At 41.2% G+C, this 144,179-nt stretch overlaps 7 protein-coding genes across 8 annotated transcripts; 5 read left to right on the top strand and 2 right to left on the bottom strand.

The window, feature by feature from the left end:
* Positions 1–16,401: 16,401 nt before the first annotated feature.
* On the top strand, positions 16,402–65,722 carry gabrb4 (gamma-aminobutyric acid type A receptor subunit beta4; the record flags this gene model as incomplete). The annotated part of the gene is made up of 10 exons (XM_084564192.1): positions 16,402–16,481; positions 18,347–18,441; positions 45,555–45,622; positions 47,278–47,498; positions 56,738–56,820; positions 60,793–60,930; positions 63,251–63,403; positions 64,073–64,329; positions 64,958–65,047; positions 65,369–65,722. The coding sequence occupies 10 exons, from the start codon at positions 16,402–16,404 to the stop codon at positions 65,720–65,722; spliced, it is 1,539 nt and encodes a 512-aa protein (XP_084420318.1).
* A 20,080-nt stretch (positions 65,723–85,802) lies between these two features.
* On the top strand, positions 85,803–90,125 carry LOC311502225 (V-set and immunoglobulin domain-containing protein 1-like; the record flags this gene model as incomplete). Its single annotated transcript, XM_084564351.1, has 7 exons — positions 85,803–86,148; positions 86,254–86,417; positions 87,114–87,321; positions 89,361–89,510; positions 89,586–89,702; positions 89,794–89,935; positions 90,029–90,125. Exons 1-7 carry the CDS (start codon positions 86,106–86,108, stop codon positions 90,123–90,125), a joined length of 921 nt encoding a protein of 306 aa, XP_084420477.1. The 5' UTR covers positions 85,803–86,105.
* A 2,023-nt stretch (positions 90,126–92,148) lies between these two features.
* Positions 92,149–100,551, bottom strand: tmlhe (trimethyllysine hydroxylase, epsilon). Its single transcript, XM_084564883.1, has 7 exons — positions 99,223–100,551; positions 98,963–99,139; positions 96,023–96,302; positions 95,761–95,880; positions 94,737–94,973; positions 94,459–94,597; positions 92,149–94,324 (listed from the first exon to the last, which is right to left on the bottom strand). Exons 1-7 carry the CDS (start codon positions 99,377–99,379, stop codon positions 94,193–94,195), a joined length of 1,242 nt encoding a protein of 413 aa, XP_084421009.1. The 5' UTR covers positions 99,380–100,551; the 3' UTR covers positions 92,149–94,192.
* A 1,944-nt stretch (positions 100,552–102,495) lies between these two features.
* On the top strand, positions 102,496–113,974 carry mpp1 (MAGUK p55 scaffold protein 1). Its single transcript, XM_084564585.1, has 12 exons — positions 102,496–103,245; positions 106,919–107,047; positions 107,143–107,221; positions 107,875–107,960; positions 108,073–108,141; positions 110,257–110,453; positions 110,595–110,698; positions 110,780–110,860; positions 111,088–111,168; positions 111,258–111,460; positions 112,987–113,061; positions 113,154–113,974. Exons 1-12 carry the CDS (start codon positions 103,123–103,125, stop codon positions 113,328–113,330), a joined length of 1,404 nt encoding a protein of 467 aa, XP_084420711.1. The 5' UTR covers positions 102,496–103,122; the 3' UTR covers positions 113,331–113,974.
* A 4,045-nt stretch (positions 113,975–118,019) lies between these two features.
* On the top strand, positions 118,020–129,576 carry LOC311502811 (vesicle-associated membrane protein 2-like). The gene is made up of 5 exons (XM_084565205.1): positions 118,020–118,440; positions 123,594–123,696; positions 123,924–124,082; positions 124,438–124,489; positions 124,618–129,576. Coding segments are annotated over exons 1-5 (333 nt in total). The 5' UTR covers positions 118,020–118,438; the 3' UTR covers positions 124,635–129,576.
* Positions 129,577–133,599: 4,023 nt separating this feature from the next.
* pcolcea (procollagen C-endopeptidase enhancer a) lies at positions 133,600–139,433 on the top strand. Its single transcript, XM_084565240.1, has 9 exons — positions 133,600–133,756; positions 135,820–135,928; positions 136,015–136,273; positions 137,811–137,932; positions 138,024–138,160; positions 138,243–138,592; positions 138,675–138,752; positions 138,830–139,000; positions 139,090–139,433. The coding sequence occupies exons 1-9, from the start codon at positions 133,677–133,679 to the stop codon at positions 139,218–139,220; spliced, it is 1,437 nt and encodes a 478-aa protein (XP_084421366.1). The 5' UTR covers positions 133,600–133,676; the 3' UTR covers positions 139,221–139,433.
* A 1,724-nt stretch (positions 139,434–141,157) lies between these two features.
* tmem88a (transmembrane protein 88 a) lies at positions 141,158–143,649 on the bottom strand. Of its 2 annotated transcripts, XM_084564508.1 has the most exons (3): positions 143,277–143,649; positions 141,897–142,225; positions 141,158–141,472 (listed from the first exon to the last, which is right to left on the bottom strand). In XM_084564508.1, exons 2-3 carry the CDS (start codon positions 142,206–142,208, stop codon positions 141,188–141,190), a joined length of 597 nt encoding a protein of 198 aa, XP_084420634.1. In that variant the 5' UTR covers positions 142,209–142,225; positions 143,277–143,649; the 3' UTR covers positions 141,158–141,187. The 2 variants fall into 2 exon arrangements, with proteins under 2 accessions (XP_084420634.1, XP_084420635.1); XM_084564509.1 differs by lacking the exon at positions 143,277–143,649 and having other exon boundaries at positions 141,897–142,373.
* Positions 143,650–144,179: the final 530 nt, after the last annotated feature.

Below are 144,179 nucleotides of genomic sequence, written 5' to 3'. Positions count from 1 at the left end.
GTGCTTTAGTGGTCTGGCTAGTACAGTGATCTAAATCATATGGATGCCATCCAGTCACAGTGCTTCTAGTGCTTGCTTGATCAATGTGGAAATTAATGTCAAGAAGTTTTCAGCCATGATTGTCGCTCCTGTCTTTTTGATTGCACTTTTAAACGTCCATAGTGAGGTGTTAATTATGGTACTTTGCATTTTCTGGACTACTTTCAGTAAGGATATGGACTCATTTTATCTTGTTTTAGGAGACATATTATATGTGTATATTCTGGCAAGAATTCAGTTCAATTAAATTCAGTTCTATTTATATAGCATCAATAAACAAACCTGTGTCACTATGCTTTACAGAACCCTGAGACTGAAATACCTAGAGAAAGCACTATGTTGATGGTGGCAAGGAAAACCCCATTAGCTTGAGGCTGACGCTGTAGAGAGACAGAAAAAAAGATGGAGGTGGGGCAGAAGCAGAGGAGGAGAATGGAAGTGGAGAGCACCATGTAAAGAAGTTTGAGTGATTTCAAGGAAATGGTTAAAGGCAATGTGGCAACAACAATAAAATTTAGTAAGATGTAGCAATGGCAGAAAAAAGAAGATTGGCGACGCAAAGTGGACAGGTATCACGTTGAACTAACTTCAGTTTTAAGGTGACGTAATCAAGACTCCAACCAATTGGTGTGATTTTCTCAGTTTATTGAACTATGACAGAAACACACTTTCCCAAATGTTTACAGCATGGAAACACCATCTAAAACTTTGGTTCCTACTACCACATATACCCTGCTGATAGCGGGCTTGGAGTTTTGGGTGAACGTCATAGATGGTATTTGAGGTGGGAAATATACAAGAGGGTTACCTAGGCATCCGGAACCTGGAAGTCCACTAGTGACCAACTGGGCAATTGCTTTATGTGTGAACAACAATTTACTTGTCAACAGAACAAAGGTTTCTGCACTGTACATTTCTGTCACATCATATATGTTACACATGTGTACGGACAACTTTTACAACCCAGCTTTGGGAAGGACAGATGACGAGAGCGTGTCTCAAGGCAAACCACACAACAGCTTATGTGACAACAACAGCGACACTGTTTTCAAGTAGACAGATAGGCCGCAGCTCATTGTTCTGCTAGTAGAATCCCATCTAGCGAGGGCATCTGGTTGTAAATTATTTACGTCTGTGATATGAGTGGCCTTTAGTGAGTCAATAGATTGTGTTATGGGAAAAGTGCATGTTTGCTAGGGCATGACAGCATGTAGTGGCCAGGTAATAAACCTTTTTTTTGTCAAGATGTGTTCAACCAAGAGAGACAATTAGAAGCTTTCACAGAATTCATTAGGAGTGCAAGGGCTTCAACTAGTCCAACTTCCCTTTCCATCTTACAGACTGATTGCGTGTGGGATGCATCTGTGGTAACAATTATGGTACACCTCTACTCAAAAGATTCCTTTAAACTGTTTGAATGTGAAGTTTTAGAGATCCAATATTTGTTGTAAGACTGGCGTGTTTCCTTGACAGAACTTTGACACCTGTGCCATTTCAGCTGCTGATGGGATCACATGGCTGAAATATGCGAGATGCAGCATATTGTGGTACACACAGCCGCACAGCACTTGATCCTAAAGTAGTTTGTATCCATGAATAGATCATATTTGTGCATTTTAATTTAAAGATGTTTTTCCAAAGGACCTTTGAAGAACAATGTTGGATCAAAAACTGATTATTTCATTCAGGCTAACTGTCTACTTATAAGCTTTACAACTTATTGATTTGACCATTTGATGTTTGAACCACTTATTGATCAAATAGCATTTTGGTAACCAGTCATCCTGGAAGGTTACAGGGTTAGGCAGCAGGTGCGACTCACATGAAATCTAATGAATATGATAAACCTGCCTACAGCTCTATGCTATAACCTAATTTATATAATCAGCTGCATTTTCAATGGCCAGTTAGTGAGAGTTAATTTTGTTTTGTTGATATATCTTTATCTCTACGGCATCTTTGAATTGCAACCTCAGCCCTCACAAATGCATGTTTGTTGTTGCCAGGTTGGAAGCCTTTAGCTATGGGTAAGATCTGATGTCTCTGCCAGCGAGGGACACATGCAGAGGTTTTCAATGTGTGGACTGCAACAGCAGTGGACATTCAATAATCTTTTTGATTGTGGTTCATTTAACAGCCTACCCGGACGGGTGGGCCCTAGGCTGTCATATTTGTTCTGGACTTTATCCATGACTTGGCTCAATAGGACTCTCGACTATACTGCGCTCAAGAAGACATGATGATGGCGGTTTTTGTAGATCATTATGCGTAAGCCATCTGCCACAGTGGCACACCACTGGTCTCTAATAACCCCTAACCCATTCAAAATGATTGCATCAACCAGGTTCTGGATTACAATGACCGTCCTGAGCTTGGTGTCCCTCTCCTGTGGTGGACCTTGGGTATGGGTTTAGGTAAAGAACATTGCCCATTGTTCTTGATTGTTCTTTAGTGTGTGAGCACAGTAATTTATCTGTCCACCACTGTGGCTGTGGTGGTACAAAGGCCTTCTGGGTTTTTTTCCTTCTACCAGACGGTTGGCCCTGGGGGAGCCAAACACTGAACCTCCATGGAGTCTTCATCTCATCAAAACCTCAGCCAAGAGTAGCTTAACTGCATTCTTGGGACTACCTAAAAATGGGCAAAGCTTGCTGGCAAAGGCAGGAAAAAGGAAATAATTGTTATTGAGTAGGAAAATTGGCATCTTCAAACTTTTTGAAGAGAAGTCAGCAATGCCACATAAAAACACATAAAGACAAAGATTGTATTATGGCCATATTGTATTATTATAGCTCCAGCCCTGACCAGACTAGCAAACTATAAAAAAAAAAAGTGAAGAAATTATAAGTTTGATATGATAAGTTTAGTGTTTAGGCCCTCAAGACGACATTATAGATCCTGGGAGCGTAGGTCCATAGGGTTATAAAATGTTTGGTGTGTGCCTTTGTATTAATCACAGAGAACAAAAGAGACCTCAGAGTCCTTCTTCAGCTGCGTTCTCTTGAGTGTGCAGGAACAGCTTGCTGCAACTCTGAAACATAGCCCTTTTGATAGAAACTAATAGGTGTGTCAACAGAAGTGGACACGTTAACAGAAATATGCAAGTTGAAAGATTAGCCGTGATTGGACGTTTGGCTATAGACGAGGGTTTGAAGGTCAGTGATCAGCTGTGTCTGAGGACATGTCCTGATCTGTGAGCTGAGCATGACTATTCCACAATATAACAATACTATTTATCACTTTTTATTGATTAAAGTTTTGTTCCAACACAAAAAAAAAGGGCAGCCAATTTCTCACAGATCAGTGGTTCTAACCCCTCATGGCTTCTGAGCCGTTTCAAACACCCCATGGGTGTTGATGAATTGCTAAATAGTTATGTCTTTATCAGATCACTAAGGTTGACCTTTAATTTAAGGTATTCCCAAATGTCTAGGTTGTAATACAGAATGTTTTACTACCAGTGTGAAATAAGACACAGTCAGCATTTGAGGTTTTTGATGACTTAGGTTTAGAACATGTGGGTGATTGGAGCATTTAACAATATTATACCTAAAATTTAAATCACTGGCACAACTGATTTACACACGGAGTAAACATCATGCACTTGGCCCCATTTGGAGCAGTCTCATCTGTGTAACTTAACCAGGGGGACATTTGCCAGACCTGTTTTAATCTTTTCTCTCATGAAAGTGAAAACACAGGTTGAAAACTTTCGCCAGTCCGAGTAAGGTTTCAAGAAAGTTTTCGGCACCTTCTTTATCTCATTGTGGTGGCTGAGCTGTAATGGGCTATTACTGCTTCCTGAGGGCAAGAAAGTTGGAAGAAAACAAACAGTTACAGTACTGGATGGTTGGCGATAACTGCAGTTTTAGGCAGGCTTTTCTCCCCCTGGGGTGACCGCAAGCAGTAACAATGGACCCATTCCACACTTGACAAAGGTGAGATTTATCGTTTATAAAAAGTGTTTTGTTTTTTTTAAAGACAATGATAGGAACTGGTTGGCAAATGTACACCTGGTTGACTCCCCATTAAAGGGCAGGTCAAATATTCTTCCCAAGCTCTTCTGTTGAAATGGTCTATCTCACATACAGTGGATAAGGCGGCCCTGAGAGTGTAGGTGTTAAATTCACAAAGTAATGTTCAGACACACAAACTAGGAGTGCCCTTCACATACAGTAAAGGTTCTGACTGCCTCAGTTACACTCAGCCCTCTACCAAATTCTACAGAAAAAGAAGTTGACTGCTTTTACACCTCTTGCAATATAATGCATCATTTTCACTGACATATCATTTTACTGGAAAATTGTCACAGTTTTATTTGCATTCACCACTTCTTTCTTTTTTTTGTTGTAATTTGGAAAATGGGCCTATATTTTTGCAGAAAATAAAATTGAAATTATTTCCAGCAGCGTGTGCCCCGTGGGCAGATATTTATTGTAAAAGGACCGTGGTCATAACACAGTGGTTCAAGGTCAGCATTCAACCGGAGCTGATTCAAAAGCGAATATCAGGCTAAATAATGAGAGCAATAAATAACTGCTCCACATTACTGTAAGGGGTAATAAGTAAGATTTTACTGCCCCATCGTGCAAAATGACCATAATATATCTGGGGTGGGTTGATAGAATTATTGATCAATTCCAGCAATCAACACAACTCACCAGATGCAGAGATTTCCTCTCTGTTTTGGAAATAAGCTTTCTGTTTATTGGGATCTGGAGACATTTCCTCTCTCATGCTTACCTCCATTTTCACCTTCTTCAAGATGGAGGACGACGCTATGAGCAAAAACATCTGGCATCACAAGACATATTGTTCTCACACCAAACTCGGTGTCGCCTTGTAAATTAGCATTGAGTTACTGTATATTGCCTAAACATTGTACTTTTTCTTTAACAACTCCACTCCCAGGTGACTTAGGTGTCTCAAAAATAATTAGGAATGCTGAAAATGTGACTTTATGCCAGCGACGACTGCTTGTAGTCATAATTCTGGAGGTGTGGGTGATGGTGCCTTGTGACTTGCTGACAACAGTGAGAACCTCCTGCCTGAAGACACGAAGAAAAGTCAGAGCAACTTCTAAAACTTTTTAATGTAATCATAGACATTGTTTTTATGTAAGCCTGATCGTAGGAATTGTTAGTTTACCTGATCTTCATATTTGATGGTGATGAGTAAACAGAATCTCCGATTGTTGCTTTATCACATTGATTTTAATTCAGATGTGATTGTTTCATTCAGTTTCTTGAAAAGATTAAACATACGAGAAGGTGAGCAGCCATCTGGTCTGACACATACTGCATGATGTGCAAGCTGAGGAACTGTGAAGTGAAAATGTCTCTGACAAATGGTTGCTTTAAATAATGCTTCAAAGTATCATTTAGTATTTATTTATGTTCTGTGACTTGTCTTGGTAACATGTAATGGCTATGCTCTAATTACCAGCCAATCATGATAGTAGCTAGCTAGCTTAGCACAAAAACAGCAGACAGAGATGTTAAAACAAACAAACAACAAAAAAAAAAAGTTGGGATTTTACCAAGTTTACCAAAAGACTGAAGCCAGTATGGAAGTACCCAAAACAAATCTGTTTAGATTATATCAAGGTATAATTATAGGGATAGTTGCTTTGAGGGACAGGTGGGCGTCATCACAGGTTGCTAGCAGTCTGCCTAGGAGTCACCTCGACTCAGGCTCCATCTATTGAATATTTTTCAAATAGCAGGGATTTAAGTGGAGTAAGGTGTCACGCCTGCCGATATGATTTGGACACTCAATTTCAGACACAAACCCAAAGCCAGTGGTCGTGGTGATTTAACCGGTTTATTGTAGAAAACATAGTAAGCAAGTGGGAGCAGATTAGCAGGTCTATGCTGATGGATCAGAACCAGGTTGTGGGGTGTCCAGGGAGAGCAGGGGTAGAAGTGCAGGGAGGAAGGCTGGCGGAGTCGTGGGGCTGGTGAGGATTCCTAGGAGAAAACGACGGAACTGGTGAGTTGATGGATCCGAGAGCTGAAGAAAGGGAAAACAAAAATAAGTAAGGCAGCAGTAGAATAAACAGCTAGAGACATAAACCACAGCACTATACCACAAAGGTAAGCAGACGATCTGGCGACGAGTGAAGGACTGAACCAGGATTATATGGACAAGGCTGATGAGGCTCCATTGTTTGCAGGTGTGCATGTAAGTGGCTCCAGCTCAGCCCAGCTCCAGACCAACCTCCAGTGAGAAAAACAGAGACAGACACACCCAACAAGAAATATAGGAGATCCTGACATAAGGCACAGCCATGATGGCGGCTGGAGCCACACCATGCCTCAAAACTGCACTCACATTGATTTATTCATCTATATATTACAGTCAATCATCTAATTGCATATTTTTTTATTAATAATACATAGAATTATAATTTTCTCTTTTCTTCTTTATGAGGGAGCTCTTTATCTGCATTTAGCCCGTTCCCACACAGCAGTGTGCACACTCACGACGGTAGGCTGCGACCTTTACAGAGCAGTTTAGGGTTTAGGTGCTTTGCTCAAGGTGCCTCCGCCATGGGGAGACCTCTACTAACCTCTACTCACTCAAGGAATGAGCTAGAAGTAATGACACATAATGTTATCACTGGTTAAAATTAGGGTCCCTAGCTTCTCACTGTATCTCCATAGTTACGGACTTCTAACTCCCAGCAAAAAAAAAGTTAATGCTGTGTACTTACATTCTTTAGATCTTTTCACCCTAGAAATGTATATGCTAGCTTAATTTAATTTACTCTAACGTACTGTGGAATTCTTTTTTTGTAATGAAGTTTTATTTCTTATAAAGGAAATTTGAATTTTTGGCACTGAGCAGATTTTAGCTCCTACTACTATTAGTAAAATATTAAGTTTTTAGACTGAAAAGACCTACGAATGCTCACTTAATGTCTTGCCTGCATGTCACTATATAAGGCTGGCGTGTAATGTCTGGCTATAAAAAATGATAGTGTCCATCCACGGCTCATTTAGCAAATAAGATAATATCTCTCCCCGTACCTGCCTGACAAAGTCACAGAGCCTCCCACTAATTTGCTTTATGACTTACTTCTCTGTGCCTGTGTGATAAGCTATGATAGTCACCTAATCTTGTAACTTCTGGCAGCTGTGAGCTATCTCATCAATTAAAAACTCCCAGCGGAGGATCGGATCCCAAAAGGAATTACTAAAAAAATTATTATCCAATTATGATCTGCTTACAGCTGTGTAATTACACTTGACCAAGGTTTGTCCTGCTGCGTGACGAGAGGACAAGCAGAGGTCCATCTCTTTTTAATTAACCTGGATGAATGTGGCTCAAAAACTTGGACTGAAGCGTTTTTCCTCTGAGCTCAAATCCCAAATCAACCGATCCACGCGAGGCCCGCATCTGTGACATCTCCTGACAAACATAGCTGATGTTTGTGGATTCCTGAAAATAGCTCTGATTCTTTTTTGTTAAGGGAATGTGAACAAATTATGTGACTGTGTGCGTCTGTGCCTATTTCAATTCATTTTCATGTTTTGTTTTTATTGGTTCTCGTTATGCAAACTGGAAAATATTGACGTTCATAAAGACGTCAGTAATGACAGACAGCAGTAGCATCACAGTGTGCTGATTTGGGTCTTTTCTAACTGGTTTCCAACAAAAAAATAAATAAAAAATGTTTTAACTCATTTTAGAATTGCATTGTAGTGCATGTTTCAGGAAAGAAAATCCAGTACACTGCACACTGGACATCCAGCGTAATGGACAGGACACATGCACATGGAATGTGGTTCAGTTCCTGGGAGAATTTCCTGCTCTTGCTTCTGGTTTAAGAAAAAAACAAACAAACACAAGTGCATGAGAACCTTTCAGTCCAAAATGGACCGAATATACCTACTGCAGATTTCTGAAAGTCACAAATCTGCCGTAACTATGCATTTAACACCACTGCTTACCCCTGCTTATTCATCTCTTCCCTTTGTTTGTGTGTTTACCGGCGTGCTCTATGCTTGCTGCTGCACCTACAGTACCTTGCATCACTACGGCAACTCCCGTCTAAGGACGTAAAAGCTTTTCAATGCATCTCAAAATATTTATGAATCTAAATACAGTTATTTTGCTTCAGCAACTGAGTGCCAGCGGTGAATGCAGCAGAAACCAACCTATAGAGTCATATTTGCAGACTCAAGCATAAAAGTCCATTTGGGCAGAGACTATTGACTCACTATTGGGAGGATGGCTAATGGCACTGAAAGAACATGTTTTTGTGCTGAGATGGACTAGGCTATCCCACCAGCACACCGTGTGCTGTACCACCTATTTTGAAAACACGGACAGGATTGTGTAATCTAAAGGGACAAATAATTATTGCATGTACATGCGCGTTGTGTATGTGTGTGTGCAGCCATGCGTGGTTTTGATCATTTTTCAATCTATTCCTTCTTTTTCAGCTCAACCACGAGGCACATTGCCTAAGGTCTGTTTCATATTGTGAATTAATTATTCTCTGCTGAAATTGTGTTAGTGTGTGTGTGTATTATAGTCTGTGTGTGCACTTTGTTATTGCAAAGGAAATGACAGAGCAGAGTATTATTCCCCATCTACCACATCCAGACCTCATATTTTTGAATGCATTAACTCCATGGCTACCGCAAATGCATCTCCAATGTCAATCACTTTTCTTTGAATTTGGAAGATGGAAAAGAGAGGGAGACACTGAGAGAGGGGAGGAGGGAGGAGGAGGACTTGGGTGGGTGAGGGTGCAAGATGGCTGCTCGTCACTCTTTGTGGCTCCGTGCTTGTTAAAATAATAATAATAATAATAAAAACTAAAAAAACTAAAATGCAGCTATGTGCACTGGAAAGCCTCTGCTCGCTGAATTTTAAAATACCTTTGGCACCATTGTTTTTTTCTCCCTCCTGTGTGTATACAAGCTGCAAGCAGTCACGCAGCTGTTTCCATGGCAATATCTATCTGTGTGAGGAATTCATTAACCCTTTCTCGCAGGAGTTCCGTGCAGAAATCCCACGTAGAATACTGATAGGAAAAGAAGAAGGGATGCTACGGCGCTATTTCTGACAAAACGCTACTATTTATGAGGTGCTTCGTATTTTGGTGGTGCATCCGTGTTTGCTTTGGCGTTGACATTCCTTGTTGCCATGCTATCAAGACCACTGAAAGCTGTTGCACAACGGTTTGACATTTGGATTTAAGGAAAACTGAAGTGAGGACACTTTGAATGCAAATAAGGGCATTACACGAGTTACCCTTTTGGCAGAGGAATCAGAATGATTGCTTATGCTTGCAGCTTGAAGCTGTCCTCACAGGGAGAAATAGTAAGGCTGTGTTTGATAAAAGATAAATCAATGGCGTGGTGGAGTCCGTCTTGCAGAAAGACAGTGCAATATCAAAGATACATGGGGTTTAAAGGAAGGAGGGAGTATATTGCATAGACATGCAGACAGCATGTACCTACTCACAGATGCAAAAACAAACAAGAACACTTATATACACTCACTCTCAAGAGGGAGAGAGAGAGAGAGATAATGCTGTTACTGCCTAAAGACTTTACTGGACGTATGCATCGCAGACGTGCTGTTTTGATATTGATAAACCATTGAGAAGATTAACCTGATGCCAGACCTTTACAAACACTTAATTATTCATTTTGATTGTATCAATAAAAGGCCACAGAGGTCTGGTTAAATATGCACCACCCCAAATGTTCTATAAATGAAACGCACTGAGAGTTGCAAAGGGACACGGGCGAGGTAAGGGACAGAATTACAGATTCGCATTAGTGTTTGTCCTCCATCAATAGCTATTTAGCATCGAGTGTTGCGCCTCGCCCATGCTAATTTTGGTGTCGGCGGGCCATGTGACTGTTTGAGATGTGCACTCCTCCGGTGCAGAGGACAGATGAGTGTTTCAGGTCAGTTCGTTGTGTGCCGCCTGCAGGGTGGCGAGCCTTTACTTTTCTCACTTACAAGAATGAACAGGTAGGGAGTGTGAGGAGCTGCTGGCTTCCTCTGTGGTACATGAAATGACACAGAGACATTATTTCACAGAGGGCGGCGCGACAAAACCAACCTTTGCTTAGTCTGATTAGTATTATTGAGGCCCCCTGAGAATAACCGCCTCATGTCAACGTTTTGATCTCTCTAAAATACACGTAACATTTTCCCTGGCTGTGACTTTCCTGTTTATGGTCAATCAGAACATGTTCGTTAATTTTCAATTACGCTGGAACACTGGTACATTGCTGTGAGCTAATCTATCATCGGAAATGAACAATTGAACATGGAATCCAGTGCTGAATATCTTTCATTTATATGAGCATGTGTAATAATTGTGAAGGATATCATTCCCTCCAGTCGGATGTCATTTCCATCTGCCATCTCGTATCATACTGTATACTGTATGTGATCAGTGTACGCTCACTTTCGGTACACTGATCACTGAAAATGTATGCAGTCTTCTACTGAGAGCCTCATCTGTTATAATGTTCAGTTTTTGTTCAAATATCATCAGAAAGGTGCTAATTCAACTGCGTGAACACCTCTCTCAAATGCTGAATACCATAACCTTCATGAAGCTGAGATTTAGTTCAAGACATTATTTTTTCACTAGTGTGCCTAATGAGCTCAGATGTGAGTGTATAATTCTTGTGGTTCTGGTTTGTTTACATGGCTGTTATGTTTTTTTTTTCCTGCGGCAACCCGAGGTGGACAAAGCCGGAAGCATTAGCATGCGTTTGCTTCCTTTCCTGTGTGCCGTCTACGGCTTGAGTGTAAACAGCGCTCCTCACAAGTATTTGGAACATTGTGGTGCAGCTTAGCCTCATGAGCAACACACTGCACTTTGATTGGGCTTTCGGCGGTAGCATAGCAACAATTGCCTGGTAGCCTGCTTCAAGGTAGTGCTTCAGAGCCGTGTGCCGTTGTGTTTTCAAAGCCTCCAATCTCATCACTGCGGTCAACGAGTGGCGTAATGTACATTGAAGTTAAACCTTTATTTTCTCAAAGCTTTAAGGCGCACGGCTAGACAGCGGGGAGGAGAGCTCTCGCTGTGCTGCTGTGACCCATCAGTGTAATCACAGTTTAAGATGCCATGGCTGAACAGTAGAAAATCATAGCAGAGTCGTATGGTATACATAGATAAATACAGCACCGAAACAACAAAACCTGGCACAGTGTTTGCATAGACCACATGTTTTTAACTTGACTCAGTCCCTCCAGGAGTCATTCTTAATTAGGTCATGGGTCAGGAGGTCAGCTCAGCTCCATTTAGTTTGTACTCACCTGGTGGAACTTCGATACCCTGAATCACCTGTGGATCTTTGAAGTTTGCTGTCAGATATGTGTTCCTTTTTCATGTGTCTTACTTTTGTTCAGTAAAGTCAGCGCAATCTCTCTGCAGGTAAATCTCCTGGTCTGCTTTCTGATGCCTTAAACTAGTAAGGAAACGCCTTTTTTCGCAGAGTGACTGACCAAACACGGACTTACGCTGTCGTTGTTACAGACTATCCAGGCTACTTGCTGTAAATGAAACTTCTACATGAGAGGTTCTGATTGTGTTCTCCACACAGAGGGAGTTCGCCAAATCCCACAACACATTAATGTTAAGTGAACTCTCATCAAGTTACCGCCTTTAAAGCGCACATATCCACTTATGTCACCAGCTGATGGTTGAAGCTGTATGAAGAAAGGATGAAGCACCATTAAACACGTCAGTTAAATATATCCTCGGTAACTTAGAGCCGATCGGGGTGTTTGACAGATATGAGCAGAAAGGGGGGAAAGCAAGTGACTGGAAGGCACCAATGCATTAACCATGTGATACTATTTATATCAGAAGAGCAAGGGTGACCCAGTAACTCATACGTGTTATGCAAGATATGAATGGAGAAAAAAGAGCATGGTACATGCACATCCCAGGGACTTGAATCCCCTCGTCATAGATGCCAATTAGAGCTAATTGCAGTAATCAGGGAATGCTGTGAATGGTAGCACTATTGTGAGCGAGACCGGCTATCGTGGAGGGCAGACTGAGCATGCCCAGAGACTGACAGGATCCATCTAGCATGCTGTCACACAGGTTTTAACTCCATATTACAAACCATTATGTGCTGCCACTTCGCCAGTGTGGCTCACCGGCATAACCTATGAGAGATGAACCGCTTCAAAGTATACACATGTGGAAAATTCAGCAATTATCTAGCGCAAACAGATGCCTAAGTTGGCTAAGATAAAAATAATAGGATTGCTAAGATTTGCATGGGTGAGGCTCAACCAAATGTTTTGCTCATCTTAATATACGTACATATTCATAAGCCTACAGCTGCTAACTTTACATTGGCGCTAACTTTACCATACAGTGGTAATTGTTCGGACCACTGTCTACTGTCTACTAACTGACTGGCTCCTAGAAAAAACATATGTTTTGATGTATGTATTCACTCCATACTGTAAAATAATTCTGTAAGAAAAATAAAAGTCTGGGGAAATTAGATATTCCGTATGTGCAATATATTTACAGCATGTGTAAGGGCAATAGACAGAAACATTCAAACGCGATTAACGGCATGATTTTCATAGTTTACACACAGTTAACCCAACTTAATCACTATATACAGTGATTTAAATGGATAGTTTTTAATGCTCTTAACAACATGGGAGTGGCCAAATATGTCTAATAATATATGTATAACAATACTGTCCAGAATGTTCTCCAGAATAACCTCAAAAACACTGCATGCTCCAAAAATATGTCGTGTCTCCGTGCATTTACTCAGCCTGGTCTGCCTTTGTTGAGGGGGAGGAGGGCTCTCGGCTGTCTGTTTGACCAGAAAGCTTTGAAGCTGAACTTGCCATTCTTTCTTTCTGCTGCCTCCTTTTTCTTCTTCTTTTGGGATTATTGGCAGTTCTAATGCTACAAGGCATATCACTGCCCTCTGCAGGGTAGAATGACGTACTACAACCGCACTTCAGATTCTGCTTGCTTTCCACAGACTTACTGCTGCACTGAGCACTTCCTGATTTCCCAAACTAGGGGTCAGGCTGAGATCACAATAACAGAACGTGCATGTGCTAATCGTGTATTTAAAAGTGCCGTCAAAAGGAACTTTTTGCGTAACTTTCACCGCCTTAATATATCAGTATAAAATTAATGCAAAAAGCTAACATACATTTTTGGCGACAACCAGCAACATGCAAGGGAAAAGATAACACCCAACATGAGACCCCCAAAATACGAGAGTTGAGCTGGCTTAAAACTTTTATAGCTCATCTGTCCCAGTTATGCTTAAACCACTCATATCCGTTTGTTTCACCAGTGAACTTTTAAATCATCTGATAACTCGAACGTGAAAGCAGCATTTGGCAAACTCCTCGGTGCTACCTTCCACTTGCCAACCTCATCACACTTAATGATGAGAGCTGCAAACACACAAGTCACGCTGACCCGCATGTCGCCCGGATTAACAAGGTTAGCAGTTAGGCAACCACTGCAACCCGATGAGAAATGGACTACTTGCACAAGACATTCATGGATAAGAGATGAGAACAGATAACTGGACACATACTACTACACAATTAGCTCCAAAGACTGTAGTTATACGCAGAGGATGTGAGATGTTAGTGAGTTACAATCAGTATTCATATATTTATTTAAAAACTATAAATTGTCTAGAACCAGGTAAAAAAAGCACCTTAAGTAATGGGTGTAGACAACTTCACAAACAAGCACACGTTAACATTTTGATGCAGTCAAAGAGTTTTCAGGAAGAGTTTGATATGTCTGCGCTATTGGTTATAATGAAAAAATATACTGTACATGTCTGAATTACAGTAGTACTTACCAGTGAGAAGAACCTGATGGTAATTAAAGTTACTTCTGACTGATTCGGTGAAAGAAAACAGTAAAAAAAAAAAACTGCTGCATCTCAGTCCTCGAACCAGACGTTTAAGGGGTCAAACTACTGTTTCTGAATCACAAAAATCCTGTTCACTGGATCTGCTTTGTGGCCAACCAACAACCAACGCTTGCAGCTTTACTAAGACTATCAGCTCCTGTAATGCAACAAGTATGGACTGCGAAAGCCAGCCTGAGACTTGCAGATCACGTTATCACCCTTTGGTGCCAGGTCATGGTCGGTCATGGCGCTCTCCTTTGATGTGCAGCATGCAATTGCAACGCCATTCTGTTTCAAATGTCCACATTATGCCAGTGTCATGATTGGGGTGGGGGATGGGGGGTGAGGGGGGTGAAGAAGGTCCAGTTAATAGGCCGCATCTCTTCCAGAAGCTGAAGCCAAAATGCAGATGAATAATTAATCTGCTTTTATTTTGTTGACATTTAAGCAAGGGTGATATATAGTTCAAATCAGAAAGCATCACCACTGCTGTGATATGGGAGGGACACAATGAATTTCATTCATATTATTGACAGCAGAGAATATATTAAAAAGCAACACATGTCTTTGGGTTTTAACATGTTTAAAAATAAAGAAGAGGCAGACTGATTGAGGTGATTCGTCACATTGCTTGAGGCCCTGACAATGATGATGGTGATGGGGGGTGATGATGAAGAGGAGGACAATGATGATGAAGCAAAAGTGCGATGGCCCCTGACACGCCACATTTCTTTTACATGCACTATTGTAGATGGTGTTTCCCTCTTTCTATCATAACAGAAATGGCTCCATGGTACATCAGTCGCTGTCTGCTTTTGTCCCACTGACACCACAGCGGTGACAGCGCTGGGTGTACTCCTTTAAATGAGCCTTTGCGCATAGCCTTCGAATCACCACAACTGCATCAGTGCTGGCTGGGTTGCTTAGCAACTGGACAGCACAGAGATCCCTGAAGAAAACCTCCTCCTCTGTATAAAACACAAGCTGGTGTGATTCTAGAATTGTGATGTGTGCGTGTGTTGCCAATTTCCAGCAAGGATGTTTATGTTGGAAACACAAAAGTGCGAGCCCTGATCCGTGATAAGGAAAAAAAGAAAAAAAAGAAAAGAAAAGAAATAGACGATTCTGCGTGTTCATGTTGTGCGTGTCTTGATATCTGACTGTGTGTGGGCGCCTCGTGTGTGTGAGTGTGCGTTTCAAAAAACTAAAAAAACTAGAAAAAAAAAATGTGGCAGAGTAGAAGAAATGCATGAAAACGCACCGGCACACACTCGCAGCATCCTAATGGGTTTCAGAGAGAATAGACAGCTCATGAACAGCCTGTCGCTAAGGAATTCACCTTAGGTGTCCCCCCCCCCCTCTTCTTCCCCCCCGTAGGACATTATTTTATTTCAACTAAGAAATACCAATCGAAAAGAGGAAAAGGAAAAAGGAGGCGAGGTTCCCTCATCATGTCTTTCTGGACATTGGTTCAGTGTTTGGAGCAGGAGACGACCGGAACACATTAACGTCTCCAAACGCCATTTAACGCTGGGCAGCGGAGGCAAGTGGACTTTTCAGATAGGTTTGCATCTTTGCCATGTAATCCGACGTTGTAATACATGCATTGGCGTATCAGGGGCCATCCATATTTATCAGCATCTAATTTTTTTTTCCACCAGAGGAGTGATATAGCCTGCTCTGACGTCTGCATCAGATATTACCCAGTGCTTTTTCAATGTGCATTTTCCCCTCAGTGACTTTGCGCTGATCTACATCATCATCAGCAGCAGCGGCAGCAACGGGGGAGAGAGAAGAAGAAGGAAAAAAAAAAAAAGGGAATGAAGATTTCATTTTTCTTTTTTTTAAACCCACCGCTCCCCTTCAGCCGAACAGCGTTTCCAGCTCAAACAAATATCTTTTAACAACATCACGTTGTGGAATAGTCTGGCGCCAGAGCCTCGCTGGAACCATGCCTCTTCTGCAGATTTGGACTGGGAAATTTCATCCACCAATTTGATCTTCAAGAGGCTGCTGCTCAGTCATTCATGCCAGTGTTTGTTTTTTTAAGGGGAAAGAATACTTGTCATCACTTTTAAAAGTATTGTGTGTGCTGTTTTTTTTTGTTTGTTTTTTTTTAAAGCAAGATGTCTGATCTTCTGGTGTTGGTCGAGGGGCTCTGTGACCTGCACGGATTTCCATAGCTTGGGAAGAAGAAGAAGAAGAAGAAACAAAAAAGAAAACAGCGGGGGCCAATTACAAGATTTTTTTTTTTATTTGGAAAAAAAAGAAGAAACCTAGAAGCCTGTTTTATTGAAGACATCGCATGCGTAAATGTAGGATAGTTTATTCGACATTTTTAAAAGGCAATTATTTTTTATTTGATTGCCACTTTTTACTTTGTGCATTTTTCGGGAGGACCACTGGACTGGTTGGATTATAGACACTACATATATAAGGATTTGTGGAGATGTTGGGTCGTCAAGAAGATAAATTATGTGGAATTTTCTCTGTTCTGGCGGCTTTGTCCTTCGCATGCTTTATTCAAAGGTAAGGAAATGTGGCTTGGATCTTAAAAAAAAAAAAAAAAAAAAAAAAAAAACCCAGATAGACATGGCCACAGGTCAATAAGAGGCTGAGATGTGGCAAATGGCATTAACGGGGTACCCAGGCCTACTTATTAGGGGCATTGCTGCCGATATATGCTCTATTAGACGGAGCTGTAGTGCGCGCGAGCGTAAAAACATGCGCGTGCTCAATATCATGCCTATTGTGAAACCTTCTCCCGATATCAAAATGGGGATATACGTATGTGTGCGATTTTATGGGGCCACTTCTTTCACTGCGATCCTGCACAAAATACCAAGCAGGCTGTCGTAGGTTTAAGTGATGATTAGATGATGGGATCAATCAGCACATCATCGATTGATCACGCTGTGGTAAGCAGCTACAGATGTATACTGTGCTGGATCCACTCAGCCAGCATCAGCCTACTTATTTTTCTAAGTCATACGTATTTTCAGAATCCATGTAATAATTTTAATTGTCCATTTTATTGACCGGAGCCAGATCGAACAAAATCGATAAACAGTCCCTGCAGGTCGTCATCTTCATGTTGCTCAGAGTCAGCCTATGAGATTCACATGAGCTCTTTTTTTTTAATGTTTACAGCTCACATCTTCATGAGCATCATCTCAGTCAGAGTCTCCCCATCAGTTCCTGTATTGTTTTGATGATAAAGGCACTGATGTGCATCCCTTGCGGCCTACTCCTTTTTTTTCCTTCCCTGTTCTGCAGCAGCCTATACAGACTCACTGAGAGATGCACTTCTTGACATTTCGCTTCCATAATAATTTCAAATTAAAACCAGGTGAAAGTGGCGCATGTGTTTGGGGTGCATTGGTATCCCCTCATAAGGATGCTCTCAGGTGTCGGACCAACAAGCCTTGTAGCTGGCCGGCTTGATGAACAGCTGCACTACCTATGAGCTAATTGAACAGTGCTTCCCTGGCTGAGCCCAGGGCTAGTTCTCCTGCCAAGGGAGCAATTTTAACCCACCTCCTCCCCCCTTTCTGCACCCTCCCTGTAACGAGGAACCTCAGCTGGAGAGCTGGTCTCAGTCAGGTGATGCAGGTCATGGCACCAATGTTATAGGTGTCAGTCAGACTAGAGCCGGCTATACTCTCCTCCTGGGGATAGTCTGTCTCCAGACTCAGACCTGCAAGGCCTCAGACAGCATAATGGCAGGCTGTGCTATAGCCCTATTTAAATACACCACGGTGTATAAAACTAGCTGGAGTCGATGTCACTTTTAAAGCTGTGTTGTTTTCAAAGTGCTGACGTCAGTACAATGCTCGACAGGTGTATCATCATCACACCCCCACTACTGACAAGACAAATATGATGTAGGTGAGGCAAAAAGGGGGAAAATGCATAAAAGAAAAACACATTTTTAAATGTTCACCATGACAACAGAACTGACTTAGAATGTACCCGCAAGTTATAATTCTTTACAGTGAGATATTAGTTTTGATTAAAACTGCGTTCTTACTGTTACGTGGTGACAGTCAAGAATGTAAGATTATAACTGAGGTGGTCTAAAATAGAGAATGTGACTAAAGCTGATAAATTATGTTTATTTTGGAGGAAGTGGGATGCATGGCTGGATTTATTAGTATGTTAGGTGTTGGTTAATACATCCTAATTCCCCCTCGCCACAGTGACGTAAGGGCTTTCTCTTCAAGAGTGGCATTCTTGTCATTAATGCTGCGAACACAGAGTACGTGCCGTAATCATTTCTATTCTTCGTAGTACTGTAGGTGTGCTGTGGAGACACAAAATGTCTGTGACAGGAGCATCAGACAGCCAGTCCTGTGTTTGCTGCTTCAAAAATGGCTTGTGGTCTCTGTCCTCAGCTCCTCCACTGGAAGCACCGGAATGTCTGTGGCCAAGACCACCGTGGACAAGTTGCTGAAGGGATATGACATCCGTTTAAGGCCTGATTTTGGAGGTAGGTGCTGTGATTGGATCTGGCGCTCAGGGCTCGGGCTCCGCCGCCAAGGGTATTTTCAAGTCAAGGTTTTGGGCATGATGATATTTACCAGTCATCCTTCTAAAATCTGAGGACCTGGCCGGTGGCAAAATATAGGGAAGAGCTTTGAAGTGGCTGCTACCATGTCATTACTATGCATCCATTCACATATCGAAGATGGCTGCTCCTTGAGAATTAGGGCAACAGATGGTGAAGAGCAGTCAAACACTATATATTATATATTTTTTAAAACAATAGTGACTGTTTTGATTTCTGATTACATGCATTACATTGTTCCATTTGCGCTTATTGCATATTATGAATCTGAATCATTAGAATAATGTTTATGTTGACAGTTGCTGAAAATAGATGACATAAGGGACAAGACAACTGTGTAAGGCAATTTTGTTGATGGCTTTACTGAAGCTATTAATAACAATACATGTCAAGCACTAAAAATAGCCGGACGCTTGATTATTACACGAGCTTTTTGTTAAAGATTGGCACACTTTCATTTAAAAATAAAGGCCTCGCAAGAATTTGGGAGATGAATTTCATGACTTGCGACGGTAGTATGGCATCTACACTCCCTTGCCAGTTCATTGGGTACACTAGAGAAAGTGAATGTAAACAGTCCTGCCCTAAATGTTCCTTTATCACTGTTCTAATGTTCAGCTGGTGATTCAAGTCAATGAGCATTTTGGAGGATGTAGTTTGTGGTGCTGTTAACTGGATTGAATTAAAGCGTTTCTGTTATTTAGCCTCGCCCTCTAACTAAAATGGGGGCTGTCAAAATAATAGAAACGTACATCAGTGCAACACAATACAATTCAATGGTACCACAAAATAAAAACGCAGTTAAATCATATACTGTTAAATACTATAACCTTCATCAAGCTAAGATTGAGCACAGGTTTTCATCAGTGTACCTAATGAACTGGCGAGTCGGAGTATAGCTACAGTGTACGGAGAGAATAGCAAAAGGATGGCTCCTGTTTGATTGTTTTGACACTAGGGGCCCGGCCTGTGCAAGGCCACTAACTAATGACGTCATAACTCAACAATGGCTGACAGTCACAGTGATGACTCCCGTTCAGCACGGTGTACAAGATTGTAGTTCAGCACAAGGTGTATTGTCTCTGGTATATAGCGTACTGTCAAGAACATTGCAAAGCTAATATGGCCAGTTGTTATGGCCGGAAAACAAAAGCGAAGGAGGCTGACAGGGCATGTTAACTGAACGGGGTGACAAGAGCAAATGCAAACACAGTATCTATCATCAGTTAATTTTGCAAGCGCTGTCACGGCTAAAATGGCTTACAAAATTCACATGTTCAAATCCTTTTGTTTACTGGGGTCACATCATGCATCACTCTACACAAACATGTCATTCTTGTCACCATTTTGTGCTTCCAAATATACTGGAACAATTGGTTATTCAACGTCAATAATGAACCATATTTCTTTCTTACTGTAAAAATAAACTTTCTAAAAACAAATCTGGACAACGTGAAACAAAAACATGACAAACGAACTCCAGAATCTCAATGGCAGTCTGGTGTGAATATTGAGCATGGTTCAGATCTGCCTACATTTGCATTTTATTGGCATTATTTGTCTGATGTTATTATTATTAGCTATCACCAGCGTCTTTTTTAAGCACGCTGCAGGCAGCAGCTTGTCCGTCCCGTGACTACTCCACGCTTGATGAGAATCAGAGCAAGCAGTGAAAAACATATAGCAGGTGCGCCTCCTCCTCATATAACCTTCCTCTGGTTGGGTGCACTGCCAAAAGCAGATGCCTTGGTGAAGACTTATGTGCCAAGATGCGTTAGCCTGATGTTAGCCATTGTAAAAAGAAAATATGTTATAGTTGAGGTTAAAGTCTCCGTTCTGTGTTCTGGAGTCCTGCCATTCCTGAAGTTGTTTCACGGATTCAGAGAAAGAAAATGAGAGTGAGCGGGAAAGAAATGTCAGTCATTTTATCGTTTTTCTGGCGGCTGAAACAAACCTGTAATGCTCAACAGACATTTACTGCTGCAGCTCGTTTCATTTGTGGAATTTGAAAAAAAAAAAAAAAAAAAGTGAAATATCACTCATATGCAAACAAAGCAGTGCTTCAAAGTCAACTATTCCGTAACATATTCACACATTCCTCTGCTGCCCCATTTATGTAGCCCCATAGCTGTGTAGTTGGTTTCTAGCAAATGCCAAGTTTTTGTGTTTTTTGTTTTCCTCTGGTGTTTCAATTAGCGCTTTCATAACCGTTGGCAGCGATTTTAACGAATCTAAAATGCTTTAAAGAGAGGAACGCGGCTTTATTGTCCATCTCACCAGCAACAGCTTTATAGCGCAACGGTTCTAAAAGTCAAAGCGGATGAAAGAAGCGAATGGAACAAAGAACTGATCAAATTTGGTTAATCTAGCAGTCAAAGATCCAAAATGATTTAAAAAAAAAAAAGAAGAAGATGGATTTCAAACAGCTTTAAGATAATTGAAAAATACTTCAGTTTGCTATAATATCATACATAATAATTCAAAAGAGAATCCAAATACACGTCTTGTCCATGAATGAATTACCAAACAATCTGAAATAGCCATACATAGCCACATTTTAAATCATTCAACAATTGATTAACACTGATCATGCAGCAGTATTGCTTTCATTTATATCACTGGACATTTCTAATTCAAAATTGAATGATCATTAATATCCACAGTGTGTTGGTAACATTTTGCTGGCTGCTAGTTTCCAGAAGACTGTGAATGTGCTGAAGTGGGTACAGCAAGTTTTAAAGAGTGAGCATCCCAGGCAGAGAGTAGCTGAGCTTCACCCTCAGGCCAGGGAGCTGTAGTCCATCATGTCTTGATATTTCCAACATCAGTCAGCTACTTCTGCCTTGACACAACTGCTGACGACCTTCAGTGCTGGAGACTCAACAAAGAGGGTTTTAATTTGGCACGATCCAGGGAACCGAGCGCGGCTCCTAATAACTTGGCCGACACCCGTGTTTGAAACAGAAACCAGCCCAGAGGTGTGAGTTGATGGAAAGAGATTGTGGTTAAAGAGGTTACCAAGAGCAATGCCATATGGTTTTGCTGCTGAGTCTTGATCTTACCATCAGCGTATGCAGCCAAAAAGCCCATTCTGCAATCTTCCACTCATCTGTGAGGCAAGTTGAAATTCAAGATAAAAGCTCTGAAATGGTCAAGATGACAGCTATAACATTATCCCGCAGTGTAGAGGGAATCTAATTGGAATCTTCTTGCAATTTACAAATTCTTGCATTAAACTGGTGGATTCGTGCATCCTCTTCTCTGACTAATGCTCCGATTCCTAATGGTGTATATCTTTGGTTTGTAGCATCCTAACAAACTGCTCATGGTCACGCAGCTGAATCATCGACCCCAACTTCCACATAAACTGAATGATGCATTACATAGATTTAAATTTAGTAAGGTAACCAGAGCACTGCAGACCCGGTAAGGAGAGAGTCGTGTTTTTGAGGAAAGCACATGCTTTTTTTTTTCTTCATCTGCTTTGAATCATTCAGCTTCTATATAAACGATAGGTCATTCTTTGTAAAATTAAAACAGAATGATTCCAATTCCTACCACTTAACTAAACGTGATTTAAAACGTGGCTATGTCGAATTGCTGCTGTAGTGAAAGATGGGCTGCAATGGGAGTTAATATGCCTGAGTTTGTATAGCATAGCGGGCCTTTGTCATTAACTTGAGGTTTTCTGCTTTCAGGTTTCACTCTATTAATGTACAGTGATTTTTGTTTAGAGTGAAAGCCGAAGCCATTGTGGTCAGTTTTAAAGATCCACTGTTGATCGCATTGCTAGTCGATCGCATTTCAGTGGCGTCTGTAACTACGGTTTGCATTCTTACTGCCTCAGTGGTCATGAGGTTCATCCTCTCCCATAAAATATTGAACCACAATGAAATAAGGGCAAAACCCATTTAAGTTAGTCAGCCTCATGTTCTCGCTCACTAATGGCTCTTGTATTCTAGCTTTATTTTTATAGATATTCAAGCAAGCTTTGACCAAGGAGGATGGGCAAATGGTTTTTGATGAAATGTATCCCATATATAAACAAAAGAGTTGTTGTGATTTCAAGGTATAGATTGCATTTGGTAAATTTCACATGACTTAAACATGAAAATTTTATGTTGGGGCTGAAGATCCTGGGGATTATTGTTTTAAGTGACGATCGTGTCACCTGCTTAAGCATATGATTCAAGGAGAGGTGTGAGGATGTGTTAGGATTAAAAGGAAGACAGGTCTCATGGTGATACGGCCCAGACTGGGAGTGTCAGGAAAGTGAGCTAAACCTTGGACAGAGTGTAAGCGGAAACTGGGACGTGCAGTCTTGATTATGGGACAGCAGACGAGGCCACGGTCAAGAAGAGGTCTTGGTAGTTTAAAATTCTGCAGCCATTCAAGGAAGTAAGGGGAGACTTTAGTGTGGCAAATCTGCACCGGCTGTTAGAGCACTGTGGCGTTTGTGTTGAGTCTGATGACATTCTCTAATGCCAGTGTTTTTCTGAAGGTGTAATGACGATGCCTTCTGTTGGGGGAGTCCCCTTCTCTGACTTTCAAGAAAGTGCTCTGCTTCTTAGGGACTAGGCGGTGACTTGGAAAAAAAAACGCTGGTTTTCTTCTCAACTACAAGAAAATATGGACATGTAATCCAGCATCCATTCATGCTGGTAAGCACTGACGGATGTTGTTTTTTGTGGATGTTATAGTCAATAGCAAACCACCATATACCAAGATTATCAGAGGTTCTGGGCACACTTAGTAAATAAAAGGTGAGGCTACACCTCATTCCAGACTTGAGTCGTGGCATGAGGGACCCTTACATGAGGAGAAAAATATAGAAGGGATGAGGTATCTTTAGTAATTTAGTTTGACTAGGTGTGTGCATTTTCCCAAGAGGATGATCCACAACATATCAGTGAGCCCAATATTAAATGCACAAGGATTTGTTTAGGAGCAACCACTTAGTGAAGATGTAGCCCATCTTGGTGTTATAGATAACCAATCTTCTGCAGGTTTTCCATTAAATCAAATAATTATTTCACTCATTAGGAATCTGCATTAACAGAATAAAAGAACACTGGTAAAAATCACCTGCTGAGGAAACAAATGGTTAGGTCTCCTAGGCCTGGTGTTTGTGTCAGTGATTTTCCAGTGAACAACAGCAACTGTGTCTCAAGGTATTCCTCATGTCCCTGTGCACCTTTACTCCATTTTGATTAGCAGGGTTTCCAGGTAGAGAACCTTGCAAAGCTGGATCAGATGCTGAAGAACCTTGTAAATACTGGGCTATACCTGAAAACAGAAAGATTTGTGGGACAACACAGACGTAGCAGCCATCGAAGAGACAACCGGTCCCAAGATCCTACTTGACCTGTGCTTTTCGTGGTGTCTCTGTGGACATGCATGATATGAACTGTGAAATACCTGTGAGCCATCGCATCCTCTCCTTGGCCTCAGGTGAGATAGAGCGCTGAACCAGCACATTTAGGTGCACCGGTACATGATACAGAGATAAAGTACAGGAATTGCAACTTCATTGGATCACTTGCTATATACTCTCGCTATGAGGTTTTGTGCACCTTAGACAGTGTGTTTGCTGTGAACTATCATGTACGGTTGTACAGCAGAATAGAGACTTGATAGAAGATGACCATAGGCTGTCCTATACTGTGTACTTGATGTATGCACAAACATTATCTGATGGACGCACCCTGTGGGGGACAAGCATGACTGTACCTACCCTGCGATTGATCGCAAATCATCGAGAAAATACACAAGTATCATACGGATACCTTTCATCTGAGAACACTTGCCTGTTGGTGGCCCAACATAAACAAGGAGGAGTGAAAAACAGTCCGTTGAGTTCAGCAAATCACTTTTGGTGAAATTCAGCAAATAGTTCCTCAAGGTCAGCTATCAGTCTGTTCTCTGTGTGCATTGGAAGAAAATAAATGGAGAACATTAGTTTTGCTTTGTTTCACAGAACCATGATCTGTTATTGCAGTGTTACCTAGAGTAGCCGCAGTACTGCAGTACCACTACCTAGCTAATGTCCATGTTTGTCTGTGTTGTTGTCTCGGCAATGGACGTTCACTACTTTGGGGGAACTAGTTGGTTTGACGGTAGAGTTTAAATATCAACAGTCTTTCTCAGAAGTAACTTTCTGATATTTATCATGTTTTCTGCACCATCTCATGCTACTGTTGACCACAAGCTGCACAGACCTGTCATAACAAGAGATCCACAATAGTTCCAATCGCGCACAAGGGAGTGCTAAAAACCCCACTTGTGTCCTCTTCACTTTACATCAAATTTGCAGTCTTGAATTTTACCAGAACTAGAAAAGGATGAATAGGATCTTTTATGCCAGCAGTGATGGTGCCTGCAGTGGTTGCCATTTTGAGTGTAATTTGATTGTAGTAGTTTACACTTATGTAGATTCCCAAAAATCTGTTGCACAGAGGCTTCTGCTAGTTTTTGTTACTTTTATCACTGACATTTTCCTCCTTATCATGAGTACAACCATCTATGACTACATTAAGCTGGTCTTTGGGCATATATACTGTATCTTGCCTCAATATATACTGTATGTCACAACTAGTCACACAAACCCATAAATTTCAATTAGAAAACCATTGAATATGTGCATATCTTTCTCCGGAAAATGTTTATATTTCCATATCATCTTTTCATGCTGCGTCTCATTTACACAGTCTTGCGTGCCTGCACATACATGAAGCCGTTCAAGAGGGCTACAGACCTTGCGCGTCTCGGCATGAAATGATTACCTCTCTGTCAAGCTGTCTGCCATTTCAGGAAAATCTCGACTACAAACAGGGCCTATCCTGGATAAGACGGTCCACCTTGGTGTCTGCAAACCCTTTGAAAGGCACAGGGCAGATTCTGTGACACGTGATCTCAACATGCTGTGTGATGAAGTGGTTTTCATAAAAGCAATGACCCGTAAAATGTATCTGAATAAATTTATTAAGTGGAGTAATGAAATACATGACCTAGCTAAATCAGTTTCATAAGATGCCAGTTTAACTATTAACCAGTCCTAATGCATTTACAAATATTAGCAGTTCACTTTATTTTTAGCTTGTGATAAAGACAGGCATGCACAGTATATTGATCATTTAACAATCAGATTTACAGCATATTTAGTGTTAGCTACATCAAAGCATAGCATTTGAAGTTCTTCTGATAAATGGTACATTTGTCTTTCTCTGTACAGTTGGTCTTGTTTCTAGAATTAAGAAAACACTACTATAGCCACGAAATGGATGCCAACTACTTTCATTGAAATAGGCCACCTGGTTTGTGTTAACATGCATCTTTTCTACACATGGAAGAATCTGTGCACTTCCGCGAGCAGGTGTCATGGACCGCTCTGAGTGGACTTTGTGCTGTCGGTCAGGAAAAAGGGCAGGGTGATCTGACACTGCCTCTGCTACCACTATTGATTCATACATGAGAACTGGAATCATGTTGAATAATGGGCCACCAGCGTGCGGACCAGGTCAAGATTGCACCGAGAGCAGTTCACTGTATCGATCTCCATCTGAACTAGAAAAAATTAAAAAACAAGCAAACGCCGAGTCCGTCGGAAGAGATGAGAGGACCCGGCTCGGCTCTCACCTCATTCTCACATTCGTCCTTCTGGAGGACATATTTCACATCAAGCTGTCATCGTCCCGGGAATGGGTTTTCTGATCACAGCTTCCACCATTAACAAAGCATGAAAGGTGACATGCCGCAAAGGCTGCGGACGTGCCATTCTTCCCGCTGAGCATGTGCAGGACATTTCTGAACTGTGGTGAAGCAAAATGTGTTAACAGGGAATTTATCCACGGCCAGCACTGCAGATTTGATAGATGCACCGATTTTAGTTTTTATTAATTTGAAGTTTCACATGGCTGGTAAGTGCTGATCATGAAGAGCAGCTGAAAACCCACCCACTAAACACAGTCGACAAATGACCGGGAGGGATTCTGAGGCAAGCACTTTTGAAACGGATGACTTTGAGATGGGCTTGTAATCATACAGCGAATGTATTTTTAAATCACCATTCCATTGTAGAAAACACTTCAGCATATCATACATAACCGGGCTAAAGAAATTAATAGTATTAGCCAATCCAGCAGAGTCTGATTTCCTACCGAAATCTGATTTTCATTAAAAGCTTTTAACTGCCGCAAATGAACATCATTGTGTAGATCGTTAAACGGGAGTTGCTTCCAGTGTCGAGCACATACGACAGCATTTAATGGGATTACATTAAACTGCAACTCGCAAGACATGAAACGTTAAATGAGAAGTCACTCAGCGAATGGTTTTGAAGCTCTTTAACTGATTGAAGTACACATACATCTTGCTGTGTTTATCGTGCAGGAAAACCAGACACTTAACCAGCGCTTAGCTGTTTTGGTGGGTATATCATGAAAAACTAGGCGTACGTGTTGGTCGATAATCAGTAGTAAGCATCAGCTCAGTCGGTTATTTAGTTTTACTTCTCTCAACCAGGATGTTACATAGTGCTATCATTCCAGCTGTTACAGAACAGGTAAGCCCATACATATGTGCAGTATTCTGACCACATGGGAAGTTTCTCAAAGTGGAGCAAAGAGTTGTTTTTATGATTATTTTTTTTATATATATTACAAGACATCTAGAAAGGGACGGGATCTCTATAAGCACTTTTAATGTCTACCGAACTCTTAAAGTGTACTGCTCTGGAAGTCATATTTGCAGTGTCTGTACTGTAGTGCACAGGGCTGTTTCATACTATTCAGCTTCTTTGCAGGGGTTGTTGATTATGTCAGCATTTGCATTGTCTTTCTGCCCTTCCTATACCGAACATAGAACATAATTTAGATTATCAGCACAAATACAGTTCTGAGCTTCCCCCCTTCCCTATTTTGTCCTTGTCTGGTGTAATAAACAGTGATACCGGCTTATTGAGTTTTAAATGTTATTCTGAGGGAGAGCAAATTTCGCCGATCCCGCCGTAGATTTGCATGAACAGGCTGACAAAGAAGCTGGAGAGCCTGCAAATGTCTAACAGAAGGCGCTGTACGGGGGCAGTTTATGAAGTGTTGTCCATTATAGACGGGCCGGCAGGTTTTAGAAATCCATGTGACCGGTGAAAACAGCAAGGGTATGATTCCTTCTGTGATTGTTTTGGATAATGTCAAATAAAGGTTCATGTGGAGACGCAACATGTTCTTTTTTTTTTTTTTTTTGCACAGGGCGTATTAATAAATGTTCCCTTGCGTACCTTCTAGGGAGAAAGGACAGAAAGGAACATGCCCTGTTCTAGGACTGTAATGTCACAGCATCATATAGCTCCACCGGGAATAAGAGGGAAGGCACTAAAGAGGTGACTGTGAGAGTCCTCGGGGGGTTCACTGAGGTCGTGGAGCATTTTGTGTTTCACAGTGCTATGAAATTAAAATAATCAGGTTCATCAAGTCGAGTTTTGGTTTGGTAGTAACAAATTGAAATACTTACATCTTAAATCTTATCTCTTATATTAATTTATCATGTCACCAGTACTACCGCATATTAACAAACATGAAAGTATACGGAAAGTATATATTTAATCTCTCAATTTTCTCCCATGCAGTTGAAGTTTAAGCAGGAATCCCTCCCCAAGACACATCTTTGGAAGTTTCAGCTTGTTCCTAAGCAGAAACATTTATTCTCTTTACGTCGTCTGCATTTACGGAGGTGCTAAACCCAAAAATTTATCTGGATCACAAATGGACATAGAAGAAACTTACCATTTTTTACAAGCTTGACGTTATTTCTGGCATATAATACAATCGTTTACTCACCCATATAACTTTGGTGTCATTTGGAGTCGTTCAGACAATATTTAGATCCGCGTATATCCATATAGTGGGAGTGACTGGGGCACCGAAATGCAGCCTCTAAATAACGCATTATCTGCCGCGAAATTCGTTCATTTCACCAATATTTTGTTATGTTACGCTAGTGCTATTCCCCGTTGAGTCCAAAGTTACCTGTTATCATCATCCGGGGCCTGTAGATTGACCTACTAACCTCTGACCTGGATGATGTCATCTCTGAGTGCTGCACGCACCCCGCGCACCCCACGCACCCCACGCACCCTCCAATTTGCTACTGCTAGTTTTTTGCCACATGGCTGAATATTTTTTCGATTATGAGGTTGTGAACAACGACTTTGTTTATGATGGATGTCCTTGCCGTTTTGAGCCAGAGTATACGGATGAGGAACTCATTGAAAGGACGATGTGGAGGCAGAGAGAGGATAAGCTGGCCAAAGAACAACAAACCACTGCACGTCCTCAACGGGGAATAGCACTAGCGTACGATAACAAAATATTGGTGAAATGCACGAGCTGGGCGGCAGATGATGCATTATTTAGAGGCTGCGTTTCAGTGCCCCAGTCACTCCCACTATATGGATATACGGGGATCGAAATATCATCTGAACGACTTCAAATGACACCAAAGTTGCATGGGTGAGTAAACGATCGTATTTTTATGCCAGAAATAAGGTCCAGGTTGTAAAAAAGGTAATTCCCCTTTAAGCAGCCTTTATAAATGTTTCCAGATCGATTAATACTGTGCCTTCGTTTTAATGTTTAAAACATACATATTATTTTTGAAGTTTATAGAGTTGATGGGATCAGAAAAAAAGTCTCATAGAATATTTGTTATATTCGTGAGTTTGAATGAACCAGAGGGATTTCCATGAACAGAAAAGATTATCTCATATCACTGACAAGCTGTTATTTGGTTTGGATTCTGTGTCATGTTCTGAACACATCAACACAAAATATTCAACTTTCAGTATATTGTTTATTTTTTTATATATTGGAAACCTGTGATGTACAGCATGTGAAGAGTCAAGCTGCTTCCATAGTAGCTCACAACGCTGTACTCATGTTTCTCTGAATCAGGACAACTATCTTTCAAAGCTCTGTAATGACCGGGTATAGGAATGTATGAAAATGCACTGTAAAGGAATTATACAGGAATTTGCGGATCCTGACGAATTGAAAGCATAAAGAGGTGTCAGGACCACGGGGATTAGGAGAACTTGACTCTGTTCGTATGGCAACTGGTAGCCTTAAATATAAGCACCTGATCTCTGGCTATAGGGGGCATTCATTTCACCAGTCTTTGGCCTGTCAGCAAAGTATGGTCACCTGTCCCTGTCTGCCATATGCTGCCTGGGTTTTTACTGATCTCATTTCCCATTGACCCAAATGAGTCGCAGCTGCAGCTTGATCTTGTTTGTAATGGAAAAGCAGTAAATGTAGCCATGAAACTGTGGATCAGTTGCAGCGGGACTGGTGAGCAGAATGGACACTTAATTGACCGAGAATAAAAGGGAAAGCCGGGACATGTAAGCAACCTCAGGAGCCGCAGCACTCCATATTCAGTTTGTAATGTCCCGTATTGTAATGTTCGCGTAATCGATCTGAGGCTATCCTTTGTGTCCTGCGAGATAAGAGGCTAAACGCTGTTCACATACGTGCGCAGCTATTTAGGGAATTCATATCAGCCTCCGTGTACACAGCCACTGATTGATGTGTGCAGGACATCAGTTGCAACCCATATTTTGGCATCTACAGCTATTAAATGATATATGGGAGCAATTCTATCAAGGCCAGTGGACACTTTTGCAATACTGAGGACGATCTCTTAGTCTGTGTGCCGCCACATGTCAAATGGTGGGCTGTTTTGCCTACGAGCTGATAGCAGAGGCCGTCGTAATTCAGTCTCAAAGTAATGCCTATTCAGCGCAAAACAAGAGTGTGTTGTCAGAATCCCAGGATGGATGCTGGGGCATGTACAAGTGATATCTATCCTGATGAAGAGAGAATGCCCGGTGATTTATTACAGAGGAAACACGGGAAAAATGCTCAAGCTGGGCGCTTTTTTCCTTTTCCCTCCGCTTAGATTTTCTATTTGAATTAAATGAGGTGTGTATGTAGGCAGACAGGAGGGAGGGGGGGGGGGCAAGGGTGGCGAGAGATAGCACGCAGGAGAAAGGACATACTTCATCTTCCCATTCAAAGTGTTGTTTTCAGCAACTTTGAAATGAAGGAGAAAAATGCTGATAGAATTGCACTAGAACGTATCGCAGTGGACTGCAAAGTACAAAAACCCTGGGTCAGGCATTGGTGAGGCATCCTGCATGCAGGGCATTTTTTTTTGTTTTTTTTTTTACCCCTGCTTTATTTATTTATTTATTTATTTTTGATTCTCCTCTTAAGGTCCCCAGTGAGTCGCTTTTTGAACTTGCCGTGATTGATGAGAGGTGCGCCCTTGACAAGGCCAGGATGAGCCGTCCAAGGGCAAGATGCGGCTATCCAATTGTTTCACGTAGATAAACAAGAAGAAAGAAATGTCATTTACAGCATCCGGAGATAGATGCCGCCAGCCTCACCACCAGGAAGCACGCTTAAAAGCCCATCTCATTATTAAACTCTAACGGCCGGGCTGTATCAAGCGGGTTTCGGCATAAAAATGATGTGAGCACCGCGAAGGTCTTGGGGGGAAAAACAAGGTGGTAGAGTGATGGGAGACAATGATTAAAAGTAATAGATATCTTTGTTGTAGTAAAACTTACATTTCATTCAAAGATGTTGTATTTTGGAGGGAGTTCTCAATATATACAAGGACATTTTGTAAATTTGAAAAATAATGGACTACCCATCTTTTATCAACATGCATTGTGTCATGTATAAAATAGAGAGTAAATCATAAAGGGTCCTACAAATGGCATTCACTGAAAGACCTGGACAAATCCCAACCATTAAAGTCAAATAACGTAATGCCCCAATAAAAGTCATCATTCATTTCCCGCTTTCAACCCCTCAATGCAATGCATCGCACTTTACAGACACCCAAATGACGCTGAGCAACAGCTGACGGCGATGATGTAAAGTGATGACGGCGAGTTTGCTGCTCACTATTGGGGGCCCCGTTATTCAGGGACTAGTGAATGAGCCACCGAGGTGGCGATTTCAGACACGGCTCGCGTCAACTCCTCCATTCAAATCAGTGCACTGTGTTTGCTGAACTGCAAATAACCATAGCAACAGTCCTTCTGCTTCAGGCTACGTAGAGCATGGTATAACCGTGATAACGCGCTCTCAGGTGTTCTGATATAGGGAATAAGCTCACCACCATTTTGTGGATTATCACTTGAATGTTGCTGTTCTGCATCAGTGGTTATCTGCTGTGGTGACCTTCATTGTCAGTGCAGCGAGTGAGTGATGTTCCAGCGGTTTTAGTTGCCAAACGTTATTAATTTGTCCTTTAAGGTGACCGGGTGGAATTTCACTCTCACAAGTAACACCAGCGTATGGGATGGTATATAAATAGTGTGCAGTTTCTTGGACGTTTTGTGTGTCCTGTAAACACATTTTTAGCTAGAGATTTTGCGCAAGATGGTTAGGGCTAAGGACAGGCCTGGGCCGCCTTTTATTGAGATTACCCTGCATGAAATAACACATCAAAATCACAAAACGTGTAACGAGAGCATACAACATGACTCTTTATGTTAACTATACACTGGTTGGTAACAAACATTTTTTAAGGTATTGCAGAGACACTTTTAGAGCTGCACATACATAGTGCATGGAATCTGTTTGATATACAGTATAACTGGAGTAAAGCGTATATGATCGATTGCATGTCCCATAACTGCACAACAGTAACAGCTGTGTTACATGCATTCATTTAACACATGCATGCTCGCAATTTAGGGTGATTTCACACCAGCACACACTGCCACCCTTCCTTTTGATCCCATTTTCTCCCCCATTTGGTTTCGGTTTATTTCGTTTTCCTCCGTTACATTTATGTTTTTTTTTTCCCCGGTTTGTCATTTAGAGTCTGTCATCTGACTCTTGTTTGTCACGTTGTCTTTTTCTCAGCTTCTCTTGAGATCATTCTTTTTTTTTTTTTTGAGTTTCTTTTTTTAATCTCACCTGCACAATGTGACTTTCTCTGTTCCTTTGGTGTTGCATTGTTCCATGTGGAAAATTGGTGGACTAAAAGCTCTAGACGGTAGGGCCGGAGAAGTGAAGAATACCGAACAGTGAGATTTCACATGTGAGAAACATGTCTGATAAGTGAAACACACTGCACTTTGTCATACGCACTACATATCATGCCTTCAAGTGGAACTGGCGAGCTTGTCGTTACAACATGCAAAGTCATGTGCACAAAATACTTGGCCTTCAAGTATTGTGCAAGTTTCCATTAAGAAAACATTGCTGCTTGGCAACTGTTGCCGTCTAGAAGCCACTGACACTACCAGTTTAGCAAGCGAATGATCAAGCAACATTTTTTTACTACAGTATATTAAACATCCACATCCATAATTTCTGTAAACTTCAGCAAACACATGCAACTCATGGACTTCCTATTCCGAGGTTGTGATCATGAGTGGAGGTGGCACTCATATGGACTTTTCTCGTAAACACAGTAAACATGAGATTCTACGATGCATGTTCCAAGGGCCCCAATATCTAACACATTCCCAAAACATCTTTTGGTTGCTGTAATTTTCAATGCATCTTAAGCAAAACAGCAAAAAAAAAAAAGAATCAGAGGTAATTTAAAAACCTATTTGTCAAACGGCTTGTTCGCTTGCATGCCCAGCAGAGTTAGTGTAAGGGTCACAAATTAATATATTAATAAAGAACTAATTCACGAATCCTACTCTCCTGAGACACATTAGCCATGATCGGTGAGGAGGATCTACACATAATTACCACAGGTTAATGTAATTACGCAGACAGCTTCGTAGGACTTAACCAACACATGGCACGCCACTGAAGCAACTGGGATTCCCTGCACATGTAGGGTTACTCAGGAGATTAGCTTTGAGACATGGCATCGGCTGAAAGAGGCGAAGACAGATGTCCTTTTGGAAAAGAAGAGGGAAAAAAAAGGGAAATCATAGTTTAATAGTGTACATATCTTAAGCTTCTGTGCTCGATTCAAAATTCAACTGGAACATGGAAATAATGGCATTGATTAAAACTGTCAATGTGTGATTTGCTGAATAAATTAGGTCCTATACATCAATAAATAATAAGCTGGACCATAGAGAACTACTGAATGAATTATACACTTCTTTAGCCAATAGTTTGCTAATGGCTTCGGGAAAAATATCCTGCAATTTGTCCTCAATTCCGCCTTTTTATCCATGCAGAACAAAATGAACTTTTGCGAGTCTGTATATCTTTTCTCCTGACTTCTTTTCCCCTGCTGTGCAAGCATTGTTGTGTTGGGAATAAAATAGAGATCGGCTCAGATGAATATGATTCTCTTCAAATCCATCTCACAGTGTAAAGAAATTGGGGGTTAAACCAAAACACCGTTGGACTGATTGTGTCACCTCTAACACATTTACAATTACACTTTCTTTAAAGAGTGTTTGATAAACCGACTAAACGAACATCCACTAAACTAAATTCAACTAAACCTCCTCTTCATTCCTTTACAGCGCTGTAATAATGTTCCCCTCGGGATTGTAATTTATGAGTCTGAAATTCCACTGGTAAAACGTGCAGCGTTTCATAATTCACTGACAAAATCTGTGTATATAAGTACAAGGCATCGTTCATTTTCTGCTTTTTAGTGTGAATCTAAGTAGGTTTCATATATCAGGTCTAAGGTTTGTGACAGGATAGGACGATAAGATGAGGCCACCTTTACTTATCCTCTGTCTCCCTGGCTTCCTGTGATGTACTGCCTCTGCTCTCCTGTTTTACCTCATCATTTTCTTTTGTCTTCTCCTCTGTCCTGTTTCAGTCCTCGTGCCAGAGCTGCTGCTTTAATGATTCCCCTTAATCCACCACCAATCTCACAGTGCCTTAACGGTGCACCGTGCTGTCGGAGCCGCTTAGCAGTGCAGCCAATTTTACAGTTAGATTCTTATTATCTGGCTATGAAAAATGCTGCATTGGTACCGGAATGCTTTTATTTGATCAGGGCGGTCTAATAGTGAATGGTGTCTCAATGTTGTATTAAATAACACGGCATTCTGAATAAGATTATACGCAGTATATTTATGACACAGCGCTGTTAAACGTTAGAGACAAGTATGAGCAATGCTCATTTCAAAGAGTGGGTCGAATTGTTTTAGATCTTCCTAGCTTAAAAACTCATAGGAACAAGCCTGTGCTTTTGTTGTTGGAAAAAAACAAAACGCAACGGCAGTTTTGTTAATTATGTAATACTGGAAAAAATAATGAATGGATGTGGAAAGATTAAACGAGTGAAGTTGGAAATATTTGACACAATTGATTCGGCCCCGAGCCAAACATTAAGCAGGACTGCAGAGTGAACTGTTTCCTGTTGGACTGTTGAGCACTGAAATCACACCAGGGACGTTAATACAGAAATATCTAACATAGCCTTTACCAGCGTCAGCCTCTTTTTTTTTACTGCAGACTTCAGTAATTAAGCAATGAGAGTGTTGTTCTGTTTACTCCTAGACTGAGAAGACAAACATAAGAATGTTTTTCTTCATTTCTCAGTTAAAAGTTATATCTAACGCCATACAGCTTAAAGGCAACATTTGTTCCCATCTCAAGGCTGAGGTTATGGTTGCATGCTGTTGCTGCCGTAGCTCTCTGGATTTCAGCGGAGACGCATTACGGCCTTAGGTAGGCTGAATGGTGATCGGCTGAAAGGTCGGCTTGAACCGAGTGAGTGCCTCCGCCAAAACTCAAACAAAGAATGAAGAAGCAGGATAGAGGCACAGGCGGCTTCAAAGACTCAGTCATTCTTTTCCACGGCAGAGGCTAAAAGACCAATAGCCGCGCAAACACGGACAAAAGTAGCCCACATTTCCGTTTGTCCCACATACTTTTGACAGCCACAGCGTGTAGACACTCATCTGCAAAGCCCTGCGAAGCGCCAGCGCTGGAGCCTTTCGGCCCGATCACCTCCGTCTATGTGTGCGACCCCTCACCGGCCTCATCAGTCATGCGGATGCCTTAATTAGTACAAACGTAATCTGACGTGTTTAAATTAAGACACGCCTTCTCCAGGCTTTCAATGCCACCGACAAAAATGTGCAATCTGGCCTTACATGATGACCTAATTAATCATCCTTTCTGTCGTTGTGCAACAGACACACATCAATTTACATATTCAAGTCAAACAGAGTCTTTTGATTTTTACATGCAGAGATTGCAAAAGTAGACCAGAATAAGAAGCTTTAAGGGTTTTTATGTGGAGGATTTATTTATATGATGACATACTTTAGTACACTGTGTTGGAATGTAGGTTGTGTTATGTCCATGTATGAAAAGTACACAGAGAGATGAGTAAAGCAGAAAGCGAGCAACGGCTACGGGCTACGTTGGAGGAGAGACAATTACACAGACATTTTGTTCTAAGCCACAATATATTTGTCTGAAGAAGTGTTACTCGTTGGTAAAAACAATGTTTTTCAATGTTTTGTGAGACAGCATGCTGGCTTAGTGGTTAACACTGTCGCCTAACAGCAAGAGCATTCTCGGTTCAAGTGTGCCAATCTGTTCAAATCTGCGATCTTTCCGTGTGCGTGCTCCGCGTTTGCTGTGCTGGCTTTGCGACCGCGCGCTCCAGTTTCCTCCCACAGTCCTGAGACATGCAGGTTAGGTCGACTGGAAACTCTACATTGCCCGTGGGTGTGAATGTGCTCGTCAGTGTGTGTTAGCCCTTTGATAGACTGGTGACCTGTCCGGGGTTTCCTCTCACGCCCACTGCATGCCGGGATACGGACTCCTGTTCCTCACAGCCCTGAAGCTCAGACAGAAAATGGTAGCATACTTATTTAATTAGGAAATGTGCTGCTGGTGGAGGTTTGCTTATACGAGCCTCAGCTTTCAACATGTTGCAATCATCACTTTTAACTGAGAGCAGCCTATATAGCTCATACATGGTGATCAAAAATCACTTCATTCATAAAGATAATGCACATTCACAACCTTGTGGACTCAAGATGCTTTTTATGTGTTTGGAGTCTTCTTTGTGTCTCCATATTCATTCTGCAGCAACGATACGTCCACCGTCATAAAGAACTTCAGTTTTCAATCTTTTATTTTTTTTTAGGTTAAGCATCTTGTTGTTATGTTGCAATCAAGGTTTGTCATTTTTAAAGTTGTTCCCATCAAGAATTGGCATAATCTGATCACCTATGCAAAAATCACCCCCTGCAAATGTGTAGGGTGAATATAATGATATGAAAACATTTATTTTTAAAAAAAATAAAAAAAATATCAGTTTCATTAACACTGTGTAAGGTGTATTTTTGCAGACTTCTGTAGATGTCTATCAAAGACTCGTTTCGTGAGCAAAGGTGCCTGCCTGCAGTTTCTGTCGTCGTTTCGGCTGATAACCTGCCATGGAATAACTGAGACCACTGCAGACGATTTGGTGCAGAGCAACATATTGTCGTGTTTGTTAATTTCTTGAGAAAGGGGCTTCATGAGAGCTGTAGCCACTGAAAACAAAAGCAAACACAGATTCGACTGGATAAATCATCATGCTTCTCTTGCAGCACTGTAGGGAAAATGCTGCACAGTTGCTATGGAACCCTCTGTTGCTAGGCAATGGGTTGATTATCAGAGTTTATACATATATGAGACAGTGTTTTCTTTGCTGTCCAGCAAATTTGTTTCAGAAGGCTTTATAACTGACAGGATATGTGGAATAACATGATGCTTTCTTCCATTTAAATGCAGTTTATCCAGTTTGATGTTCTTATGCTCTGAACTGAACGAAGGATTTCACTAGTAAACACAATCAGTTGTTCTCCTTTCTATAGAGACATACAAACCTGTATTTCTTCATTGGAGAGACTATTTAGCTGGATTTCTTTATGTGCTGGTGTGATGAGATCTACTTATCTTTTAAAAATGTGCCAGAAGCACCTAATCAATCCACATATGCCAAAAGAGTTATCTCAGCCCCAAATCTCAGCACCTGTTTGCTTCATTTATCAAATTATCCAAATCCATGAGCAGAGTGGAGGGGGAGGTAATATTTTCCTGATGCCCTCTTGTGGTTGCTAATAGAAATCAGACTGATTCAGGTTTTTATTGGAGAAAGTAGCCCATTGTGTTTTAATTGCTGATTGCTTCCTTCTGTGCAGATTTACTTTGTTTTCAGACACATGCTCAGATTAAAGGAGGTGCTGCTATCACTAAGTCTAAAGCAGACAGAGCTGATATTACCGTGCTGCAAGAAAATGCAACCTAAAGCATAAGCACTGGATCTCAGCAGGGAGGTCTGACTCTGCATCCTCCTGGCTCAGCTTCTGTCTTGATCACATGCACACGTTCTTTCTGTGGGTGTAGTCTAGTCACCATTAGTAGTCTGACAAAGCATTTGCACAAAACTTTGTTCTCCCTGTGCCCACAACCACCCCTAAACTCTGAAGTCTGATAAAGTCAGCAGTTATTCAAGTGGCAGACAAACAGAACTGTATGTACAAAGATGCTAATGTTTGTACACTTTTGCTTTAGAATAACTGTACTCTAGATGGAGAATAACACGTCAGACCCCATTCATCAGTTTCACAAATTTGATGAGGCTTCGCTTGTCAGTAAAGGAATTATACGGATGAACCATATTAACCATCACGCAGCAAATTATTTTGTGCAACCTTAGTTGGGTTAGTATTTCACAATAAAAGTTCATGGATTTCTATTGCAGTTATTTTTGTTGTTGATTATCCACAGCATCCTAACGCAGTTAAATGCAGAATTAAAACAGTAAGTACGATATCTTTGAAGAGCAAATACATTGCATGCAATAGGAGATTGGGTGCTGCTGACAATTCACGGAGGCACTCAGTGATTTTTGCCAATTTGGCACTCACCCAGCTTAAGAGTCTTTGACAGACCGCATTTATTAGAAACTGTGACAACACTTAGCAGCTTTGTTTCTACAGTCTGGTTTGTTGTTTATACATAACTGTCCAGTTTTTTCATTTTTTTTTTAATAAAATGCTTTATTCTCTTTACAAAAATTAATGATTTCTTCGCTAAACATTTGTCAGATTTCTTCAACAGTGACAGATGTCCTGGGATATGAAGGGGATGGATATCCCAGGTTCAGCCTTTGTGGTCTTTATTCATTCATTTAACCTTTATTTAAATGCTTTATCTTAATGCTAAAAGTACATTTAAAACAGAATAAATAGCATGCAAAAATAATTTTGAAGACCAAAATAGTTTGTAATCATCGTCTTCAATTGACTGACAGGCACAATTGTGTTGTTTTCAAATGTAAAAAATGAAAAGTAGTTTTCCCAAAACTGTAGTTTACACACATGATTCCACTTTAACAGCTCAAATAATAACGTTACCATTTGCCCATCATAAAAATGTAATGACCATTTGGGAGGTCAGTCCCACAGGAACGTGTGCGCCTCAGCGGAAGTCAGGAGATGCCTTTTAATCTCATGACCACTCCCCGGCAAGCAGTGAGCTTGTTCTGATATGAACCGGCGTGACCATGGAAGACATTAAATGGGGCACCCTCACTGGCCGCTACATCGGTTGAGCTTGTCTGCCCTGAGGCGAGATAAGACTGTCAGACTGGAAGCTAGACTGGTGGTGACACACATTGTTGGAGATGAGAGCATACATAGATAATAAGTAAAGAAGAGGACGGTGAGGATAATATATATATATATATATATATATATATAATAACTTTCAGCGAGGAGCAAAAACGTGACAGTGACTATTTATGAAATCTACAGCTGTTATGAAGTTCCAAACCATTTTAATAACGCATACAACTCTTGGCAAGAAGGCAAATAATTGCTGAATAATCTCTGAATGTTGAACTGTTCCTTTAAATAAATTTGGTCAAACATTACTTGAAAGAGGAGTAAAGGTAGCCAAATATGCTTCCCAGGTTAACCCGAACAAATTCCCACAGGTGAGTATCAGGCAGGCACCACCCACAGAAAATCCTAATAAAAAACTACACTAAAAAAGTCATTTAGAACTGCCACTCCAGTACAATTGCCTTTGTTTTAGCGTAGATTCTGAAAGAAAAACATTCCATGATGTAATTGCCAGTTTGTAGATGATGGTCAGCTCTTTGCAGTTCACTAACTCGTTGCTGTTGGATTATGTGTCTGACAGGAAGGATCAATTTAATAATAATCACCTCTGATGCCAGTGAAAACCAATGGAGGCTGTAATGGATTAACATCCTGCCTTGATGCCCACATCCAGACTATAGAGAATATAATTTTTCTGTTGTTTCCTGTGGAATGGGAGTCAATTAGAATCAGAACAATCTCCAAATACACTATGGAGGTTCTCTTGGTCAATTTCTTCATCTTTCTGCTCAACATTATATTATAAAATAGTATAAATAGGGGATTGTATGGGTAATATGTTGTTTTCTTGAGAATGTGAATGACAATTCTGCAATTTGACATTTTAATTCATCAGAGAAATGAGATATATTAATTAGCGGTTTACTTACAGGTGCTGCTGGTTACGCTAAGCTAACTAGTTAGCAGCTTTAGCTTTATATTTACCAAACAGACTTCTGGTGCAGTTTGGTAAATATATTTGGAGTTGAAAGTGACAAAACTTATTTACCGATTTGTCATACTATTCTGTTAATGAATTTAAATGAATCATTGTGAAAGTATGTCTACCCTCAACCCATAGGACACAAAGGCTACCACTAGCAACATTATGTTACCAGACACCATAGGACACCCTCAGAAGGTCCATGTCCATTCTCTGATGAGTTACAACTGTTTTGGAGGCACAAAGGAGACCTACACAATATTAGGAAGGTGGTCATAAGGTTATATATGTCACTTACATGAAAGTGATGCGCTGTTTCAAATTAAACTACCCAAAACAATACTGATGTTTTATTTAAGTTATAATGTAAAATGTGTACAGTTTATTCTGTGCAGGCAGAAAGCAGCAGCTGGAGGCTTTTCCATCTATACCAGCCTTGAGAATGAGATGTCCCATAAACAAATTTGGCACAAGCGACCGCATGGACGCAAGTATAAACTAATTAGAACTGGGTGGTCAAAGATCACTGTGACTCATATGCAGATGCAATGTCTCAGGAGACAGACACAAAACTGGTACAAACATTCACTTGGAATCAAAAAAGAATAGATTAGAATTTGGTGACAAAAAGTCAAGGTTACTGTGACCTCACAGAAACACTGTGTTTTATAAAAATAATAGTAAACATGGGAAAAATTAAGTGATCACATTTTATGTTCAGTGAGTCATAATCCATCTTCTTTTTGACATTATAATGTTTTTTTTACTAAACTGTAAAAAAAAACTAAACAACATTCACTTCTTAACGAGTTGGCGAAGGCACACAACAGCAAGCTGGTAATTTCAGTTCTTCCTGGTTACTGTTTCTTTGTTTTTTTTTTACCACCGACTACTTAACCACCCCTTGCAATCTGTGCTCATAGCAAGCACGCACATGAGGACATTCATGCTGGCAGAGCACGTGATCATTACACTGCCATGCTAGCAGTCATCAAAAACACCACAGGGCACCTTTAATTTAATAAAATTCTAGTAAATCTGTCCTCTCCCCTGAATGCTGTCCCTGCACCCAGTACTGAGGGAATCACACAAGGCGAAGCTGGTAGGAAATTAAAGATCAGCACATACTGTTTCTTGCCATTCTGCTTTTATGGACCACGTCTATCCCATCCTCAGACATCTGCTGGAAGCTGCTCCTACTGTGATGTTGGCAAGCATCTGTCAGCAAACCGCAGGTTGACACGTTGAGTGGCTTCTCGGAAAAGTAGTAGAAACTGTTTACACACTTTTCGTAACTGTTCGCAGACAATACAGTTTGCCGCGGGACGTTATAGTCTCCTCCTCTAACTCACTGCTTTCCTTGGTACAAAGTAAAACTTTTGATAAAGTGGCAAAAAGACAAACTAAAAGGTAACTGCAATTAGCACTTCAATCTTCAGTTATTTATAAAGAGTTTCAATCTTTGCAGTTGAGAAAAACCACAAACATTTTGTCAAAAAACCAACAGAGATGCTTATTTAAAGATCAAAAGGTTTTTTGTTTTTTTAGGGGCAGTGTTGTTCTTCGTCCGACTTGTGAAGTGCAAGTGCAGGTAACGGTTTTATTTTGAGAAAGCTGAGAAAGTGAATGCCTCTGTTTCACTGAGGCAGAGGCAAACTATGCAGAGAGAAAGAGAGAGAGGGTGAGAGTTGGTGCTTTCTGTTTTTATCTTGCCAACGAATGTGCTTTGACCTCTCTGGGGAAAACTGTTACTGGTTGCCTTCACAACGTGCAATGGAAAATGGCCCTACTCCCCCCTACCCCCTTCTTTTTTTTTTCTTTTTTATAGAAAGAGATGGGTCAGGGAATATGACAAAGCTTCAGGCCGTTTAGTGTAGTAGGACAACTTAGGGAAGAAAAAAAAGGTTTACAGAATATAAAAGAGATGATGTGTAGGCCTTTTCAGTCGAGCGCTTTGCAGGTTAATATTTTAGAACCAGCATTTCAAACAATCTAATGAACAAGGAGGTCCTTCCTGGCCTTCTATGAGATTATATCAATGGATGCCACAACACAGAGCTCGGTTTTATTTGGAGAAAAGCTTGCAAAAAATTAAAAAATAGCAAATTATGGAGAACTGAGCTTACTTCTCTACTAACGCGTGCCGCATCCACCTCTTAACATATGCATGAAAAGCCCGCCACACGGCCGTTTCCAAGCCTTTTGCAATGTTTAGCACATGTGGAAAAAAAAAAATTCCATTTGCCAGTTAAATGGGTAGATTCATGCGTTGAGATGTGTAACAAGATCAGTCGTGAAGTCAGAGATGGGGACTGGTGACTTAAGAGTAGAGTGGTCAAAGGCATTAAAGGAAATATTGGCAATAGTTTTGGTGCAGACACAGACTGAAGAAGCTTTGTGGTCCCAAGCTGGGTCGAGTCCTCGCAGCGTGCCCTGCAGGAGGCTGTCCGAGTCTGCCCAAGCATGCAGACTACTGCGTGTTAAACCATTTGTTTAAGTCATATTCAACAACGGCCTCAGCTTCTCAATTGCTCCGGGTCAGTGAGCCTTTCCTTATGAATTGTTTGGGGTGCTTGGACACTGTTATACTTTCTTTCAAGACTGCTTTTCACTTGCTCTGGAGAGCGAGAAGACACAGAAATGCACCAGTTCACTATACAGCTAAATATTTAATAAGTAGATTATAGCAGGAAAATGAACAGAGACACAGATTCTTGGTCCGTCAGTGCCAACTGCTGTGTGATTTTGCATAGCTGATGGTGTTTTACTATTTAATACATGAGCCTAGTCAACACACTAAATACTAGTAGAATTTATTTTCATTTTCTGTTCAGACAGATTGTTCCCAGTCAAATGTGCTCATTCCAGTTTTAGTTCCTACAGTAGCTCCACGCTCTGAGTAATTGAAGCCAGACATACAATTTATGGGTCTATGCTATTATTACAGAGATAGACACTATAGTTAGTGAGGGTGAAGTGCAGACTGACAGCTTGGATTGAACCGTATTTTTAGCCACATCCAATAATCAGAAGTATAGTCATATAGCTCTTTTACGCGCTCAGAGTCGTTATTTGAGGATTTTGATGGTATTTGGACAGATTAGGGTCGCATTAGTGATTTTTATACATTGTCAAAAACCCTTACGGGGTTGTGAACTGCGCAGCGTTCAACCCATAAACACTGCAATGGCTCCTGCTGTCTGCATCAGCTGTCAAGATTAGCTTTTCATTCTTTACGTGTTTCAAAGCCTGGTATTTTAAGATGAAAACTGTTCGGGTCAAAGAGACAGAGGAAAAAAAAAAATCTGTCTTGTTAACTTGTGCAGTATGTCCATCAGCTGGACCTAGAAATGAATCATCCTGTCCTCTGTGAGTCACAGCGGCTCATAACTGTCTGTACCTTGTCCTAAAATGTTCAAATTAAATCCAGTTATTACCGCACTAGACTTACCGCCTCATGGCCATAAGCTTTTGACCAACTAGTCAAGTGGCTTTTTGCTTCCATGTCTAAGATAAGTGAAGACTTACCAAATGTATTTTCTGCTGAATATTATGATGTCACAAGGAAATTGACCTCGGTTTCACCATTTATCCTGCCCCATTAGACATTTCTGTGGAACAATGAGATGTTGAGGTAAGGATGTGTTTTTGAGGTCACAGTGCCATTTTACATTTGCCTACCAAATTCCAACCACTTAATCTTAATTTAGTCAAAGTGAATGGTTATGCCAAGTCTGAAGAAATGCTGTCAAAGCGTTTTTGAGATGATGTCTCTGACAAACGGACGGAAAATTTGAAAAGCAAAAGGTCTCAGGTGAAAACTGTCACCGGCACAGAGACAAAAGAAAATGAATAAATGCTTACTGATGACCCCTACCTGAGCCTTCAGTGCTTCTTGAACTTCTAAATAGCTTTAAAGCTGTATTCAGTTTTGGTTGAGATAGCTAGCAGCTGTTGGTAGCTGATGAAACCACACTGCGGACAGGACTATGTAGGAAATGTCAAAAAAGGTTTGCAAAACAAACTACTAGGATCCTCTGACCTGGATGGTAGAAAAACTGATCAGCAATCTTCTGTCTTGTTATTAATTTGGAAACAGATATAGAGTTACAACATGTTGATATACAGTCTGTGATAAAGTACACTGCAGTGGAGTGTGTGCAGCTGATCCTGTGTTGTTTATGATTCCTATGCAAATGCCACTTCGTAAAAGCGCGGCACACCACCAGAAAACACTGATTCAGCTCTGCCGCGTGAACCAATCGCTGAGCCGTTTTCTGTGTCAGCAGTTCACATTCTGTGGCCTGATCAAGCAAACTAAAGGTGACAAAGTTTGAGGAGGAAGGGAATGGGAAAGGGTGTTCATGTGTACGTACAGGAATAGAAAGAATCTGCATTAATAAAACACAGAGAGTCAGTGGCAACAGATCCGCTCAGTCCCAAAGGCCACTGCTTGGGGTAACAGCTTCTTAAGTGGTGGCTGCTAGGCATCAAGGAAAGAACCGACTCAGGGAGAAAAACAAGTATTGTATATTGCCCTCTCTGCAGTTCTGCATGTTACCTTCTTCAAGCGGTGTGGTGCGCCTCGGCCAAAGAAGAAATCTGGTCATAGTGCGATGTTTAAGCTCGTTTAGATAAAATTTAATCAGACAAAACTAATAACGTTTATGTGAGCTTGAGGCTCGGGGAATACCCCAGCACATGGTGCATGGTAATTTGTCATGGCTGTTGTTCAGAGTATATTGTAAGACACAAAACACACATGTGGAGTCCAGCACGTCTCTGAATTTGAGGCAATATCATGTGTTAATGATCGCATGCAGTCTTCTAGCATCTCCCTGATGGTTACAGTGACTGCGGCCACCGTGAATGGATAAACCTTGTAAACCTAACGCTGTCTGAATACTGTGGAAGTGGGCTAAGTGTTTATACATGTACGTGAGCCGAAGTGTGTTGCTGTTTACATGTCTACAACATGTACCGTAATCATGTAAATGAGGCACGCTCGGCTCGTCTTGTTCCTTTACAGTAATGGATAGCCTAGAAATTAGTATGGATGGGTGCAGTTTCTCTGTGCTGTTTTGTAAGCTTATAGAGTCACTGATCTCTACATTGTTCTCTGTGTACCCTCTCATTGGTGTACTGTACTACTACTTAACCCACGTATCCGAGAAACAGTTTGCTTTATCGACGAGGTAGAACACGTGCAAGTAATGCTAATAGTAATGCTAATGCTCTCACTGGTTTTGGTCTTGTATTTGGGACTACTGTGGGAATGGAGAAGTGAAAGGAACCAGAGTTAGAGCACACAGGGCATCGTCAAAAACTGTCTTCTTTTTTTTTATTAGTTTTTAATGAATGTAATACTGCGGGAGTTTTTCATCGCGTCGACGAGGAAAAAAAGACAAAGGTGTTGCTTTTTTTGTGGTTTTTTTGGTAATGCCAAGTTTCCCTTTGCTCCCTCAGGTCCTCCAGTCATCGTAGGAATGAGCATCAACATCGCGAGCATCGACTCCATCTCAGAAGTAAACATGGTAAGTTCAGATCCCCTCTGCCTCAACTCTTCGTTTCTGCGTGCCTTCGTCTCCTCACCATGGGAGACATGTCCATTTCACCTGCACCTTCATAGCTGCAGTCCTTGTCGCTGCTAACTTGACTGGTGACCTTGGGAGGGCTGCTCATGAGGAGCCCTCGACCTTGGTGCCAAAGTGGAGGTGTACAGTGAGGGACTAATGTGGACTAGGTTCACACCAATCCATGCAGGCTGCATGACTACTGGAGGGAGCTGCATCAACGAAAATGTGATCCCTCACTGGCTTCCTGAACACAAGTGTTTCCATTTGTGTTTTGGACAATTCAGTTGGACTGAATGACAATAGATACAACATTTGACCAGGTCTTTCTTTCTTTCTTGCTTGCTTGCTTGCTTTCTTTCTTTTTGTTTCTTCACACGTCCTACTCTGCAGGTAATGCAGGATTTATTCTTTTGCTGTGGCACAGACTCGAGAGGAGTCAGAAATGCAGGCTGAGGAGTGAAACCGGCAGTATTGCTGATGTCTGAGCAGTGACGTCATCCTGTCTCTTAGCGCTGTCTTTATTTCACTCACAGTCACTCACAGCGCAGCTCATCCTCCCACATGGTGCAGCAGCTTTTCTATTTTCTCTTGTTTTCTCCTGCCCTCCCTTTTCCGCCTTTCTGTTTGTCTTGCCTTTTTTTTTTTTCTTTTCTCCTGGAGAGGTCGGGCGATTTTCAAGCGCTCGGATGTTGAGGATATTTAAAACGAAGCCACGGCATGATTGGCTTTGAATATGTTTAGGATTTACTTGACATGTCTCGATTCAGGATAAAATGCACAGTGGAAACAAGGGAAAAAAAAAAATTAAAAATACATAAAATGCTGTTTTTGTTTGTGGTTTTCACCAAATTTGCATGTGACCGAGTGGGTTGATTGATTTGATTATCAGTAGTATGGATGAGCCCTCATTAAGAGCCCCCATTCCTTTGTTCATGAGTGACACAATTCAGTACAAAACACATGATACGATTAATAATGAATTAGACAACGCAAAGGGACACTAGATGTGTTAAATGCATTGAACTGAAATGTAATATATGACTAAACTTGTTATTTAACTGCATGAATCTGAGCTATATTGCAGGAGTCTGACTTTGTGTGTATGTTTCACACTGAACCAGTGTGTTTTTTTTCGTGACACTTTGTCTACTGGGGCGATGATGCGTTAGCTAACAGACATCATATCTCCACTTGAACACTTTTCCAGTTAGACACAACATTATACAGAAGTATAGTGTATTTGTATTGGTCTTTATTCTGCTCTATCCAGGTCTACAAATGCTGAGTTGGGGATTGTTTATGCATTTATTTATTGCTGACAGTCCTATGGAAGCCGGCTTTTCCTCTTTCTCTCTTTTTTCTATATCTTTCTTTTACCCTTCTTTATTTCACATGCATATCCTAGCAAAGCGTTCAATAAAAGGAATTTATTTTTGTATTCATGTCTTTTAGTATGCACCATCTTTGTCTTGTTCTCTGCATAACTTATGGTGCTATTGTTTGATTCTCTTTTTTAGAGACCTGATTTATTTATTTAGTCTGTGGGTTCACGTCAGTTCTTCCTTCCTTCCTTCCTTCCTTCCTTCCTTCCTTCCTTCCTTCCTTCCTCCCAGGACTACACCATCACAATGTATTTCCAGCAGAGTTGGCGAGATAAGCGTTTGGCCTATGGCGAGCTGAACCTCAACCTGACTCTGGACAACCGTGTAGCAGACCAGCTTTGGCTCCCTGACACCTACTTCCTTAACGACAAGAAGTCCTTTCTTCATGGTGTGACAGTCAAGAACCGAATGATCCGACTGCACCCCGACGGCACCGTCCTATATGGGCTGAGGTAAGAGGAGTGGACATCTCTTATTATGGGCATTCGTTTCACGCACCTCTGTGTGGCTGATCAGGTGTCTTTGCACCAGCATTTCTCACATTAATACGTGGCCGATCAGGCTGATATAAATATTTTTTCTTTTATTAAATCCATTTTTGGTTCTTGTTCTTGGTTCTACACACAGTAGCAAACAGGTGGTGTTAATTATGGGTGCATTCAATTTATATTGCGGTAAAATACTGACACACACAGCTCACTCGTGTACATTCTGGGGCCAGCTAGTTTTTTGTGGTTCGCTGATTTAATGACTCCTCTCCAATTTTACTACTTTTACACAAGTCATAGTCTCTCCTTAGTAAATCGATGCTTTTATTGTTACTATACTGTTACTGATTTTGAATCTGTTCTGGGTTTAGGCTTCTGCGTCAATTTGATGCCATAGCTACGGCAACAGCCCAGGCGCTATGCAGACCCTAACACCGTAGCCTGATGTGCACCTCCACAGAAATGTAACTACCTGCCGCGGTGACGCAGACGGCAAGAGCTGTGACTGGTCGGCTAGGTTGTAGCGTATTTTCACTTTAGTATTTCTGGCTGCTTCTCGATATCCGCAATTTGCGAATTGATTGTTTTGGATCAATAAAGATGAAACACATCAAGGAAAAGTTAACTGAGGAGGTTTGGATAACTCATAACTCATCTCACAGTTTCAGTCGCCATTGTTGAAAATGAAGCAGGAAGTAGAAACAAAAATGAACCCCACTGGCAAAGAAGACCAACTAGCATTTGGGTGGCGTTGTTACAGAGCAAGCCAGTCTGTAGAGGCACAAGCATAAATGGCTTGCACCGCGTAGGCTACGTGTGTAGGTTACAGCGCCTACGTCCCACAGTACTTTGAATGAGCCTTTACTCTGAAGAAAAAAAAAAAGTGGTGTAGTATGGAAAGGTGTTTGATGGATTTTAGATGTCTATTTAAATTTTTACTTTTCCAAATCTTTAATAATGAAAGAGGTGGAAACCTCAGAATATATATATATATATATATGCTGGAGAAATATTTAATGCATGCTGAGATGCGATTTACCTCCTGGTGACCCAAAGCTGGATTAGAATATACAATAAATGGGTAGATGGTAGTATTTACAGCAGAAATACTCCATTAAACGTTTAACCAGAAATGTAGAAAAGAATGTATTCCTGCAGGAGAACTTTTTACACATTGCTAAATAGCCATACATAAAGTTGTCATGAATACAGAGGAAAGGAAGATTTCACTAACCTGAGATGAAATTTGGCACCAGAAAAACCTAGTATGTCTCATTTGGTTCTGTGAAAGGACAGATTTATGACAGCAGCCTTATTTTTGGTAACAATAACCAGACTTTAAAGTTAAAGGTCTGCAGAGTTCTGGGTGTGACCAAAGACAAACAATCACAATGTTTTGGAGGGAGTGAAACTTAAAATAAATCAAAGGTTGGCTGACCCAGAAATGCTAAAAAAAGGTTTCAAATTCTCACTCTCACCTTAATGTCCCAGATCACCGAGACAAACCCGACAGTTCAGTCCACAGCAAACGTGCGCGCAGGGACTCATCTAAAAATCCCTCGGGCTAAAAGTAAGAAAGCATCCCGAGGCTTGTTCGAATTGATTGCTGCACTTCTTAACGCAGGTCGTAAGAAAAGGAGTGGTTTGGCGGAAGCAAAAAAAGAAAAAAGCTGGGGACGTGTTTTGTTCCGTGAATAAAAGAAAACGTCGGTGACAATGTTTAGATCAAACGGAGTAATGAATTATTAATGCGGTAATCAGTATTCAGAAACTCCTGAATTACCGAATTGGTGCTGACACATAAGGGTGGCAAAAAAAGTTTTTCTTTTTCCTTTCGTGACCCTTTCTCGAGTCTATTGTCACTCTGCAACAACCTCAAAAAAATAATAAAAAAATAAACCGTGAGACGGTTTTAGATTCTGTGACAACTGCACACAAACTGATTTTAGCCAGAGACCAAGTACAGGCTGTACTTGCACATTCGCTAATCAGGTCCGGGGTAGTATGACTATAATATTATTACTAAGAATAAAGTTCAAGGAATCATTGTGTATATACAGTAGATATATGAACCCTCCATGACATCAACCATAAAACTGCTGAAAAGCCCTTCTGAAGCTCAGTGTGGATGGCATCGGTCTTTGCCATTGTGGCATTGCAAGGCTCAAAGGTGGTGACGGGCTGGTGATGCCCAGGAAAATAGCTAGCAACCTGTGATGGCACACAGACTGTCACTCAAAGAGGTCACGCCTTTAATGGTGCATGGGTCATGTATAAATCTACTAGCAGTAGTGATGAATGGGGCTGTAAATGTGTTTATTTCTGCTGTAGTGTTGGACATTTTAACGTGGAGGCCTGTGGGGACTGATTTGCTTTTGGAGCCGGCCAACCGACCGCGTTGGCTTCATTTTTTTAATGTTGCCGCTTGAGGAATCACAATGTACAGTCGGTTTCGCCACAGGCGAGCCAGATCGGATCCTCTCGCTCGATTTCTGCTCCTGCTTTTCGTACTTCATTAGCAGGAATAAACTAATAATTGAAAACTCTGCCCTAATCCTATTAAAAATGTAGCTTTGATGGTTTTTAAATGTGTGCACGATGAAAAACTTTGTGCCGCCGCCAATTACAGCAGGTGGAGACACGGGAGAGTTTCATGCCAAAATGGTAGCAAATTACACTGCACCACCTGATCTGAATAAACATCCCCAGCTGCTCCACTCAGCACACTTCGGCGTGCACGTCCCTCTGGAGCCAGAGAAGTACCAAACAGGCCCTAGTATAGTAAAATGGACTTGGAGGAAAATGGCATTAGTTACATCTGCATTTGTCCTAGCTTTATACATGTATAAAACAGAAAGCTAAAGCCTTCCATCCTGGGGGCACTAACATCAGCCAGTTCTCCAACATCTCATCTTCAAACATACAAGGGTTTACTGTTAGAGTCAGCGTGTGTGGCAAATGGCATCAGGCCCTTGGATCTGTCCTCCAGACCATATTTTTCACCAGTGCACAGTAATTAGAAACTGTGCATAATCTACATGCGGTGGTGATTCCAGGACCGTTACAAGCCTCCTGTAAGCATGTAATTACATCGCTTTGTTGAAATGTTTGACTTTGCCCAAGGGTTGTGTGGACATTATTTTTCCAGAACAAAAGACGCAACTTTAACAATAGACGCTTGTGTTCTCAGTTCGTTTGAATGCTGCGTCTCTCGAGTCGGACTGCTCGAGGTTTTTTGTTGCCTTTAAATGCATTTTCTTGTAAAGACCGCTTGTTTGAATCTATCCCCTGTGCTGCTCCCAAGAACAGCAGAATACAAACTGTGGACAATCACATTACACACGCTGCTGCACCTTTGCCGTGCTCTATCCACTCACTGTGAAATGTGCTGGTGTTTGCTGTTTTCTCATTGTTTTTTCTTTTGGCATTTACTTACCTTGATTCCTGCTGCTCGCTCTGATTTTAATCTGAGTTGTGTTGATCAACCAGCTCTATTTTTATACTCATTTTAAGAACAAGCTGACAGTCTCTCTGCTTTACTACTGCACCCTGTTTTTTTTTTGTTTTTTTTCTCTACCCATTGATCTGCCATTGAGCATTGAATGGTGCATTCTCTGTACCGGCAGTCTTTTTTTCTGTCTGGTCAGACTGCACCAACTTCTTTTTGACTGCATCAACTCCTGTATTTTCGTATCTGCTCTCAAACAAATACAATCAGACTATTTTAAAAGTCTGAATGTGAGCTATCATCACAGCAACAGCAAAGACTAACATGCAAAAAAAAATAAAATCTGAGAGACGTCTTTAATAATGTTACTGGAAATCAGAATGAGGGCTGCAGATGTTGTAGTGATCTAGTCTGGCATAGCCATACTCATTTCTTACCAGAATATGTGTCTGGTTACACGTCATTTGGATCTCACTATGGGCAGTGGGGCATGATCAATAAATGCAGAGGAAAAAAATACAACTCCATGGTGTTCAGATGACGTGTTTGATTACTTTGCTGTTACTCTTCTGTCCATCACTACATAAAACCCACCTAAACAATTCGACTGGCCTGGCAGTTCATTGCTGGAGCATAATCAGTTCTCAAAGGAGTCTAGCCAAATGGTCTAGATGATGACACAAACCTGTACATGGCTTGTACTTCACTTGAGTATTTAAATTTTCTTCTTCCTTATACTTATTAACTTTAACCCCTTCACGCCTAGTGTCGCTGTTTCCGCTCAGACTGCAGCCGAAATAACGCATGTAATACTCCAATGTTGGTTTGTGCACATTCAAAAAATTCCTAGGAACCTTTTGCAAGCACTTGTTTCTCGTAGGACCAGTCGGAGTGGTAAGCAAAAATACAAATAATTAATTTCTTTATATAATTGAAAAATTAATTCAGGTGTTAAGGGGTTAAACTGTATGATTGTTTGTATTACTAGTTATTTTTAAAGACATATAATAAGCCTGGGCATTTGTCAACCAGTCTCTCCCAGTTTTTGAATGCACGTCCATTTGAAAAGGAATATTGCATTGGTGTCCCAGTAGTTTTACTTATAATAAATGAAGGATATGAGTAGGTCTTTTACCACCTTCTAATGGCATGTGATTAGGAAATTATATAGGATAAGAGGAGATAAGACTAACTTTATTCATCCCCGTGGGGAAATTAGGGTGTTACAGCGGCAGGGAACAACAGTGCAAGATACAAAAAGGAGGTTAAATATACATATCAACATTCATGAATATCATGAATAAAAAACAAACTCCAATAGGAGTTGCACCAAGTATTGCACTAGAAAGATGTGAGATAATGACAGTTTGTATATACTGTGCTCGTGTGGGTCCTGAAAAGAATGCTGATGTTAAAGAGTCTGACTGTTTACAAATGTAAGTTCTTAGTGGCCGAAGATGTGCATTAGAGGTTCAGAGTTCAGATTAAATAAGGAAAACTACCCCGATCCATTGCACGAGTCGTTCTGTACCTACATGTTGACCTTGCGCTTTACTTTTACATAGAGCCTGAAAGGCAGTGCAGGAGGTGCAGGGGAGCAAGTTGCAAACAAAGTAATTTTAAACGTCAATAAAAGAAGCCGGAGTCAGTAAAAAAGTGTGGAGCAGGTATTTCTAACTTGCCAGTGAGTTGAGAGGCTGAATCATCATTAGCAAACCGACGAGCCAGTTTGATAGTGCGTCGAGTCCTGGGAGCGCTGAGAGCTTTGTTGAGCTAAGCTCTCGCCAGATTGTGTTTTCTCTCTTCCCCTTCCTGCGAATCTGATCTCTTGTGTTCCTCTGTTTATTAAGCCAAGCGTTGTGATAGTACAGTGATCTTCTTTGGTAAGCAAGCTACCACGCAGAGATGGAAACAGGAGCAGACTGTGTAGGCGTCAAAACTATTGCTCACATATCTGAGAGCCTCCGTGTCTGTAGTGCCGAGCCTCTGGGATCCACCTCCAGATTGCTTTTAGTTGTTGTGTTATGTTGGCATGATACATGGTCAGACATGCCAAGAGTGGACTATAAAAATCGGTGGAATGCCCCTTAATATTTTTTTGTAACTCCCTCAGGCACGTCTGCTACACGGTGCTTTGTTCTGTTCATGAATTATATTTGCATTGAGATAGATTTCAATAAGTTACATGTGCAGCATAAGTCTGTAATATTGGCTCAACCTGATATATAATTCTCTTTCTAACTCTATAAAATTTGCCTACATAGATATCTCTGAGGGACAGTGGCCAGTCCAGTGAGATGAAAAAAACAAAACAAAAATGAAACGGATGTTGCCTATTACTTGAAATCCACAAAGCACAGCATGCAGAGTGCTGAGTGTCGAGCTGCAGTGTCTGCTCAGGTCTGAGGCTGCAGACCATCTCTGGTGGGACTCTAAGTTGCTGACCTACATCTGCTGACATTTCCAAATCCCAAGCCCTCGCTGTGAGCTGTCCCAGCTCGTGCCTACTCAGTGGTGATTCTCTCCTGACTTGTTAACTGTCACATATGAAGTCAATTTTGTTTCGAGTGTTCTCGTGTCTAGTTTTTTTTCTTTATTCTTCTTCTTTTTTGCCAAGGGGTAAAGAATTCATTTATGTCCGTTACTCCAAGCTGCTGCTGCTGCTGCTGCTCCTACGGCTGTCTGGATTTCGCTGCTTCACCGTGCTGCTGTACCAGGGGTATTGTCTTCTGAGAACAATAACAGTGTCTTGACAGGATATGTCTTTCCATTAATGATCACAGAGGACTCAGGACCTTATTTCAGCTTGAGGTTCCAGGCAGTACACTGTAGGCTTTTTCTCCATATTTTACTTTTGTTCCATTTCCTGCAACTACTTTTTGTCTTTTGGTGGTGCACCTGGTTTAAACCTACTTCACTTTTTGGACCTTGATAGCTTCATGAAAGGCTGTTGTTATAATGCATTGGTAGTTGCTTACTGTAATTTCCAGAGTTAACTTATAGGTTTCAAAAATGTAAGTCAACTTGAATGATGGAATCATAAATGTATACTCTCAAAGGTTTAAAGTGTCTGGCTGTTTTACATTAGATATTTCTGTTTCTTGTGCATTCTGTTCTTGAACCAATTGAACATTTAAGTATACATTTAGCTTTAACTTTAAGCTTAGTTTGAAAAAGGCTCTAGGCAGACGCTCTAGCTGCAAAACCACCTGAGACGACAAAATAAAATACGATCTTTACATGTCACAAGCAAGCAGGTTGGTGAAACCTGGTTCTGTTTTATTGTGACAGTGATCTCCAGTGGCTCTGGTAAATATGACTGAAACAAAGAAGGGAAGTGAGGTGAAATAAATACAGAGCCACAAAGCCCACATAGAAAGGTACTTAGGGTGGATGGATGGATCCACAGAACACAACACAAAACCCTGTACTTCAGCATGAGAGACCTCTGCTTAGTATTCCACTTCAAACGTAGTCACCTTCAAGTTTATTGCGATAAAAGGGACATTGTTGGTGTCTCGTGTCACATTTTAATGAAATGTATTTAATGAAAAAAGACAAAAACCAAAGGCGCTTGATGAAACAAAAACTTCAGTGAAACATAATCTATGACAAAGTGAGCTACACACAACGAGACAAAAACTATAACAAGACATGAACGATGAGAAACAAGAATCACGGCATGAATACGAGGCATGAGACAAGTACGACCTAACAGAGAACAAAGGGGAAGGCAGGGCTAAATATACACACATGACAGGGGGGGGATGACGAGAAACAGGTGAAACAAATCAAGACGGGGAAGACAATCACAAAGGCAGGAAGATACAGGAAGGGACACAAGACAGGAAACCAAGAACTTAACAAAATAAAACAGGAAACCGAAAACAGAAAAACTTAACACCAAACCATGACTGTAAAAAAACAAGAACTTAACAAAATACAAAATACAAAATACAAGATACAAGAAACAGAAACCCAGGAAAACTAATCACAAACCATGACACTGTTGTAGCAAGTCTTCTGTCTTAACCCAAAGCCTGCTCTCTCTCTCTAAACTTAACAAAGCTTTGTCTGTAACTACACCAAAGCAAACACTCATATTCAGAGGGCGGGAACAGACATCCTATATGGTTATTCAAGTTGAACGTTGCTTTCTTTATCCAGCCGTGCTATTAATAGTAACTTTGCATTTCCTCAACTTTTGGCCTAGGGTCATGATTGCCAAGTGACCTTTCCTATTAATGTAATTATGCATGATGTTATCTCGTCACAGTGTGTAACAGCAGTAGCCCTGCCGTACCCTCTCAGCAGAGGAGCGCTGTGAGGCAGCAGGGGAGGTGCAGAGCTGAATGCAGCTTCAGCTGCTTAATGCTTGTGCAGCAGAATGCACCTTAAGAGTCATTGTGAATTATAAACGCATACCTGTCACACACTTTGTTTATGTGTAATTTCCTTCACCCTTTATATGGGCGCAGAAGTCTCACATGCATGTGTGTTAATCTGGCCGCATCAGCTTTAGCAGAACATATTTTGTTTTCCAATTACCTGTCAAGAGAGCTCTGTTCAGGCCACGGTGAGCAATTTACAGTCTCCGTTTGAGCAATACCTTTCCAGCAAAAACTGTTTATTATCTACTGTATTAATAAGTCCTGGTATATTTGAAGGTTGTTTGTTTGCTCACTCAGTTCATGTAAAACCACAGACAGCGGCTGCGGCTACCATGATAAATAAAATTTTTAAAATGTGTTGCACCCTTTAAAGCTAAAACTTCCTGTAAAACAGAGACACACACTGTGCACAGACTTCCTCTGTGAATGTGCTTCTGACACAAAGACGATGTAGTGAAAATGAAATTTCCTATTTCGTTTACACAGGAGTGCGGTAAGCGAATGAAAGCCGGTGTGATGAACACATACCAGCTGGTATGGACAGCAGAAATGTAATTACTAAAATGTGCTGCACTAGTAAATATCTCAGTTAAATGCCAAAGACCCCTACATGTGTAATTTGTAGCCAGAGCTGTTTTCCTGGGCTACAGGATTTATTGTCATTAATAAACTGCTATGCATACATCTTCTCTAAAGCTACCTGGCAGAAATGCGTATCTCGGAACTGGCAATAAATATCGTACATAGACAAAATCCCATACAGAGGCTGAGCGGCCGGTGATCTCCATGAAAAGAAATAATTCCTCATGCATGCCCGCACAGGCTTTTCATGTCCTTCTCAGCTAACACTAACCTCTTCCCCTCTAGGGCCCTTGCCCACCAGCCGAACCCTGTGACACTGTTAAGAAACCATCCCTTTTAATATCAGTGAGCAGTGGTTTTCTCTCCCTGCCTCCTGCTATCCGCTGCACAGGCAGTGTCTCCAGCTCGGATGACCCTTAAAAGGTTTAAGAGGTTAAGGAAAATAGCCTACACATACATTCAGACCCATTAAGATAGTACTGTATTGGCAAAACGTCTTTGTGATAATATAAGCTTCAAAGCTCACCATGAATTATTGAACCGGTGCAGTGCTTTCATGTTTTCAACAAACAACCACCGAATAATTACTTATAAAAGTGCGGTTTGAGTACGTAGTGGCACACAGGTGATTTATCATACTGTGCAACATGCTGAACCATGAACTCTTTTTTAACCTGTTCCCCCCTCCAAAAAACCCCCCCGAAAATGATGTAATTGTCTGTGTTGTTGACCACAAACAGGTCTTCATGTCTCTGTCCTCTCTCTTTTTTTTTCTTTCCTAGAATAACCACTACTGCTGCTTGCATGATGGACTTAAGGAGGTACCCCCTTGACGAACAGAACTGCACCCTGGAAATTGAAAGCTGTGAGTAACACAAAAGAACACATGTGATTTCTCCCCAAAAAACAATGATAACTCATCATAATCACCCCTACATGCCGCAAGCCGACGGAGTAATCACTAGAGCTGTTTCACTGGTTAACCACCACCTTAAAATCAATGCAGGTTACCTCTGAAAATCACATGTAATTACGCTGTAAGTGAATTCCCATACTCGTGCGAGTTAATTTGAAGGAAGCGTTAGTGAAATATTTGGTGTCTTGGCTTATGACGGTTTACCTCTTGGATTCGATTACTGCCTTGAGAAATAAGCACTGATTACTGTTCCATCAGCGTGACAGATGGGACAAATTTCAGTGGTGAAGGCAAAATAATAACATTAATATTGAAAACCTTACTCAACCAAAGATTTTAATGAATCATTTGCACATATAACTTGCAACCAAAGCATCAATAATATTTAGAAAGTAATAATTAGTTATTGGTTAGGTGCCATTAAGTACCCAATTAAGACTAAGAATGATTAATTTAGCAATTAGGTGATATCCATATACTTGGTTCAATAAGAGTGTATCTAACAGTTTATAGTCATATATATATAATAACTTATCATTAAGCACTGCATCTTAAAGGAATAGTCTGACATTAGCTTTAGCTTTCTTGCTGAATTAGATGAATATGTCCATGGCCAGTTTCGCCACTCACAGCATAACTTGCCTCGGGTTCCCTCCCGTCGCCTCCTGCTGGTGTCAGTGTTTACAACAGTGTTGAGAAGATGAAGCAAAACTATCCTTCTGGTGACAAAAAAAGTGAAGAAAAAAAAAATAACACACAGTGAGAGTGAATTGTTGGAACAGCAATCAGAAAAACTTGTGTTCTCTCTTCCATGTTTGATATCCGTAAAATAACAGTGCGTCTGTCTTGCTGACCGAGCTGGGCAGTGTCTCTCTTGGTCAGTGACAACAAAGAGACACAAAACACACAAGATTTTGTAGTCTGTCCGTGCCCACACCAACTTAGAACTAAAAGATATATTTCCATTGTAATAATCAGTGCGCTGTCCAAATGCGTTATTGGTGACATTAGCATATAAAGACAACTGCCATAAAGCAGTATTTCCTTTGACGAATTTAATGAAGCCGTACAAAAACTGAACCTCCCTCCTGTCAATAGCCTCTCTTTCTCCCTGTTGGCTCCGTGGTCTGCTGTCAGTGCCAGGACTCAGTCACATATGTGGAACAGTGCCAGTAGAAACATCACTGTTGACCCTACAACCTCAGCTTCAGCCTCCAAACAGAGGCAACTGCCCATTGTACACTGTATATCCAGCACAGTTTTATTTATTTATTTGTCATTTCCTGTCTAATTCTTTGATATTTGTATATCTTTAATCCTGTTGGGTCTTTTTTCAAAAACTTCCCTTATCCCCTTTTGCATATAATAGCCTTGCAGCTGTCAAATAGTCCATTTAAGAAACCAAAAAGTGAATTTCAGTGGTTCTGACAGAACTTAAATAAAGACTAATGTACAGAGTGGCTTTATAAAATATTTCGGTGCTTAATTTTATAATAAACTCTTGCTCAAACAATCAGAATATGTTGGGGGGTAAGTTTTGTAACATCAGTTTGGAGCCAAGCTAGGTGTTTCCCCTGTTTACAGTCTTTATGCAATGCTAAGCTAGCCATTAGCTGGTGGCAGCATCATTAAGCATATGGATGCGAGCATGAGGAACATCTAATTTAACTGTTAAATGCAAATAAATGCAATATTTGCTGTTTTTTCAAACCGCAAGCAGACATTATAACCATTTATTGTTGTCAACATCCCTTTACACTGACTTTCACTTGGAAAAAATAAAATCATTTCAAGCATGTTGGCATAGCTATATTTTCATACAAATATTCCAGTTTAACATAATTTACAAAATGTAACTAGATTATAGGACATAAAGATCTTTTTGATTTGTCACCTGCTTACCACATGTATCTGTGAAGTCTCTCTGCACCTACATGTAGGAGGAGGCAATAAAAAAAAATGCAGACTTTACACAATACGGCATGATTTAAAACGTGTCAATATTTATTTCATATATTTTTTTCCCCCAGCGGTTTAAATCGGATAAATCATTATGCAGGAGAAAAATGTGCTTGTGCTGTAATTAAAAATTGTATTTGCTTGATCATTTCCACTGGCCACTCCATCAATCAAAGCCTCTTGTTCAATACAGTTCAATATTTTGTGGTTCTTGTTGTTCGGGATAAAAATGCAGAATGTTTACCCTCGGGGAGGGTATGGATAGGCCATGAATTAAAAAGTTGCAAGAATATCAAGAATCCCTGCTGTTTATGCTCACGTTATGCTATGCACTAGTGCATACTACACAATAACCATCAGTTTGATTGATTAGGTAGGCAGTTGTTTCAATTTCATGGACAACGTCACATTTCCCTACCCTATAACCCCAGAGAGAGATTTAATGGTAATGAATCCTGTTCCCTTAGTGAGTTTAATGCCATCCAGGTCTGGATGTGGATTACTAGAATGTGAAATGTAGTAACACTTCCCGGAATGAGAAATTGCTCTGCAGTGAATGCACACTAGCCTGTTGACATAAATCCACTGCTGTGGTCACTTTCAATTGCACTGCCAGCTGAGAATGTGTGGGAGCGTCATACCGAGTGACACACGTTAATGAATATTCATGCAGGTAGTAATGCATGCAGTGATATAGCTCCATGGTCTGGACAGTGGAGAATGTGATTGTGGGCCAAGAGATGGATAGCTTTAAGTCTTTGTCAGAAATCTTTGAGTTTTTGTATTTGTTTCTGCAGAAACGTGTCTCCTTTAACCCCTTCTCATCCCACTCTCTGGCTGCAATGCAACTTTTAGTTGAAGAACACAATATCTTATTTGATCAGTTGAGGAGATTATATGAAATCTATGCCATAGAGTTATAGATTGAAGGTGCTACTTCACACGTCACTGGAATAAGAAAGCTGCTGTCATGGTAGAGCACCTTTTAAGATGGGATAGCTCTTTTGAAAATGTTCTTGTACAGCCGGACTAGCCGTCAGCCAAAATAAATAAGTAAATCAAATTTATAATATTGCAGGCACAGCATTTTCCAATTTTCCAGCATGACGAAGTAGCAACCTCCAAGGCTGAAAAATGAAACCACGGAAGTGCCAAAAAACTGTAAAACTGTAAAACCTCCATCCTAATAAAACGGAATTACACCTGTGTAAAGCCTGATACCAGTAACAGTACTGGTGTCTAATTCATTACCCCCATTCGTGACAACTGTAGGGTGGTGAATTTTATACGGCCAGAGACACCACACTGAGCTACAAAACCACTCTTCAGGAATCCTGTGGGTCACGGATGGTTTATCCATCTTTATATACAGCCAATGATCCACACACCCATTTCCAGTGGCTTCCTACCAGGAACATATCATTTATATTTAAGTACAGTACATTTAGGTGTGATGATACCGAAATATACTAAAACATTGAGATAGCGGGATATGAAATCCGCAAAACCAGCTCCAAATGGTAGCTCCGAAGAAAGTATAGCATATGTATTTCTTTTCTGCCATGTTTATGTCGTATGGGAAAAGTTAAAAATATATTTTGTCCTTAAAAAGAGATTTTAACATATGCAGATAATGAAATAATAAAAAATCAGGGCATGGCACATGTAGTCAGATGAAAATGAAATGTGCCTTACTTGTTAGTGCTCAAATGACTCAGAACTGTAAACTGATTTCTTTTTTTATGATGATCCAAATTGAGTCATTGCTGAAATTTACTGATTCCTAGAAATCTACAGCTCTGAATGACTTTAAAGCAACACAGGAAGAAACAAGTGTTTGGTTTGTCAAAGCGACCTTCACTTCTACTCATGTAACCGACTAAATAAAGAAACATAGTTAACTTTAATGATTGTCTTCATTAGATTTACACTCCATGCTTTGTTTCTCTCTCTTTGACACAGACGGATATACCACAGATGACATCGTATTCTTTTGGCAAGGAGGAGACAACGCCGTGACAGGCGTGGACAAGTTAGAGTTACCTCAGTTCTCCATCGTGGACATCCGCTTGGTGTCCAGGGAGGTCAGGTTCACTACCGGTAAGACAGCGTCAGACCTTACGAGGCGCGGTTCAGAAACACCTCTGCGTCCGTGTTGCCACTGTGGGTTTCTTTGAACGCGGGCATCAGCGAATACGTCATTGTCACCGTGGGGAATATAATTATATCTGGTCATGCAGAAAGGCAATTTCCTTTTCAGCAGCAGATTGTAGGTGGCCACTTTCACATATTTCCAAAATGTTAACAGATTTAACAGACAAAGTGCAACTCATGTAGCAAACTCACAATCTATTTTTATATTTGAAATAACAACACTGATTCACTGACATATTTCATCATTAGTGTTTCTGTTAGAATCAGAACTACTGCAAGTAGGGTTATGTCGACTTCACTATGTTTTATAAGGAAATGCTATCATTTGTACTAGACTGCTTGTAAGTGTAGGTAGAAAGTTAGTTATTTTCCAAATTTAGTTTTTAAACGTCAAACATACATAACACTTACATAATTGATTAAAGCACCTACAATTGTATTAAAAAAATCTAGTTGTATAATATGTACGAGTGAAATACTGATATTACCAACAGCATCATCTTTTCATTATGCGTTTACATTTCCTGCATTGCTACCTGGTCGTTAGCTTGCTAGCTGTTATGATGCGTACACAGTGCGAGTGACAAAAGCTACAAATTGGTCACCGTTACTTAACATTTTTACTGAGCTGCCGTTGGAGTGTTACATAGGTGCTCGGAGACATCATCGATGAGTGGGATGGTGGGGAGGGGGTGTTGGAATGGGCATAAACTGTATATACAACATGAGAATAGGTGAAGCAAACACATATGACAGGCTGACACGCCACGGCACCAGTGGAGCGACAAAAAAAGTTGAAGCCAGCTCGAGCTTCATGTTGCGTGTCTCTGCATGTGCCGGTGCTGCGCCTATAGCAGCAGGTGCTGGATGTCAGTTTGTAGCTTCATATCACTGGCTTCCATTGAAAATGTACGGTAGCTTGTCGCTCTCTCCCTGCTAGCGTCAACACCTTTTTAACCAAGGTGGCTTCTGGAGGCCAACAGTTGCCTAGAAGGTGGTTTTCTTTCGACTTTCTTGTTCACGACTTATAACCAAACAATACATTTGAAGGCAGGGTTTGTTAGTTACCTGGCTCCAGCTTCCAGTCTTTATGCTAAGCTAAGCTAACACTTTCCCGGCGCTGTGATTGGTTTTCAACATACAGACTTAGGAGTCATTTAACTTTAACCATAAATTAAACCGTCTCAGCTGATGAAGTTGTAAACATGTCTTTAGCCATGCTTACATGAGATGTGTGTTTGAGGTCAAGACTGACAAACATAATAAATGTTTAAAACCTTTGCGCAAATCTAACTTAGTTATCTTAGTTATCAGTTCTTACTCCGGCTTCCCCCCGTACAACTGCACAACTCTAAAAGGGTTGACAAAAGTCAAGTTTATGTGTAATTCCCACGTTTGAGTTTAATGAAATCCATGAACATTTGTTGCCACCATTAATCTGACATGTAGTTGGGTGATCTAAGGCGTTGGTCTCAGGCTTGATTAAGTATGTATGCTAAGGTATTGACTGATTAAAAGATTTACAGGAACCTGGAGATGATGAGGTCATTCATCATTGTGTGTTCCCTATAGCAAATTGCTTTTTTTAGATCAAATCCCTCAGATTTATCTGAAGCAATTTGAAATAAAACTGTTGGAATACATATAGTGCAGATTTTAACAATATTTACAGGAATTTGTATAGTATCCAAACCTCATAAATATATAGCTATATACAGCAGAGAAACCCTGCATGGATGATTTTATTGCATTTTGCATCAGCATTGTGTTGGTTTAATTTACAGTAAATGATTTACAGCCCTGCAAAAACATATACTTTCATTCCCCTTTCAGTGTATATGCATGAGCTGCAATTATCCACCTTTAAAATGCCCTTTTGGTAGTGTTTAGAGGACAGAGAAAGTGGGAAAGAATAGCAGAGCAGCTCACTGTGACAATTCTCAGAGGGATGCTGGAGCTGCCTGCTGAGATAGGGGGTTGCAGAAAAATCTGCCGTGTTTGCGACTTTCTGCCATGTTTAATTGGAATCGAACTTGTCCCTGGAAAGGAATCCATCGCTTTGGGGAAATTAAGTGCTCCATCTGAACAAATGGAGAAATGACTACCCTGCGCGTTGTCAAAGTGCAGACTTCGGAACTTAAGTTGTGCCAGTGCCCCCCCCCCCCCTCCCCCCCCCCCCCCTTTTCTTTTTTTTTCTCACTGATGTATTTTTTTCACTTTTGCACTGCTCTTTTCCAAACTATCACTCCATCCTTTCTCCTTCCAGGTTCATATCCAAGGCTTTCGCTGAGTTTCAGGATTAAGAGGAACATTGGATATTTCATCTTGCAGACCTATATGCCCTCCATCTTGATCACCATCCTCTCCTGGGTCTCCTTCTGGATCAATTATGATGCCTCTGCAGCTCGGGTGGCCCTGGGTAAGGCACAGCCACTGCTGCATTATTAAACTTCTAATTGTTCCCCATTAGATGCAATTTAGTTTCACAAGAACAAATAACATGCAGCTGTCACACGCGTTAAAAGTGTCTAAATTAAAACTAAATACAACAGGCACACCTCTTCACACTGAAAACAACATTCACTTATCTCTGTTTAGTCACGTTACTATGGAATTTCTGCTACTCCTGCTACTCAATGTTCTCACAAGTGATCTATTACTCGGTAAAGACTCAAAGCAGAAGCAATGGTGGACGTGTTAAACAGAGAGATCAGAATTATTTCAACGAGAGCATATTATGAATCCCAGTTGGTTACAAGCGCACCGAATGTCACATCACTGTATCTAAAAACACATGCCACTAGCGACTTTAATAACATTATTATAAGTATCTGTGGGATGATCCACAGAGGCCCCTCCCCTCAGCTCATAGGACCCAAAGGCCCCCACTAACAACATTCTGTTGGCCCATGTCCATTCACAGATGAGTCACAGCTGTTGTTTTGGAGGCACAAGGGAGACCTACACAATATTAGGAAGGTGGTCATAATGTCATGCCTTTTTGAATTAATATATAGTATGCAAAGAAGGTCAATACTTGCATGTCTAATGTTGCGTTCTTTGTCTTTGTGTGTGCTACTGTACTCAGGTGTGACAACGGTGCTTACCATGACCACAATTAACACCCACCTTAGGGAGACTCTCCCAAAGATTCCGTATGTGAAAGCCATCGACGTCTACCTCATGGGCTGTTTTGTGTTTGTGTTCCTGGCCCTGCTTGAATATGCCTTTGTAAATTACGTGTTCTTTGGCCGGGGCCCTGCGCAACAGAAGAAAATCAATGAAAGGCTGAACAAAGTCAACAACGAGCGCACAAGATACGAGGAGAAGCGCCTGAGGGAACAGGTTTGCATCTTCATCTGCTGCCTCTCTTTTGCTCCCTACCTGTCTGTGTCAGTCAGAGTTCAAGCACAACAGCAACTGCACATAAGATTTCTGGCCATTTGTCCGCAGACACATAAACACTAGTCCCTGAAGTAATCTTCCACAAGCATACTGATGCCACCCCAGCCTTATATGCATTCACCCACCATCATCCATTGCTTCTCCCTCAAGCACTGGCTGCTTTTATCGAGCATAGCCTTTTTCATTGAGATACCTATTCATCTAGCTCAACAGGGGTGTAAACATTCTCATTTCTTATTTAGGTTGTTGTCTATGTTTATGCTGTAGGCTTTATTCACTCTCACTCTGCTAGCTTCTATTTTGTTTCCCTATGAAATCGGACTGAACATCAAAATGCAAGCTAAGGAAGGATTGGCAACAGTTTTGCAGTAACAGACGCTAAAATGGTCAGACTGAATGAAGCCCCCTCTGTTTTTTTTGTGTGTGTAAAGTACTAAATGCTAATTCAGAAGTTGTTCCTGTTAACTTTATGTCCTATGCATTGTGTAACTTTCAACAAAATGTGCTTATTTGCCAGTATTTTATAGCCGTTTTAATGTTCTCTTCATTTTTTCTTTCACATTGCAAGGACTCCATTTCCGCGCCGTTTCAAACCAACACCTTCAGGTCATTTACACAGCGAAGAAATCTGTATCTCGAGGAACAAAGAAAAGTTGGGGTACATGTATTTAGCAATCATATCAGCTGTAGGCCAGCCCTCACAGTAAAATGAGATGATTAAGGCTGTTCAAATTACTTGTCACTTTTTTTGCAAGTGCAAAAATAAATAGTACATGTCTGTATAAAGAAAATACTTGTTAACTATTTATGTTGCATGCAAGAAATGGCATTCCATATCATCCCTACATTTTGCTGAAGCTCGACAGCTTTGGGGATAAGAGGGGGGGTTAACGTAGCGTCAGTTTTAAGGGGATTTGGGGCCGCTGCTGGACGTTTCATCCCGCAGTGACCATCTGTGTCCTTTCCCTTCTCCTCGCAGGTGGATGCGTATGGAAACATCCTCCTCACCACGCTGGAGATGAACAACGAAGTGATGCCTTCTGACGTGGGGAGCAGCGTCAGTGACTCTCGGAATTCGGTCATGTCCTTTGACAGCTCCGGGGTCCAATTCAGGAAGCCCATGGCGCCTCGAGATGGCTTCAGCCACCACTCGCTGGACCGGAGCGCCATGCGGAGCCGGGCCAACTGTCGGCTACGACGACGCTCCTCCAAGCTCAAGTTGAAAATCCCAAACCTGTCAGATGTTAGCACCATTGACAAGTGGTCCCGGGTCATTTTCCCCATCACCTTTGGATTTTTCAACCTAATCTACTGGTTGTACTATGTGAATTGATGTGCATCCCACTAGGAATCATGGGCCATATTTTGAGAGCACATTAAATTGGCTTTGATACAGTTCCAAAATATGTATACACATATACAAGTTGAACATATGTATATGCATATTTCTATATATTATATTTATATATACACGTGTGAAATCTGAAGGACCTTTCTGCTGTACAAAGTATTAATAGGATGACTTGAATGTTTAAGAATAATTGTGAGAGAAGAATTTCAAGGCTTTGAGTTTCTTTTTCCTCCTGAAACAAACAAACAAACAAACAAACAAACAAACACGAGATCCCGTCAGGGGTTTTTGGAACTAAAGACTGCATGATATTTTTGCTAAAAAAAAAAAACAACAACAACGAGAAAAAAAGAGAAAGCGAAAGCTCTTGAGAGAGAAAAGATGTCTCAGAGTCCCATTGACTTTTTATTGATACTTATTGTAATCAAAAATCCTCTACTGCAGCTCATGAAATCAGTGGTGGCTTGTCTGTTCAGGCATCAGCTGAGTGAGATCCTTAACACCCCCCCCCCCCCCCACCCCACACCGATCCCCACCCCCTCCCCGCCGACCTCACCCATCCACCTCCCCCCAGCGACCTTATTCCCCCTCGCCATCACCCATGGATAACATGCACGGAAATCTCCGGTTCTACTATGTACAGCAACCTTGTTTGGATTATGTGTTGTTCCTTGGGTTTTTTGAAGTGATATCGTTCTCTTTATCAGACATCAGCTCTGGCACAGCGGTCTCCATTAGAGGGCCGCGTGGATGGGATGTTTGACCGCCGCATTCCCGCCCAGAGTCAACGCAAACTTGTATTCCTTTTCTCTTCTCATGTTGTTTTTAGAAACATGTCCTCGGGGTGGGGTTGGGGGGGGGTGGGGCTCTTTTTTCATTATGGTTAAAACAAATACTGATTATTGTAGATATGATTTTGTCTTAAAAAATACTGTGATTTCAGAGAGTGTCAGAACATGTTCTAGAGCTAGGGCATTATGAGATAAAAAGAGTCAAAGGTATGCATTACTCATTTTGATTGTTTGAAAAAAAAAAAAGAGACATATTCTGTACATTTTATCATTCAGTATTCTCATGAAAGTATACTTGTGCTGTTTCTTTCCTCCTAACGCCTGATCCACATGCTCTTTAGGTGCAGAGTTCATTGACATCATATCCTGCTTTGTGTTTGCAAAAACGAAACGGAGGGTCGCTTTTTGTGATTTGTTTGGGGTTATTCCCACAGTGGAGATGTGAGAACATGTATATTCAAAAAGAGTCAACATTATCCGCCCGCGGTTTGACCAGTTGTCATTCAGTATACAGTACGTCGTTCGTTGAGCATTTCTTCAGTGTCGGAGTCGCACTTTGCTTTGTGAAGGCAAGATTATTTATTTGGGGGTAGTGATGAGCGGCCCCTTGGCAGAAGGCTCGGGGAGAAAGGATTTGACATTTTACACGTAAACTCAGTCAGTGCCATCCCACAAACGCCCGAGGATCAGAGACGACAGCCTACTCATGAATGATACAGTGATTCTCGGGGAGAAAAACGCCTGAGAAATAGCCATGAATTGAACGAAACGACGACCAAAAGGCCTATAATCCATACGCATTATTGTGTTACACTGCAGTTCCAGTGCTCAGGTTCATTTGCAAAGTAAAAAAAAAAAAAATATATATATATATATATACCAGAGGACTTTATTTTGTTCATTTATTTTTAGGACATTAGACTGAATTATGGTGTTTATAGATTGTTAAATCCAAATCAAGTTAGGTTTCCATAACCACCAAATACAAACTCAAAGCCTTAGATGAATGAGGCAGATGGACATTCGACTCTATGGGAAAGATGAGAAAGAGCAAAAAAAAAAAAAAAAAAACTATCTTTTTGTTGTTTAGCTTCAACTGAAGTGCATTTTACCATCTTCCTCAGTTCCGCCTCTACTTCTTCATGCACATACAGGCAAAGAGCAAACACCAAATCTACCGCTGCAAAGTAAGAAGGGCGGAAGATGACCACAAAAATGTGGACACGCGAAGGAGAAGATGGAGGGGCTGCAGAGTAATGAGATGAGGAGGAGAGTTTCAATTTATCATCAGAAATATCCACTTCCCCTCCCGAGTGCGGGGTGCAGCATGCATAAGATGTCTTCAAAAAGGAATACTGATCAGAAACCAATTTGTCTCCTTAAGTCATCGTGAAGTGCGTACAGTGATGTGGCCCGAGCTGTGATCCGAGTTCGGTATTTCTTTTTGTCTAAATTTTATGCATCGTCGTCACATTCTCTAGAAGCGAAGGGAGAAGAGAGATCATCTTTAAATATCCAGTTATCCATAAAAAAAAAAAAATATCTACATGAAGTATGTAGTACAATGGATTCAGCAGAAAGACTAAGTGAGCAGAGTTTTATGTTCTGTGTCTGCAGCGGAGCCATCTGTTGGCTCAGTCATTCGTGAGTTCAAACATGTTGCCAAAATAGCGAGTAATATTAAATATGAAGAAAATAAAGTCTGTTATTCATGGGAAAGGTGACAATCAGTTAAAAAAAAAATACATGAGAATGTTTCCACCTCCGAGCTCTGAAGCAGGTTCTTTTGTGATGCGGAGAATAAATACGGTACTTCACATTGTAGAGTAGTAAACGTAAAGGCTGGAATGTCAAATTCAGAGTTCTCCAAAAGTTGCCAAATTGAAATGAATTGAGACTGAAATGCAAGCTTGACAACAGATGTCTGTTTCAGCACGCGGTACGTCACACCTAAAAAGAAGCCTGTTTGGCACAGATTTAGCAGTAGACTCCAGTAACTCTCGATGGACGGTTTAGAGCGAACAGAAGCAGGGACGTCGTCCTTTTAAGTCCTCTCATTCTCCTTCATTGTTAAAACCGAGCGCTTACATTACCCCACAATGACACTTGATATCACTCGGGGCACAAAGGCTTTATGGAGCTTTTTTGCACATATGCAGTAGTAACTCCCCTTTGAACTGACTTTGATGTGTGAAACCGTTGGGGTTGCCCTTTAACTCATGACATACATCCCTGTGATACGTATGCTGCAATTTTAATAACAAAGTCCTGACATCATCATAGGCGTGGTTCTCTTTTTACAATCAGACGAAGAGCGGATTTTGATTGCGCTCACCGAGTACAGATTGCTTCATGATTGGTTAAATATATATGTTGTTAGATGTGGTCTTTGGGCAAAGGGGTACTTCAGATGTTCAGATTTTTAAAGAATTAAAATAAATGAAGGTGGCGATGAATGAATCATACAAATGACATACACTGTTTTTTTTTTTTTGTTGCGTCATTTCATCCTCTTCTGCACACTCTTAACAGCTTGTCAAACTGTTCAAATGGAATATGAAGAGTTCAGTCACACTATGAGGCCAGAGGATGCTATTTGTTCCAGTGCAAAGCATTATTGTTTGTATAAAAAAAAAAAATATGGGCAACCATGAGTGTTTTCTAAGTAAATCAATGGAACGTGTTTGACTAGAAAGGCGCCTAATCCATCGACTCAGTGGTCTCAATGAGATGCACTTACTTTTTGTAATGTAAACTAACACAAGTATCAAATTCTCGTTCAGGTTGGTTTATTCCCAGAAATGAATTCAATCATGTCTATTAAGTTTTTTTTTGTTTGTTTGTTTGTTTTTGTTTTGTTGTTGTTTTCTTTCACATGGTAGTTGCATATCTTTAATGAACTCCAAACACACACGGAGGAGTCACATTAGCAGCCCTTGCATGCTCGCACTGAATATGTCCACCACTCATTCCAGTCAGAACATGTATTACCCGCTTTCTGGATATAAAATCTGCACATTCGTCCCAAAAGCTGTGAGGATCTTCTGTTTCTATGCTTTTACTTTGGGATATTTGCTTATTCAAGAGAGAAAATACACTTTCTTTGACACATATGTTCAAGGAGCAGAGGAGGAGGAAAAAAAAGTGTTGAACTGATTTCAATGTGAATTTTCTTGCCTCTAGTGTATATGTGTAATTACATGTGAATTGTACTGTAAATATGATATCTTTCACTTAATAGTTCTTAATGCATGAACAAAAACATGGCAGTTCGTAATACCAGCTAGCCTCACTGCTAATGGCATGGACAGCTTCTCTAGCATTGGCATACTTCTGCAAACGAAACCTAAAAAAAATGAAACACAAGAAATACACGGTGTGGACAAAATAATGGAGAAATCAACGCAGAGGTCCTCTCACAGTGAAGGAGTTTCTGGTGGCTCAGAGCTTGTACTTGTTCACGTGTTCCCTCAAGAACAAAGGCTAACACCAACGCTGGTGCAGATGCCTGGAGATTACAGTACTCCTTGGTGCACTGTCAGCGAATGGATATATGAAAAGTTGAGCTTTTCTACTTAATATATACAATCTGACCTTTGGATTTGTTGGGGATTTCAGCACAGAGTACCTGCTGCATGTCAGCGTCAACAAATTACTGGGATCCGCGAATCTACTCAGAAAATGATGGGCATGTTCGGCTAGCTGACTTATAGAGGCTAGAGGAGCAGGGTTGCCTTAAGAAGGCGAGGGGGATGTTCTTTCCTGTTCCTCAATAAGACAGTCACGCGTGCCCTTGAGCAAGGCACTTAGCCAATTGCCCAAGCTGCTCAGTTGCAGAGGTCTGTGCAGGATGGTAGTGAACACCTTTAGCTATGTGAAGGGTACCGACAGAAAATAGTTCCACAAATGTCCTTTGGTTCGGCCTGGTCTCATGTAACAGCACACGAGCAACACGGCAAGTCACGACCTACCAGTGCGCATTCTGTGTTTTTGGTGTGTTATTTCACGCTGTGCGATCTCAACGAAGGATCGTCTACCCCTTTCCTTAGACCTAAACAACTAGCATGTCATTTAATGCCATAAAATGACATTAGGAACGCTTAAAATGCATTGCTATGATGCAACATGTGCAGGAAGTGGCTATTTATATGTAATTCCATGATATCTTGTAGTTTGGTTCTGCACTAGTAAATTAAAGCCGATACTGTTTTGGTTAGATAAAGTGTCTCTTTAGTGTTTATAGAACACACTATGTTAGATGCCATTTCACATTTAGCCATGATTACCAGCTTGGACCTAGTATCAGAAACATTTTCTATAATTCCATTCTCCGATGACTCCGGTCTCCACGTTTAGGACGCTCCACTGAAATTGTGAACCACAACCAACTCTCACCCACCAAAACACCAGAACACGGCTGACAGCCTCCTCACTGTTGGAAGAACTGCCGTTGGTGCGTTCATTATTTTGTATGTACCTTGTAGGTTTTGTTTTGCATGACCTGAGTTTTCGAAAGGTTTATTTTCATATATTTTTACTCCACACCATCCGATTCATCTCCACGGCCAGGAAAAGAAAGATCCAGTGTTTACATGCTCAAAATTGCACTTGTTTTACAGCCAGCTCTATAAATCTTGTGAAACAAACTGTTTGTAAAACTGGAGGATAAAAAAAAAAGAAAATGTAACCGTAGAACGTACATGGTGTGATTCGTGCGAATCATTAATATGTACTTCTATGAAAATGTATTTACTGTAAATCACACAATTTGGAATAGATGCACCAAGTGCATGCTGTAGTTTTATCAGGTTGAGCATAAGCATTAACATCAAACGCCCTTCAACTACAAAGGATGTAAAGGATGCTCGCCAGTAGCATCTGAACGTAAGCCATGTGATTGCACACTGAGTGGGTGTTCCCTGTATTTTCTCTTTAATAAGCCGCCTCTGGTTATAGTCTGCTGTTGATTGCTGTATGAGGATACTCGCAAGAAGCTGTGCTGTTTCCCAGTTACTCATCTGTACACTGTAGCTCCCTCTTTGGAAGAGCTCGCCAGGGAGAGATGTTTAACCAGTAGGCAAGAAAGATTTTCCAACACTTTCTAAAAAAAAAAACGAAACGAACAAAAAAAAAAAATATTGGCAAAGAAAAGAAAGAAACCCACAAAATCAACAGCCCATTTAATTTATTTTTCAGTATAAATTAGCAAATGATTTTCTTCATTTCCGTGTTCATTTCTGATTTATTGTATTTGTTGCATTTGTTATGGATTGTTATTCTTACTGTTGTTGTTGTTTTATCATAAGAAGGAAATGTAATTCGTCTGATATACTGGCACTGGAAGAAAATTGCATTTGGTTTTTTGTACTGTAATTGTTTTTGTTCACATTGGGCGCTTATTTGATTCAGTTGTTTAATAAGGTGTTTGATTTCATTTGGAGTATCAGTACTCATGGAATCAACATTTGTGTAGTATGAAGTTGTATTTTTTTTTTTTGTCAGTGCAAATTAATGTTATAGTGTCAATCAGCTTTTTTAGGTGTTTGAACAAAATGTGTTTTTTACAAATACAAGGTGTTCAAGTATGTGGTATAAAAAGGGTTATCATTCAAACAACCGACTTTTTACAAATAAAGGCTTATACAGTAAAGAAAGCTAATGTCTTTTCATTTGCCCTTTGTGGACTAATATGCGGCATTGTTTCATTTGACTTCTTATTAATTTCTTTTCAGATATTAGTCCCCAAAAGGTAAATAGCTCTCATTGTTGCAAAATAAGAGGATAAAATCAGGTATCTACCATTGCTATTCCAGGTTGTTGTCAGAGCTCTCACCTCTTAGTTGGTGTCTTGCTTTTGATAAGGACTGCTGGATATGAGGACAGTCCGAAAACAAAAATTTCAGAAAAATCAAGAGTGTCTTCTTTTAATTTGATTACGAAACATTGCGCGTTTATGAGAATATACCTCCTTTCATACCCTATTTCCTGAATAAAGACGCAAAGTGACTCCTTCTGACGAGTGTAATATTTGCCCCTTTTTCAATTCAGGAGCTATCACTTATGGATCGTAGTGAGTTTTATTTTTTTACATGGTCGGCAAAATTAAAATTATACACGGCGTCATGGAGGAAAGCCTGTCTGGGGCACGTTGACTTCTGCGTGTTCAAACCAATAGATCATTTGTTGTGTCGGGCAACTGAAAGTGAGACTTTTTGTCCTCCGGTAGAGGACGTCTATATATGGTCGCACATTTTTTCTGTTTGTTTGTTTTTTTTCTTTCTGCGTGCTCTCTGGGTTTGAACCACAGCAAATGTTTAGGCTGTGAAGGTTAAAGAGAACGGCCTCTGAATGTGACTGCAGCGGGAGCGGAGAGCACCGTAATGATCCAGGGAGACATCTGAAATATTAGGCTACACGGATGCCTCCGAGCTTCAGGAGACGATGCATTGCTATCCAGATTTAGCTTATTGATTTTATAGATCAGTTCATTTCGAAGCGGAGGTGGTTTGGGGACACAACCTTGGCCTCACTTTTGCGTCAAGAGGCAAGATGTGTGGTCTAAAAACTGTACACGCACCAAACACAGGATTGGAATATGCTACCACCTCCAAATGAGCTCACAAAGCTTTTCATACATTGGACAGGCCACTTAAAAATAACTAATAAGATCTGATCTGTTGAGCAATGTTAGTAGTCACACCCAGAGAGCACAGACATGTGAGGAGTTCGTCTGTTTCCTCCTACAGCCCATAGTCACGCAGGTTAGGTCCACTGAGACTCCAAATTGCTATATACGTGTGAAGGTGTCTGTTGACATGTGGTTTAGCTATGTGACAGACTGGAAACATGTCTGAGCCCCAGCCTGATGCTCAGTGCATGTTGGCATGGACCCCAGCCCCTCCCTTGTGACTCTGGACAGGAGAAGCAGTTTAGAAAGTGGATGGACGCTTGTAGGTTATACATCAAGCGCTCTAATTATACATAATTATCTGTGTAATTCAAATGATAAATGGCGAGTCCGACTTGTCGTTACCTAGAATCAACACATACCAGGGTGTGTCGCTAATTGTGCATTGATGGCTTTAAACAGTCGTCAGTTCCACGCTTCATTAACGATTTTCGAGCGGTGACATCCCCAGACACTAATACATCAGAGCTCTCGTGCCCCCGTGTGAAAATGGTGCACGTATGGAAATGGCAAAAAAAACTGCTTGGTTTGCAACATTCTGCATTGACGACATAAAAAGAAAGGTGTGACATTTGGAATATCATTAGAAGATGGATTTGGGAAAGTGATGAAGCAGTGATTCAGTGATGCAGTATTATTACAGTGCAAAGTTAAAATTAGTTTTCCAACAACGACTTAACACCGCGCAGTTTTAAAATAGTAGTAATCCAATAAGACTAAAACTAGATATATGCTTCGCCATCACGATGCAGTATTGTATCTCCGTTGCGTACGCTATTGCCTGACTTGCAACTCTTCAGAAATACAATTACAGGTTGCGGCAATGCAGGCTGCAATGACTGTGATTGGTCTGAAATGTCCCCGTCTCTAAGAGGCTGAACAGGCACAGAAAATTCTCCTTTCCTCTGCCTCCTACGAACCGTCTACACAGACGTCTTCCCTCTTTTCTGTGCTGCAGTGATTTCCGTGTGACTCTGAACAACTCGACCGTGAGCCGCTCAGTTGCAGTCACCATTGTTTGTATGTCAACATACTAGCACACAAGTACAAATACTTAGATACGTAGACACTTCGGTATAGATCCGTTGCAGCTATAAACTGAGCTTTTGCGCTAACAGCAGCGATTTGGGCTATAAGCTAGCATCAGCATGCAGGGATATACACAGTGACAACGCTAAGATGTGATGTTTAGCAGGTATGATGTGTTTTTATGTCCACCATCTTAGTTCACTGTGTCCAGTGTGGTAATACCGTAGGTTGCGGGATACTGGGCCGTTGCTTGTGGAAGTGTTGACTTTGGCAGTTGGTTGCTGCCATCTTTTTTTCTTTTTTCTTTATTTTTGGGACCAAAAGTGATTATAGTTGGATGAAAGGGAAAAGACTAGGGAAGAGTGAGGCATGGATATGCCTTAGAACCCAATGACATCTCGAGAATGATCCGTGTTGCCAGCTACAGCTGATGGTTTCCTGCCCAAAAGTTCAAAAACCACCCAAAATATTAGATAAGTATTTTGTTTAGCACTTCCTAAAAAGCAAAGCAGCATAGATTTGATACAGCAACAATCTGCAGAAGCCAACCACCAAAACTACTCACATCTTGTTGCTATGAAGCCGTCTGATGTCGTCATGTTATTCGCTGACAGGCACATGGAGAGCTTCTGAGTGACTGAGTGGCCCAGGAATGAGTGAATGCAATTTGGTTTTGTGGTTTCGTTTTCAAAAGTAATTAGAAAAACAACAGCTTGATCCAAAACCGGCTCAAATTTCTGGATTTTGTTCACCTTCCCAACTTTACTTTTACCCTCGAAAATAAATTTCAGCCCAGTTGGGCGTGAAACCATCCGATCTGGCAACACGGGGAATCACTTCAGACCGGATATGTCAATCAAGCCTAGCACTCCAAACATACCTCTTTTGAGTCTTAATATCTGCTTAATTATGGAATTATTCTCAAAGGACCACCAGCACACAGATCAGAAGAAGAGAATTTAACTAATGACATAATCATTACTTGTGGGAAATGATCATTGACATAGAATTTGATGAAAGAAGCTGATTTTTTATTTATTTTTTTCAACCAGTGTATTAGAGTCAGATTTTTTTTTTTTTTGCAGGCTCAGTGGTGTTTCACTTTAAACCATTTTTGCACTGGCTTTAGACCCTTTCTGTCGCGGGATGAGGCTGACATTTTGACTCGTCGCAGTAGGAAAATCCCAGGTGTTACTGAATCAGAATCAGAATACTGATGCCAAGCATTTGTGGTAGCTGTGACAGGGAGGAAGACCAGGAGAATGAGTGAAATTCAGGTTTAAATGAAGGGTTCTGATTTTTCACATACACTGTTTGTGGGTTTTTTTCAACCACTAAAGAAAGAAAGTCGAAAGCTATAAGGCAAACCTCAGAAATGCAAAGCAGCCACCCACCTACCATTAATATAATAGCTTCAGCCTACTCACTCTTGTTTTCCCCCCTTTTTTTCTGCTCCATATCAGTTCTTTTTTGGGACATAGCCATTTCACAATAAATAATACATAGGGGCAAGGAAATGCATGCAGCGGCACGGTTAAGCGGTAAAGAGAGGCTGAGAATCATTCTCTAAATGTCCAACACACACAGTATATACCAACGTATTTCACATTGAGAGTTTAGTCAGAAAAAAATTTAATCTGTGTTGTACGTATATCAAGTCTCTCCTTCTTCTGTTTCCTGTGTCAGATATGACAAAAAGGAAGCCGTTGTTTTAAAAATGTCCTCTGTCAAGCTGTTGATAAGTGACTATGCTCTTAAGCTTTGGAGCTACCCCTGTCAATACCCCAACCATCTTGTAGTTACACACATTAGCGAGACTGATTTGAGGTCAGAGGTCAAACATTGATTCGGTGGAATGAAAAACACTTAACAGATAACCAGGGGACCGCAGAATCAATGCCCCTGATTAAAACTAAAAGTTTCGGTGAAGCAGCTAGTTTGGGTTTATAACAGCAACAAAAATAATGAAGCTATGGTTTGATCATTTGAAAAAATACATACATTTATTTGTTTTTTAGTGGCCTCATCTTGTTTTTGCTACTATGGAGTCTGATAGAAAGCTTCACTTGGATCGCACTTCTTCACATTTTTCAGCCTATGAAGTGAGATTTAGTCAAAACCATCTACATTTGCCTTATGAGAAAAGAAAAATAAGAAGTGACCTTTAACTTTCATATCCTCAAAATTGATTGGGCCGTTGAGGCAACAAACAGACAGACAGAGCTATATTCTTGTTGTTGGTGTGTTGTATTTCATCATGCTTAGCCTCGCCTCGTAGCTGCGACCCGCGTAATGATCCTCCTCTGACACGTCCTCCCTCAGATGCAGATTTAATGCACAGGTTTGTCTCTCCTAATTGATTTCTTTTAATTTACTCCCAGTCGACTCCACCAGGCACTCCAGCACCTGATTACGCCGCTAAGTGAGTTCACCTTGAGAGGGGCGAAGGTATATAAATAATATGCCCACCATGCAGCGATGTGGAGAGATCACCTTTATGAAGTCAAGATCAACGCACGGCCCGTCACAGCTCATTAGAATGTAGCCTTTGGAAAAACAACAACATAACTGCTTCATTTCAACACTGATGTTCAGTATGGGGAACAGATAAAGTGACCCAACCCACCCCCCTTCCACCCCACCACCACCCCCACCTCCGCCCCTTTCAGCTTGCAGTTGAAGGTTTGCTTTGCCCTCATTTTCATCTTTCTTTCAGTGACTCCTTCTGCAGCTGAGTGCATAACTCCACTGAGAAGACGGATACGGAGCCGGCGAAGCCGCTCAGCAAAATGTGCCTTCCATTTCTGCGTTCTATTGTCAGCACTCCATATAAAAAACATAAAATATTGAAAGGGTGCATTAACATGGGTCAGGAATTGATGGCTGTTCCTTGGCGCAGAGGGGGGAAAAAAACTGAATGTGGTCAAAAAGCAGCGAATCATTTGGCTTTGTGCTTTAGAATGCGCATGCTTGTGCTTTATATACGTTTTTAACAAACTGCCTTTGCTAATTCTAAGCAGTGCATTAAAATGTGCCTTCAGTCTTAATGGGATATGATTCTAACATTCATTTATGTGTAAAGAAATTTGAAAAAAATGTCAATAATGCCAAGACAAATGGTAAAGTAGCAGTCACGACTGTAGTGGCCATGCAGTTCTTAAAGCACACAACGGTGCAGCGGCTACTACAGGAAGATTTGCTGTGCTCTCCATTCCTTTTTTCCTAGATTGCCAGGATAGATAATGTCCAACGAAACAATCAATTATTCAGTCAATAGACAGTTACATCTGTTGGCTGACAAGAATCACAAATTCTCTGAGCATCATGTCATGATAAAATGTCAAGCGTCTTCTGCAGAGCGCCGTGTCCATCTATTTTCCTTTCACAGGATGTTCATCAGTGTTGCCATGGAGTTCTTGTTTGGGGCTTGAAAAGAGAGCGAGGAGCCGCGGAAGACTGGAAACATAATGTGTCTAATAAAATATTAAGACCTATCTCTTTTATGCAGTGTGACCACGACTGAACCACTAAATCCAACCCCCCGGGGACATCATTTAGAAAATCCTAGAGTATAGGGAAAAAATAAATAAATAAAAAAAAAGGCTGGTGGGAGGGTAGTGCTATTGAAGGTGAGATTATGGTTACATACGTGCAGGAGAAAATGCAAACACTGCACATTCTGTGGTGAATAATACACCTGCAGCACAAAGAGTTAATTTTCTCAATTAAATGATACTGTGTGGTTAACATCGGCTGCGCTTGAGATCCAACATTTGAATTATCTCATGAATAATTTGAGATCTCTTTCCAGGAATGTACAATTGACATAAAAAGGGAACAGTAAGAATCACTTTGACACATTAGCAAAACAAAAACTTCCTTTCGGAGACTAAGATCTTTCAGTTCCGCAATGTCAAGCATTTAAAAGTACAATTTTCTTGCAATTTGCAACCTGCTTCTCAGTTTATTTCGGCGTTTCCCTTATGTTTGAAGCACATATTTTCGATAATCATGATTGACATTTCAAAATGCATACAGGGACATAATGTGTCTAAGGAAAGTATAAGTCTTCTGTGTGATTGGCTCCTTTTTCAGTGCCACCACTTTATGAGCGACACAGCCTAAATGAAACTCCTGACAAGCTGTAGATTCAACCATTTGATGTAAATATGCTCATCCTCTGTTCCTCTTCCTCAGATAATAGGTGATACGTGTCCTTCTCCAGTGACAGACTCTGAGTTTTAGGGATGACAAAAGTATGAGGAGATGTTCCCTCTGACTGCCCCTGTCCCACTTCTTTTGGGTTTATTTGCGCAATTGTGTCAGTCTATGTGAAAGCCGCGTCTCCTGCTTGCATTTGACGCCAATGTGAGATGATAGTTCAGTGTCACCGAGTTTGGCTTTTAGTGCGTAGGGGAAGAAAAAAAAAAAGCAAACCGCAATGGAAAGGAGACCTTTTCTTCGGTGCCAGTCAGATGACGTTTCATGCTACAGTGTTTTTGTGGGTGCGTGTTCTTGTTCTCGCATATGATTTGGTTTTGAACCATCGCCGGTTCTATGGTTGCCTGGTTGCTGCAGGGACGTCAGGGGAAGCCGCGCTAAACGCCTGGCCTATATATCTTTTCACCAAGTGGGAGAGGAGGGTGAGGAAGAGCGAGGCCTGCTGAGGCATGAGTGTGGCGTCCCTGACTCTGTTGCCATCCGCTGCATCAAGTCCCTGCACAAATACACACACACAAACACACACAGACACACACTGGAAGAGAGAGAGAGAGAGAGAGAGAGAGAGAGCAAAATCACTCACTCAAGCATCTAACAGACTAGTCTGCCATCTAATGGACAATATCTGAGCTGCACCCATGCCTTCCACAGCATTTGTATCTTATCCAAACAGTACTGTAACCACATACAATAGATAAATAACTACAACAATCATTTAGGTGTTGTGTAAACGCTATCCTCTTACAGGTCTATCAAAATGAAAACGGCACAACTCAAATGTGTACTCATTCTTCCTCCAGCTCTGATTCACCCTGGCAGCCTGCCCACAGGGAAACACTGGTCGTGGTGGGTGGATGAATAGGTCTGTGTGGAGGTATTACACCGAAACCTGTTGGAGGTGTGAGTGGGACACAGTAACCTTCGTTTCCCTGTGTGAGACAGCTCTCTACTCTGGTGCTTGCTGGAGGACGGATTAGTCATCAGCCTTCCACTCACATTCAAAGTAGCGGAAGAGTCATTAATGTGATTGGAATATAATTGAGAGTATGGTTTATCAGTCAGAGAGTGGCAGCGAGCTACAGTACAATTTATAGATTTCATATAAAAATGCAGCTTTTTTTTTCCTAATGCCAATGGGGTTAACATTTAATGGTTGGTTCCTCATTAAATTTTGAACAAATACACCGATCAGCCACAACATAAAAACCACTGAAAGGAGAAGTAAATGGCATTGACCATCTTGTGACAATCCAGTGTTCTGCAGGGAAACTTTTGGACCTGGCATTCATGTGGATGTTACTTAGACATGTACCACCCACCTAGACCAGACCAGGCACCCTCACCCCATAGCAATGACACTCCTTGATGGCAGCAGCCATCCCCAGCAGGATGCAGCCTGACACAGGTACACACACAAAAACAAAAACATGAAGAACAGCACAAGGTGTTGACCTGGCCTCCAAATTCACTAGATCCCAAACTGATCAAGTATCTGTGGGATGATCCACAGAGGCCCCTCCCCTCAATCCATAGGACCCAAAGGCCCCCCCAACAACATTCTGTTGCCAGACACCACAGGGCACCTTCAGGAGGCCCATGTCCATTCTCTGATGAGTCACAACTGTTCTGGAGACACAAGGGCGGCCTACATAATATTAGGAAGGTGATCATAATGTTATTCTCCTGGGTAGGGATGTGGAGATGGTGGAGGATTACAAATACTTGGAAGTGACCATCGACAACAGACTGAACTGGAGGACCAACAGTACAGCTGTGTACAAGAAGGGCTGCAGCAGACTCTACTTCCTAAGGAAACTGAAGTCCTTCAATGTGTGCAGCAAGATGCTGGAGATTTTCTACCAGTCTGTTGTGGCCAGCACACTTTTCTCCGCTGTGGTCTGCTGGGGTAACAGCATTACAGCCAGTGACACCAACAGACTGAACAAACTGATCAGGAAGGCTGGCAATATTATTGGCTGCAGACAGGACACTTTTGAATCGGTGGTAGAGAGGAGGACTCTGAACAAACTGTTATCAATCATAGATAACCCTGACCACCCTCTCCACCACACAATCGACAGACAACAGAGCACCTTCTCCAGAAGGCTCAGACAACTTCGTTGTCTCAAAGAGCGCTACAGGAAATCTTTCCTGCCCCAAGCCATCAGTCTTTACAACTCCTCATCTGTGTGTGACAGATGACACTCTGGACTTTTGTTTTTTTCTTGCACATTTGCACATGCTTGTTTTGGGTAATTGGCTGTAAATTTTCAATCTTACCTATATTCAGTTCACCTCATTGCAATATAATTTAACATTTCTTTTTAATATTCACTTTTAATATTCACTTATTCACTTATCTTATAATCTTGTTAATATTGTGTATACTTTTGTACGTTTTTAGTTCTTATTTTTATTTTTATTGTTGATTTTAGCTTTTGTTTATTTATGTATGGTTGAATGCCTGTACATTGCTGCTGCAACAGAGAAATTTCCCAGTTTGGGATTAATAAAGAAACTATCTATCTATCTATCTATCTATCTATCTATCTATTCCTGATCAGTGTATCTTCCATGTCAGTAGATTAATCAAATGCTTCTCTCTCAAACTCCTGCACAAAACTAAAACACCCAAAATACATTAAAGAGTAACAAATGTTTTTTACAACCTGGACCTTATTTCTAGTATAAAATACGATCGTTTACTCACCCATATAACTTTGGTGTCATTTGGAGTTGTTCGTAAGATATTTACATCTGTGTATATCCATACAGTGGGAGTGACTGGGGCACCGAAACACAGCCTCTAAATAACGCATAATCTGCTGTGAAATTCGTTCATTTCACCAATATTTTCTTATGATGAACTAGTGCTATTCCCCGTTGAAGACAGAGGTCTGTTTTGACAAGCTCTTTTAAATTGGATGTTTTGACACATTTTGGCACATCTGGGGAACATCTGTTCACATAAAACATTTCTCAGGTTCCGAGCGATAAAATTCATTAAAATCTACTTGTATAGGCGTAAAGCTGCTCATTTAATCTAAAATGCAACTGTTATGGGATCACTGAACCAAAGGAAATATCCACAGATGAATACTTTCCTTCCTTCCTTCCATCTTTCCTTTTGGTGTCCGCCATGATTCTTCACGAAAATGCAGTGAAAGCAAAAAATAACAATCTGGTGACACAAAGAAAGGGATTCTGCGGCGTGCCCTGGGATCCAGTGCGTAATGGAGGATAGGTTACGTAATATCTCAGTAACCCACGGGTCAGTTTGAACAAGTGGGGCCTCTATCGAACAGCCAGGCTCATGGATTTGAGGGACAGCCTCATGAGGACTAATGAAGCAAATGTGCATTAGAAAGCTTCTCTTGGAACTGAGAAAAGGCCAGAAGGTCTCAGGAATATTTTCAAATTCACACAGAGGAGCGGGATTAGGTGTTACCAGTGGAGTTACAGTATACACTGAACACACTTTACCTTTGTTATTTGTCACAGTACTGTAACAGCATTTAAGATTAAGGCTGTATATAGCAAAGTTCGTTTTTTTGCAGCCTTCTTGGGTGAGTTATGCTTCTGGAGTGAAAAGAGTTTATAAGATTTGGGACGTTATTGTTGTTTGGTGTTGAAATTGGGCAGAAATGGTTGTTATGGACCTTTAGGTTCTTCCTCTTTAGTGGGTATGCTACATCTATAGGTTGCTACATGGTTAGCAAGCACTTACAGCGTTTGCTGCCAAATGCACAGCCACCGCCTTTACCAGTGGCGTTCGAGTTCTAAAGGTCAAATCTCTCATGGTAAATTGTTGTTATGGAAATTCGTTTATCAGGAATGAGTCACTGGAGTCTTGTTCTAAAGTTTTATTTGCAGCAAGGAGTCAATACATGCACTATAGCAAATACAGAATCGACTGCCAATAGTAAGGTGACATTCAGTTTTATACAGTAGGTCCTGCCCCGGACACGCTTACAGAGAGACAGCCTTGTTAGAAATCAGCTAGTCATAACAAAGGAGCTGTAGAGTGGGCGCATCGGTGCCTTTTCTGTGGGACCTTTCCCATAATGTTTAATAATAAGAAGAGAGAAAATATCGTGTGCGACAGTTTAACCTCTGTATTTTTCCAACATTGGTGTTTGCTGTTACACCCCTCTGCATATAGCCTTACAGTGGCTCTTGCTTAATTACCTTAACCAGCCACATCTGAGAAAATGTCAATAAAGGGCCTTGTTGAGGCCTAAGAGACCACCTTTCAGCTGCAGAGGCCCACCATGTCTCACCTGTTGCCTTTTTGTTTTTCTTTTTAATTAAATAAACTCTAATTTTGGTTGCATTTAGCTTAAAGCACCTGCAGCCTTATAGGGTTGTAAACATGGTTGTGGTGTCTTGGTATTAGTGTTAATATGAGTAAAGACCTACAAAACATTTCAGTAGTTTCCAGTAGTTAGTTCATACATAGCTAAAGGTACATTTATTTTATAACATTATTTTTTTCATATTATAAACTTCTGTGTCTCTGAATAATTCACTAGTTCAACCCGTAACAAAGCTGCACTGTAATAATACAAGGAAAGCAACAAAAAGATGCAGTCAGCATTTACAGCTGCACGTCTACTGTGCTTGTTAAATCACATTAACCTCCTGCTGAACAGTTTTTAACCAGATCTGCCCCAGTGTTGAACCTAATTGCGCCCCCTAAACGGTTTAATTCACGCGGCCACAGCATCGAGTCCTCTGCTGTCCTCGTGGGCTTTTATTTTGAGATGACCGATTCCTGTTTTGACATAACGGAAATGCAATCTGTTGTTCTACAAATTACACACCACAAGTGGCCCTGCAAAAAAATATAGTGGATGGTTTTTGCAGCACAACCTCACAGCAATCAAAACATGATGTGTTCAAAATGCCAGGCTGTCTCACTTCAGAAATATTTTTTTCATGAATTAATTTTGGATTGTGATGAAAAACGAAGAGATGGAAATATACTGTTCAAGATCAGACGGGTGAAGTGCTCCGAAATAAAACTAAGAAATAACAGTATTTACTGTGTGTGTGCATTCTGTGCATTCTGGCAAGAGAATCATCCCAGATATACTGGGAAGAGCATCCTTTGACTAGTGGAGGAGTATAAGAGACATTGAGGAAACCTGATTACAGGAACTACTTGCGAACAGACCCAAGGGAGCTCCAGGTGGTTACCACTCACAGATGTTCCAAAAGAAAAACCCACCAAAACTCCCTACCATTCACTGAGAACTGAAGGAGACACTTGGATGAGCAGTGAAACATCAAGACGACTCAACAAGTCTAGCCCATTTTGTTTTAGCTTAGTTTTTTTTGGATTTCCATGGTTAACACTGGAAAGCAATTACTAAACTCTCTATATGGATGCTAAACCCAAACATTAAACAGAATATAACGTTTTTGACACGCACAAATGGTTCTGGCCAATGTGGAGTGGTAAAAATGTTGGAAATACACTGCCTGGTCAAATAGAAAAGTCTCCACCAAAAAAAAGGTCACACACACGTTGGACCGCCTTTAGCTTTGATTACAGCACACATTTGCTGTGGCATTGTTTCAATAAGCTTCTGCTATGTCACCGAATGGATGGAAAGATTAATTTCCATCCAGTGTTGCATTCGTTTTTCACCAAGATCTTGTATTGATGATGGGAGAGTCTGACAACTGCACAAAGCCTTCTCCAGCACATCCCAAAGATTCTCAGTGGGGTTAAGGTCTGGACTCTGGGTGGCCAATCCATGTCTGAACCACTCTTTCACAATTTGAGCCCGATGAATCCTGGCATTGTCATCTTGGAATATGCCCGTGCCATCAGGGAAGAAAAAATCCATTGATGTAATAACCTGGTCATTCAGTATATTCAGGTAGTCAGCTGACCTCATTCTTTGGGCACATAATGTTGCTGAACCTAGACCTGAGAAACTGCAGCAACCCCAGATCATAGCACTGCCCCCACAGGCTTGTACAGTAGACACTAGGCATGATGGGTGCATCACTTCATCTGCCTCTCTTCCTACACTGATGCGATGGTTCCCCACTATCCTTCCAGTTTTTAATAATGCGTTGGACAGTTCTTAACCCAGTTTTAGTAGTTTCTTCAATCTCCTTAGATGTTTTCTTTGCTTGATGCCAATGATTTGACCTTTCTCAAACTTTTCCACAACCATGGGATGTGTCTTTCGACATGGTTGTTTAAGAAATGAGAAGCTACTTATTGCATCAGTTGGGGTTAAATAACTTGTTGCCAGCTGAAACATAATCACAGATGCAGTAATTATGTAATAGGAGGCTCGTACCTATTTCCTTAGTTATTTTTATTTTTATTTTTATTTTTTTTTGGCCAAGCAGTGTATAATAGAATACTTTATTGACAAGACTGAAATTGTTCAAATGAAGAAGATGACCCATGTCTTCCACAGTGCTGCACCTATCAGTCAGCTTCATTCAGACCCATTGTTTTGCTACTAACATGGTTCCCTTTTGGAGACCTCTCCCCACATGGAGCTAAAAGGATATATTATTACCATCCACGCAGAAACAGTCAGATCAAGCATTTCTTAAGCAGTACATTGAGCCATATTGGCTCCTTTTTTATTCTGGTTGGACTATTATTATGATTATTAGTGGAATACAAGTTTCCATATAAATGCAGCCACTGATCAGTTAGTCATGAGTCATGCTGTTGTATTTATTTAAACACGGCACAGTTCTGCCCAAATCACAGCTGCCAGGTTGTTTTGTTCAGACAGAGTCTCAGGACACTGAGATCATCCCACTTCCCAACCTATCACACGTGTCTTCTGGATAATGAGCTCTACACGCCTGCCTCCACTTCCCACATGATCCCACCGCCTCCTTTCACCCCTCCAGTCACCCCTGATCAACATTTTCCACACCGTTAATCACTTATGTCAGCTTCTGGTAATTATAGACAATTAATCATGTGTGATTCACTGTCTCTCTCCATCAGCATTGTGCCGTGCGGGGTGTGAGTGAAAACGACAAAGGTGAAACTGGGTTTATTAAGCAAGCGGCAGCACCAGGGAGTGAACTCCCCTATGATAAGCAACATGTTGCAGGGCTTTGGCTTACACTTCCTTGAGGCGAGCGATAAAGGCCAGGTGGAGATTAAATTACATTAATTCCTTCGCCAGAAGCCCTGACCCAGAATGACTTACAAGACAAGGAGGATGAGCTGCAGTGAAACTACTGCCAAAGCACTGAAAAATGAATTAACCATCAGTGTCACAACACAGGGTGGTCCTAACCTGCCATGTACAGTCAACCATCTAAATCACACACCCACACAATACACTGAACTCACTCTAACTCCATTTTCTGCTGTTAACAGATGTTTTTTTCTGTTTTTGTCATGATTTTTCATTTTCATGTGCCCCTGTGAAAAACTGTTAACAACTAAATCAACAGTCTACCCACCCAGTGTACACACCCAGTCTGGCAAACATGGATATGCAAACATGCTCAGTATCAGTCAGTCCATTACCAAGAATACTGTAACCTTGCCTGCAAGACTGTAATGCATTTATCATCTCTCAGTGGCGGGACTGCAAAGTGGAAAGCTCAGTTCTGAAGAGGCTCTGTAGTTGCGAAGATGTGCTCAAATCTACCCTTGTTGGTGCTTCTAAGCATAATAGGTAACGTCGCTCTTCTTGTTCCTCTGTGTTATTATATGATTTCGATTTATCTTTCCTACAAAGTGTGTTTGAATTGCATGCAAACTTGCGTTGTTTTTTTTTTAGGATGTGTCGAACTGATCACAGTCACGACCCCCAAGAAATATGTCAATGTCACGGCGGGTGAAAGTATCCTGCTCCAGTGTATGTACGATTCTACTGAGGCCTCAACTAGCGGCCTTACCATCCAGTGGGATTTTGTTTCTTCGTCCTCCATAAATCCAGTTCAGGTAGATGTCCACGTTGCTAGCGCACCAGAGCAGGCTTTATGTGCTCATATGTGCCTAAACAGCAGTGATTTTGTCAAATTCCATCAGCTTCAAGTTCCTTCCTTCCTTTCGATTAAATCTATTGAACACAGTTTTATAACTTTTTCTCGCGTGTTTCGCTAACATCTAAAAGTCCACAGTGTTTGTTTTGTTAGTGCAACTTTCACTGATACTGCAGAAACACAACAACAAGTTATTTTTCCGAGAGCAGATCAAAATCACTGATTTTAATTATTGAAACGCAACTTTTCATTCTGCGTTAAACTGGTTGGAATCTCTTCAGGCAAGGTATGTACATATTGAACGTTTGGTTAGTCCTTTGCCGCGTTTTGGTGGCTGACCGTTGGAAGACACACCTCGCTGGGACAACAAAGCTGGTCACTTAGACGGAGACGTGACAAATCTCCTTCCTGGGAATGCTAATTTGCAGAGTTTTATACAACTAGATGACTTTTAAAAATGCATACACGATGAGACAACATCATACCTTTGTGTGAACTCACACCACTGTACATTATTGAGTGGGAACCAGGGTGATCATTCCTCCATATGCTTTGACCTTTCACACAAACTAGCTTTAGGACAGTGAGGTTTTCACTGGGGTATAGATTCATCAGTGTCATTGGATCCACCTGATTTGTTGCCATTTGCTTCCAGATCTATTACTATCAGTCAGGAAGGGTCGTCATTTCAGATTCCTACCAGCACAGGATTCAGCCTCCCTCTTCTCCTGGCTCCACCAAAAACGCCTCAATGACGATAAGCAACATGCAGCCATCGGATGCGGGAGTATACTCTTGTGAGGTTCACAACTTTCCTGACGTGCAGGGGCAGTCTGAGGCCGACATCTTTGTTCATGTCCTGGGTGAGTTGAATTAACCTCAGATGATATAGTGTTGGTTACTTTTTGATCATCTTTGTCGTGAACTTAAACACTTCGTACAGTCTTGCACATGTTAAACCAATTTGTGTGTTTAATAATGAGAGAAACTACTTCTACTGCTTTTCCGGTCAGGATTTGTGCCCATTCTCACCGTGCTCAGACTGAGCAAACAGGGAGTGTAAGAGATATCATGCTACTCGTCCACACCCATATGCAGTACTGGCTGAATACTTGTATCATGGCGACAGTAGCCAATCCTTTATTTTACATTATAAAATAAAAACAGTGTTCCTTTTGTGCTCGGCTATCACTGTGGTGTAGAACGAGCTGCTGGTGCTATTAAACAGCTATTGTGACACACGTATTCAAAGTTTCCGGTGTCTGAGAACCGAAAACAAGTGGCATTTTCCTTTTATCTTAAATTGCCATTTCAATAAAAAAATCTTTCCACATGTGAGATCTATTATCAGCGTCGTAACATTAACAAACCTATTATAACAGTGGCCTTGAATAGTGTGAATAGGGAATTACATTCAGTTCGAATCCTCTCATTCAGCGAGTTACCAGGACAACCTTGCAGGCCTCAGTATCCTCAGTAGTTTCCATGGTTACCGCAGCAGTCTCCTCATTGTCAGCGTTGGAAATTAGAGAAGGACTGTGACTGCATCCTTGTACTGCATACAGAATATATATCAGCATCTGGTGCGTGCTAACAGTACATCTTGTACTTCTTACATCTTTCTGCCTTTGCGGAAAGGACCTGAGGGACAGTTTGTGACTGACGTGGTAGCAAGCATGATTTATTTTATTTTTTTTATCATCACTTGTGGTTTTACACCGATTGAACAATCCTTCTTAAATTACAAGCACATATTTAAACTTTACCCACTGCAGTATGATCAGCATCTTATGATGGGTAGTTCAGAAGGCAGGCTCCGTGAAAGATACAGTAAGGATTCAATCTCAGCTCAGGAGCAGAGCTGTAAGGCCACACCCAACGTTTACCCAGCCACGGTGACTAAGGGAGAGCCACATTTGACATTTTGTTTGATTAATAATAAGCGCGAATTTGCTATTTCAACAAATTCAAATCAGTTAATTGCCTTTGTTGAAAGTTCTCCTCAGATGTATTTTCTCTGATTGGTGTGATATGTGATATTTATTTTGAATAAGCAAAAACAGAACAGGGCCTAACTAATCTCTGAAAATAAAAAAATCTAAGATAAGACATAACAAGCTTATCTACCAGTGAGTTCTCAAGGGTTTGGCGAGTTGAAGTCCTTACCCTCTCACTATTTACTTCCTATATTCTCCAACAAGTGTCTCTGGAGCACCAGTACAGTGACAGAAGCGCACACACTCATATTCTTGAGACCTGCTCTTTTGGAAGCATCGCTCACTCAGATTAGCCAGTGAGGTGCTGTGGAGGGAGCCAATTATTGATGGCACCTGGAGAGAGCATCAGAAAAGAAAGCATACGCAGGACCACAAAGCGCCTCAGACAGGAATCCATCCATACATTCTCAGTGTAGTGTATTTGCTGTAAAGTAGTGGTGCAAAGAACATTTAGAAGAAGCATATTTCTGTTTTATCCTACTTTAAACTGCAAAAGAAGGAAATATACTTTTTACTCCACTATATGTCTTTATACAGCCTTGGCTAATTTTGACATTAAGACTCACAAAAACACACAGACGGCTTGACATTTTACCTGGGATCTTTTCAGATGTTGACAAGTTGTCCATGAGAGAGAGAGAGAAGGCAAAACTTCACGTTTGTGTAACAGTTTGTCAAGGGGTCAATCAGAATGTCAAGATGATGACTAATTGTATTTGCATATGACTCATAGGTGTACTGCATAGTCTTTGAAAGCATGCAACTCTCAGGGACGCTGACCTATTTAGTATGAAGCTCTTGTAAAGTGTCAGTGTTTTCTTGATCGGCTTGATGTCGATGCAGATTTACTAGACTAAATGTAAAGCATATGAATAAACCCCTGCATCACTCTTGTGGTCCGTCAGAGAAGCCCTCTACTCCTTACTGCGCCGTCCACGGTGATATAGAATCAGGTCACCTGGTTACTCTGACCTGCCACAGTGAGCGTGGCAGCCCCAACCCGACGTACACCTGGACCAGACTGGATCAGACTAAGACAAGGAGACAGGGAGTAGGTGAGTGAGTGAGTCCTGCATACGCCTTAGCCACGCTCGCCCTTTTATGATTATGTGTGCACTCTGTCTCCTCAGGGAACACAAATGGAATACTGGTAATCAGAAACATTTCTCAGTTTGAGTTCGGAGAGTACCAGTGCAAGGCTTCCAATGCACTGGGATTTGCAACTTGCACCACTGAGCTGAGTCCTGGTGTGTTCACATTTTCATAACCACAAAAGTGTACACTGAGCAAAATGCTAAAAACAACAAGGCTTAATGCATGGATTTTATATTTTTATAGAAGTGGGAGATGGAGTTATTGCTGGTGCAGTGATCGGAGCACTGCTCGGGTGTGTGCTGATCATCCTGGTAGTGTGGTTCATTGCTCACTCGGCGAAGAAACAAAAATACAAAACTGTGAAAGCACAGGAGACCGAGATGAAGTGAGTCTTTAAGTTTTTAATGCCGTGCTATATTTCATCATGCCCAGTTTAGAGGGGGGGGACTGTAACGTCAACCTTCTCTTTGTCCACTAGGAGGAGCTCTCCTCAGGCCAATGAGGCCCCAGATAGCGTTGCCGTGGCAACCACAGCAGGCCACCTCCATGCTGACGAAGAAGAGCCAGAGGCCTAAAAAGGGCCTGTAGAAAACAACTGGATCAGCGTCACTCATCTGAATAACAGGATGTCTGGGATGTTCAGTCTTTAACATGCGTCAGTCTCACATTCAGTCCATATGATGATGCTCATCTTCACGTTTGAAGTTGTGTTGTTTCTATGATTCAGTCATCTTTTTTTTTCCATTTGCCAAATTGTTTTTTACTCACACCTTTGAAGCAGTGCAAATGCACACCTTTTTAAGTGTTTCTAGGACCTGTCTGTTTCCTAGTTAGTGATAATCAGTCTGTGCTGATGACCCAATCATGCTTATATAAGGTACAATATGTATCACTATGAACATAATGATTGTGCACCATACAAATAATCCATGCGTAAATGGTTGCTAATACTGAGGGTTAAACTAATATTTGCAGCAATAATCCCAAGGCATGATTAAGGTTTATATGGTTACTTTTTGAATAAAAAACAATAATAACACTTGTTTGTTTCAAACCTTACTTACTTACTTACCAATGACCTCACATAAGAGCAACTTTTTGTTTTGTGTCAAACAAGCAATTTACAGATCATGATTAAATAAAATTTTGAGATGTCTAAGTCTCAATGAGGATCCCTGAGATTTTGCATATTTATCATATGGATGTTTGTTTATCCCTCGGGATAAATAAAGTATCTATCTATCTATCTATCAATCTATCTATCTATCTATCTATCTATCTATCTATCTATCTATCTATCTATCTATAGCAGTACTGATAATAGCTCCATTATATTCTAATAGAAAAAGGATAAGCGAGAAATCACTTGGTCATTGGTTCGATGTTTTGATCACCACTTCTGTTAATACCTGCAAATGATTTATGGGCATTTTGTACGGTAGAGTGATAATTTATTTCCCCGTTAGGAAAAGCAAATATGAAACAGCTCCTTGACCCAGCGATAAATCCAATATAAAAACTACCTGTCTAAACTAGCTTCTGAGAATTTATGGTCGTTTGGCAATATGTATCCTTTGACTGACCGATCTTTATGGAGTCAAATAGTGAGTGTTCCATCATATGGGTTTACAGCTTACACACATAAAACCTTAGCTAGGACAAGCTTTTTACAACGTTATTTGCATGGGTTATTCATATAGCGCTTTTATTGTGCTGCTGTGGCGTACAGCGTTCAGGCATAACATTATGACCACCTTCCTAATATTGTGTAGGTGTCCCTTGTGCCTCCAAAACAGTTGTGACTCATCAGAGAATGGACATGGTCCTTCTGAAGGTGTCCTGTGATGTCTGGCAACAGAATGTTGTTAGTGGGGGCCTTTGGGTCCTATGGGTTGAGGGGAGGGGCCTCTGTGGATCATCACACAGATACTTGATCAGTTTGGGATCTAGTGAATTTGGAGGCCAGGTCAACACCTTGTGCTGTTCTTCATGTTTTCTGAGTTGTTCCTAAACTGTTTTTGTGTGTGTGCCTATGTCAGACTGCATCCTGCTGGGGATGGCTGCTGGCTGCTGTCAGCGTAAAGTAAAATTTAAGCCCCCTATTAGTTTAAAATTAAGCAAATACCAAGTCATATCTGACAACAGAGATTTTTAAGGTAATTCTCTAAAGAAAAATCATGTTAGGAGGCATTTCCACACACCTAAACAATGACTCACTTGAACTGAACTTTACACAGCTACAATCAGTTAACGTGTTACTTAATATTTCCACTGGTAATGTCAGTCTGGTGGTACGACCACCACTTTGCACCAGAAATATCTAAACAGTGGATGAAAATGTGTTTTGACATGAATGCATAGCACTGATATTAACTACTTTAATCTCTGCAAAGACTTTAGCACATGAGTCTTTCTGGTATTGGTTGCAAGGCATCTGCACGAGAGGTTTACTACGTCAATAAGAAGAGCCCATATGAACGCCCACCTCTTGAGGCATTCCTTGAGATGGACACATATTTAAAAATGATTTGAGTTTGGGACGTTTTCTGACTTTTTCAGCTATGAAAGGTCATGGAAGTTATTACTCGTAGAGGGTTTTTCCTTTTTCCCTTATCTTTTCATCTGCATTTCCTACATTACCACGGCGTAAAATTATAAGTCACTGTCTGGACAGCTGCCTAGCTACTTAACGCTGACGTAATGTCAAGCGCTCTGTGTATACAAATTCCTGTGTTGTAATCACAAGCTCATGAGTAGTACATACTTACAATCAGGTTTGAATGGGCCTCTGTTGCATGCAGGGAAGCAGATAACGCTTCAGTTTTATTGTTCTTTTTAATAAGTCTTCCTAAACATTGGAGAATCTGTCAGGTTTGGTTAACCCCAGGTCATGACCACTGTGTCACATGTCCATTGAAAAGTGAGGGCCATACAGGATTGTCTTGACTTCTGTAAAATCACAAATTTGATATCACTGCCCTTTAGTAAAACTGAGATAAACAGTCCCTGTGAAACGACAATGTCAGAGAGCAGGCTAACACACCACAGCTGTCACACACGTGAAGAAAGCAGTGGTTTTAGACCCTTAACTGGGTGTAGACTGTCCATTTATAGACATCGTCTCTCAAGTCCAACTGCATTCTTTCTCTTAAGCTACTAGTCGGACTGTAAACAATGACTTGAGCACGGAGCAGGAAGAAGCCCACATATCCGTAATCTGTTTTCCAGATATCCCTTGGTTACACCGGAAATCTTAAAACATTTGCCAGTGGCCCCCGGGGCTAAGCCATCAGAGAATAGACGATGAGTTCTTTGATTGCTGACTGCCTGTCTGTAAATCACTCAACAATGTTTAATAACCAGTGTCAAAAGCTAAGATTAGTGTAGTTTTTTTGCACAGTCCCATTCTCCATTACATCACTGCATGTGCATGTGGAAGCTCAACAACTGGAAGCCATTCGAGGATTCATACGTTTAATTCCTGCCAGTGTAATTCAGGAGACATTCACCCAGGCTAACTGTAGATATACTTAAAAAATTTAACAAAATGTTGATTACAAAATCACAACACCTTTCAAAGCACAGTGATCTGCAGTACAGAGAAAAGTATAAAGCTACAGTTTGTACTTCTATCACTCTCATGAAGAGATTATTCAAATGCAAATTTAATTAAGCTAAGGCTATCCAACGATCACAGCAGACCAAGATACAGCAGAGCATCAGAGTTCCAGGAAAGAGGGAAACATCAACACTGAATAACCTCATTCAGACTGGCACAGATGGTCTCAGTGAGGACGAGGACATCCAGGAGGACCCGAAGATTCAAATGGTGAAGAAAGTAAACAATTTCAACTAATGTGGCCACACTTTTAAATATTGGCAAGATCTTTTTATGTCTTTCTGTAACATCCACTACATCAGCGCATCTTCTCTGCAGAGCGGACATATCTGTTCTCATAAGAGGGCAAGCCCCTCACAAGTGTGCAGAAAATTAATTTCTGTCAAATATAGATGGACTGCTTAATTTTAGCTTTGCTAAATGTGATAACAGCTGCTTTGCTTATCCTTGGTTTTAAATTTTGATAGGAAAAATGGGAAATTGTAATTTTGAACTTTTGCATATGCAATTTGTAACACATGCCCGAAACAACATTAAGCTAAAAACTGATGGAGAAACAAGAGCCTGTGTGTAAATGTGCACGTCATAATCTGGATAGTTATTTGTTCATTTTAACAACTGATTCAATTCAATTTTATTTATATAGTGTCAATAACAATGCAAATTGTCTCAAGACGCTTTACAACATCTGGCCTGAAACCCTCAAAGCAAGCCTGAAGGTGATGGTGGCAAGGAAAAACTCCCTTTTAACAGGAAGAAACCTTGAGCAGAACCCTGCCCATATGGAGGGACTCATCTGCCTAAGGCCGGCTGAGGTAGAGACAGAGAACAGCAGCAGAAACAAGATATACAAACATCTGTCATAGATACATACATCTGACTAAAGCATACATGTAGAATCTGATGATGATACAAATATACCAAGCACAGACGGATTACTCGACGATCAAAGTAGCTGTTAGTTGCAGACCTGATGGGCAGACTGATAAGGCATAGAAGTGAAGGGGAGATGCACGTTCAGGACTAGGCCTGCAGGCCAAAGCGGCGTGCAATGCTGAGGACGTCGTCTCTGGTCATGTAGCACCCGCAGAGCTGCCGCAGGCCGGTGAACGACTCCCTGCCGTGCAAGACGCGCCAGTTGTCTATGAAAATGACCTGCAGAATAAAAGAGAGCGTATAGAGTCATTAGATTACATTTCAATCATTCAGTCATCCCAAAGCTTTAAAATTCCTTGACTGACAATTAGATGTTTTTATTTTGAGGCCTAGATGGAGTTTAACTGTCTTACTCTGCCTGGGTTCAGTTTCACCCAGAGCTCATTCTCTGGCCTCCTCAGCTCTGTGGTCAGCTCTCGATGTGCGACGTACCACCGCTGAACAGTGTCATGGGGGATTGTGTTTATCACTGATCGGTCGTAGTTGTTGTATCTGAGGAAAAAAAAGACACAATCCTGCTGTTGATTTCAAGTTTCAAACATTTCACTGAACCCTAAAAATTACATAATAAATATTTAACTATTCTAACTGCTATGGAACTAGTAGGTTTCTCACCCAGACAACAACATACCGTATCTGGTAAACTTCATCGTTCCAGGGATAAACGCTGATTAAAGGGCCGATGCCTATCATGTGGTTTTGGTGGTTGTCGCTATTCTCGATGTAATCGTGTCTGATGGGCACGCGAGCGAGCAGATCGAAGTTCTCCGGTGACTTCTGCCGCAGCTTTTCTGCGCCGTAGAACCCATCAACCAGTAACGTCCTTCCACCAGTTCCTTCATGCTTCAGACAGTGGAAAACCTGGATTCTGCAACAATGCAGGGGCAGTGTTGAACATTTGAAGGTCTGGGTTACTGAATCAGAAAGTCAGGGGGTAAACCCTCAGCACAATATCGGTGCCACTGACTACATTTACATTGATATGCATCATATTTCATTCTGAATTGATTCTGATGTTTACAGGGCCAGCAAATAAATCTTTTTTGATGTGCACGAGTGGTGCTACCATCTGCGTGCAGCACATAATTTGCCAAAAATATAACAGGAAAAGACTTTTTACCCCCAATTTTATTGACAATACTGATTTCTTTTCTTTGATGACCAAAATGGACGCTGCCCACATTGATTACGGCTTCACTCGCCCTGTCAAACACTGGTTTGCACATCTAGTTGTTTTGCTAGAGCTGTGAACTTGTCATGTCACTTTATATTTACCACACATGGGGCTAATATTAGCAGAAAGAATGTATTTATTCCACCCAAAAAAAGAAACAACCAGATCAAGCATTTAAATGGTTATTAAATGCTACTATTTTCCTATTCAGTAGACTGTCAAAGACTTTACACCATTCTTCTCAATCCAGTTGAATTGACTGAGGTCAAATCAGGCCTTTAACCTTATCTGTTCCAGAGGTCATGGCGCCCCAGTGCTTCACTGTGCTCCAAATGTGACGAAATGCAGGCTTCATCTACTTTAAACTTTGTACTGGGAAGACACACTGGTGTTCTTCGCTGCTCCACACACCACATTCCTCACACTACTATTGCGTTGAGGCTGTTTTGAAATCCAGTACATCCATTTCTCATGCACCTACCCACATGGTTCATGAAAGTATGAGGTGTCAGTGTGGCGGTCCAGGGCCATCTGGCTATAGGCGCTGTCTCCTCTGGAAAAATCTGAAGTAAAGCACCACATTCTTCCATATGTAGTCTCCCTGAAGAGTAATAAACATAACAACTAGTAGAATCAATGGGAACACTGCACAGTCTCTACATAGCCATCGAAAGTAAATGCAGTATATTCTCATGAGTATATTATCTGTAGCAGACACAAGGCCAAACAGAAGCATTTAATACCTGATAAGGCTGACCCTCTTGGTAACTGCCTCCGTGGCCTCCACTGTGGCTGGGACATCATCCACAAAAGCGAACCCATACAGAAGGTAGTTCTGAATAAACTTCTTCAGCTCATCGTCGCAGCTCAGAAATGTATCCCATTTGGCCGACGGTACGTTGGCGTTTTTATAGATGTCTGAGTTCCAGAGGATGCGCGGCTGCACGGTGCCCTGCTTCTTTCTTTCATAGGCGTTGTCAGCGAGCCAGCTGAGGCTGTAGTTTGTTACATGTCCACCAGGCCCTGGAATACAGACACGGAAGGTGTTGTTTTTTTGTTCAATATAGACTTTACATATTAACTTTATCATTTAAATGTCTACACACAGATTTAACATATGCCTAAATGAGCAAAGCACATTTAGTGTACGTGCCACACTGCTAACCTGCAGCAGAAGATTAAAAGAGGAACAAGGATATTTTTGCAACTGAATAGAGACACTATGCAACTGGGGGTCAGTGAGATTATAAGGCTTAACTGGGCAAACACACTAGTTTGGATTAGCATTTTTGACAAGTAGCACTGAATACTTGATTTTTTTCTGAAAGCCTTTTCAGTGTAACAAGCTACAGAACTTTGAAGGAAAATAACTGAGAGTCCACTTTATGGTGTTCTGTGGCAGTTATGTAGGTTGCTACACCATCAGGTTATAACTGATTGCAGAGCGGGCCATAAAAACTTGCCGTCTCTATGTATGCATGCAGCAAAATGAACAGCCGGGGCTCAGATCTTTGTGCGGGATAAGGATCTATGGTGGTCAATGTACCATTGTGGATTGAAAGTTTACTTAATCAAGTCTTGGAGGTCTCAGAGTGTTCATGCATAGAAAACACACTTCCCAGGCTCAGCTGCTCAGCTGACCTTAAGTATGCTCCACTAACAGGGAGAGGCATGCTTGGCAGTATGCCTGCAGGAGCATGTGTGTCATCGACTGTCTTGGGGCTGTCAGATCTACATTTGTCGCTTTATGTCAGATACAGTGTCACTCAGGGGTGCGCATAAAAAACACAGCCCACGGGGAGGCATCAGTCAGTCTTTAGCAAAGAACTGCACAATATAATCCAGACAGACATCGCAGTGATGGTATCTCTCCGGTCAAGTTGTGCTCCCCATTTTAAAAACTGAGCGATCCAGCTAAAATATTTTTCTTCTCATGTCAGGGTCTGCCCAAGATTTCACTGAGATTAAAACTATACGCACAGAAGGTGTCAAGGTGATGTACATGAAGGCAGTAGATTTCACTGCTTTTCCACACCTGGCTCCTATGGGACAGTTTATTCCTCTAACACAAAATGAGACACCTAAATCCCACATGGCTTTTTTTTTCCCACTTTGCGTGCAGGAGGAGGCTAAGACAGAGTAAGGGTTGTCTCCAATTAGTTGCTGCTGCCTAGCTCACCTCTGCTTTGCTGGGGCATCTCTGGGGAACAGCTCAGCACAGTGAGCAATGACTTGGAGGTCCATGCTCCATATGGGTGATTAGGTGGAAGATGAGGAGTTGGAAAGGGAGTATACGAGATGATTTATTTATTTTTTTTTATTTTTTTCCAGTAGTAGGCGGTGAAAGAGAAATCTATGATCCTCCCTGTGTTCTATGTAGCACATGCTGTCATGTTAATGGGGGAAACCTGTAGCTTTTCTCTGATTTATTACAGAGCAGACCAAAGAGACTGAGGATCAATAGGCACACAATACAAATTGCACACCTGTTGAGCTTCTCTTTCTTGCTGCTGTAAGCCTGTATGTGTCCATAGAATATATTAAATGAGCAGCAAGTATCATATGTATCTTGTCATGTGACAGTGTAACACGTTACCGGGCTGTTAAACTGAGGCTGACTTGAGGCTGACAGTTAAATCCAAGTTACACAATTCTCCTTTTAATGGCACATATATTATCTTTCTTTATGGTACACCATTCCAAACAGTCCAGGGTCTTGTGTCTTCCCCGGACTACACCCTAAGAACTGCTCGAGAACAAAGTGAATCTTTAAACAAAACAGCATCTTGTCTGAGGACAAAGAGCTATTCACCCTTGCTTGTGGAAGAGAACTGTATAATGATTGATATATTGGAATAGTTAACCAAGTCTGCAGCGTCTATAAAAAATGTATTTGACCGAATCCGTATGCGGTATATTGTATCTTGCAATTAAGTTTCAACTTTTAATATTTTTCTACGCCACAACACTCCAAATATAATCTGCCCGTGCATTGGCAGGCATTTATTCATATAAGCGCATAATGCACAATGACAGATGAACTGATCATTTTTTCCATATATACAAACTTTGTACAACATTTTGCACATAAAATGCAGATTTTGATGCAACCCATGATGGTTATTAGTACTGTATTAATTGGCTATTTTCATACTATGCCAAACGTAATATAGTATTATAAATACCAAATTAGCTATGCCTCACTGCTGTTTTCTTTCTTTTTGCATCTCTCCTTCCTGCAGTTTTATATATTTATATTTATTTTATTTCTTTCACTTTGTATCGCTCCTTTACAAACAAATACTTCCTTCCAGACTATTCACCCACACAACACAGCACACCCTTACACACACAGCACATAACCTTCTATGTTGTTCGATGTTCTGTACAAATTGTTTATCCCTGTCCTGTAAGTGTAAGTATTTGTCTTCAATAAAAAATTTAAAAATAAAAAATGCAGATTTTGATGCAATTCTGCAGGACACACCTTAGTTGCAATTTAGCAGATTCTATAATATCTATAATATCTGCTAAAACACATTTAAGTTGGAACATATAAAGATGTTTTTAGAGATGCAAATACTGGGGAGTGACTGTTTACTTTGTGCAACCATCAGTAACCCACGCTTTTATGGTATTTGCAAAGTTTCAGTTTATTAATACTTGACTTTTAACTGACTTACACGTGAGAACAAGATGCCCATCTTCCACTCTCGTGTTGTCGGGACGGATTGCGAGGTCTATGCTCCCAGTGTCCAGGTTCCTCTGGTTCGTTGCCGAGTCATAGGAGGATGCAGAGCGGCAGTGATCCCGCAGCCACACGTAGTTAAAATGCATCGGCGTCCCTCCATAGTTGAGCTCTGGCGATTTCATATTTAACAACAGCGGGTATTACAGTGAGGCAAAGAGCATGCATTGCGTTGAAGAGTGCCACTGAACTCACCGAGACAGTCTTCAAGTAACTGAAAAGTTGCAGAAGTCGCATAACCTGCGCGGATGCGCACATTTAGTCCCCATGATTTTCGGGTGTTTCTGAGACCACACAGTAAAGGAACTTGTCGCAACTCAGGAAGCACTTTCCCCCTCAAAATGGCAAGCATCCCGGGTTTTATCCTAACTGAACTTTAGATAAATTACAAAAATAAATCCTAAACTTGGGTTTTGATAAAGTGTATGTTGCCGGAAAATGCTCCGTGCGATGGCGCTCACGACTTCTGGAAAGACGGTCGCTTGTGCGTGGTCACCGCTTTATAGTTTCAGTTTCAAGTAAGACTTTTTTTCTCATCTTGTCTCAGCATCCCGTCTCAGGTTAATTATTAACACGTATTCTTAGAAAAGCACAGCCGTGCCTTCTTGTGATTTAGGTTAAATCAAAGACAGGTGAAAATGTTGGAAGTGTGATAGAGTATTAAAGCTTTAATCCTAGTGTACGTAGCTTCCGGGTATGGAAGCCTGAGGCGGAAATGCCGGTCAAGTCCTATATATATATACACAGACACTGGGTTAAGCAGGGTTCAAGCCAGCGCCACAGACCGCGATGGGACCTAACGGTGCTGTTTCAAGACAGCCTCCACTACGGAAACTCGCGGTGATCCCCACCCACTTTATTTCGCGATACGTGTACATACTAGGCATTACGGTAAATGCGTGTGAATTTAAGCATAGCAGTTAATGCGTGTATTTCAAATAAAAATGTATGGTCAGTGTAAAATAAGTAAATAAATAAATGTCTGAATATTCTACCGCAGGCAGGCTATTTGTTTTTTGGGGTGGGGGCGCTCTGTCATTTCAGCTGCGTCAATAATTAGTTCAAAATAAAAGTTATAAGTGCTCTTCCGCTTAACGTAATTTCACATAAAACACACTGAAAAGCATATTAAGTATAGGGTAGGTAAGTGCTAAATAAAAAATAAAAAAAATATTAAAAAGAAAATGAATTTTCTCCACAACACACTGGCCAGTCTAAGGAGTACCTTTAGTAACAGACTCATTCTACCCAAATGTACAACAGAACGCCACAGGAGGTCATTCCTGCCTGTGGCCATCAAACTTTATAACTCCTCCCGCTGAGTGTTGGTCAGTCTTAACACCTTTAACACTTCAGACTCCCTTAATTTATTTGCAAACTCCACCTCTGTATATTGTGAATACTTGTGCAATATTGTTCCTTTACTTTAAATGCATCTTACTTATTACTTATTTTTTATATATTTTTGTATTACCTTCATTCAACTAGCAACTGTCACTTTATGGGAGCAACAGCAACAAAACAATTTCCTTGAAGGATTAATAAAGTATTCTGATTCTGATTCTGATTCTGATTCTGAAAGGAAAATGGGTTTGTCGTTTCAGTTGTGTCGATAAGTAGTCACACTTAACAGCATACATTTCCAAAGATCAGGCTCTTCACGAGACAAGTTGTGCGTTTTCCTGCACACAAGTCCAACTTGAGAATGACAGCTGACCACCGCGTAATAACCCTCACACAGTAGCAGGTGATTCTGGCGTTGCATGAGTGGGGCGCAAGGCTTACGGCCCACAGAGAAGAGGGAAAGTAGCTTAAGCAAGCAGGCTGCGAATGAGATTGATAGAGTGACTGGTGATGGACAGATGTGCACTTGGGTTAGTGGTCAGGGAGCTGCAGGGGTTCCCTCTGGGAGTGGCTCCACGGGAGTACTAACCACTTGGAGTTTGGCATATTGCATCTCTAGAATACTAGAAGGTCAGCGATTTAGTACACACGAGTGCACCAGTGTGTATAATGTCATCTGAGGGGGTATGAAATAGAGGTGAGTTAGAGGTTAGACTATCTGAGGGCATCTCGTGGGTGTAAAACAGATACATGTTCGAGAATCAACAAGATACACACAAGAAAACAACACTATGAGTTCAAATGTAGCTATTGTCCCACTTCATGCTGTTGCTTGCTGGTTAGGTGTTTCTGGAGCACTGATTTGATACACTGATATAACACCAAGCCTTTCCAAAGTGGTTGGACAAAGGAGCTTTTTGTATGTGTGAAGATCTATTTGCACGACAGGCTGAAATTAAGCAAAAATGAACTTGCTGTTCCTCATAACATGTAGATTCTGGGCCTTATTCCTGGCATATGGTTATACACACCTGCTCAATGGCATCCTCTGGAGTTCCCTGTAGAAACTGGCAGTTTATCAGGGAGCTTGAACTCATTAGCTGGCTGAATACTACCTCTTTCATTATCCCCTTGTTTTCCAGTCTGTTTTGTTGTGGCTCATCTTGAAAGGCGAAAGGCACTGCTGTCTTTACAGCACAGCATTGGCCTTACTGCACAGTGGGCAAAAGTTTAATTGAAAGTCACACACAAAACATACTGCAATAGTCATTGCCCGAGCCAGTACTCAGTATAACTAAGAGGTTATACAAATACAGGACTGTTATATACATTTAAAGTAAACAATGCTTGCTGAGGGAATACATATTCAATGTCATTATGTGACTTTGATTGGACTCTTGCAAATATCGAGGGAATAGAGGGAAAAAGAAGAAAACTTTTTTTTAGAAATATCCAGATTTCAGTATGACTGTTTACTTGCAGATCTTGTTGGAAAGAAGTGCCTTGTAAGCAGGATCTGGCCACATCAGTGTCCATGTGGGGACTCTGAGATAATGACTGATCTGAAGACGATCATGTAGTTAGCTGGAGAGGCTTTGTCCCCTGCAAACCCCTCTAAGTTCACTCCAATGTTACGCCTCATTATTCTTAGAAAAGCACAGCCGTTCACGTGTTGCAACATTCTGGCAAGTCTCCTTGTCTGAACCGTCCGTGTATTAGTCATATAATCAGACTAGTCTCCCACTGTTTGCTGCCATCACGTTTTTGTTTTTTGTTTTTTTAATTAACACCCGCACAGTCATACAGACACCAGCACATATGTTGTAACGGACATGTTTGTCATTAGTCAGCTGCTGGAATCATAGTCAGCTGCTGGAATCACAGTCAGCGGTTCGACGTTGTTTCGCTTCCGTGCAGCCTGATAGGTCAGCCCGGCTGCAGAAAACGTTGCGGTAATGCTGCATTCAAGTACCGTCGGAAATAGAGATTTTTGTGCTCAGAGCCCACGAACCGCTTCAGGCCAAGTGGATTATTTACCACAATCTGAAACTTCTAATCGATTAAATGCGTTTTGAACAAATTTCCTTTTGGACGAGTTAAACAACAACAACAACAAAATATTATTTCATGTTTATTTTATTCCTTGTCTTCTACTTTAATGAGACTGTATATTTACTTGGCGCAAATAGGGAACCAAATCAATAGCATTTAAAGCTCTGCTTTATTCACTTAAATAAAACAAGAGCTGGTCCACATATGAAGCATTAAATAGGCATGTTAGGCGAATAAATGCATGATTGTGTAATAAACATCGCGGTGTAGAGCTGCGTGGGCATAATTATAAAGCAATGGTGCGACAGAAACACGACGCTCGTGTGACGCTATGCTCCGACGCGATTTGATTTGCGCTCAATTGGTGGTAATATAAACAACCCGAGTTCTGGGATTTGGGAGCTTAGAGTGGGACGCGAATGCAGCACGAGCCTGCCCCTTCGAGCACAGCAGCAGATAGTCAGATGCGTGTTTACTTGCTTTGTCAGCGGTGTCCCCGCAGTAGTTATCTCATGTACCTCACCTGCTGCTGATCAAAACCTTGGACTTTTGTCTCGCAGAGTGACTTATCGCGTCGTCAGTCCTCCTTATCAGCAGTTTCCTCTCTTGCAGCATTTTGTTGCCAGCCTCTAGCGGACCTTGAGCGGGGGCACGTCGGGTCCACAGATTTTCTATTTTTTTTCTAGCTAACAGGGAAAGATGACGTTAAAATCCAATAAAAACGAACCTGCTGACATACTGGAGACGGCGAACAGCGTCAGGACAGCGCTCTCAGACCTGTACCTGGAGCAGCTCCTCCACAACAAACCAAAGTCTGACAAGGTAAGGGGCTTTTCTTTTACTATTTTTTTTTTTTTTTTTTTTTTTTACCATGTTTTCTCCGAGCCCCCACATTTGGGTGTCTGCTTCCGGGAAGCAGACGCGGTGCATATGTTCGTTGTTGGTATCTCGACAAGGTCTCTAAAAATAGACCATGTTTTCCATCATATGGCTCACAGCTGCCGAATGTGTAGATCTCTTAAACAAAGAATATTTAGGTATGTTAGCAACATATGCAGTGGTCAGCCACCTTTAGCCTGGATCCTGCAGACCTTGCATGGGCATTTTCGCTTCTGCATTTCCCACGAATCAACGCTGTCACTTGACAACTTGGTCAGTGTGTGCAGCTGTGATCATGTGACTAATAGTCACGTAAGCCTGCTTTACAGATCCACATACATTGCATTATATCAACTTCATATTAATCATGTGAATATGTTTAAAAGGTTGACTCCAGCTAGTGTTGCCCCTGCTGAGGAATCAGCAGTTGGGTTTGAGGCAGGCCATTGTTTACTGCCCCGCACTCCAGGCTTTTGTATAAACTTTATAGCTTAAGGACAGGTTGCGTTGTGGAAACACAAACTTGTCTCTCCGGCGGTCAACACACATTCCACACATGGCCGCAGAGCAGTTCAACACGTTTGGGTGACTTGGAAAGAGACAGGTAAGGGTGAGGCCAGGCTTGTAGCCTTGACGACCCTTAGGCCCCGATTTGGCGGCCACAGACACAGAGTGTCTTCTCTGGATTTGATAAGTCAGCAGTAGCTACTGAGCGAAATGGGGAAGGGAGGAAACTCCTTTCCTGGCATCAGCAGTTTGTAGTTCAACAGCCTTGAGTAACATACTAGGCAGCAGGCACCTTTACTCTGTGCTGATGGGTGAAATTGGCGTCTTAAAGCGAGGTCACGTGGGCCTTTATCTCACACTGGTTTGTGTAACGTACCTCATGGCTAACTCATGGTATGTTACAGGAATTAATATGAAGTGAGAACGCCTGCTCTGCTTAGCACATGCCCCAGCTTTGTTTGCAGCTTTGTCCTGGCTTGTGCTCCTCTTGAAACGTCGGCAAATACTCGAGGCTTAAGAACTCAGCACTGCCCTACATACGCAGCCATTCGCCCGTTTAAACTCCTTAAAGTACAGCTTGCTATTTAACCACACTTTTGACAGTTTTCAAACTTGAACTGAAATACATCTTCACAAGTTCAGGCAAGAAGTGCTTCAGGCAGATGACGGCTAGCATGAGACTTGGAACATCAGCAGCCCTTCTGGCTATTTCTCTATAATCTGTCCGAATTCTTCCAGCATGTGTTCAGGAAAAATTGTAGCTGTTGAGTTTTCACCACTCTGTCCCATATAGGTCATATATTGATCTTCTGCTGTGGTCTTTCAAGAGATCAATAGGACACAAAGGAGAGCCACCCTAAATCGTACATTGGGGAAGGATTCATAATTAATATTTCTTGACGTGCAAAGAAAGAAAATCATCTCAGGAGAAGATGGCTTCCTGAAAAGTATCCGTCACATTCTGTTTGATCTACTTTAAATAAAGCTTTCTTGAGAAGCGTATCTCTCTCGAGGGCTCTGCTCCTTTCCTGAATGCGTTTGTTTATCCCGTTTGCTTCCCCACACCCGAAACTGGCATCTGAAAGGACTTCCTGACCCCGACTTAATGCAGCAGGGCGCCACCAGCTTTTGGAACGCAGTGATAAACAGACGAATGCCTTTAATCATGCGTTTATCAGCTGGCACGCTGATCGTGTGAGTGGTGGGGCTGATAGAGCTCATTGTCAGCATCCCGATGAGACATTCAATCAGAACGTATTTTATTTCCAATCCACATGCACTCACAATTATTTTAGACGTGCCTGTTACATAACCTTCCACCGTTCTTTACATAGCTTGGGCTGCTGTGTGCTAAATAGATTATTGCAGTGATAGTATTTGACATTCAGATTTAACCTTTCCTTCCCGCTCGCCTCCAGAGAGTCAGCACTTTTTAATGAGGGGGAGGAAAACAGTCTTTCCCGCATACTTGGGGGGAAATCCCTTAATATATGTAAATATATCAGTATAACAGCTGTTTCGGATCATAATAGCCCCGTCAAAAACAGAGAACAATAATTACTGTTACACCATCAGGGTAATGTTCCGCATTCCAGATCATGTTGCTTTGCGGTGGTCGACCATGAGGATTCGCAAAATGAATCTGTGTCTGGAGCAGCTCCCGTCTGAAATGTGTTCCTCTGAGAATCAAAAAGTGAAAGCTAACTAGAAACCTACCCCTGATCCTTCCTAAGATTCAGCACTTTTTAATGAGGAGGAGGAAAAACAAATCTGTTGCTCTATACTTGGAGGAAAACCTCTACAAAACAGTCCAATCTAAACTGGAAAAACTATAATTATAATTACACAATGAGAGTGATTACTTTGTAAATCATTTTTGGAGCGGTCAAACGTAAGGATTCGCAAAATTCATCTGTGTTTGGCGCATCCCCCGTCTGAAATTCTCTGAGAATAATAAAGCCAAATGAAAGAAATCTGAAGTTTCAAGATTTTCATAGCTGTACAGGCTCCTTTCCTCTGCGGGTGTAATTCCATCCAAACACTCCGTCCCGGGGCTGTACAGTCCTGGCATATAACGGAGCAAGGCTGGTAAATAACTATCGGGTTGCACAGAAAAACAACTGGCATGAACCCTGCGTCCAGTCACCGCTTGACAGGAAAAGGAAAATCATTTTCTAAATCTGAGAGGTGTCAAAATCGTGTGCACACTCACTGTGAATATGTCAACAAAAACATATTTATTTCAACTGAAGGATGGTAGAAATCCCTGCCTGTGTCACACACACCAAACTGCTTTTATGCACATAATTGTAGAGCCACGTAGGATAATGATATTTATTGGTTTATTGTAGGGCTTATGCTGGAAGATAGATAATATACTTTTGGCTGAAACAATGCTGATGTGTCATTTTCACGCAGAAAGTTTGTGCTGATGAAGGTAATCGTGCCTCGGGTGTAGCTCTAGCGACCAATTAATAAAGCTTTTGATATTGTGCAGGGCAAGCTGCAAAAAAGCACATTATTCTCAAGGGGTCATCTAGGGCGTCTTATCTTGTACCTCATGCATTTAACTCGATTCCTCTGTGGCTCGATTTGTCAGTGGAGCTCTGGACTATATTTGTTGACTCTATGGAAGTAGCATGGATGGGGATTTCCTGCTTTTAGACTCGTCTTTGGATTCATTCAAGTGTGAAAGCACAGTCTTAATGCACCTCTTTGATTTCTATAGCAAACTCCAAACACTAAACATAATCATTTTAAATACTATTAAAAAAAAAATATATATATATATATATATATATATATATATAGCTTTCTTACCATAATCTTTAGTTAACTGTGATCACCTGATGACTCTGGTGGTATCCATGACCACATGAACCTGGTGGACCAGATGACTGGACGTGGTTAATGAGGTGTTATAACGCTGGGTTAATTTTCAACCTTGAACATATGTTGAAACTGCAAATGAAACATAGCTGTTGGCACACACATGAGCAGGAGGTGTTCACTGCAGTTATTGGAAATAGCAGTGAGATAGTGATGTGATGTGTCCTGATGAACCGATGAGCAGTAAATTAAATGACTTGCCCAATTTTTCTTTTAACAGGCGACTATGCAAACCTATGAAACTAAAGGAGCTGAGGTTTACACGAATGGGAGTTCTGGACATATGAATGGCACAGAGCTGACCAGGATGAAAGAAGTAACGTTTAAAAAGAATCCCTCCGAGCCAATGGTATGCTGTCCGCCTCTACACACGCACAAAAAAACGTCATGCCTTTAAATTTGTATTGCTCATTCCTCCTCATTACCTGTGGTCTTCGTCTGTAGGGCGTCACCCTGAAACTGAATGACAAACAGCGGTGCACGGTGGCCAGAATATTACACGGGGGGATGATCCACAGGCAAGGTAACTAATCACAAGGATTAGATTTGAGCTGATCTGCTTTGTGTTGGCATCTGTGTATATGGCTAGAGCAGTTCTACAAAATATCTAATAATATTGTGTAAGTTTCCCTTGTGTACCCAAAACTGTTCTTCTGACTCATCAGAGAATGGACATGGGCCTTCTGAGGGTGTCCTGTGGTGTCTGACACCAAAGTCTTGGGAGTGGGAACCTTTAGGTCCTATGGTTTAGGGGAGGGGCCTCTATGGATCTTAGTCAACACATTGAACTATTTTTCATGTTCTTAGGTATTCCTAAGTAGTTTTTGTGGTGAGGCAGTGTCTTGCAGGGAGTGGCTGCCGCAGTTTGGGTGTTATATGGGGTGGGGTTGCTTGGTCAGCAACAACCTTAGGTGGGTGCTTTGTGTTTAAGTAACATCCATGAATGCCAGGACCAAAGGTTTCCCAGCATTGTAATGAGATGACCAGTGTTCTTCACTTCACCTGGCTGGGAGTGGTTTTAATGTTGCAGCAAGTCAGTGTATACTGTATGTGAATATACAGCACATCTAATATGTTCTGTTTCTGTAGCTCATATCACAATTCACAGCAAAATAATAACAGAACCTGTGCATATCTGGATTCACTCCACTTCCCCTGGTTTCTTCCTCTCTGCAGGGTCTTTACATGAAGGAGATGAAATAGCAGAAATCAATGGAAAAAGTGTGACAAACCAATCTGTAGACCAGCTACAGAAGATCCTGGTGAGCCGACTGCTCATAACTTATCGCAATTGGTTTTGGCCCTATGGTCAGTGCTAACTATTTTTTTTTCCATTTTGCTAATGACTTGTAAATTTGTCTTCTTCACACGCAGAAAGAAACCAGCGGAGTAGTCACAATGAAGATCATTCCCAACGTTCAGAGTCGATCCCAAGCTTGTGAGGTACTGACACGATCAGCAGCTTTTGGTCTTGCATTGCTTCTGACGTTTGCTCTGATTTAATGCTGCGTTTTGTATTCATTTGGTTTCCCTTTCGCAGTACAGTCAACGATGAGTTTGAGTTCATGTCCTCCAGTCCTTTTTTTTTTTCAACAACTTACCTGTTTAAAATGATTGTGTTTAGGTGAACCCTCCGTTAGTCAGTGAACATTCCAGGTGACTATGAAACTAGTTCAAATTTAAAGAACATCGCTCACATTAGTTTTGCTAATTTGACTTGAAACGCATAGTGTTTCATTCTGCCATCCGCTGGCCACAACATGTTTCTCCAGCAGCCATTTGTGAGCCTCATGTGGCATAAAAATGGCTGTTCTGGAGTTAACAACATACTGTCGAATAGCCCGTGATTTACAATAAAATACAACAAACATTTTATTAGTAAGTGTTGAATTCTGTATTATTATTTTTTTTTTTTTTTTGCTGTGGTCGGTGATGGCAATCTACTTTTAAGCTTGTAGCTCATTAATATGTAGGTGTAGATAATGTGCTTTTCCTACAAAGAATGTCATTTTTGGTAACCCAAACCACTCCACACACTTCTACACAGTGTGGATGTAATAGTTTTGTGTGTGCACACATAACTAGCAGTGACTGGAGTGTCTTGGGGAAACCACAAATGTTCATGAGCGCTACTAACAATAGTAAAGCGTAATTTATAGAACTGAGCTGGGCCTGGGCCATAGCCTACGCCGGTGCTAGCTCCTTATACTTGTGCGCTCGCTGTGTAACAACGCCTCCCAAACGCTAGTGGGCGATGTGGCTGTTTTTATTGTTTTTGCCAGTTGGGTCTCGTTTTGTTTACTTCCCCTACTTCCTGCTGCCCTTTAAATAATGACGGCTGGAACTGAGCAGTTTTGGTTGCAGCAGGCGCTGATAAATGTTGAACTGCATATTATTTTACTGAAGTTACTGCAACTAAGAAAACAACCGAGAACATGTCGGAGGAGATGGGAACCGAGCGGGGCAGAAGGAGGGTGAATCTGCTGTGGTTGACCGGCCCCCGAGAGACACGTACGAGGCAGTGTATTTCAAATAGTTCCGCATATTGGCTGTTAAATTTGACAATGTGGTCAGTCGTCTGCAACTTTTCACGGGTTGTTTAACAGAGACTGTCTCTCAACGTTCGCGTTTCAGCTTCAGGTGGAAGTCAACAGGCTGAGGCAGTTAGCTACTGTCTAGCGTCAAGTAGGCCTACAGTTTCCTCCATCATTTCGGAAGGATGTGAAACGTCATGGAAACCACTTCAGTCAGAGTTCCGTCAGTGTCCTCCAGTCGTCTAATGTGTCAGCCCTGCGGGGGAATTGTGTCGACTGTGGAATTTTCCGAACTGTGTTGGCAATACACGGCCCCACAGCACGCCGGTAGTGACTACTACAATTAGAAATGCGACCACGCCATTGCCCCGGTGGCTACCTGCGCCTAGGGTCCGGAGCTATGCAGCACCTAGTTCGTAGATGTGTCGCGGGACTATAAATTACGCTTCAGAGTTTACCCTGAGAAGAATTTACACATGTTCTTGATGTGATGTTCGACAGATAAGTAGAGCTTGTTCATAAGGAGTTTCTAACAAGTGAGACGAATAAAGAATACACCAATACGTCTGCACGAATGGACCCTATGTCTGGACTAAAACAGCCTGATATGAGCTGTCCAAGATCACATCATGACATTGTATATTCTGCTTCAGGGTGAATTCCACTATTAACATTAGTAGAATCCGAGTGTGTTTTACTTCCTTCACTCTACTACTGTCAATATTTATTCTTAAGGATGCTATTCATGTCCATGTTCAGGTACTGCAGGTCTTTCAAGTCCAGTATTTGTTGATGCACATTCATCGTATATGCTCTGCAGATGCTGCAACTATCAGCAACCTAGAAATAGCTTCTACCAGTCACTTCATTTTTTTTCTTTGCTTAAATGTTTAAGAAAAAAAACATATCAATTCAGTGAAACTAGAATCCATGTGGGTAGTTCAGTTGAAAGCACGACATCTTTTTCTTTCATTATTCTTTGTTCTCACTAAGGTTATTCAACAGATGTGCTCTTCATCTACAGATGTATATGAGGGCCCAGTTTGACTATGACCCCACCAAGGACGACATCATCCCGTGCAAAGAAGCAGGTCTGACGTTTAAAACTGGAGACATCATTCAGATCATCAACAAGCAGGATCCAAACTGGTGGCAGGGCAGAGTGGAGAGCAGTGCTGCTGACTTTGCTGGGCTGATACCCTCCCCAGAGCTCCAAGAATGGTTAACAGCTCCATCATACCAATTATATGTGATGATTAATCTTAGAAAGAAAGAACCCATACTGAACATAAGATAATATAACATAGGATAAGATAAGATAAGATGTTCTCAGCTTAACTTGATTGTCTGTTTTCCCTGCAGGAGGGTGGCCAGTAAAAGCAAGGCCAGAGAGGGCAGTCAGTCCTGCAGCCCTTTTGGAAAGAAAAAGAAGTGCAAAGACAAGTACCTAGCTAAACACAGTTCTAGTGGGTATAACTGTAGAATTCCTGCACTTTTACTCTGTTGCATTTGAGTATGGTTTCATCTAAAACAACCATCTTTTGCAGTTTTTGACCAGCTGGATGTGATTTCTTACGAGGAAGTTGTTCAACTCCCTGCCTTTTCTAGGAAGACTCTGGTGCTTATTGGTAAGCATCAATATTGGTCCACATTTATGCTTTCTTACAGTGTATTTCTAAGTACACGTGTTTTAGTCTAATGGTTACAAATCTTTCTTATGTACTCTTAACACAATATCAAAATATGCTACCCACTTTGTGGTTTACATTTTAGTTTTCTGCAAATTACATTAAGGCTAGTGCTTCATTAAAATGTTTTTAAACTGTACCATTATTTTGGTCTTTCTGTTGATTAGGTGCACCGGGTGTAGGAAGGAGGCATATCAAAAATGCACTGTTGACAAAATACCCAGAGAAATTTTCCTATCCTGTACCCCGTAAGTAGACCTCCAGTATTTTCCTCCCATGGAGCAGCTAAGTTAGTTGAACTGTTCATAGCTAATTCTTTAACGTTCAATCTGCACAGACACTACCAGACCCCAGCGTAAGGACGAGGAGAACGGACAGGAATATTATTTCATCTCCAATGAAGCCATGACCAAGTGCATCTCTGGAAATGAGCTTCTGGAGTACGGCAGCTTCCAGGGATATATGTTTGGTACCAAACTTGAGACCATCCAGAAGATCCACGAGCAGGGCAAAATCGCTGTGCTGGATGTAGAACCACAGGTTAGTACTGACGAGATGTTCTGTAGTCATAATGTTAAAGCAATACAGGTGATCAAGGTAAATTATCACCATTACTGCCAGTATTGCTTCCTTAAGTAATATTAAACTACATATGTACAAGTAACAACTTCACGTGGACACATGGAAATGCACCAGCAATGTTGACTTTGTATCCATTAGCTTTGCTAAACTGTTAAGTAGTGCAGTTGGACTCTGAGCAATGACATTAACAGTTCAAGCTACTGTTTTCTGCCACTTTAGCTCAGTTTCTTGGTTAATTAAAAGTACATTCTGGAACATGTGGATGGTAAGGCCAACTATCCATATATGGTGAAGCAAATGTACACATAAATTCCCACCCACATGCAGCACACACTGGACAATATGGCAAAGGCATCAATAGGATATGTTGGTTTATATAATGTAAGAAAAGAACTCCACCCTCCCTCAAATGAACTGTTCTGTTAAATACTTGAATCTTACTTAAAATGGACGCCTTGTCCTTTGAGAACATTCATTATAGGTGAGGGGGGGTTTGTTAATATGTAAATTATGGCTCACACAATATACACAACACACACAAATGTGGTAGTAATAATACTAATGAATTAACTTGAACACGTCAGTTGTCAGGACCTGGCCTTAAAGTGACAATCTCAAAGATTTCAGTCCTGGTTTTGGACACCTGTAGTTATTTTAGTGATTATAACAAATGCAGTTTAATACTGGTCACATAATTCAGATGGCAGCAAAACAAACCATTATCATTTTAATTAGAGCCCAGGCAAAGTGTCCGTGAACAGCAGAGAAGATAAAAAGGGCTCCATTTAACGGCTCTCTAGGGCTGCTCCTTTTTGTTCTTTTGCGTCCTGTGATATTGCAAAATGATTTGCTGTCAAAAAACAGTGACAGTTGTCATGTTTTGTTGCTGATGTGTTTTGTCAGTTCAGTGCCTTTCTTGTGAAGCCGCAGCATTAGCATCAGTGTCTCAACCCATCATCTGTTGACAAGCATTAGCATTCCACATTCATATCCAGATATTTGTCTATAGAGATTACATTAGCTGTACTTAGTGCAGCACAGTTCAGTGGGCCACAGGCTCAGTCACTTGTGTGTTTGGTGGTGGATAGTGACTTAACAGATATTTATTCAGATATAAATCTTTGGAAATATCAATTTAACTTAAACCATTTCTTACTTAAACCTTAATTATTGAACGCTCTCCACTTATTTGCAGTAATGGGCTCTTAATTAAAATGGTGCGTAACAAGCAAATGAAAAGTCACTTTCATTTGTTTTCAGTTCAACAATATTTAAGACAGGATTGCTTCTACTTCTTTCATTACAACATATTGTTTGTAGAATAAATCCAAATTAAATGTGTTTTTTTCCCTATACATTCACACACCATAAACCCTTTTCATCATTATCCATCTAAAAATCCTTTGTCATTCTAAAACCTTATTATTTCAAATAGCAAGCTTTCTCTCTGTAGTTAATTAATCTAACATGTATTCTTCTCGCAGACCTTGAAAATCTTGCGAACTGCTGATTTTGCACCTCTGGTGATGTTCATCGCTCCAACCGACTCCGCTCCTCAGGTGCTACACCCTCATTTGAAAATGCTCCCGGTGCTTAAAACACCAAACCGCCTCGCCTTCAAACTGCTAATCTTCTGTGTCTTCTCTCTTAGACGGAAAACCTGCAGATGCTCAAGAAAGAGTCGGACGCCATTTTGACCCTGTACAGACACTTCTTTGACGAGGTTCTAGTCAACAATGACGTGGATGAGAGTGTCAAAGAAGTGGAGGATGCCATAGAGCGCGCCACCTCCACCCCACAGTGGGTGCCTGTATCGTGGGTGTATTAAAAGATGTCTGTTTGTGTGATGATACAGTTTGTCTAAAAGCAGTGCAATATCACTCCTTATATAAAACCTCGAGTTAGAAATGCCCCAGCTGTGTTCGGGTTTACTTCGTGGTTTATGTTGTCACTGAGTTTTTTTCTTTTTCTTTTTTTTTTTTCCTTTGCACAAATGCGTTAAAAAATAAGCAATATATAGAAAGGTTTGTTGGAGAAAGTCGAGAACCTCACCAGGGATGTTTTGTTGGATGTTTAGACATTTGTGCTTCGGGCTTTTGAGAGGGTATGGGTTAAGATTTGGTGCAGCACAACCTTTTGATTCTTGGAATTAGAAAATGCAAAACAGGACCACAACTGTGAATTAAATCTCTTTCTTTAAAATCACTGGATTCTTCTCATCTACAGTAAATCATTGATTCTGGATTCATTGTGTCTTTGTTTCTCTCATTCAAATGTCCCACAAAACTGAGATTCTAAAACTCCTTTGTTCATGCAGTCTGTCACTCCATGCGTTGATAATGTCCTTTCCACCTTTCACTTTTCAACATTTCCGTCACTGACAGCCTCACTTGACTCATCTTAATTGTATACCTCATGGGGTACTGTAAAGGCACTTTTAAACAAAAATAAATTTCCCAGCTCTGTTCCAAACGTTATTGTGACTGTGTTTCACTTGCCAATCTGTTCATCCCCTTCCTCTAAATCCACAGAAGACAGAAAAAACATGGCGGTATCTCAGATGGGCGAATCAGGGAGACTGAAGTCAAATAAAAAGGTTAGTTTGGGTAACATCTTATCAAGACTAGACTTAATTTTATGGTTGCTGCCTCAGGTGGCTCATCATGTCTGAGCAGAATATTCCATACCTAAAATCTCACCACACGCACTAACGGTTCAAACTGTGGAGGGGAGGAATTGTCAGGGCAGGGCGGGTTTTCATACCTGCCTGAGTTTTTCAGCGGACATCACGACTCGAGGCTGTGATCAATTATAGATCAAGACGTGCGTGTCTGAGTTGTACGGTACACGTAATGTACCTGCATCTCCCACATTACAATTCTCCCCTCATCCACCGTGAGTGAGAAACAGTTACAGGTTATACATGACAATGAATGTGATCAGAGTTTCATCCAGTCTGGCTTTGCACAGTTTCCTGGTCTCAGTGCTCTGAATGTGTGTTGAGGGAAAAAAATAACACTGTTGATATTGTATTAAGTAATATACACTGCTCAAAGAATAAATAACACTTTGAAAACATTAGATCTCAATGGGGGGGGGGGGGGATCATGCTGGATATCTCTACTGATATGGACAGGGTAATGTGTTTGGGACGTAGGGTTGCCACATTGATGCAAATAAAACATCCTACAGAGGGCTAAAAGAAAGAGGAAAAAATGATGCAGCATGCAAGTCCATTTTGTTGAAATTTCATTGCAGCAACTCAAAATGGTAGTCTGTAGTCTGTATGGTCCCCCACATGCTTGTATGCAGCCTGATGTCATTGGATGGTGTCCTGGATGGTATCTCCTCCCAGATCTGGACCAGGGCATCACTGACCTCCTGGACAGTCTGAGGTGCAACTTGGAGGCGTCGGATGGACCCAAACATAATGTCTCAGAGGTGTTCTATTGGATTTAGTTCAGGCAAGTGTGGGGGCCACATGAGGCCGGGCATTGTCGTGCACCATCAGGAACCCAGGACCCACTGAACCAGCACAGGGTCTAATAATGGGTCCAGGGATTTCATCCCAATACCTAATGGTAGTGAGTCTGGCCCGCAGACCACCCTCATGAAGTCTGTTTCTGATTATTTGTTTAGAGACATTCACACCAGTGTCCTGCTGGATGCCATATTCTAGGGCTCTGGCAGTGCCCATCCTGTTCTATCTTGCACAAGGGACCAGATACCGGTCCTGCTGATGGGTTGAGGACCTCCTATGGCCCTGTCCAGCTCTCCTATAGTAACTGCCTGTCTCCTAGAATGTCCTCAGTGCTCTTGAGACTGTGCTGGGAGACACCTTCTGGTTATGGTATGTATGGATGTGACATCCTGGAGGAGTTGGACTGTCTGTGCAACCTCTGACTTGATGCTACACTCTGATAAAAAAGTGTTCCTTTAATTTTTTTGCTGTGTATTTAATATGCATTCAAATGACATTTATCAAAATCAACTAATAAAGAAACTCTTCTTAAAATCAACAACATATATACACATTTAACAAGTATAGAGTATCTGTCAGAATTATAATAAAAGCCATCTGAAACACATTACATGTGCAAATACAGTTTAGATAAAGAAGAAAGAAGGAGAAGGATTTAAAGATGCCGTAATTTCCATCACCACAAACCCTGGTGTGTTGCAGTTGCTCTTCGGGTCTCAGACACCAAATTCAAACAGGACAAACTCGTGCATAACAACCAGCTGAGTACTGCTCAAAGCTCCCAGCGCTGAACTTTTGTCATGACCGAGGTCATCATAGCGAAGGGGACAGTTGTCAAAGCAGCATGACTGTTTCCATGGACTTTGGCAAAATGGTCATTTAGTGCCACCATGTGGTTGAGTCTGAGAATACATTCCAAACCGAGAAGATTCTCTGTCAGCTCTGTGGAAAGTTTATACTCAGACCAACATGTGCAACCTGTTGTAGTTGCATTGACGATATGTGTTACTATCAAAGACTGAAAGATTAAATGAGGTGACCGTGAATAAAACAGACAGGAGTTGAAGAAGTTAATACCAGAGAGATGTGAAAAAATCACAACAAAGCTTTTCTCTTCAGCTGCATGAGTTTCTGAACATAGAGGTGCATTTTTATTTTAAACAGTTTTTAACCCAGTCCTGCTTGTTTGTTTTTTCCCCCCACCATTTACTTATTTATCCAATGATGGCTTGATAAATTACAGGGTGAATTTGAGTACCACTTTATATTGATCAGAACAGGCCTGGAAAGTGAAGACATACGTATATATATAGTCCTTGCTGACATTTGGTCATGTTGCCCTGTTGTCAGCAAAGCGAAGCCTCCTTTAGTAACCCTACATTCACCCATTGTGTTTCCCTCTTCATCACAGTTAAATCCTGGGGATAATAACTGTGCTATTTGCCCAAGATTAGACTGACAACTGAGCACACACACCCACCCACCCACATATAAATAGTTATCGCTTCGCCTTTGTTGTAGTCTGATGTTTTTTTCAGTATATATAACTAAGACTAAGATATTCTGGTCTGTCTAGTTTACAGATTAGACCAAAAGAATAAAAAATGACACACTTAAAAATGACACACTTACCATGATTTAAAACAACAACACATTTGAAAAGAAAACCAAAGAGTCATCAAATGTGGATTAACTAATCTGTCAGAACGAAGATATTCTAGGAATTCTTTTCAGTTTAGCTCTGTATGGGAAACTATTGTCCAACCAGCTCTTTTGGGGATTAGTATATAAACACAATTTCAGTCCTCACAGATACTTTAAATGGAATAAAAAATATCTTTTAATTTAATTTATAGCACTGGTTTGAAAATGGATTATTGCTTACTGGTCAACTAGTAAACAAAAATGGTGGGTTGCTGTCATACCCAGAATTTCTTCAAAACTTTAAGATACCAATCACACCTAAAAAAAATGCTATAATTATAGATGTAATTCTCACCAGTTCTCTTCAGTGGTTTAAGAATTATAATCTCACAGAAAGGAACCTTACATGCTCTCAGCACGTATCTGTTGGAGATGTTGATATACAGAATAAACTGTGCAGTAACAGACACAACATTAAAACCACTGACAGGAGACGTAAATAACACTGACCATCTTGTGACAATTCAATTTTCTTTTGGACCTGGCATTTGTGTGGATGTTATATAGCACCCACCTAGATCAGACCAGGCACCCCCACCCCATAGCAATGACACTCCTTGATGGCAGCAGCCATCCCCAGCAGGATGCAGCCTGACACAGGCACACACACAGAAACGCTTCAGGAACAACACAAAGAACATGAAGAACAGCACAAGGTGTTGACCTGGCCTCCAAATTCACAAGATCCCAAACTGATCATGTATCTGTGGGATGATCCACAGAGGCCCCTCCTCTCAACCCATAGGACCTAAAGGTCCCACTAACAACATTCTGTTGCCAGACACCACAGGACACCCTCAGGACCATGTATATTCTCTGATGAGTCACAACTGTTTTGGAGGCACAAGGGAGACCTACACAATCTTATGAAGGTGGTCATAATGTTATGCCTTATCTGTGTACCACAAATCAAAATGGTCTGACTATAATGGAAAAGATGGAAAAACTAAAAGCTACTATGACTTCACATGAAGTGTCTACACAATTTACAGCACCATACATAATGTGGTGCAGATTAATATCAGCCTGAAAAAAGAGGGAAGTATTTTCCCTAAGGTTAGAGGTAAGTAGACTGCTGCCAGGTGGGTTAACTCTCCACTACTTCAATATTTACTATAAAAACAGGCTCCCACTGCTCGCCACACCCCCTTTCGAGGAACGCCATTTTGTTGACACACAGACTTGCAGTCAAAACAAGCTCCTTTTGAAGAGCTTTAAAGCCGAGCCTGGCCCGTGAAATGAAACGTGTGCGAAGGAGACACGAGTGCACTCCCATTAAAAGCGTGTCAAGATAAAAACAGCGCTGTCCCGAGCGATAAATCGGTTCGTGTGTAGTCTCCGGCCTCCCGCTTCAACATGAAACTCGCCGCGATTGACGTCACCGAGCCATCTTTGTCCCCTTAATCCAGGCGGCTGTTTATTACTCCTTCATTACCGACCGACCCTGACAGCGCCAGGCTCCGCTAATAGCCTGCAGGTGCCGCAAAGCCGCTGGAAAAAAAAAAGATAGATTTTTTTTTAATAAAAGAAGAAGGGCTTTTATAGCAAGGAGACAAATTTCAGCGGCAGATACCAAACCAGTGCTCCTCCTAGGCTACAGGCAGGCAAACGCCACAATAACCAACCAAAGGCTGCCAGAGGGTAGAGAGGAGCGCAGAAGGCAATCCACATCCATCTGCCAGCCACTTAGGACGCGCTAACATTTCCAGCCCGGATTTCAGCACAGCTGTCCAGCTAATACTACCAGGAAAATGTAAGTACAACATCGTTTTAATGCCTTTTTTTCCCACCCAAACAAATTCTTATTTATTAATAAATTAGGTCCTCACGACTCCGTGTTGGCAGGCTGTTTGGGATTTACGGTGTCTGAATAGTCCTCTGTGCCTCTTAGCCATCATATACTGTGAATATTTCACTGGCGTCGTGTTGGTCGGTGCTAAATATCGATGTTAAATGTAATTGTAGAACTGTCTGAGTTTTATAATGTGACCCAAACGTGAAGGTAGAGGGTAACGCGTCGGCCTAACCTTGGAGCAGACGGAGTCATCGGGTTTATCTCTTTTTAAATTCTTTATTAGCCTCATTTCCTGCCTGTACTTGGTCACATATCTCCATTTTTATCGCCTGTCTCTTTTGTTATTATTATTTTTTTTTATCGTCCGCTGTGGTTCGGTTGAGACAGCACGCACGTATTATTTTCCAGTTTGGACTGGTTTGCTTTTGAAAAGGACACCGTGTGTGTATGTGTGATAACCCACGGGCTAATTATAAAACTACATCAAGAAAAAAATAGATTTTTACCAGAGCCCTCCCCCCCCTTTACTTAACATTTCAAGGGCTTAGATAATATTTGTGTCGCTGGACCGCAGGTGACGATTAGGCTAATTCTAGAAACAGCAAGGGCACGGTGTTGAACAAGGCTCGCTAGCTGTATCAGCGGCGTCCATTTAGCCTGTTGAACATTCAAAGCTTCGACAATATTCGACGAATACCCCACAGAGCCTCTATTAGACCATGATACTGTAAGGTCTGAATTAGACTCGGGCCTGGTTTACGTGATATTTGCAGCCTACAGCGGGGGGGTGGGGATAGCCTAGCCTCCGACTGTATGTCGTCGATTGTCGTGCGAGGGCGGACAGCTATATATCTCACCATATCCCAGTCTGTTTGCGCCTTCGGGACCAAACGAACCGTGTAAAATGTCTTTCCTCTCCCGTTTTGTCATCCCCTTTGTGTTTCCACAGTGCACATATATAAAGAGTAGGGCTAAGGAAGGGTAGCCGTGCCAGCCTCGTCTGTCAGTGTTCTCATTGCAGGCAGTTAAAACGTTTAATAACCTGCTGCCAACACACGACATGTCATTCAACAGTGACATCGTGCCTGTTAACATGTGACCCGTGGGCTATTTGTTACATTTGTCACAAATGTTGCTTACAATGGTGCATCCATGTTTTTAAAATCCACCCTCCTCCCCTAAGGATCCTCCCCACCCTCGGTGTGGTAGGAAGGCTGTAGGTGTATTTACAGGCCTGTCCTGCTCCTCCTGAGCTTTCACAGAACACTGTGTTGGCCTGGTGTGTCTCAGCATATGGTCAGAAATGAAAGTCGTGTGGGATCCAGTGCCACAACATCAAACAGAATGAGATGGAGAGGCTGGAATCAGACTCTTTCTGGTCTGGACTGCTGTGGCGCTGTCCGGTGCTGAAATGTCGCTCTCCAGTGCTGAAAATCAGACACCATGCTTTTCCATGACAGTGGCCCTCCACACAGAAATCCATTGGACCCGAGGCCTCATTTGATTTTGATTTTGATTGTTTCTATCTATCTATCTATCTATCTATCTATGTTGACACACTTCCTCATTCAATCATAGGCATCTGAATATCTTTTCACCAATGTTGCAGCTTTCTTTGCAAACCACAGGGCAACACTATTTTTTAAGCCCTTTCTTAAAAGAAGGTTAAATATATTTAGCCTCCGTAGCAAATCTGACATTAGCAGTAGACTGTGGAGACTGCCTTTATTTAGTTCTTTTTTCCCTTTGGCTGTTTTGTCCATTTATGTTCTGGAAAAGGGGATTGGAAAGCAGAGTAACAGCACAAATTCAGCCAGCAGTGAAATGTATGGGCTAATGGTGTCTTATTATATCTATTTATATGATTTATGATATTGTCTGCATCACATCAAGAAATGTATCATTTTAACAGGAGGTGTTAATGCTGTCCCTTGTGACATAATCAGAGAAACACGGAAAAACTTAATTTATCATCTTCAAATTAGAGCAAAGATTATGCTCCAAAGTGGCACAGCTAAGAAACATTCGATCCACCTGGCTGTATCGAATACAGTAGGCGGTTTTCACAGGATGGGGAAGCTGGCGAGAAACCTTGTCAGTGCACTAGCAGCTCCTGCCTGGTGTCAGATCAGAGGTGATGACAGTGTGAACTTATGCACACTTGCACAATTGTGGTGGTACTCCATGCCTGCAAGTGAAAGGAGGCATAGAGTAATCACATTGATGTTATATAGTTTTAACAAACAAACAAAACTTATTTGCACTATATGTTTTCCAGTTATATTTCATGTAAGGCACAGAATACCGCATTGCCATTACAGGGCTGATAGGCACTTGAGAGGGACCACCAGCACCATCAGGTTAACTATTCTTAAGGATTTGTTGTTAGAGGATTAGTAATGAGTGAGTGTGCAAAGGTGACCTTTATACAGAGTTTTGTCTCACACTAGTGGTGTAGCTAAGTTACAACTGAGGTTTATTGGTCACAGGATGACTGCTATCTCTACAGCTATCATAGATTCCCTTTGTGAAAATGAATTTCATTTGGATAGACAGTTAGCAATAAAACATACTAGATCAAGCATGCTCAGCTACTCTCCACTACATGATAAACAGAAGTATTTAAGCTGTTTTAATGTTTTTTTAATGACCCTTTTTAAATTGTATCTTCGGCTACATCAAGTTGTATAAAGTTTAAAAGATTTAGGAAGTCATATCTTGTGTTACATGTCCTCGGAGCAGGTTTTTTATTTTACTGTTACAGGTATTGTGGTTGAAAATGTGCCTGTCTGATGATGGGTCAATTTTAATTGTCACCTTAGACGAGCCACTACCTTCAAATTAGATCAGATAAGATTGTTTCTGTTAGTTTAGGACAAACACAAAAAGCTTCAGCACACAAAAAGCTGTTTGTTTTTTAAGATAAATAGCATAACATGTAGTTTGGTGTCTGTCCACTAGGGTTGTTAACACTGACCCAGCTGACTCAGACTAGATTCTTGCAATAATCTGTATAGAAAAAGAAAGTAGTTTAATACAGAATACTCATTTTGTCCATTTGGAACAAACTGTTCATACACTGCAGACAAATTCTAAAAAGATATTGACAGCTGTCAATCATGGGGTCATATTTCCTTTTTATACAGTGTAGCATTAAATAAAAAAACAATACACTACAACTACATCTCACACAAAGTATTAAAAGAAGATCACTACCATCCATCTACAGCTATTGGTCTCAATGTTCTAATGTCTCATTGTAGGTTTAAGCTGTTTCCTCAGCAGATACATGGCTATTTGTGTATTTATTTTTGTACAATTCTGTAATCACTGTGCAGACAAATAGCAGTGGCAGTATATAACTTAATGGTAACAAATAACCTGTTGTGTTTATGTGCCTTACTGTTTTTGACAGTTCGGAATTTAGGGACATAATGTTGCCAATAGGCATACAGTTCTCTGAATTTCTGTTGAAGTTTCCAAGAAACTTCTAAGTCGGTTCCATGGTAGTTTGATAACTTGTGTAGTAGATCAACTGTAGACCAATAAATGTCTGTGGCTATTGGATGCTTTTAGTCTTATTTTATTACGTGTGAGCTGTTATTAATAGATCCTGTGTATGTTTTATCTTTCAGAGCCTCACACACACACACACACACAGTGTACTGTGTTAAAGAGCAGTAAATTGATCACCTGTCTCGGGATTCATTATTTACATCCTGGCTGGGGGGGTAGTGCATTCTAATAGACACACCATTATAAGTGAGAGTAGCCAGCCTTTCACGACTGAGCTTCTGGTATACTCTTACAAGTATGAAATAGAGATAAATGGAGTCTACATTTGGCATGAAAGATGACAAAAGTTAAGGTCATGCATTATTTAAAGAAAGCCTTGTTTTTGCCAATGTCCCAATCAATTTACTACGATTTTTATTGATATCCATATTGCATTGTTCCAGAACCTCTATGCAACTTATAAATAATAATAATAATAAATCTGTACAAACAGCAAGTACTAATTCAAGAACCAAATGTGTGCAAGAAAAAAATCCAAAAGAAGAGAATAATGCTGCACAGCAGGTTGTGGCTAAACTGTTAGGATGTTAGTCTCGTAATCATTTTGACTTGTCTGCATGAGGACATGAGGATGCAGGGTTTTTGCTGTGGACATGAACTCTCTTTAATGCATGTGTGATTTACCCAATCACCATGGTTGAGCAGGATTAGAATTCAACCTGAGAAACAAAATGAAAGTAAAAGTACAAAGAAATAATGAAAAGAAGTAATTACCTAAATATTGTTTTAATATTTCTGTTTTGCAAAGAGCAGAGGGTTCTAGTACATGTTAGCATGAAGGCAACATCATTTTCATGGAGCTTTCAGTTTTCAGTGGTAAATGGCACTGTCACATAAACTCTCTGTCTCTCACTGTGGTCATTATCTGTGCATTGTGCATCCAAAAGAATAGGTCTTTGTAGGCCACAATGCAAAAGGACATGACAAGTCAACTTGACTTTTAAGAAGCCGAGTTGATTCTTTTTGTGATAGACGCTGACTCTATCAGTGTATCTTAAAATTGTTTATTCATAGATCCAGTGAAGCCTTCTAATCTTTAAAAGCCTTCCAAACTTGATAATGTCTTTAATCTCAATTACAAGATGGAAACGTGAGGCATTTTTCCATCCTACTGATAAGCTACTGTAGCAGAAATATCTCACTTACACTGCCGTTGTCGTGAAGATCACAGCACTCTTTGTTTCACAGCCAAATTCCACACTCTGTGGCCAAATTAATTAATTAACAGCTAATAGATTTGAAAAGTAAGACTATTCGGAATTAAAAATGTTGTGACTTCCCAATTTCTATGTGTCCTTATTGTGGAGCCATTTTGTCAGTTACATACTGTATGGTAATAAAATGTTGTGTAAGAGTGCAAGAGTGGGGTGGAACCATCTGAGATATTTGAGCTCTGCATTAAAGCTGTTCTGCTGATGTTGCCAACTTTAATGAACTGACAAAATTCATCTGACTTGTCTCAGATTCACATGTTAACATGTTACTAGAGGATAAGTATTTATATAATACTACATATTTTTATTTTTTATTATCAGGTCTGCCCCAGCTGGAGCCCCTGCACCAGAGGGAGGGAATCAGCCCCCTCCCAACCTCACCAGCAACCGCCGTCTGCAGCAGACACAGGCACAGGTGGATGAGGTGAGTACGCTGCTAACTCAAGTCTTCCTGCTTTCTCACATACTACACACACAGAAAACTCCAAAACATAAATCTTTAATATCTTGGAGTCAGATCACAACATAAAAATGAATAAACAACTTTCATACACTGTCCATATTTAGCAGCCTTTCTCCATCTACTCCCACACACAACCATCCCGTCTTGATACCTGCTTACTCTACATGTCCTCACGTGTCTTTCCCCAGGTGGTTGATATCATGCGTGTAAACGTGGACAAGGTTCTTGAGCGTGATCAGAAGCTGTCAGAACTGGACGACAGGGCTGATGCCCTGCAGGCTGGAGCCTCTCAGTTTGAGACCAGCGCTGCAAAACTGAAGAATAAATACTGGTGGAAGAATGCCAAGGTGAGGGCAAGCAGACAGGCTCACTCGAAAAGCAAATGTTTGTGTCGGCCTTAGACCGCCATGTTTACAGAAAAATGAAAAACAAAGCCTCCAGGAATGGGCAGCCAATTACAGCTGTCAGTTTCTGCTGTAGGTTCTGGTTTTACACAATGACATGTTTCTTTAGGAATAACTCACTTTAATTGAATAATGATTCAGAATGGTCAGGTCACATTTTGATGCAGTCATTAAAAATTGTCAGAAACTTTGTCTGGGCTATATAAACCTCATTCAGTCTAAGATTGCCTTTGGTTGATATTTTTGTACTTTTTTTTAAATTTCAGTTTTTCTAATGACTTTTTCCTTCTGACTCCAGATGATGATTATCCTGGGTGTGATATGTGTGATCGTCCTCATCGTCATTATTGGTAAGAACCCTTTGTAGTTCCTTGTGCACATGGGCTTGAACACTCATTTCCAATTTTTCACTATCACACGTAGTGACGTTTGAGATCATGAATTAGACTCATCTTTCCTCTTTTCTCTCTGTCTACAGTGTACTTCAGCACCTAAGAAGAGTTGCTCCTACCCCAGTCTGATCTCAACTTCCTTGCTACAGAAAAAAAAACCTCAAATTGATGACAAAATTAACCACCGATGATTCATTTATTATATGTATATCTTCCCGATTAGCCTCGATATAACACCCCTAAACCCTTCAGGGCCCCGTGGCTCCCCCACTTCCACCACCTCGCCTCTGGACCCCTGTCAATATTTGTCCTGTGAGTGTGTGGCCCTGTCTCCTTTCTGGGTACTCTCGGCTTTTCTAACCTGCCATTCTGAGAACCAAACACTTGTGACGATGCAACCGCAGAAAAGGAAACAACAATTGGCGATAATTGTTACATAACTGATATATATATAGTTCTTTGTAGAGTTTTATTCTGATATATACTGTTTTGTAGATGTGTGCGCGTGTGCGTGTGTGCATTTTGTACTTTTTATTTTTTGTATTAATTTTACGTATGCTTCAGCGTTAACTACTGCCTATTAATCCAAGTGTGTATCTTGCATGTTCTCATCATCTGTCTGTCCCCTGCTTATTCTCTCGTTTTGGTGTATTTTTGCACAATCTCCATTTGACTTTTGGAATACCGATAGATTTTCATCTTTCTGTGTTACTCGTATCCACTAAGACAGTCTGAAATAAGCCAGAGAGCTTGAACTGGATCTGAACATTGTGTTATCAAGTTAAAGAAATTGGAGCTGTCCCACAGCCTCAACTGCTCTTAAATATTCCCCGGGTTACTCTTAGATCAGTTCCATATTTTTATAACTTGATGCCATCAAAAAAAAAAAAATAATCAAGTCTTCTTTCATGGCTTTTGGAGAGAGTAAAAGCTCACTGATATTGATCAAACATACAAATAATGCATGGATTGTGAAACACATCTCTAGTAATTATCATTTCCAATCCTTTCCATCTCATCATCCCCTTATCTGTCATTTCTCTTTTTTGATAACTTCCCCTTCCCGTCTCTTGGCATGCTCGAACTCCTCAGTTTTCTCTGATAATTTCAAAACTGCCATAGTACAGTTGGACCAATGTCTGTAGATGTTTCTTTTTTTATTTAAATATTACGTAGTGTCTTATTTCGAAAACATTCCTTCATTGCAGTCTAGTGCAAATGCTCTTACTGTAGCACATGTAAGTGTAAGTATCTTTAAAAAAAAAAATACATGCGATGAAACTTGTGAAACACGTCAGTCATGCAAACCATAGGAGAAAATAGTTAATAGTTGTAAGGGTACATTTTGGATAGACAGGATTAGACTTTCAATCTGTCCAAATTATTTTCTTTCGTAATAGTGGTGACAATATCTTAACATTACACTTACAATATACTGTGGAGATGTGTTCATGTCAAACTGTGGATTTGGGCTTAAACAACTATTCTAATGCCGGGGGTAACATGGTATTAATTGATGATTTCCATAAAGCAAAGTTTAATTCTTGCCAGCCCATCCCCTAAGTAGACACTGAAAAGCCTTAGTCTTCAGTCTTTTTGTTACTGTCGATTACTTCCGGTCAAACATACCCCCGCACTTTTATTCTGTGTGGAGGGCGTGGTCGACTGCAGAAAAGGAATCTGTTTAAAATGCACAAACAACCTTGTTTTTGATGGCGCTGTCTTGGCTGGTCCTTTAGCCTGGCCAACAAAAGGAGATCCTGGTGCAGCAAAACCTCTCCACATGAAGAGCACATTTAAACAAGAGACAACTCAGCCTTGAAGATCTAGGAACTGGGACAGAGGCTGATGAGGAAAATGTCTAATTCACAGTTGAATATTAGTTCAGCAGTTTGCTAACTTTGGGGTAGGCTCAGAAATTTACAGTCAAATTTCGTGAGGAGTGAGAAGCGATTATTCATAAAAGAGTAGCATTCCTAAGAAGAGTGTTTTGCTAGTGCGGTGGTTCTGTCTCAGTGATTCTCCCTATAGTTAAGGCCTTTTTTTCTTTTTTAAATACAATAGATTCTATTTTTTATTATAGTATATTTTTGTGTGAAACAGACAGGTAAAGAGGAAGTGTGCAATCAGTACCATTTGCTGCCAAAAGCAGCGAGCTCCTCTTTACCTCTGTCTGGTGTGTTTTTTGTAATTCAGCTCTGTGCGTTATACACTGCCAAGCATCAAGGGAGAGGCTTCTGTTGTTATTTCTTTCATTGGTGCCCTCACTGGTTTGGTCTTGAACTATTCTCTTAAGGTTTTTTGGCATCTACTCCGGTGTGTACTACTTTATGAGCAGGAGAGCAGGGTGATACAACACTTGATTTTGAAATCTTCAGACGCTGTGTCAAACTAAGGCCTTGTATAAATGAGGTTGAGAAGCAGTAATCTGAAATTCCTTCGAACAGCGAAAGGCATCTGGTGGTGATTTAAAACCATTTCGCTTTCAGCCGCAGGAAACAGTTTTATTTCCACAGTGTTTCTTGCGGTTGTGGTAAATCAAAGCTCTGAAATAGTTACAGCTCAGTTACTCAGTCAAATCTGAATTGGGTGAAGTGGAGGATTTTAAGCATGCAGGCCTGCGTTAATAGAAAGCTACTCAGCTCATGCTTTACTGCCACTAATGCCACTGTTAGCGATCCTAAAATGAATAAATCTGTCCGTCAAATGGTAGGAACTACAGTATTTCCAAACAAGTGTGTGTAAAGCCTTAGTAGCCTTGTCTCTTTTCAACTTTTTATGTCCTCCTCCAGCTGAGTAGACCAACATGCCCCCTTTTTGCTCAACTCACTGATTCAGATTCCTACAGTGTGTGTGTGTCTGTGTGTGCACAGGTGCATGAATGTGTGTGTATGTGTGTGTGTTAGAATAGCTCTGTCTTGGGAATATCCCCAGTTTATCCTGACAGATTAGGCCGCTTAAATCTCAGAGTGAGGGCACTTTGTTTCCTTGGACTGAAGTACAGAGAAGCAGAGAGGTTACAGATCTGTCGGCCGGTTCTATTAGGAAAGACCCCAACCCTAACAAGCCCACTCCTCCTCGATTCCCAATACGTGTTTTTTTTTTTTCTCTCCAAAATGGAGCAAAAATAAAGCGCAGAAGATTACCAAAGACCAGATATCCACGCTTAAGCTGCCAATTGCCATCAAAAACAAGCAGAGAGAAACAGGTTATCTGAACTGTCCTGGTCTGTTTTAAATAGCTTACACCCTTACCCTATCTGTGGGACCTTTTAACTCTTGCACGCTGTTTACGCAGCGTGTCAGTTTGGCTTGTGAGTGTGCCATTCTAACATATGCAAGTTAAACCCAAACATGAGGACCGCATGCTTCAAATCTCAAACACAAGTCTCCCCTATCATGTGTATCCAGGTCTGAAGAGCTTCTTTGATCCGTGACAAGTTTTTAGACACATGATCCTATAACTAATTATAGCACAAGTATTCTTCTTTTTTTTTCTCTGTCTCCATAGTGCTGCCAAGTTTGAAATATCAACTAACTATAGCTGTTAGACGTAACCAAGGAAAACCTTGTAAAAAAAAAAAAAAGAAAAAGAAAAAAAAAGTCTGCATTGTTTGGTGTTGTAACATGGGGGTGTTTTGGGGGGTAGGGGGTCCTATATCCTCAGGTTTAAGGTATTAGCAATTTACCAAAATATATATGAGGACAAAAACTATATTAGCAAACTATAAAATTGGTCTTTTTTGGCAATAGAAATATCATTATGGGGTTACAAATGTGGTCCTTTTAGCCATCTTACAGGAGTTAACCACACAGTGGACTGAAGTGAAATAACGCTACTGATTGGGGTAGGACTTCTGTGTTATCCATGAGTCCAACTGTTGTCCTGTGAGTGCTCAACCAGTTTGGTCACAATAGTGAGAATGAAGTGAGTGCTCTCTTTTTTGCCCCCCGTTGCTTTGTTGTCTGTATGAAAAGTGTGCATATATTTTAACACCGTGGCACTTTTTCTGTTGTGATTCGTTTTGGTGGGATGGGAACACGGTTTGAAGGAGAATATTGTCTTATGTCAGTCTCGGGAACTGTTCAGCGATCTCAGCGCTGCGTTCAGGTCATTTAGGGGCGAAAAGTTTTCAAATCCTTTCCAGGGGTTTGAACTATAACTTGGAATTCACACCTGTGAGGAAACAATCCAAAAGAAAGAGACCAAGATCCAAAGCCTTTCAAGAAAGCGTCACATTATATGTACAGAATATTCCCATATACTACCCTCAAAAGATATGAACGCAGCAACAGGAGGGAACCTTTTGAGTCTCTGAATGTTCTCTGGATGACTATAAATGTACGAGGTTCTGCTTAAGTTAACATGTTTTATTTTTGAACCAAATATTGTGTTTTTATTTTGCATCAGTTTAGTAATAACCCCAGATGTCACTGATTTGTTCGTGTGTCAGCACTGATGAGCAATGGTAAAGAAAATGGGAAGTCAGTGGGGAAAAAAAAAAAGAAGTATTTTTACCTACAATTGTCCAGAAAGCTTCTAGAATGATGCTACAGTTTACATCAGATGGCCGTTTGTATCTACAAGATCTATTTTTTGTTTAAATCTGTTTATTTTTGAGCAAAGACGTTTGATTTCTCTTTGGGAGTGGGGTTTCTTGGATGAAGGCTCACATTGCCCCTGGTCCTCTGGCCTTACAGGAGGGACACGGCTGGAGAATCACGGGCAATGTGCTCAGTTTGATTTTATTTTTGTCTTATCTCTTTTATTTATTGATAGATTTTATTGTGCTGTCATTTGGTATGGGATTAGAAACTAAATGTGGTTGACTCAACGTAAAGGAGAGGAGACTGAATGAAAAACTAAAGTACATAAAATAATTGTAGTGTAAATCTATCAATGTCTTATTATATTGATGAACATCATGAAATATATGTATATTGGAAAAACAGTAACTATGAGAACTTGTACTTTTGTGTGTGCTTCATGTGCTTTTGTGGGTGTGCAACAATGGGAAAATGCAATTTTGACTGCAATTCTGGGACCTTATCTGACCTGTATGAATAAGCATAAATTTATTACCAATACAAAGAGAAACCTCTTTCCTTAATTGATCCTTATTACTGTATGTGTAAATGTGCCATAAAAAACAAAAAAACATGGAGACCGAGAACCAGGCGGCACAGTGGTGTGGTGGTTAGCACTGATGCCTCACAGCAAGAAGGTTCTGGATTCGATTCCACACTTTCTGCATGGAGTTTGCATGTTCTCTCCAGGTACTAGAGCTTCCTCTCACCGTCTAAAGACATGCTCTTCTAAATTGTCCGTAGGTGTGAATGTGAGTGTGAATGGTTGTCTGTTTCTCTGTGTTAGCCCTCCGACAGACTAGAGACCTGTCCAGGGTGTACCCCGCCTTTTGCCTGATGACAACTGGGACAGGCTCCAGACAACCCTTCACAGGACAAGCGGTTACAGAAGATGAATGAATGAATAAATTAGATGATAATAATGCTTTATTTTTTATTTTGACAGTTTTGTTTAAACAGTGGGCGTCTTCTTTCTTCAGAACAGTTTAGAGCCTAAAGAGACCCATCAGACAAGAGTGAATTCAGGCCAGAGGAAGTGATTCAGCCAAAACCTCTGCCTCCATGCCACATGGACAAACATCTGTAATGAGTAAGTCTGGGACACAAGAGGCTTGCATAAACCAGGCCGCAATGTTTAACAAGTATTGTCAGCTGATATGCTTTACTGTCATAAGTAGCTACAAGTTGTGGCACACAGCTGTCACCACAAATGAAATTACAAAGTGAGCAGTCATACAATATTGTGAGCATATATATACAAACTAAAATGGTGTCATATAGATGTAGCACAAGATTAGCAGATTTATTTGCCACTTCCGGTGACTTTTATTTTGAAGTGCTCATTTCCTGTTTTCCTTTCACTCTCTTCTCTGGCTTTATCTCTACCTCCTAAGGCAGGCGTTTCGTGTGTACCGTGTTCATGTCTAGCCTTAAAATGTAGGAAGAGTAAGAGTTAATTCCACGCATTGTTAGTTAGTAGTTGACAAACTGACATGTCTTTCATTTTTCAGTGAAACAACAGTCTTTCTGACTGGATGAACGAACGAATGGCTGCACAAGCTTCACATCACATGGTCCTAAGCACAACATGAGATTAGCCGAAGCCAATAAGCTATTATCACCATCAAAATGCGACGGTCTGTTTACAGCACGCAATGCTATTAAACGACCCAAACCGCTGCACAAAATCCAGGAATAAAAAGACTGCAGAGGAATCGGAAAAAAGCAGTCACGACGTCAAGAAGACTGTTAAGTAGCGCCACCGGCCAATTTGCACTTTTAACTTTTCACCACCAGGTGTCAGCATAACATCTACGGGTTCAGATGACACTAAACTGACCTCCAGTTTTCAGAAGGAATGTTGATTACTCAGCATGGCATCTCACTTTACTATCTATGAATATGACAGAAGAAATCACCATTTGGGGCTTTAATCATTTTGCATCTTTTCATTGCAAGCCATGCCAACTGCAGTAGGTCTAAAAATACTACACATGTGCGCTAATTATAATCATGTCCACCAGTTAAAGAAGTAGGTCACAAAGTGGGAGCAGCCTCGTCTGTATTTACATGTTGCAGCTTTAAGCAATTTCAAGTAGCATCTGGAACAGCCACACCATTACGTCCACCACAGTTTCCTGGCCTACTCGTCAACCAAATTCAACAAAGTCATGCATGACTCGGGTGATGTCTGACATTTCCAGCTTAGAATGAGTCTGTTTTTCTTTTTTCTTTTTCCACTGTGAAATAGCTTTAACTTTTTCTAGGTATGATATTGCCATTACTTTGTCTTGGACCTACTGGCAAATGATGATGTGTCTCCTGAGCAGCTGCCATGAAAAGAAAGGGGAGGCTCATAGCATTAAGTGTGATCCCGTCTGCTTTGTTTCATTGTTTCAGAGTACTGTCATTAGAAGATTAGACATCAGTGTGACATCCTGTTAGTGCCAGGTTAGGTGCTGTGAGTTTTTTTTTTTGGCACATTTGTCTATTCACTGAATGCACAGTATATCTGCTCAGTGAAGTGTGTCCAGGAAAAAGCTGTTATGTCCCACTGATGTCCCTCTTTGTATCAGAGAGAAGCAGATGAAGTAGGACACCATCCTGTCTAGTTGTATCCTCACCTCTCTGCATGCGTTTCTATTTATTGTCACATGAAATCTGGCCGACTATACCGCGCTGCACAATTGAAAGAGCTTTTTTTAAATTGCGGAGAGTGAATCTGAGAGGAACCACAATTACAGAGAACAGATGGGTTTGTGATTGCTTGGGTCCGTCACCTACGCAGATGCGCGCGCACAGCGGCACCTATTCATTTCCAGTCGGTTTTCCACCTCTCCGGTGAAGTGTCTCTGTGAATTGTGTTTTTATAAATCAGCGAGAGGTCGGCTCAGACGTGGGAGAGTGATTTGCAAAGGGAATGCGTGGAGGAAAAACAAAAATGTGTCGGCTCGGGGAGGCACGGACATGACCTAACTCCGGGGAGCGTTCAGAAAAAAAAACTTTTCATTTTGTTGGACTGCCCTACTGTCAGAACGTTTTAAGTTTGTTTTCCATTTCTCTCATTTAACGGGCCCCTCCCCTCCTTCCTTACCAGCGCCCCCACAACAGTCATCTCCACTCCCCCACTGCTATTCCCTCAGACTTCCCAACAGGAATGTGGGTCCAGATTGAAGGATTCGTCAGAAGTTATTGCAGAAACCCAAACTCTTAGCTTGGATTACTGCCAAGTGTAAAGGTCACTGTTGCTCCCACACATCGTGGCAGAGCCTGAACAGTTGTGAGCAACAACTTCAGATGCTGTTCGGCCTCAAGCAGACTACTGCTGGTCAGTGCATTCCTGCTCCTGCTGATTCTTATCAAGACGTTAACACAAACACAACACAGCAGGACCAGAGTATGTTCACTTCTCCACCCTTCTCCTTGAGAGCAGCAAAACTTCATACTTTTTTTTTTTTTTTTTTTTTACCAGTGGCACTGAATCATTTTCAAGCAAGTCCCAAATGAGGATTTAAATCTGAAATCTCACAAGCTGTGTCACAAGCAGCTGGAAGCACTACATCTTTGTGCTTTTACAGGCTCTCCATCCTGCTCGCTCCGCTCTCTGATTAAGGTGTTTCACCTCTGCAGTTTGTAAAAGCGTCACAGTTTATGACATTAATGAGAGAGCATCCCCTCCACAGGCCCCAGCAATGTCAGCCAGAGGGTTGGCTCATCCCCAAATCTCAGCAGAGAAATAATACCCCCCCCACACACACACCCTCTGAGTGTTATTCTTTCCTTGTTGGATTGTGGGGGCACATAGACACTCACTGACTTGGCTGGAGCCAAAGGAGCTCCTGGGGCTTAGGGAAATACGGTTAGAGGAACGAGATCATAGGTTTTGCAATAATTTATAGGTCACTTTAGAGCCTGTGTGTATTTTGCTTCAACTAGATGGCTAAAGTTGAGGATTTTATTAAGAAAAAACATTCTGTTTAGTTAATTGAAGGTCTGGCCTGCTGTGGAATGTAGATTTATGGTCCTTCTTGTTCACTGCTATACAGCCCATAGAGCCTCAGGCTGTAGCTCCACCTGTGCACCCTCTGTAACGCTCCACAGGTTGGAATTAATGCATGTCAATGAAGTCAGTGGCCATCCAGCCCAAATTTCACGCGCCTTTAATGTGAAGTTTTAAGAACCAGAGACATTAACCGTAAGAGGATACTTTCTGAACCTCTGATCCTACAGCCCTCTGCCCTTCTTTCCTAGATGCCCCCTCTGCTCTACTGATACCAGGGATACTCCAGAGGAAACATCTGGCTCTAATTAAAGCCTTCTCCTCCCTTCCCACTCACCCCCCTTCGAGACTCTTTCTCACCACTGTCGTCCTTTCAGCATCTTCGTCCCTCTCTTCGGCCCCCCTCTCCCCCCCCCGATTCCTTCCCACTCATTCATTCTCTCCGCCCATCTCAAGCAAACCTCCTCCTCCTCCTTCTCCCTTCAGTCTTTCACCTCTTACCTCCTGCTGTAGCCGTTTCCCTTTTCTGCAACAGTCTGCCTTGCTTTGTCGCATCATCATGCATGTGGGCTGCATCTGGGGTGTCTCCTTGGTCCTGTCTCTGGGTTTAGGATGGACGAAGGCTCAGCAGACGAACAGGTAAGGTCGCGGTTTGCGTCACATGCGTCTTTGAAAACATTTGAGTAGAAGGTGCCATTCTAGGAATTCATTCTAGTCTTAATTTGTATGATTAAGTAGAGATCTGAGAGAGGAAATTCATACAGATGAACTAATTGAGTTCCCAGGAGCATGCAGCTATAGGATAAAAAAAAAATACTCTTTACTGTCCAAATCTGAATTCTTTCCTGTCTGTGTAAGTGCATTCTTTCCACTTAACTGTTTGGTTGGGCACAGAGTTGTCCTGTTGGTTTTTGGCTCATGTTGTGACACACGCTGAGTCTGCAGTGGCTGAGCTGCCACAGATGTTAGTGCTTTCAGTTCTGCCTGTGGGGTCGAGTCAGAGAAACTTGGCTCCGGTGCCTGGACATTTTGGCTTTCAGCAGGAGCTGTCTGACTTTGCTGGGGTTCTGCTGACTGAGCTCTGGAAGAAGCTATTTTTTCCATTGCATCAAATTTTGTTTATCTGAGTTGCTGGTTTTCGCTTCCAACCATGTGTTTACTTCCTCGAAACAGGCAAATTGAAGACAAATGTTTCTAACATCTGTAAAAATGTCATGGACATTTGTTTTGAGGGCCAGCCAAATGGCTTAGTAAAACTCTCCACACCACTAACAGACTATGAAAGGCCCCCTGAAAAGTAATGAATTCATAAAGACAAGCATATTCTTCTGGCCTCGCAAGCTTATAAATTGGTCTTGTGTATTTCTGCTGGCAACAGTCTGAAATAGGAAATTTCCGCTTTGTGAAATGAGCGCTGACATTCAGTGAGCTCTGTGAGTGTCTGGAAAGCAAAAGAATTTATTGCATGGATTGATGACACAAGTATGAGGTCGCTCTAAAATGTGCTTTTCAGCTATTTCAGTAATAGAGCCAGAGCTATTTTTTGTTCTTTTATGACTCTAAAGAAGTGAGTAGTTCACGTCCGTTCATTCCCTAGTACTTGTCCAAAGTGCTTTTGCATAATGTCATGTAGTTTAGTAATAGTTTTTGTAATAGCTTTTTTTATGTTTATCGGCTCCAAACTCACACTCTTTAGCATTTAAATATTCCTTTAACAAGTGACTATCGGATTGCCCAGGTCCATATCTGTGTTTATGTTCACACCTGGCCTTAAAATGTGTCTCCACATGCGTCCCCAGCCCCATATGCAAATGAACACTGACATCACTTGGGGTGCATATAATATTCTATACAGCTGCTGTCTCTAATTGATCAGTACCAGCTGTTTGTCTTTGTGCGTCATGACATGTGGACATGATACATAATCTGGAACAAGCTGTGAAGTCTCTCTCTCTCTTATTGGAAGCACACACGTATTTCCTGTGCGATCTCGGCTCTGATATTAGTTATTTTACTGCTCTGCACATAGCTCTGATTAGACCTCAACTCTGAAAACTTCCATACCTATAGTCATTTCAACAATCCACTGTTTTTAGCACCAGTGCTAATTTGTGCTAACTGAGGGAATGATTAACTTATACACCAACATGATCACATCTATAACATAACACATTTTTGCATTTCTTTCTTCATTTAATATTGCCCACTTTGGGACTCCATACATAAACTGCGGTCTCAGCACGTCACTTTTAAAATGAGGTGAAACCACAGGTCAATTTTGAGTCTGCATTACAACATGACTAAGATGGATGAATATGGGTAAACAATTGTCTGTCACAATAAATCACCTTCATCTAATTACGTAGCTTAGAGCTTGAGTTATGACTTGATGGTGGTTTGATTATTGTTCCTTTTTCCAGCTTTGGTTTTAAGTAACTACAGATTTTAATTAGGAAAATAAAATCCAATAATAAAGGCAGTAACATCAAAAGGCTAATAACTGGTTTAATGGTCACATAATGAAGTTTCCTGTTTACTTACTGAGCACTTATTTCTCCCAGTAAGTACCTCGTGGCCAAGAGCAGTCTGTGTTAATAGACAAATATGAAGTCCATCAAGGTTGCTGTATCTGTGGAAACTCTGTGTCTCAGTGGAGTTGTCTCATTGTCTGTACATAAAATTTACTGCCTCCTTCTTCACAGACCTGTGTTCAACTGTGGAGGAGACCTGGTCGCAGACTCAGGCTTCGTTGGCAGCGAAGGCTTCCCAAACTTCTACAAACCCAACAGCAAATGCACCTGGCGCATCACCGTGAGTCACTATCCCTGCAGTATATCCCTCCCTTCCTCACTCATCCTTCTAGTGTGTCACTCTTACGTGATCCCTCTGGTTTCCAGGTCCCAGAGGGGAACGTGGTCACGCTCTCCTTCCGCATTTTTGACCTGGAGGCTGACTCACAGTGCCGTTATGACTATTTGGACGTCTACAACGGCCATTCCAACTTAGTGCAAAAGCTGGGTCGCTTTTGTGGAACTTTCCGTCCCGGCAATCTCATTTCCACCACAAACACCATGATGCTGGAGATGGCGACTGACGAAGAGACGCACAGTAGGGGATTTGTGGCCTATTTCAGTGGAACCAAACCCTATGTAGATGGTATGTGGTCACATTTTGAAGTGTTGACAAAGATATCTTCCTCTTGCTTTTTAATTATTGTGTCATCCACCATGTCTGCAGAAATCCAGGGTCTTGCAAGACACCAGAAATTATGAACCAGGCCTTGAATGCAGCACAGACCTCTTCATATGATACTTTAAATGTCCAAAAACCAGCTCACATGATTCATAATGTTTTTACTTTTATGACCACAATGAAACTTTTTGAATATAGAATAGTGTCTTAAATCAAGGAAGAGGGCTATTAAGTAGTTTAACTTGTTTTTTTTGTTTGTTTGTTTTTTAATCTTTTTCTGTATTCTCCAACTAAAAGACAGTAAAAATGAAGCAACTACTGTAATTTTTGAACGCTGATCTGTAGGACAGAGTATCTGTTTAATAAGGCAGCGGATCATTTCAACCTTCTGTAAAATACCTTCACAAAATTATGAATTAATTAGCAATTTATAAAGGTTTCAGGTTCTGTACATCAGTTAGAAGCCACAAATTTTGAGTTGCCAGGTTCTTTAAAAAACTAGTCCTTTTACCTGCCTAATTAGACATTAACTTCCTATTTTGAATTATTTCTCAGTTCTCAATTTCATTTCACGGTATGACTTTTCATGACAGGGATGTTAACATGACGTCTTCTTTCAGCTATCTCATATCCCTCTGACTATATTTTTTGGATAGTGTGTGAACACTTAGCATCTGGAAAAGGACAGCAGAGGCTCTTGACCAAACTCGCTCTGAATCATGAACAAGCATTTTTAATGGATTATTGACAGTTATAACTGTATTGGTTAGTATCAGTCAGTTCAGTATCAAATAATAGTCATCATTAGGATTTTTCATGCCATGGAATCCAAAAATGGCGTGTAGCAGACCTATTAATAACTAGAAACCGAAGCGTTACTTGTGACATTTAAGGCTTAACTGTTCAGAATGGTGATCCCATAGCTTCACAGGGCTGTAGTAGAGGGAGAAGGGGAATAGTGGAATTAACTACCCAAAGCCAACATGCAGTTTCAGCTCTCGAGCTGCACATGGTTTGGCTGCATGGAACCGGCCAACAGCTCTGCTTATCTTATCTTATTGCCACACTTTGAAACACTTTCCTCCTTCTACCATCTCCTGTTATTGTTCCACATCTCTCTCCCCACATTTCCTATCATCTCTCCTGGGTCCGCTATAATAAAAATATAAAGCGCCTGAAAAATGTTAAAGACGAAAAATAAAGCAAGATTTTGTACATAGTTGATAACTGAATATAAGTGCAATAAGAATAGATTGCCCAATATTTCCATACAGCATTTTGCACTGCCAATTGGCTAGAGTAGGAATTGCAGCTCAGATTCTTATCTTCCAGATAAGCGTCATTCATGTAACGTAATGTTCAACAAGGGACTAATTCGAATCAAAGGTTCATCCTAAAAAGAAGAACAGTTAAGTTAAAGAACATATTTGGACCCCTGCATACATCTGTTTTAGATTTTCTCCTTCTATCCCCCTCATGGAGTTGCTGTGATCTGTTTCAGACCAACTGTGTGGGGGGAGGATAACAAAAGCCCAAGGTGAGATCATGACGCCCAACTGGCCCGACAAGAAATACCCAGCGGGAGTCAGCTGCTCCTGGCTAATCACTGTGGAGCGTAATATGGTTGGTTGCCCATTCACTAGCAACATGCAAACAAGTATTTTCCTTCAAGTGATTATTAAAACTCCTGTTTTTGTTCCTGTCTGACCACCAGGCGATCCAGGTGAATTTTGATAAGTTTGGCTTGGAGGCTGACACCTATTGTCGGTTCGACTATGTGGCGTTCTTTAACGGTGGGGAGAGAGATGATTCACGTCTCATTGGAAAATACTGTGGCGATGAGACTCCAGAGTAAGTGACAGATTTTTTTATTTTGACAAATTGTAAAATAGGTTTGTTTTAACCCTTGTCCTTTTCCTGTTTCTTTGTCTAGACCTATTATTACCAGCGGGAACGTGCTGCTGGTCCAGTTTGTGTCTGACCTCAGTTTGACGTCTGATGGATTCCTCGCCCAGTACACCAGCGTTCCTCGTGGTTCTCACTTACCAAGGGTCGTCTCTGGAGCCGGTACGAGATCAGTGCCGCTAAAACCTGCAGTCAAACCCGCTGCACCCGAACGCCCTGCCACTACTACACAGACACCTGTCACCACCACAAAATATGTGCCTCCTCCTCGAAAGACAAACACAAACGGCAGACCAGTCAAAACCCCGGGAGGCCGCAGACAGGGGGGCACAACCGCGGACAGGGTGCCTGGATCAAGGATAAATGGAAGGAGGCCTGGTGAGTGAAGGTGTGGGCACGTGAGTCAGAAGATTCATAAACAGGATCTAATGCACTTGTTGTGTGCTCTTTATGCTTCTAGTCCCTCAAAATCCACTGTGCGCTAGAGCGTGTAAAAGAGACGGAACCATCAAGACCAGCTTCTGTGCAAGTGAATTTGGTAAGTGTCTTGCTGTTAACACACACAGACAGTATTCAATTGGATGTTGTCTTCTGACTGAGCCTTCCTTTTCCCAGTGCTAACGGGGAAGGTGACCTCCATGTCCCCCGGTCCCAGAGGGACTGTCAACATCGGGATCTCCCTCATAAAGGCCTACAAGGCAGGTCGGCTAACCATCACACAGGTTGGGGAGACCATGTCGGTGAAGCTGGTGTCACAGTGCAAGAAGTGCCCATTGCTCCGTAGAGGTAGGAACTCACAACACACTCTGCAGATCATCAGCACCTCGTTTTAACCCTAAATAATCTCTCGGGTGATTCATTCTCCTTTCCAACAGGCGTCAACTACATTATCATGGGTCAAGTGGATGAAGACGGACGTGGTACCCTTGAGCCCGGTGCATTCACAGCTCCATACAAAGCCCAACACCACAACTTGTTAATGAATATCAACAACCAACCCTGTTAACCTCACACATTTGTTCAAGCCAAGGAATTAAGAGCACATATCAACCTCCAAAAAGGCACACATTGTAATGTGAAACACTGCGCAATATTACAGCAAAACATTCAGTTTTATACAACATTTTAGAAGAATGCGAACACATTGGTTTATTCAAACACCCGCCAAACCTTATGTTTGTAATTTATGTATGAATAAAGGTTATATATCTCTTTCAAATTGTCTGACTGTTTACTGTTACTGTTGATTAAACTGTAAGACTTTAATGTTAGTGATGCCTCTGGCTCCATCTAGTGGACATGAAGGGTAACAGCACCCTGGCTAAACAACTCCTGGTGTCAAACTTCTGTATCATCTGTGATGGGATCTAGATTTAGAATATTTTGACTTGAGTTGTACTATCAATCACTTGGTCTTTTGATGAGCTTTTAAACTGAATACCGAATATATATCCATATATAATATAGACATTCCATCAATAGGACCAGCTCTGACTTAGTTTGGAAAGAAGCAGAAAACAAATCAATAAATAAATGAATTTTGGCGTTGTGTTGTCCAAACTGACAAAAAAATAAAAAATAAATCCAAACCTGCATGGTGCTTTTGATGGCACTGACTGCTAATTAATTGGAAGGCAAACTATGACATTTAGTTGCGTTAATATTTTAAGTTCAGTTTCTCTGATATGGTCTTTGCAGATAAGATAAAAATACGACATCACCAATACTACGGTAAATGTGTATTTCCTGACTGGTAGCTTACTTTTCCTTGATGTCCAGAAATATTCAATAAATCTTTAAACGTCCCTTTCAGATTCTACTTAAAAGACAAGACTATTATTTGGACAGAGCTATTTACTCAAAGAGGAAAATGCAGTTTGATTATTTGAGTTCTGTATGAATTTGAACACATTTGAGGAACTTAATGTTGACTATTTTAGTTTCATGATGCTCCTATTTGACCACATTTAAAAAGGAAGCAGTGACCGACACAGCATCCACAAGGGAAAGTCTCTACAGCCCACACTGACCTCATTAGTGTTATTTGCAGTTAACCACATTTCACCTTTTAGAAGAATACGGACACACTGATTTACTCAAACATTCGTCAAACCGTATGTTTGTAATTTATATATGAATAAAGGCTATACGTCTCTTTCAAATTGTTTGAAATCTAGTGAATTTGGAGGCCAGGTCAACACCTTGTGCTGTTCTTCACGTTTTTGTTTTTTTTTAGTTGTTCCTAAAGCGTTTCTGTGTGTGTGTCTGTGTCAGGCTGCATCCTGCTGGGGATGGCTGCTGCCATCAAGGAGTGTCATTGCTATGGGGTGGGGGTGCCTGGTCTGGTCTAGGTGGGTGCTACATGTCTAAGTAACATCCACATGAATGAATGCCAGGTCCAAAAGTTTCCCAGCAGAACACTGGATTGTCACGAGATGGTCAATGTTATTTACTTCACCTGTCGGTGGGTTTAATGTTGTGGCTGATCAGTGCATTAAACTGAAGTAAGCTATTCTGCATTTGTTTTACATGCAATACGTTTTGGATTATAATGTTTAGAATATGTGTGTTTTACTTTTTAAACAGAGTACTTCCTGCACAGTATTTATAATTTTACTTCCCAAAAGAACTGATGAAATGTGAACCCTGCAGCACATGAGACACACAGGAATTAAGATACTATGTATGTTTGCCTTCATCTTGAACACTCATCTTGCTCAGCCTCCAGCGTTCTGTGTGAAACACAAAGCTCAGCAGAGACACTTTATTGTAAAAAGGTATAAAATACATTCAGTACATTGAAACTGTATATATATAAAAAAACAATACTGACATACAAACAATATAAATGATGAAATATGATTGTTTTTTATACAATGGCTCCATAAAAATAGAAAAAAAATGCAGTGGCAATTTGAAGTCATAGTACATATTAAAACCATGTACACTCGTCCTATCCTCTCTTCTCCTCCCCTACACCCATACGCTACCTTTCCCGTCCCCCTCCCCCTTTGCTCCCTGCTGGCCACAGCAGGTCCCGGGCCCCCGGTGGTGCGAGGCGGGTATGTTCTTGTAGACGGCGCGGCTGTAGGGGATGAAACACAGGCCCAGCTGGAAGTGCCGGGCCAGGCGGCAGTAGGCGGCCAGCGCGAGGACCAGCAGAGGCGTGAGCAGCAGAAAGCCCACCACCAGCAGGGCCACGCAGCCGCCGTCGTCCAGCACTTCTGAACAGTACATGGATGTTCCATGGGGCTGCACCTGGAGGAGGAGAATGGCTGAATAACTTGTTCGTGCTAGAAAAATTAACCAGCAATGTATGATATAGTTTCAGGGTGCTGCTGCTCTATCCTATAGTCCCACAATGCATTGCACAGAGCTTAGTCACAGCTGCAGTAAGTTAGATTTAAGCTCCAGGAAGATCCAGTAAGATCTGAGAAAACAGTGTCATATCTCTGGAAAAACAATGTCCTTCCCTTGTGTAGTTTAACTGGCAGAGGTATTCTAAAATGACTGTATAACTGACAGGCTACATCATCTCCTGTTAGTACAAGAGGTAAAAGTTCAATGCTGTACATTAACTTAAAAAAAATATTCAGATTCTAAATAGAAAACACAGGCTTTTATATTTGCACCAGTTGGAAACAGCACTGATCTCAGTTCACTCAATGGGAAATATCCTTACCGTGGAGTGGCAGAGGAAGCCGAATGTGACCATGACTAGAGCCGGGGTGAGGATGGTGCCGAACACGACGCTGGCCAGGCCGGCGTTGATCAGGGCGATGATCAGGTTCTGCGCGGTGACCAGGACGGAGCACGCCCAGCAGTCCAGAGAGCCCCTCAACTCCAGAGGGGCGTCGGCGGCGGCTTCGCTGCCACCCAGGGAGTACGGTGGAGGCACCACGACCCCTGACCCCGCTCTGGACGGGGAGCGTGCATCAGAGTGGGCCTTCTCTGACATGGTCTTATCCAGCGTCCCGCTCCGTGACAGACTCATCTTCTTTGCGGTCTGTCCTGCAGGAAAATAAATCAGTGCAGTAGTTAATGAATCTAAATAATGTTTACAACTAGGGAAGAAAAACTGCACAAACTGAATCTTTGTTTCGGATTGTTTATCAGAGCAAGCCAAGCATTTTAAGTGACTCTAGCTCCTTGTGCGCAATGCCGAAATAGGATGAGAATATCAGCAGATCTTTCTTTTGAAAATCTTCTGCTCGGCTTGTTTGCTTCAGTCTATCCAGCCAAAGAATGTCAAACCATTTAGTAATGGGTCCTTTAAATAATGTGGTGAAAGGTGTGGAAAATCAACACGAGATAACCGCACGGCTCTAAGTGCGAGGAAATGGGCTACGCTGGCTCCACCTCCAAACTCCGGGATAACCACCACCCAGAACAATGAGCCAGGAGCGTCTGGAAAATCACCAAAACCTCCAGATACTCTCTGAAGAGCCTGGAAGATGTTCAGACTTTAAATTTTGAAAGGACAAATGTCGTTTGTGAGCTTTTACTTCCACCTTTCATTTCATTCCTCTCTTGCTCCAAATACTCCATTAACAGACCTCTTACACAGTTATTCTATCAAAGTCCTCCAGCTGCCCACATAGGATGCTCCATAAAGAGAAACAGGATGCTTGCACATCATTGTTTTTATTTAAACATAATCAGAGAGCAGTGTTGTGCAGTAGGAGACCAAAGATGTAACAGGAGATAAAAGATTGTTGAGAATGAATGTGGCTTTTAGAAGTTCTTCTTGTGTTGTATTTCCACCTGTCATTGGCCAAAATAAACTGGTATTTTATAAGCATGAAGTAGCTTCTCTTGGGTTGAACTTCACCTTCTTTTCTCATCAATGAGCTCCAACAGCTGGTTTCAGATGACCTCACCAGCACAACTGCTTGTTCCCACATTAAAATGAAATGAAATGGATTACACAGGTGGAGTTCAGAGTGAGCAGATAGATCTGATCACGTGCATTCGAGCAAACCGAGCTGCTTCTCTGAGGTCAGGGGAATCTCTTTCTGATTATTCAGCGTGTATTACTGTAAAGTAATGATGCTGTACTCACTGTGCTTTAAACCTTATAATGTGTCCTCCTGGAGTTCAATGGAGGCAGCAGATGAGGAGAATTTCAAGAATTTCCCCCTGATGTGCGTCTCCTCCGTCTCAAATTCCAGATCTTGAAGGTGGTATCCAAGTGAAGGTTCTACTGCAGTCCTAAATGTTTTGTGTTCTGGACTTTTTTTTTTTTTTTTTTGTTCAAAAAAAAAAAAAAAGAAAGAAAAAGTAAAGTAAACAAATCCTCAGATATTTGCCAGCTGTTTTGAATCTAAACTCCTGCTTGGGAGCTGTTACGGAGCGGTTCAGAAAAAGGCTCAGCAGACTGGAGGCTTTCCCACTGGCTTCAGCGCTTCCTTCCCTGGCATTCTGTTTCCTCACTCTGACTCCAGTCCGAGATATGATTGAGAGCGTGTGAGTCTGTATCCTGTGCCGCCTCCGACGAGAATGCACAGAAAGCGGGCTGGGCCGTGGTAAAGGCTGCTGTTAGTGTCTGGCCAGGCGAGTAGTGGAGGGGGGTTCCGTGATAACCCCTGAAAGCAGGGGGAGGGAGGAAAGACTGTTTATTTGGATAGATTAGAGGAGTTAGGGTGCTGCCCAGTCCACACTTTACACCCTCGCCGAGCACTTTCTCTACTCCACCGTCAAACACTGATAAGGTTTCATGATTCAGAACTGATTCTAAATGAGTTTTCATGCTAAAAGAAAAACCTGCACATAAACCATAATCGGGGCCAAGCTACGATCACAATCATTCTATAGGAAAGGACAGCACTGCTCAACCACTCTGCAACAACAGAGCTGTGAAATAAGAAGGTACGTGCAGAGCCAGGGTTGCTTAAGATTTGCCTCCAAAGCAGGAATGACAAAGGTTTGGCCCTTGACCTTGTGATGAAAAACAGATCTCTGTCTT

The sequence above is a fragment of the Chelon labrosus genome (assembly GCF_963514085.1).
Source record: "Chelon labrosus genome assembly, chromosome: 17".
Classification (NCBI taxonomy): domain Eukaryota; kingdom Metazoa; phylum Chordata; class Actinopteri; order Mugiliformes; family Mugilidae; genus Chelon; species Chelon labrosus.
The sequence above is the reverse complement of the archived record's forward strand: the minus strand, read 5'-3'. Positions and strand labels throughout refer to the sequence as shown.

Excerpts from the sequence above, each read along its gene's own strand:
- tmlhe (XM_084564883.1), bottom strand. The coding sequence starts at position 99,379 with ATGCTTGCCATTTTGAGGGGGAAAGTGCTTCCTGAGTTGCGACAAGTT. Across the intron at positions 96,303-98,962 it reads TGGGCATCTTGTTCTCACGT|GGCCTGGTGGACATGTAACA; the intron begins GTAAGTCAGTTA and ends TCTGTATTCCAG. Across the intron at positions 95,881-96,022 it reads AAGAGGGTCAGCCTTATCAG|GGAGACTACATATGGAAGAA; the intron begins GTATTAAATGCT and ends ATTACTCTTCAG.
- mpp1 (XM_084564585.1), top strand. The coding sequence starts at position 103,123 with ATGACGTTAAAATCCAATAAAAACGAACCTGCTGACATACTGGAGACG. Across the intron at positions 107,048-107,142 it reads AGAATCCCTCCGAGCCAATG|GGCGTCACCCTGAAACTGAA; the intron begins GTATGCTGTCCG and ends CTTCGTCTGTAG. Across the intron at positions 107,222-107,874 it reads GGGGATGATCCACAGGCAAG|GGTCTTTACATGAAGGAGAT; the intron begins GTAACTAATCAC and ends TCCTCTCTGCAG.
- LOC311502811 (XM_084565205.1), top strand. Across the intron at positions 123,697-123,923 it reads CACAGGCACAGGTGGATGAG|GTGGTTGATATCATGCGTGT; the intron begins GTGAGTACGCTG and ends GTCTTTCCCCAG. Across the intron at positions 124,083-124,437 it reads ACTGGTGGAAGAATGCCAAG|ATGATGATTATCCTGGGTGT; the intron begins GTGAGGGCAAGC and ends TTCTGACTCCAG.
- pcolcea (XM_084565240.1), top strand. The coding sequence starts at position 133,677 with ATGCATGTGGGCTGCATCTGGGGTGTCTCCTTGGTCCTGTCTCTGGGT. Across the intron at positions 133,757-135,819 it reads AAGGCTCAGCAGACGAACAG|ACCTGTGTTCAACTGTGGAG; the intron begins GTAAGGTCGCGG and ends CCTTCTTCACAG. Across the intron at positions 138,593-138,674 it reads GATAAATGGAAGGAGGCCTG|TCCCTCAAAATCCACTGTGC; the intron begins GTGAGTGAAGGT and ends TTATGCTTCTAG.
- tmem88a (XM_084564508.1), bottom strand. The coding sequence starts at position 142,208 with ATGAGTCTGTCACGGAGCGGGACGCTGGATAAGACCATGTCAGAGAAG. Across the intron at positions 141,473-141,896 it reads GCTTCCTCTGCCACTCCACG|GTGCAGCCCCATGGAACATC; the intron begins GTAAGGATATTT and ends CTCCTCCTCCAG.